We start from the raw sequence: 122,304 nt of genomic DNA, 5'->3' as shown, positions 1-122,304 counted from the left end.
CTAGCCTGTGAATTCTACGGATGGGCGCATGGTAGTCACTGGGTTTTGGAAAACAACAGATCGACGTTTCGCCATACTTTAAAACAAACAAAATTAGAAAATAAATAGTTACACAGTCTCTGGTTTAACCAGATGGGACGAAACTCCCCCCCAGTTTGGATTTTTGCTGGAGCGGTTCTTTGGAGAGAAAAAGAAAGAGAGAGCTTTTACCTAGGTTTTTTTTTTAAAAACGTGTTTTTCTTATCTTAATTAATGTGACATATTTTATATCTATTAATATTTAATATTAATAAATATTTTTTTTAATAAATTAAAATTTATTATATGTTCACACACTCATAATTTGCCCCAAAGTTCTTGTTTTTTAATTATTTAATATTGTATTATATGATGATCATTAAATTATTAATAGCACTTCCCATCTTTATTTTATTTTTTTGGTCTTGTAAGAACTATTTGGACCACCCTTTATTTTCTCAAACAATATTAATTAGAAAATTCTACTCATCATTCTCACATCAAACTTAATTTTTATTTATTTTATTTTACCAAATACGTGGTATATAAATAATGAGTAAAAGAACTCAATTAGTTTAAGAAGATTAAAATAAATTAAAAAAAAGTGTGGTGTGTGGGGATAATGACTAGCAAAACTCTATAAATTATAGTAGTCAATGCCAGTACTCAAATTTCAATAGTGCGCTTTAGGCCAAGTTTGGTTTTACAAACCTTTCAAGTCATTTTATTTCATCTCATCTCAACATTAAAGATTCCAAACATCATTCAAATACAAACATTTTTTCAATTTCAAATTTTAAATTTTTTAAATTTTTCATATAATCATTACCTAATCATTACAACTTTTCAAAACTTACAAACAAAATATAAAAAATAATTCCACTTTTTCAAATATCAAAACAAAATCATATTAAAAAATTATATTTCAACCCTCTTTTAACTTTATGATTTTTTTATTCATTTTCCAAAAACCCATAAAAATCTTAATTCAAACTATTTCACTATTATTCACAAATTATCTCACTATTATTTATAAATTTATCATCTCGTTTTATCTATGTAACCAAATGAGATCATAATCCATACATGATAGACTACTATAATTTTAAAAGAAGAGAGAGAGAGAGAGAGTGCGGTAACTTTTTTGAGTAATGTTAAGTACATATTCAAATCATACAATGCACATGCTCTTGTAAAGAGAGTACAAATACATGTATTTACAATTTTACGTATTAGATTCATTTTGTCAGTTTTCTTTCAAAATTTAAATTTCAAAATTTCCCGCATATCAATAGTTAATACATTGAAAATTAAGTTTTTGTAAGTTTTTCCTAAATACAATTAGTATTTTTCTTATATAAAAAATGGATCTCACTAAAAAAAAAAAAATTAATATTTTTTATAGAGAGCTCTATTATTTTACAAAGGAATTGCGATAATTACATTTGGATAGGTTTGGATAGTTAGGACATTGGTATTGGACTCATCAAATGAGTCTAATATTCAAAATTTGATGAATTTATGTTTAAAATCATTACATTGGATTCACCAAACACTAAGATCTGAAACTTTGAGCTACAGTGCATTCTAATTCATTTTCAAATTTGAAGACTCACTATTCCCATGACTCGATAACCATTATTTTATTTACTTAAATTATTATTTCCCAATTTTGAGCCACAATATATTTAAGTTGGGAAACAATAATTTAAGTATCAAATTAAATTATTAATTAATATAAAGTTAGTGTAATTGTAAAATATGAAAAAAATAAATTAAAATATTATTATTAAAAAAATGATATTATACTATTATTTTGACTAATCTAATGGTTAATCCAATGTAGAGTTATAGCTAGGAAAGTTTTGAATTTATGGAAAACATGTATTTTTTATCAAATTTTAGAGATAAATTTGATGAAACCAATTCTAATGCTCTTAGATGAGAATTTTTATTTTCAGTGAAAGTTTAAAATATTATTTTGTAATATTATTATTGTTTTGAGATTTGAAAATGTTGAATTGAGATTTGAAAATGTTGAATTGTTTATTATATTTTATGTGAAAATTTGAAAAATTTGTAATAATGAGATGAGAATTTTGTGTCTCATCTCACTTGCCAAACATACACTTAGGGCAGTTTGGCTACACAAAATTAAATTATCTTATCTCATCTCATCTCATATAATCATTACTAGGCCTGCAACCCGAGGCCAAAGTACTGAGTCTGTATCCGATCCGACCCAAGCAGTCCCATCCAAGGCGCCAACTCGACCCGAACCGACCCTACCTAAATAAAAGCGGGTCGAACACGTATGACGACCTGACTGATAGACTTAAAAAAAAAAAAAACTGAAAATACTCCATATTTCTTTTTCATCGGCAGAGGGATTAAAGCTAGGGTTTGATATTCCCATTGGGCTTCTTGCAGAGGCTTAGTATCAATTTGTTAACTCAGTATCCATAAGGAAAGTTTCTCAATAATACCTATAATTTGAGAAATAAAAGCCACATATACTCAGTAGGGAAAAGCCCATCGACATGGAAGGTAAACACAGGAAGGCAGGGAGCAACAACACCCTAATCATTAAATTTTCCTAATAAAGATTCTTGGACAAAAACTACATAAACATTGAGAATTCATTTTGCTTAAGTGACAGTCATTAAAGTTAATAGTGTTTGGCTAGAGGGAAAACGTGGGAGAGGGAAAATTTTCATTCTGCTTTTTTGTAGAGATTCTTCAGCACTGTCATCTCTTTCTTATTCCCAAGTTCATCCTCCAAAACCACAAATTTTGATGGCTTGCTTGAACCACGAATAATGAAGTGTGTGAGAGTTGAGAGTTGGCAGATCTGAGGTCCCAACTCAAAACCCTAATCCAATCCCAGCTTCGAATCCCCGTCCAAAACTAGACCCTCTCAACCAATCAGAATCTCCTCTTGGCCAAAACCCCTGCCGATCTTCTCAAATTCACCGACATGTCCAACCTCTTGCAGTACCATGCTCTGCCCGAGAGAAGCCTAAAAGCCTTGCCCACATCCTTGGCCACCTACAGATTGTTGAGCTTGACCTAGGTGAGGCTGTCCAAAATCGATTTCGACGGATTCGACGGATCCGACTTTATAAACCCGTTTTTAAGTTTTAACCAGATGAACTCGACTTTTGTTGAGTGGGCCCAGTCGGGTCGTGCGGGTTGAGCGGCCCATCTGGCTTCTTGCACAGGCCTAATCATTACAATTTTTTTAAACTTTTACATAAAAATATAATAAATAATTTAATTTTTTTAAATACTAAAATAAAATTATATTAAAAATTTATATTATAATAATATTTTATTCAATTTTCAATAAATTATTTCGTCTCCTAACTGCATAATGAAACAGAGTTAAGCTTTTGACTTACCATATTTTTTTATTTTTTATTTTTTGTGCGTTTTTGTTTGTTTTGAAAAAATTGTCGGAAATTCTCATCCTACTGTATTTTATATCTTCGTAACCGTTTTATTTATCTATCCAATGCTTAACTGTTGGAGGAAAAAAGAAAAAAAACGAGGCTGAACATGACTGCCCTCGTGTAAAAAGACAAAACTCATGAAACAGCATCGTGAGACTCGTCATGTACGTGGTCATTAATCAATGTAGTCAGGACAAACAGGTCAAGTTTCATGATTTGATTGGTGATAAGGTTTGAAGTTTCCGTTTCTCTGTTGCAAAGTTAATTCACATAAATGAAAAAAGGATTGTGTTCATATAGAACGTACGTCCCATGCATGCCTCGGCCTACTACTTGATCTCTCTTTCTCGCCCATATCGAAGATTGAATCTAAACCGTCCATGTTTAGCTCTAATGTTCTCTGTCTGTGGGTTGCCGTCTGCTTGCTGGCTCTCATGTTTAGCTCTCATTTTCTATTAATAACCTTCCTTTTATTTCTTTAGCTCTCACGTTCTATTAATAGCCTTCCTTTTATTTCTCATTGCGCGCAGTACGTTTTATTAAGAGTACTCTGCTTCAATCATTAGGCAGCAGTACTGTTGCAGCAGCAAATTTCTAAGTTTTGTGGAAGTGCTTTTGTAAGTACTAGTGCATGTCTCTGATCATCATTATTCAGATATATCTTCTTCATGCTAATTCATTCATCCCCTCTTTATAATTTCTTTGTGTTTAATTTCTACGTGGGCCAGTGATCTGAACCACAACAACGACGATGAATCCTGGTTATGGAGCATTAGCGTTTGTATTTCTCACACTTTCATGTCTGGTTTGTGGCAATAACACCGCTGATATGATGATCAGCGGGAAGAGATGGGCGGTTCTAGTCGCCGGTTCACGTGGTTATGAAAATTACAGACATCAGGTATGTATATATATATATATACCTTCGTACGTAAGTAAAATTATCGAAGAGTGATGCAGTTTTCTATACAAGCTATATTTCGTTTTCTGATATTATCAGTCATCTGGTTTATTACTCTGCTTTGGAACAATATGTTATTAATTGTTGTTATTCTCAATATGGCATATAAGATGTATTTTGGTGAATTGTAAACGGTAGAACAATAGAATCAATCAAAGAATTGTTGGTTGAAGTTCTCCCCTATTTTTTCTCCTCTGGTTTCATTATTTTTCTGTAATCTGATTTCTAAAACCAAAAAAAATTCTGCAAAATGATGATCATCAATTCATTTGAAGCTGTTTGGTGATTTTGGCTGTGCAGGCCGATGTATGCCATGCATACCAGGTACTGAAGAAAGGAGGGTTAAGCGATGAAAATATCGTGGTTTTCATGTACGACGACATTGCATTCCACTCGAACAACCCGAGGCCTGGTGTCATCATCAACAAACCAAATGGCGATGACGTTTATGAAGGAGTCCCCAAGGTATAACTAGTACCGTAGTTTTCTTCCATCGATGATCAGCATGCATGCCTGCCTGCCTGCCATTTCAAATATATTGGACCTAAGTAATTAATTTGCTGCTGCATGCATGGCTTGTTGATGATCTTGTAGGATTATACAGGACTTGATGCTAATGCGCATAACTTTTATGCTGTAATTCTTGGAAACAAAAGTGCTGTTTCTGGAGGTAGTGGTAAGGTTGTGGATAGCGAACCAAATGACACTATTTTCATATATTTTAGCGACCATGGCAGTCCTGGGGTACTCGGTTAGTAATTTCACTAATTTCTTCCTTTTTTTCTGGATAAATTATATAAAATCTTTTTATTAAAGCAATACTAGTATTTTTAATCTTCGATCATATTCGTAGTACCAACGACTGAAATATATAAGTAATAATCATTTTAAGTGACTTTCATAAATTAACGATTTGATAAAAAAAAAATCAAAATAATGAATAATACTTCTCTTTTAATATTTAATTAGAAAATACTTTAGCCACAAATAGATTACACAAAAGTAAACATACGAACTGATATGATTTGATCATATGGTATGTTAAATTGTAAAGTTACTTTTATTATAAAGTAAATCTAATGAATTATACGAAGCCACATCAGTATGTGAGTTTACTTTGTATAATCTTTTTTTATTTGTAGCAATTCTTTATTTGATTAGTTTGATCCGGTTTTAAAATAAAATCATGTAAGAGAAAAAAAAGTAATGAATTTTCATTTATATAATAATGACTGAAATAAATACTTTAGCATGCCATGAGTAATGATCATCATCATCTTGTACTTGTGTTAGGGATGCCTACTGGAAGTAATGTTTATGCCAAAGATCTTATCGATGTTTTGAAGAAGAAGCATGCTGCAAAAACATACAAAAGCTTGGTAATATATATATATATATAGAGTCATACTATACAGAAGTTCTATATTTTTATACACTACTTAAAAATATGTGATTTTATTCTTTTATCCTTATATTTCATGTTTCATGTTTCATAGCCTATTAATTAATTATACTAATAATTAATTAATATTTTATTAGTATAATTAATTTATAGGTTACGTACATCAATTAATTAATTATACTAATAATCTTTTTTTTTTTCTGGGTGGAAATAATTAATTAATTAATGTTTTCGATCCATATACATGATATGAGAAATAAAGGTATTTTACCTCGAAGCTTGTGAGTCCGGGAGTATTTTCGAGGGCCTTCTTCCAAAAGATATAAACATATATGCAACTACAGCAGCAAATGCAGTCGAAAATAGCTGGGGAACATATTGTCCTGGTGAACATCCTAGTCCTCCTCGAGAATATGACACCTGTTTGGGAGACTTGTATAGCATTTCTTGGATGGAGGATTGGTACGTACGTACATGCACATGATGATAAATTTGATCAGCATTTTTTATGGCAGGGCTGTTATGGTAATTATCATTAATTGGTATTGATTAATTTGCGCAGTGACAAACATGATTTGCGCAAGGAAACTTTGGGTCAGCAATATCAAGTGGTAATTTTCAAATTAATAAATAAAGGGTTTCATGCCTAGCTACTAGTTAAGATGATCATGTCAAAGTATTGTTATATATTTTTCTTATAGATCAAATTTTGTCACGTGAGTTCGCGCGCGTGTTGAGAGTGCACGCATTTTCAAAAACATAATAACAAAAATTTTATGTGCAGTTATTTTTGTATATTTTTTATATATTCTATTAATGTGATTGGCTGCGTCACTTTTTTTTTAATATAAAATAAATATTTTGACCAATCACATCAATGAAGTGTACAAAAAGTACGTAAAAATGATTGTACGTAACAAAACTCTATAATATAACAATATTGCCATTGCAGGTTCGGAGGAGAACAGCATCAGAAAATGTAGGATATAGTTCTCATGTAATGCAATATGGAAGTGCAGGACTTAGTAATGATCCCCTCTTCTCATACATTGGTACAAATCCTGCAAACGATAACTATACTTTTGCTGAATATGCCTCTTCACCACCAACTTTGCGGGTTGTTAGCCAACGTGATGCAGATCTTCTTCATTTCTGGTACAGGGTATGATCATCATGATCTTGTCTTTAAATCATTTATGTTTCTGATGATTTCTTCTTCTTTTTATATATATGATATTGGAGAAATCTTGTTTTTGTATTTTTTGATCAGTACCATAAAGCACCCGCGGGCTCTCATCAGAAGCTTGAAGCTCAAAAGCTACTGTTTGATGAAATTACCCACAGAAAACATGTGGACTACACTATAAATCAAATTGGGAAGCTTTTGTTTTCAGATGGTAATAGCTCAATGGTGTTGGAATCTGTTCGGCCAATTGGGCAACCTCTTGTGGATGACTGGGATTGTTTGAAGATGATTGTAAGTCAGTCCTACTTTTGTTCTGGTTTTGAGGCTCTGCATAAATTAATGTGGAATCTTTCACTATTTTTCTTTTTTCATGCAGGTAAGAACCTATGAGAAATATTGCGGATCATTATCAAATTATGGGAAGAAATACACGCGAGTTTTTGCCAACATGTGCAATTTTGGGGTTACCTTGGAGCAAGTACTTTTGGCATCGATTCAAACTTGTTCTGTGCCACCCCCTGCTTAGAGTTTCTTTCAGATCATAAGAAATGGATGAGCCATCTATGCATGAACTTAACTTGCAATGCATATCCCTTAATATTAAATAAGTTAATGGAATGGATGCAGCTGTGGGTGTAAAATAGATTTGGCATGTGACCTTTGAATTCAAAGTGCTAAAAGATTAGGAAATTGTAGCATAAAAGAGATGATATCCTTGATAAATCAGCCCAAAAATCTAAATTAAGGGCTTCCACAGATAATTTGCAGCTAAAGAGACATTCACCTAAGCTAGTGATAATGCCAAAATAATATGTCTAATCATGATAAGGTCATCTAAGCCTCCTCTTCTTAAAAATCCGAGCCTCTCTTTGAGCATTTCTTACCTTACTCAATTGGAATTGTCTCGAGCTCCTTAATCGTCGAGACCCACCCTTAACATGAATGGATATATCCTTAGTATGATGGTGATGGTGACTGTGGCTACTATGCCTACTTGGAGGGTAGAGAGAGCTCCCAAACTGATCCTTTTTTCGCTTTCGTTTGACATTTAAATGACGATAATTGTCTGAAAAATCACTTTCACGATAACTTGAACTGGAACCTAGTTCAACATCTTGGAAATGGTGTCGGCGGTGGCGGCGGCGGCGATTTATCCTCTTGGCGTTCTTTAACTTGTGCCACAATAAACACGTAATGTCTTCTAAAGCAAACCAATATGTCTCACATGCTGCCCAACACATCTTACAAAGGCTTCTTGCAATGCATTGGCAGATCCCCACCTTTAACAGCAAGTAGAAGAACAGTAACACTGAAAACAGAGAAAAATATAAATGAAATCAGCCATTTCCTTTTCTTCAACAAATAAACAATACTTTAAAATTTAGCAGCAAAGCAGTAAATTTTATTTTGTGATTTTTATATCAAGAACTTGACGAAGAATATGACGCCTTTATGACCAAAACGCAGTAACATGCCAATTTTTTGGGAAACAATTGGCAAGCCTAAAGCTCTGATCAAAAGATCAGCCCTAGGTAAAATTACAGAACCAGAACCAGGTAAAGTGGTGGAAATGTACACAATGGTAGAAAAGAAAAGGACTCTAAAGGCCATCAGATAATGTTATGTTTCCAAGCCTAATCCTGTGAAGCTAGTGGAGAAAAAACGAAGGTTAAAACCATCAAGAAAACCAAGGAAAGAAGAATTACTTATATAGCAAAGGACCAAGATCATCAACAGTTTCACCAGATTGGAGACACACAAATGCTCAATGAAACATACCACATCCCAAGGTCCTGAACAAACACCCCTGCAGATCAACCAGATCAAGTCAAAACAGAAATGAAACTTAATACATCCATGGCTGTGAATAAGCATTCTTGATGAAATTGCACCATGACTGAAATGGAACCCATCTAAGGTTTATAAAGTTTAAGTTCATGCATCTTAACTGCATTTAGAGCAACTCAGAATCATTTGCTTAAAATGAAAATGGACAATTTTTTCCTGTTATAAATCGACTAGTTGCTTGTGGACTAAGATGGCTTGGAGTTCAATATTCATTCAAACCCTGCTTTTCAGAGACAGGACCAAACAAAAACTATCCTTTGACATTAAAATTCTCACATTAGTATACTTAATGTGATTCCTGACAATAAGTCTGGAGTATTTCTTCAGCTAACACACAAATTCCTATAGATTTGTGGCACTGAGTTCTTTTTAGATTCTTGCTAGGCCATAAGATGCCTGTCTGTGTAGCACTTGAAATCGATCGGGTAGGTCATAATAATCAGATACAAAATCCCCAATAAAAACCTGTGCAGTCACTGCTATCAACCTAAAAATTATATAGTACACAGATAATCAACTGTGGCTAGCAAGAAAAAAAAACGACAAAAACAAGTTCAAATAAAATGAAATTTAAATTAAACTCGAAATCTTAGAAACGTCTGTCAACTTTACAGATTTGTCCATTAAGTGTGGCAGACCCCGACCCAACTAAGGGGACAGATGCAAACCACGAAAGATAATAAGAAAGGAAGTATTCTCACTCGCATGAACCACCGAAGATAGTCCTAATTGGAGTTAAGAAAGCATTTCCCAGAACACCTCCAATGCCATTTGCAGCTTTACTGATGACACCCCCCATGGTGAGATAAATCCAAGGTCACGGTCTCATGCAAAAGTTCATATTAATCGATACTAGCTCCATAGCATGCAGTTGCACTGACGAAATAACATTGGGAAAAAAAATTAGATACAAAATGAGAATTTTCCGAAAAGAATTATTATTCTCATCAGCCACTATTCACCACCCCACACACTATAAAAAAAAAAAAAAAACTGTCAAGTGTCAGGTGTGAGGTTAAATAGTGGCTGATATATAGCAAAAACCATTTTGAAAATAATAAGATTATGATAAATGATAGTTGTAGTCGTGAGTGTGCAAGCGTCATGCAGTCACTTTGAAAAAAGTGAATAAATACAGGACTCACATGAAAAAAAAAAATTTAACAGTGAACCCCACTCTTTTTCAAAGCGCCTACACGGCGTTTGCGTACTCCGTGACTGTAGGTAGCATTACTCTAAGATTATAGATGGCACCCAATATTCCCGATGTATCAAATGTTCAAAACCTAGTGTATACAATATGCAATATTTTCCAACAGCACATGAACTGCCAGAATGCAAAGTTCAAATCTGAATGAAAATAAACATTTTCTGAAGTAAGTAGTCATGATGCACCGTCAAAATTAGGCTATATATGAGAATTTTGAAAAATAATATGGACAAAGAGGTCATGCTCAAAGAAGAACAAAAAAGGGAATGAAGGGCAACATATTGCAACCCAAAAGTTCACAGCCAAACCTTATATAATGATGCATTTGTATATTACTTTGAAGACGTTTTTCATTATTCAACAGCGTAATCAAAGAATTTCAGAACTTCAACATCGGATCCATCATTTTAGCTTAATTATTGTACACTTTCAAACACATTGACTTCTTGTTCCTATAGAATAGTTTGAAATGGAAACGACTATTTAAAAAAAAAAAAAAAAAAAAACAGAAGAAGAATCCATTTATACAAAAACGAACCCTACAATCAATAGTAGAAAATCAACAAAATGACAAGGCAGAGTTTCCCAGAAACCTATTCGCTAACCTTGATTCTTTCTATAGAAGCCAACAAGTTTTCGGTGTTTGCGCACTCTTTTGAGTATCAGAGAGAGGAAACGGTTTCAACGGTCGGGTATATAATTACGAAGAAAAAGACGAGGGTGGGAAACTGGGAATACTGGGAATGGGCCCGGTGCTCAACTTGGGCCTCCATAACTCGATCTTTTTTCCATACTAATTGGGTTACGAGAATTCCATCTAAATCTCAAAAAGAATTTTAAATAGCTTTTTTTAAAAAATAAAAAATAAAAAATTATGTTTGATAAATTTATAAAATGTACTTTAAACACTTAATAAAAAAAAGATATAGATTTAATTTTTAAAAAGAACCAAATTAAAAACTTTTGTTAAAAAGCTCCTGTGGATAATGATTTTTAAAAAACAATCGTAATTAATAATAGAGTTATTTAGTACAGTTCAGCATTATTATAAAAAGTTATATATACAATTACAATTTCAAACAGCACTTGGTGCATGTTGGAGATTGCAGTGGAAGATATACCTTATACATTTAGGGCTTATAACTTATGCCTTAAGTAAAATATATGTTTGGTAAACATATTTTTAAAATATTTTCAAACATGTTATATTTGTTTGGAAACAAATTAAAAAAGTATTTTTCAAAGTAGAAATGACAATTATTTGATTTTTTAAAATTTATTTACTGTTTAGTAACCATATATTTAAAATATTTTCAAACATATTACATTTGTTTGAAAACAAGTTAAAAAAGTACTTTTCGAAGTAGAAATGACAATTATTTCATTTTTTAAAGATTATGATCATATTATTGAAAGATTAAAAATTATAATTATTTAAAAGTTGTATGAATATTTTTGTCCATTGATAATTTTTTTAAAATTCGAATTACGTTCGTATTATCTGGAAAAGTATCCTCAAATGTATTTTTTAACTTATTTGAGATTAAAAAGTAACGCCAAATAGACACTTAGAGAGAGATAGTGTCATTGGACTAAAAGGCCCACGGTGAACCGGAAATTGACTAAAAAGCCTAGAAAAAACTCCCGAATGATCATTTTATTAGCATAAGTTTGGAATTATGATGAGAAATATAACTTATAATTTTAAGATTTATTGCTTTAGAACTTATAACTTATAACTTAAGTAATAAATTATGCTATTAAAAAATTATTTATTATTTGGTAAGTATATGTTTAAACCACTTTCAAGCAAGTTACGTTTGTTTGAAAATAAATTAAAAAAGTGATTTTTGATATAAAAATTATGATTATTTGTAATTTTTAAAGATTATGACCATATCATTAAAAACATGAAAGTTGTAATTATTTGATAATTGTATGGATATTTTCATCTGTTAATAGTATTTTTTAAAATTTAAATTACATTCTGTATTATCTAAAAAAATATATTTGAGAAAAATCATCATTTCAAACGTACTTTTTTTGTGTGGCGTTACTTGCAGTGCTCGCCACCTTAGAGTCACGACTTTGGGGTTATCTTTCATGAATCTTATGGGCGCCATCCCTCCACACCTAAGTAACCTCTCATTCCTTGTCTTCCTACACGCTCGCAACAACAACTTTAATGGCTCCCTGTCGAATGAGTTGGCTCGTTTGCGTCAGTTGAAGTCGATCAGGTTTGGATCCAACAACTTGGAGGGACAGATCCCGCCATGGTTAGGGTCTTTGTCAAATCTTCAAAGCTTGTTTCTGTACAATAACCGTTTTAGCTAGAGGTCCTTTTCCCACCACCATTTTCAACACAACTTCACTGCGAGTACTTCATCTCAACAATAATCCACTTTCAGGTGCATTTACCTGGCCACAGCCACCATTTTCGATTAAATTTGTCTTCGTTGCAAAACATTGTTTGCAAGTCATGATGTTGACTCCCAGTAGAATTAATAGACGCCGCATCAGTATTGAATTATCTTCATCATATGGTCTTTCAACACCTATTACCCATTGTGATTTGAAGCCGAGCAACATACTACCGGATGAAGATCATGTGTCTGATTTTGGTATGACAAAGCTCTTAAGTGGAGTGGATTCCATAACACAGAGTACCACGAGTCCAGGTAGTTTTTCATGCAAATTTATATTTCGTTGTTTTTGACAGTAATGTCGGACAAGTTGTCAATCATTTTCTTATGTGCAGCGTATGGATTAGAAGGAAGGGTTTCTAGAAGAGGTGATGTGTACAGTTATGATATTTTACTTTTGGAGACTTTCACAAGAAAGAAACCTACGAATGTTGAGTATACCGGTTCTAATCAAATTCGAGTGGGCAATGGAGTAGGTTTGCCAATCCTACATACTAGTGTTTCTAAATTCCACTCTCCTTTTAAATCTATATTTTTAAAGCAACTCTTGCATGTTCCCTCTATTCAAAAGAATTTAGTTTCTGTCAGTAAATTCACTTGTGATAATCATGTATTTTTTGAGTTTCATCCCCATTTTTTGTGTCAAGGATCTCAATACGGAAAACATCCTCCTCCATAGGCCGATTAAGGATGACCTCTACCACTTTTCACCCCGCTTTTCTTCACCATTGAAGACTGCCTTTGTTGGGAAGTGAGCATCGCTTGACACCTAGCATTTGCAGACTTGCTCATCCCTACATTCGTATGGTCAAACATATTTTGTTCTCCCATCAGCTTCCCGTCTCCAAAAATAAGGTGCCCTCAATTTGTGACTCCTATCAACAAGCCAAGAGTCATAAGTTGCCATTTTATTTGTCGCCATCTCGATCATCTAATATTCTAGATTTAATTTTTTCATATATTTGGGGTCCTTTTCTTGTTCCTTCTGTTTAAGATTTTCGATATTATGTAATTTTTGTTAATGACTTTAGTAAATTTACCTGTTTAAGATTTACCCTTTAATTCGTAAATCTGATGTTGAGCAAATTTTCTATAAATCTCAAGTCTTTGTTGAACGACAATTTGAGTCCTAATTGAAAATGCTCCAAACTGATTGGAGAGGCAAATACCATCATCCCAACACATATCTCTATTCTATTGGTATTTCACTTCAAGTAACCTGCCTTTACATCCACTAACAAAATGGGTTCGTTGAAAGAAAACATCATCACTTGGTCGAAACTAGACTTTTGTCTCATGGCTCATACCAGTGTTCCTAAATCCTATTGGGTTAATGCTTTACAAACTGTATATTTTCTCATCAACCGTCTCCCTTCTCCCATAATAAAAAATCAGTCACCCATCCAATGTCTCTTCAATACTCAGCCCGATTACAATTTTTTCAAAATTTTTGGCTTGTCGGCCAAATTTGAAACCCTATAATAATCACAAGATGGATTATTGGTCTATTTTTTTGGAGCTATAGTCCTTCTCACAAGGATTATAAATGTCTACACCAGCCCATTGGACGCATCTACATCTCAAGAAATGTTCAATTTGACGAGGCCCGGTTCCCTTTTCTTGATGCTCTGACCAACCCACCGAAAGAATCTCACAATTTTTCAAATCCCATTTAGTTTCTTCTTTTTTGCAGGTCCACGTTCCAGTTGCTCAAGCCCATGAGTCCAGCCCACCTGCAGCTACGTCATCGTCTTCTTCACAATGTTAACTGCACTCTGTTTCTACAACTCCCGATTCTCAATTGGATCCATCAGCTATGCCTCCTGAACCTATACCACAACCATCAACTCCTCTACCCACTTCCCATCACCCCATGTGTACACGACATGCAGATGGAACTATTGAATGCCATAAGGCTCGACTCGTAGCAAAAGGATATCATCAAGAACCTGGTCTAGACTTCATTGAGACGTTCAATCCCGTCATCAAGCCACAGACAATTCGAATTGTCCTTTCTCTTGCTGTTACTCGTGGATGGTTCGTTTGCTAGCTTGATGTCCAGAACGCGTTCTTGCATGGTGATCTTCATGAGTCAGTGTACATGGCTCAACCCCAAGGTTTTATTCATCCACAATTTCCACATTATGTCTGCAAATTACATAAAGCTCTCTACGGACTTAAACAAGCCCCGCGTGCATGGTTCTCTGTCCTAAGTCGCTGCCTTCTTGAACTGGATTTCGTCTCTTCAAAAGCTGATCATTCTCTGTTTATTCTTCGCACCAGCCAAGTTGAAATCTTCATCCTTATTTACAATATTAGTGCTACTTACTTATCTGTCAACCCAAATTTTCATGCACGTACCAAGCATATTGCCATAGATTTTCACTTTATTCGTAAGCAAGTGACCAATCATCAGCTTGATGTACGCTTTATTTCTAGATGAGATCAGCCTGCCTCACCAAACCCCTTGTCTCACCCAAATTCACGGCTCTTCGTGACAAGCTCAACATTTGTTCCCTCCCATTGACCTTGAGGGAGTATGTTAACATATCTTCTGCAGATCATTCTACCATATATCACGCCAAGACTTATCACTCCACCAGACATCACGACAAGACTCATGGCAAGCCTCCCACCAGCTGTATTGTGACAGCTCCTAATCAACCTCCATAAATATTGACTGCTTTGTGTTCTTTCCTTTTCTAAAATTGTACAACGTCAACATCTAAAATATATATTTCTTTTGTGATATGCTTTTATTTCTTTTGTGTAAATATATATACTGCCATGTATTAAGGCACATCAGCCAGCTCAACTCAAACAGAGCACGTAGAGTGATAAAGGAAACCTCACGATCAGCACAAATCCATGGAGACAATTTTGGATGTCAGGCCAGATTTGAGTACAGCTCACGGACTCAATCCCAGTGTGAAGATCTATATCTGAAATCAAGGGAAATATTCAAAGTGTCCTTTTATATCTCAGCACCTTCAATTTAATATTAATTGTCCACGATACTCTCCTTCCTTCCTAGTGTATAATGTCAACTCTGTCATAGTCTTTCTGTTTAAATACAGCTTGTAACCTTTGCTTGTTGTTCAATAAGTTGTAGGATCCAATAAGTTGCAATCCATTTATGATAGCTGTCAATTAGGCAAGACTAGTAAATTGCCATTCTCTTGTTCTAACAATTCTAGTGCTTCTATTTTCAATAAAATTCACTGTGATTTATAGGGTCCATCCCCTGTTTTGTCTCTTGGAAAATATCGTTATTATGCTTGTTTAGTTGATGACTTCTCTCGGTATACTTGGCTTATTCCTCTCAAAACAAAATCTGAATTTGTTAATGCTTATTTGGTTTTTGAGCAATATGTTGCGAGACAGTTTGAGAAAAAAATTAAAATCTTTCACTCTGATGGTGGAGGAGAATTCGTTAATTCAAGGCTCACCTCACACTTCCAATCACAGGGCATCATTCACCAAATTTCTTACCCTCACACTCCTGAACAAGCAGGTATGGTTGAACGTCGGCATAGAATAATTCGTGAACTAGGTATGGCCATGTTATTTCACAGTGGTGTTCCTTTATATTTATGGGTTGAAGCATTTGCAACTACTGTTTTTCTCCTTAACCGTTTACCATCCACTGCCATTAATCTAGATACTCCTTATTTTAAATTGCATGGTGTGCATCCAAATTACTCATTTTTACGAGTATTTGGATCTAAGTGTTTTCGTTATACTTGGGATACTAGGAAACACAAATTTGAACCCAAGACAATACCATGTGTTTTTCTGGGATATAGTGATCATCACAAAGGATACAAATGCTTCCATCCATTTACAAAAAAAAATGTTTATCTCTCGACATGTAGTGTTTGATGAGACTAGTTTTCCTTTCAAGGAACCTCGAGGCCGTACTCCTGCAATTTCTTCTGATCAATGGATAAGTATTTTTGACTCATGGACTGTTCTCCCTATTTCTCAAACTAATCCTTCTACTTTGCCTACAGATTCCAATGATTTACCCCTTCCACCTTCTGATCTGCCCCAGCACCCTCACACACCAGCCTCTTTAGCCTTGATGAATAACACACCTATATCCTTCTCTCCCTTTACTTCAGTCGTTTTTTATAGTTCTCATCTTACTAACTCTCCTCCATTTTCTCAAGATCAGGACACGAGCACAGCACCAATATCACCTCTCACAGAGCACGTGGAGTCTCAAACTGAGGCATCTCATGAGCTTCTCGAGCCTTCTGAATTACCTGACCCCCCTGAGACTCAAACTCAGCATATGATGCTCGCTCTCAACTTGGCATTCACAAACCAAATCCGAAATATGCTCTCATTGTTGATAGTCAAGATATTCCAAGGATACCTCATTCAGTTAAAGCTGTTCTCAGTCATGATGGTTGGAGGGCAGCTATGCAAGAGGAAATGGATGCTCTTCATCATAACAACACTTGGCAGCTTGTTCCTCGCGAACCCACCATGCATGTTATTGGCTCGAAATGGGTCCTCAAGCCAAAACTCAATCCCGATGGCTCCCTTGATCGTCTCAAAGCTCGTGTCGTTGCCAAGGGCTTTCATCAATTGGATGGCATCAACTACATTGACACATTCTCTCTTGTAATCAAACTCGGTACAATCCGACTTGTTCTTAGTTTTGCCTTAGTTCGACATTGGGATATCCGACAATTAGACGTTAAAAATGCATTCCTCCACGGCTTTATCTTTGAAGATATCTATATGGCACAACCACTAGGCATGGCTAATCCAATGTTTCCTAATCACGTGTGAAAGCTTCAACGAGCACTTACGGCTTGAAACAAGCACCCCGTGCTTGGTTTGACCGCTTCAGTGCATTTCTTCTCAAAAATGGTTTCTTTTGCAACCTAGCTGACCCTTCTCTATTTATAATGCATTCTAATCAAGGCACTTTAATTCTTTTGTTATACGTTGATGACATGCTTCTTACAGGTTCCAACCCACAGCTTCTCAATAATTTTATTCACCTTTTACATTCTGAGTTTGCTATGAAGGACCTTGGTCCTATCCATCATTTTCTTGGTATACAGATTGCACCCACATCTGCAGGATTACATCTCTCACAAGCTCACTATGCGCTCACCATTCTTGAGAAAACACAAATGGTTGATTGCAAGCCCATGAGCACGCCTCTAGAGGCAAAAACTAAGGGTCTTGACAGTGATGTACCACTTGATGATCCCAGCTTATATTGAGGGATTGTTGGGGCTCTACAATATTTAACACTCACTCGACCTGACATCTCATATAATGTTAATTTTGTCTCCCAATTCATGCATGCACCTACTATTTCACATCTTAAAATGGTTCGACGGATCTTGCGCTACATCAAAGGCACTATTCATCTTGGTCTTGATTTAACTTCTCACACTACACTTGATCTTTGTGCTTTTTTTGACTCCGATTGGTCAGGATGTTCTACCACTCGCCGCTCAACGACTGGATATGTGACTTTTCTTGGCCACAATCCCATCTCCTGGTGTGCAAAGAAGCAAAACATTGTCTCTCGTTCAAGCACAGAGGCCGAATATAGAGCCATGGCTCATACTACTACAGAAATTACATGGTTAACATTCATTCTCAAGGACCTTGGTGTCCCTCAAACTAATCCTCCAGTGCTATTCTGTGACAACATCAGTGCCCTCCATCTGACAATCAACCCAGTCTTCCATACTCGTAGCAAACACATCGAGTTAGATTATCATTTTGTGCGTGAGAGGGTTGCACTCGGTCTCCTTGTTACTCGACATATATCCACTACACAACAGGTGGCAGATCTCTTTACCAAACCTATGTCTAAAGCTTCCCTTGCAAAATTTTGAATCAAACTTTGCCTCCAACCTCGGCCAAGTTTGCGGGAGGATATTAAGGCACATCAGCCAGCTCAACTCAAACAGAGCACGTAGAGTGATAAAGGAAACCTCACGATCAGCACAAATCCATGGAGACAATTTCGGATGTCAAGCCAGATTTGAGTACAGCTCACAGACTCAATCCCAGTGTGAAGATCTATGTCTGAAATCAAGGGAAATATTCAAAGTGTCCTTTTATATCTCAGCACCTTCAATTTAATATTAATTGTCCACGATACTCTCATTCCTTCCTAGTGTATAATGTCAACTCTGTCATAGTCTTTCTGTTTAAATACAGCTTGTAACCTTTGCTTGTTGTTCACGTTGATAAGAAATATAAAAGTGATATTTTACTTCATTTTTCAATTCTCTTCTCCATGTACACATTGATAAATGTCAATGAAAATCATCTTTCTATAATACCTTTTTACACTACTATTCACAGATGATCTAAAATACTTTTATAATCCAAACGAAACCTTAGTATATCATCAATTATAGGATTGGCTCTTGCTTGTAGAGTGGAGGTTCCAGAAGATCACAGGATACATACGAGTGAGGTGCTACCGGCCGCCCTCAAAAAGATCAAAACAAAGTTCGTGAAGGATGTTGCACGGGCTTAAAGTGGGCGTTGAGATTGTTTATGGCTTTTCCTTGTTGGAAACATTTACTCGTTCATTCTGTTTCATGGAGTAAACTACAAAGAATTCACGACGTGGGAAGCTACAAAGATCTATAGAAGTGTTAACTTCACTATGCCCAACCTCGTCAGATGAGCTGCAGCCAATAATGTTATTGGATGCATTGTCCATTCAAACCATCCCATCCCTCGTCTTCATCCAACACCTTCGGTCCAAAACCCAGAGCTCTGTTTGAAAATGGAAATGGATATATGTTGGTTGAGGAAGCCATCGGTGAAATCAAGAAACGATGATACATGATCATTACAATATACAACACAACTTCGTATGGCAGTGATCTCAACACATGTGGAAATGGTATATGTTGGTTAATGAACACCACGTTTTTTTGCAATTCATTATGGAACACTATTTACAGGAAAACAAAATTTCACTTTGTAACCTTCACCATGGTGGGATTCAAATTCCACCACAACCCAGAGTACCATGTTCAGAGGAAACCTTTTGAACATCGTCAAATATGTGAATATAGATAACAAAAATGAATCGTCTATGTGGTTAGTAGAACAACTTCACATACTGCCGTGGACCAACTCTGACTAATTGACCTGCTGGCATTACCCTGCTATCAAGGTAAATAGCAGAACCTTTATGTTCTGATCTTCCTGCTTTTTGCCAAAAATGGTTACCAAAAAATATTTGATTTTATTCCTTCAAGGATGAAGTGCTTGATCTGCTCTTTGAGATTCCCGAGTTCACAAGTTCCGAATCACTCATAACATCCTGCAAAATGTCCTTCAGCAATGTTATACATTCATAATTGTCGAAGCTCATAACTTTTGGAAGTTTTTCAATCTGTTAGCACTCACATTGGATTAGCTAAAAAGCTAAATCCAAAGAGAATTTAGCCATTGAACCATAAAATGTATCACATTGGAATAGCTATATTCCAATATAGCTACAGTAACTTTTAAAGTAATTTTCAAATTTGAAAGACACAGTTTATTCATCAAATCAATTTTATATCATTTGTTTCTCTCTCCTGAGGTCTTTATTAATGTCTCTCTAGTTTCTATTTTTAATTCATAATTTAATTAGAATATGATTACTAATTAATATATAATATTATAAATAGTAAAATATGATAAAATAAATAATTTCATAATTAAAAAAAATAAAATATTTTTGAAATTATTAATTACTCATGAATAAATGGATAATCCAATATAGAGATTTAATGTGAATAGCCAAAGCCAAATTCATCTTTTATTATTTTATTGTCATATAATGAAAAAATGACTATTCCAATGTGGAGACTTATGTGAATGGAATAGCTAAAAGTCAAATTCATCTTACATTCATAAAAAATGTACTTTAACTTTAGCTAATCCGTGCTCATTGTGCAGACTCCATAATATGCAATAATGATTTTTTCCAAGTAAAGTTTTAATTTATGCAAACAGATAATAAAATAGAGGAATCATGCAATTTAAGGTAACCAAGGATGGCCTTAACTATAATTGAATGCTTTCCTCCTAATGAGTCCTAAGTGACATTGGACACCGCCTAGATGATTCTATCATCCAATTTACGGGATGTACTTTTCAGGAGACGTTGCCAGTCTTAACGGCAACTGACATTTGTTTAGGTCTGCTGACTGCTGGCTCAGTTATTCTTGATGATCTCTTAGCATGCCTGCCATAAGTGCTACAGGAAAGTCTTTGGAAACCATTGTAGAAGGCCAAGGATCACTCCGTGATAGAGTATATAAGTTTCAATAGAGATTTTGCATTATGGATGACAGTTTCAATCTTTCGCATAGATGGGTCTATATTTGCTATTTGCCTTTCACTGCATTTGAAAGACCCTACTTATTTTTCTCAGTATGCAATAATGTTATACTGGGGTCCATTGACTGGCCTCGTTTTTCTTTCCAAGAAACCCATGTCAGGAGCACAAAGGGAACTATTGGTTTACTTTTTTATATGGTTCTTTCTTGATCTGGGAGTAGATTTAAGAATTTCCATCAAATGCCAAGAAAATTTTTTTTGGAACGGTATCATGGATCATTACTAGTGTGCAAATGCTCTGTATAATTTATATTTTCGGAACTTACCAGTTGCACTAGAGCATCACTGTGATTGGGAGAGGGGTAAGCACTGCCACCTACGAGGATGTGGTTCATCTTTTCTTCAGCTAGTTCTTTCATTCTGAAAAGTTCTGGCAATACTTCCTTGCAAAGATCTGGCCTGTCTTTTCGTCTGAGCTCTGCACATTGTAGTGCTAACTTTGCAAAGCGTAAGGCTACTTCAACTGGCCAATCAGGCACAGCTGGGTCCAACATCTCTGTGAAAGTGCCATTCTCAATAGAGTTCTGAACCTGGTGAGTCAGGCCCATTGGAGACTTGGCTGTTAACAGCTGTAAAAGCACGATTCCTAGGGAATAGACATCAGATTTTACACCAAGCATTCCTGTCTGTTGATATTCAGGATCAATATAGCAGAAAGTTCCCGCTGTTGATGTCATGCAGCATTGTGTTACATTTTCAGCTACTGCAGGTACGAGCCTGGCCAATCCAACATCACTAATCTTACTGACAAAGTTGTGGTCTAGCAAAATGTTTCCTGGCTTGAGGTCACGGTGAACTAACGGCTCTGGCTTGGTCTGATGGAGAAAGAGTAGCCCAGTGGCGATTTCTGAGGCAATTCTGAACCTGAGTTGCCAAGAGAGAACTGTACTGCTTCCTTTCCGGAAAAGGCGGTCATCTAGACTCCCGTTAGCCATGTATTCATAGACTAGGATGCCAAACTCAGGACAGGCTCCAAGAAGGAGTACCATATTGGGATGCCTTATGCAGCTAAGTATGTCAATCTGCAATGGATAAAGGAGAACGTAAGAATCAACTCTCAGTCCTATGTTGGTGACTTTCTTGTCCTGTTGAGAAGGAAGCGCTTAATAAAATGAAGTTTCTGATCAAGTATTTGCTTCACAAGCTCTTTTGCACGCCATGTCAAGTTGAAAAGGAAATATTCATCATCAATATGATGATCAATCACATAGTGATAATTGTAAATCCAATTTTGAAGAAACTATTTGTGACGTTCACTGGTCACCATCCCATATATAACACATGTTTTGCAATTATGCCTGTGCTGACAACTGGTTCATAGTCAGAAAATCAAAATTACGTGTATCTATGTGCAAATCAATAGATGTAAAGCACCTATGGAGCTGTTAAATTAGTACGAATCAGACACACGCACGCACACACAACACGTTTCCTTCAGAACTAGTCTTGCCAGCAGGGATTCTTCCGTCTCGTCTAGAATCTTCTGCCATTTTTGCCTATTGTACGATGTAAAAATTCTAGAATGAAAATTGTCTTACTTTGTTTTAACCATCCAGTTTGGTCTAGTAGAGGATTTGTGTACAAACTACATGCTATCTTCCATTTGTAACAGCGTATCAAGTCTTTGGGAAGGCTCCTCGAAACTGTAGAGGAGTTCTCTTAAACTAACATATATGTTGCTCATTAATAAAAATTGGAAACCCATGTTGTAATGCATTGTTCTGTCATATATTGTTTCATATGATTTTTTCGTTTTGGTTTAAAGTTGGTATTCTGATTTTTGAGTGGGTTATGTTGTCTTATATGTATTCATGACTATTAGGCAAATTAGATTCTTGGTTCCTCACCTCTTGCTGAAACTGTGATCTCCCTTGAGCTGCATCTGGACGCAAAAGCTTTACTGCAACTGGTGTATGATCAAGGTAACACCTATAGACAGGGCCATATCCTCCTTCCCCAATCTTGCGAGATTGAGCAAAGAATTCTGTTGCCATCTCAATCTCCTCAATAGTGTATATTCTGTATTTGATATCACTTTGGGCTAGATTATCCAAAACCTTCCTCATTTTCTCTGCTTCTTTGAGAGCTTTGATTTCTGCATTTGCTCTTCTTTGTGACTCCAACTCAGCAATCCTCTTTGCTGCTTCAGCCGCTTCCATGGCTGCCCTGCATCTGGCTTTCTCTTTCTCTGCTGTTGCCAGTGCAGCTTCCTCGGACAGTCTTGCCTCTTCTAACTTTCTCTCCTCTTCAAGTCTCCCATGTTTCAGCTCCATTGCCTATGGTAAACATAACATCAGGAATTATCTTTGAATGTTGAGAATACACAAAGTACAAGTCTTTTCAATACGTTTTGTTTTGCTGTAACTGCTTCTCTGCATGCTGTGCTGTACACGTCCATTGTTTGCTTCAGCTCCAGCTTCAACCTCCTCATCTCAGTTTCTACATCATCCTGCATGTTTTTAATTTCTGTTAAGTGGAAAGTTTTCTGGCTCAAAGAAAACGTGGAAGTCACTGGATGACGTACACATAATACCACCTTCATGAGATTTATTGTAAGAAATGGGACTACTGAAAGTGGCTCGTCTTCTTTTGTCTCACAAGTAGCCACTATACTATTTTTATTGGACTCGATGTAGTGAGTATTTTAGAACAATACAGGGAAAAATTTCGTTCAGGGTATATTTTGTGGTGAAGGGATATTTTTTGTTAAAGCTTTCTGAATGGACATCAGATTTTTCTTAGCTCTATCATATATGAGAATATGCCCATCATCTCGAAAGTTATATTTCCTGTTTTGCCAAACTAGCATATTTCCTGGAAAGTTATGACTAAATCTTACTTTCTAAGGTCTGTAATGAAATTTTAAGATTACTTTTGTGTGTGTTTGTGTGTCTCACTCTCTTGCCTTTGCGTGCTTGAGAGCAGATACTAATTGGTTTATTCTCTTGAACATCAAGGAACAAAATTGTCACGTTCTCCAGAAAGTCTAGAACTATTTATAATAAACTGCCTTTTCTTTTCATCTTGCATGTGCTAAAACAAATGAATTTGATCCTCACCATTACTGCAGAAGATCACATTTGCATATGGTTGCTTGCTGCAATAGGATAGTGTGTAAAAAGAAATGTTGACTTTAAGAAGAGCATGCCCTTACCAAGTTTTGTGATGACCATGAAGACGATGTCCTACTACTCTCCGAGAATGATGATTGATCGCCCAAAAGGTTGAGATCGTTGAACCTATGTCCTGACCGGATTGATCCAAGGCTTTGATCTGTGCTGGTTGAAAACCGAGAGGTTTTGTCCGAATCACTAAAATCGTAGAGAGAAGTAGACGTCCGTTCAGTACTTGACCTCCCGGAGCTTACAAATGATATGTCGGTATCTGATTCTGACATGTCCAGATGGGGTTTTGCATTCGAAGCTCTTCCTCCTCCTCTTGTGACTCGTGACCTGTGTTCAGTCATGGCATTCAAACTGTTGTACTCTAAAACTGTTGCATTTGATTTTTGTTTCTTCATGTGTATACCATAGATATAAGGTTAAGGTAGATTAACCAAATTCTAATATTTTTATCTAATGTACTCTAATAATCAAAATAAAAAAAGAACCCAACATAATCTAATCAAGTCTAATGATTTCAATAGAACAAATTCAATTTAAAAGTTCTGATGTAATCTGGTCATGTATTTGGATTTCAAACGGCTAAAATCAAATCAGTACATAAAACACAAAGCACCTAACTTGTGGAGAAGATAAAGAAACTGACCACGAAGAGCTTTTGTGAAAATATCAGCCAGTTGATGCTCGAGTGTAAGAGGTAGTCAAAATGCTGTATGCTAATGTTTCAGAAATAAGGTAACAATCAAACTTGGATATCAAACAGCTAAATAAAAGTTTAAACAATGGAGATCTAAATTGGCATCTCTCTTTCTCTCTCTCATCCTCGTATAAGAAATTACACAATGATTTATGCAGGAAATATATCAAAGTAATTTTACTTCGTCAGTTCTAGAATTTGTATTAGTTAGTGAAAACATCCAATGAACTTAAGCCCTCTTCTGTTGAAGTTCTCAGAACTTTGGTTAAACTACAAAGATTGTATTTTGTCAAGCCAGACTTAAACCTTGCAACCATCAAATTCCTTTTTTAACATCAACAGCTACAATACTCAGGCCTTGAAAGTTCACTGTCACATGGGAGAAATCTGTCGTGACTGACCTGACTGAGTCAATGTATAAGTTACGAGGCTTGAATGATGATTTCTTATCTGTTGCATATACAGGATGAATATTTGGGGTCAGTACTTAATCAACATAAGTTGAGAGAGTAGCTTTGTAATTGAGAGGAACAAACCTCTTATATCCATCCTGCGTTTGGAGAGAGCGGGAGAAGATTTCACAGCGTTGTTATTTAGTCTCTGGATGTGGTCAAGTAGTGGGGAAACATAGGGGGCTGGACGAGAAGCATTTCGTACTGAAGAGACCTTCCTTTTGGAGACCGCATATACACTACAGAAATCTGGTGCCCCTTTTGATACACCACTTCGGATGCTTGATGTCTTGAATCTGCACAAGGAAAACAGCTGAAACTGAGTAAACTAGCATTAATCAACGTATATACAGATGTTCCTGAATTTTGGATGTATTTTCAGAATTTCAACTTAATATTCTCTTTCTTAAATTTTATATTAGTTTAACTGTGCTAATCGCGGTATTGGGCCTGCTGCTTCAATTAAAGATTGCTCAAAAGTGTGCTTCAGTGCATGTAATCCATTCAGAATAATATGAAACTAATATTTGAAAAATGTTATTCAATTGTAGTAGCCCGAACAGCTTTCTCTTGCAGAGTAGGATTCCTATACTCCAACTGGAAATTTTGGAAATCATTAGCAATCTGGGTTCTAATCCTGCTGTTGGACTGCAGATTGGTTTTTCAATAAGGGGTTCCCTCGGGCCAAGAGTTTCGCTGATAGATATTGATCTATATATAGTACTAATGCTTCAGTTTGAAGAGTCGAATGATGAGTTTTGCTTTCTTTCATGTTTGTAGTTTACTGACTTCCATTTGTTTTGCCTTCCCATATTTTACTTGTCCCATTCCTAGAGATAAAAATATCATTATGAATTTAGTAATTTATTTCATGAAGTCAATCGGTTTTGTTCTAGTGACTTCATTTCCCGTATCTTAGTTGATTCAGTTATGGCAAAGCAAACACCTACGAAAAACAAGGCAATGTGCAGATTTTGTAAACATCTCAGTATCAAATTTGTTTATAAAACCGTCTTGCAAACACATATTGTAATATTTGAAGTGCAAGTACTGAGCTTGTACTGGGGAGGCAATTACCTAATAAATCCATGTCGTGATGTACCAAGAACCAAGTTCTCTATTGCAGCATAGGAAACGAATTCTGTTAATGCTTTTGCTGTATCTGTATCTTCGAGTACAACATCTAGGAAAGGTATCTGAGGCAAGATTTTGCAAAACATACCGAAGGTAGAGGGGGGAAAAAGCTCGAATTAGCAAGAGTAAAGAACATAACACTTTTCATGCATGGTGCTGGAGGACATGATTTTCTTCACGTAAAACAACAAACAATAATGAGGAACGCCAAAACTTACATCTTTACGAGCACAGTAGCAGTGAAAGATAAGGAACAGATCCTTAGTTTGCTTCTCGAGCTTTTGTGCGCGTGGTGAGTTGTTGCTTTCACAAATGATAGAATGGCTTCCCCCATCTGTAACCATAAAAAATTACAGTAATACAGTTTGTAATCTTGCATTCAAAGAGAATATTAACTATAATGGTACGTAGACGAGAACAGGATGTAGTAATTCCAGACTGACACTAAAAGCTTCTTGTCGGATGCATTAACATGATTTTGAACTGGTTCTAATTGTTCTGTCAGTATTGTAAATATAAGAGAAGTTTCCAATTTAGAACACGAGGGTTTTAGGATTACTAATCTGAGTTGAACAAAACAAAACTTAACAGCGAAATTTTTCTATTAAATATCTCTAGAGGAAATTTCCAGATGAAGAACTGTTAGTATTCCAAGATTGGTATTTTCAAAGACTAGTTGAATGTATTTAGATTTTCTTTTATTAAGTATAGATATGTAACGTCATTAGCCTATAATGACAACGGTTACATATACAAAGAGATTATATAAAATAAACTCATAAACTGATATAGTTTTATGGGATCCGTTAAATCTATCATACAATAAAAATAACTTTACAATCCAACGTACCATATCTGAGTTTATTTTTGTGTAATCACTTTGTGTCTAAAATATTTCCCTTTTGTCTTGTAATCCATTACCCTTTTATAAAATAATAACAATAATAATAATAATAATAATTGTTTCACCACCTTGCTTCCTGCTGCCTGCATATGCCAACAAAATCGTTGTGGCATTTTTATGAGAAAATCAGGGATGTTTATTTTTAAGAGAGAGAGAGAAAGATTTACATGGAGATGGGGAAGCACCGTGAACGACATGGATTAGGACAATGGTCTGGCCCTTGGTGATAAGATTGTCAGCTGCCCACTTCAAAGCATTTTGGCTCCCCTTCTCATTGTCTATGGCAATTGCAATGAACCCATTTCCTCTTGTCTTGTTCAATGCATCTGCTTTTTGAAGCCACATTTTCTTTATCGATACAATAAATTCTTACAGTGAAAAAAACAACGTCCCAGATCACAATCTTAACAACCTTCTACAAAAAATCCGAGGTCGCCCAGAAAAACTCAAAACATCATATTTTATTCTACATGAAATTTGACCACCCTTCTGACGTATTATTTAAGAGAGTCAGCCACCTGAGAGGCTCAAAACTACTCTGTCAATAACAAATCCAGATGCCTTTGACCAGATCCTTTTGTATCTCTATTTTCTGTTACAGGCTTTCAGATAAGAGTCAAAGACCCTTGCAAAGAGTTCGAACAAGTGAGATAAATATAGTAAATGAGACCCCGACATTTCTCCCTCTCTTCCTCTCCACCTCAATTTCTCTCTCTCTTCCACTAAATTTTGAAAAAAAATAAAAATATTTGCTGTCAAGTGATTCCAGAATATGTTTGTAAAATGGGTGCACTCTAAAGGTAATCCATGAAAATTTAGTCAGATAAGATGATATAATTTTAGATAAAAATTAAAAATTAAATAAAATATTATTAAAATATTATATTTTAATATTATTATTATTTTAAAATTTTAAAAAATTAAATTATTTATTATATTTTATATAGAAATTTAAAAGATTTATAATAATAAAATAAAATAAGATATAACTATTTTTATATCGGGCGTTAGTGATTTGCAGCAAAAATATCAAAACGTTGACAAGCCAACTATGGGACAACAAAAATCTGATATTAAAAAAAAAAAAAAACGTTTCATGCAGTTTGTTTGTTGCGTAAGTTTTGTATATAATTTTTGTATCTGAACGGTATTTAAATGTTGAGATAAGATTATATAAGATTATCTGTGAAATCAGACGGACCTAAGCTATTATATTAAATTACAATAATTTATAAAATATAGTTTTTACAATCTCGTTAACAGGATATCATATCTGAGCAACTTCTCACCTTCCTTTTATATATCAGCTCTAATGGCACATTTTCCCTTAAAATCGTTCGGATTTAAAAAAAATACTTTCGTCATTTAACTTAAAACGATCAACATCTAATATTTAATATATATACATAAAGACAATGATTAATTTGATATTATTGATTGAGATATATATATATATATATATATTTATATTTAGGCCTTGTTTAGATAGTGAAAATGTTTCGTCTCATCACATTATTACAATTTTATCAAATTTACATATAAAATATAATAAACAATTCAACTTTTTCAAATTTTAAAATAATAATAATATTAAAAAATATTATTTTAATAATTTTATTTTATTCAACTTTTAATTTTTGTTTAAAAATCTCGTTTCATCTCACTATCTAAACTATACCTTAATCTATATACACACGAAATATAGAGAATTATATTTCATCATATTCTAATCATGTTGAAGAGATCATATTATTGCAAGACAGGAGTGCATCAAAATGTAGATTATCCCTCCCTTTTGTGTGAAGGATAATCAACTTACAACGTGTGATTTCGCAATTTACCAGCTAAAGTGATATATATTTGGATGTAAAAAGTTGGAAAACTTTTTATAAATAGTGAAAAAAATTAAGTTAAGATAAAATAATTTTATACATAATTTTGTAAAAGTTGTGAGTCAAGCTTAAAAAATATTTAAATAATATAATTTTTAACAAAGATATATTTCTAATGAATAAGTGAAATTTATTGAAATTGGGAATTTGATATATTTCAGGAAAAATCAGAAAAAAAATTTACTCTACACCTAAGATTACTCTATGATAGACCAAAAATACTCTCATTAAAACATGTCTTTGGAGTGGCCAATAACTTAAATTGCACTATAAATGACATGCAAATCCAAACACATACAGTACACACACATGACATATATATATATAGAGAGAGAGAGGGAGAGAGAGGGAGAGATTAAGCCTAACTAGAGAGATCAGGTAGAGATTAGGCCTAACTTATCTATGCAAGTATTAACAAATGCAAAAAAAAAAAGACATTCGTGACAAAAAAAAAAAAAAAAACTTGATATAAATTTCTTGTCTATATATATATAATTGCTTTAGCCAAAATTTTTTTTTACAAAAGTAAACCCACAAACTGATGTGGCTAATTGATGGGGTATGTCAGATTGTAAAGCTATTTCTATTGTAAAGTAGATCTAACATACTATATGAAGTCATATCAATTTATGAATTTATTTTTATGAAATCTTTTTATAGGCGTAACAGTTATTATATCTCTTCTATTATATAAGAGGCTATCAAACGGCTTAGAACGGAAATTCTTGTTTTAACGGAGCTAAATTCTTATTTTAACGGCTATCAAACAAAAATTGTCCAAGCTTCTCCCCCTCCCACTCTCTCGCTCTCTCTCAATCCTCTGTATATTCTCCTCCTTAAGACCTACTCTCTCTCAGCTCTCTATGTTTTTCGCCGATTCTCTCTAACCCCCAACCTTCATCTGCTTCTCTAACTCTCACACACTTAGTCAAACTCACACACAACACTTTCTATCTCTCTCTTTCTTCTGCTCTCACACACACACTACACTTCCCACCCTCATATCTGTGTTTTTTTTTTTCATTTATTTATTTATTCAACTTTATTATTTTTAAATCTTATGAATTTGAGGTATCATCTTTCAGATTTTTTTTTTTTGGTGTGTTTTTTCGATTGCTGCTTGTTGGTTTGCTCTTCCTGCTCTGGTTTTTTTTAATCTGTAAAAATCAACACCTCTATTTATTTTTGTTTTCTGATTTTTTAGAAATAAAATTTTAAATCAAACGGATCTGAAGCCTCATCTTTCAGATCTATTTTTTTTTCAGCTAATGCGTGTTGATTATCTCTGTGTGCTTGTTTCATTTTTTTTTTTTTGTTAATACATACAAATTTGAGATTATATTTCTCAAAAATCGCAATCTGTGTTTTTTTTTCCTTTTTAATTTTTCGGTGATCCGGTTCTTTGGTTTAATATATTGAGAAATCCGCTAATGGGTTTGATGAATTTTGTTGTTTATGCATTTTCTGGTGGGAAATTCGTGATGGATGTTATGATCCAGGAATGGTTTGGGATTAATTCTGGCAATTCGAGTAGCCAGGAACTCCAAATGTTGCTCACGGCAAATGATAATGCAAATTGACGATTTTTCATTCATAATACCCTGGCCTTTAATAGGCGTTTACAGACTGCAAATACTAAGGGAAATAACTGACCCACTTCGCAAGGACTAGTGCGTGACCCACTTAACAAACCATGCCCATGAACTGTAACAGCCCATTGACTTAGTCTAGACCCAACTGAACAAAAAAACATGCATAACCGAAAATACCCTTGAATAATAAAGATAATTCCCTAACTTACGTAGCCCTATTAGACTTAGACATTTTGGGCGTGTAACACAACCCATCCCTTCAGAAGAACTTGCCCACGAGTTCGGGATATGTCCAATGCAACTCTTCGGCGTCAACCCAGGTGGCATCTTCTTTGTTGGTTCCCCTCCATTGAACCAAAAAATCAACTCCCGCACGGTTTCCCTTTTTCTTGAGCCTTCTCTCTATTATCTTCTCGGGTTCAGGAGCCATGGCGCCATTCTCCATCACTGTCGGCAGTCTAGGGTTAGGGTTTACCTGAGTCACAATCTTCTTTTTTAGGTAAGAGATGTGAAATACGGGATAGATGGTAGATCGAGCTTATATGCAACTTTTCCAAGTTTTTGAATGATCTGGAAAGGTCCGAAATACCTTGGGGAAAGCTTCGAGTTTTTCCTCACTGCCACCGTCATCTGTCTATAGGGTCTTAACCTCAAATAGACCCAATCCCCCACACTGTATTCTCTTTCCGTTCTCTTTTTGTCTGCATACAGCTTCATTCTTGCTTGAGCTTCTTGCAGGTTTTCCCGTGCCAAGGTGAGGATGAAATCTCAGCTTCGCATTTCGTCTTCAACCGCTTGTACTGCCGTGGTTCCAGGTTCATACGGAAGGAGACGTGGAGGCTCTTGTCCGTAGACTATCTCAAAGGGGGAGAACCCGGTGAAGGAATGCTTTGAGGTATTGTATGTCCACTCGGCTAGAGCTAACCAACTAGCCCAATCTTTGGGTCGATCACTGGTAAAACACCTAAGGTATCCCTCTAACCATTTGTTCATCACTTCTGTCTGCCCGTCTGTTTGAGGGTGATATGCCGAACTCATTAACAGCTTGGTTCCACTTAAGTGGAAGATTTCTTTCCAAAAGTTGCTTGTGAATATTGCATCTCGATCACTGACTATGCTATGTGGTATGCCGTGCAATTTGAATATGTTTTCCATGAATGCTTTTGCTACTATTGCTGCTGTATATGGATGTGCCATTAGTATGAAATGACTGTACTTGCTGAACTTGTCCACTATCACCATGGTGACACTGTATCCCTTGGACAGAGGCAACGCATCTATGAAGTCCATACTGATATCCACTCACACTTTACTTGGTATTGGCAGAGGCTGTAGAGTCCCAGCTGGTTTGAGGTTTTCTGTTTTGTTTCTTTGGCATGCCTCGCATTCTCTTATGAATTTCCTGATGTCCTTTCTCATGCCATGCCAAAAGAATTCTCTCTTGAGCCTGGAGTGAGTCTTCTGTGAACCAGTATGCCCTCCCATTGGGCTGCTATGGAATTGCTGCATGACTTGCTCCTGTTGTATCCTTAGGGTTCCCAAATGTAACCTCCCTTTGTAAAATAGGAACTCTCCTCTAAACTGATATTTGAGGGGATTGAGCTTACATTGATGGTAGTGGTTGAGTAACTGCTGCAACTGGGGATCTTGTTGATATACTTGACGGAGGCCTTCCCACCAATTAACCGTAACCATGCTTATTGCCTTTGCTTCCCCATAATCAGTTAGGGTTACTTTTGGATTTGAATTGTTTCCTTGGTCTAGCAACCTGGAGAGAGCATCTGCTGCCTTATGTCCTTTGCCACTTAGGTATCCGACACTAAAATCAAAGCCTAACAGCTTTGTTATCCACTTTTGTTGAAAAGGTGTTCCAACTTTTTGCTCCAAAAGGTGCTTTAGAGCTTGCTGGTCAGTCCTTATTTTAAATTTGTGTCCCAACAGATAATGTCTCCATTTTTGAACTGCCAACACAAGAGCCAAAAATTCTTTTTCATAAGTGGATAAGAACAGATTTTTACCTTTTAAGGCTTGACTTAAATAGGCTAGTGGCCTGCCTTCCTACATTAGGACAGCTCCCAACCTATTTCCAGAAGCATCACATTCTACTATGAACATTTTGGAAAAATCTGGTAAGCCGAGCGCGGATGGGGTCACCATGCCTAACTTCAATGCTGCAAACGCTTGGTTAGCCTCCTCACTCCACTTAAAAGAATTTTTCTTGAGTAAAGCAGTCAGAGGGGCTGCAATACTTCCATATCCTCTTACAAACTTCCTGTAATAACCTATTAAACCCAAAAATCCCCTTAAAGCCTTAGGGTTCTTAGGTTCAAGCCACTCCATCATGGCTGTAATTTTTAATGGATCTGCTTTAACTCCCTCTTTAGAAATTACATGGCCCAAATACATCACTTCCCGACAGCCAAAAACACATTTTGAGGCCTTAGCATACAGCTGGTGTTGTCTCAAAACTTCTAAGACAGCTTTAAGATGTCCTACATGTTCTTCAACAGATTTACTGTACACAAGTATGTCATAAAAAAAACTAAAACGAATTTCCTGAGATATGGCCAGAATATCCCATTCATCAAACCTTGAAAGGTTGATGGAGCATTGGTGAGCCCAAAGGGCATCACTAAAAATTCATAATGCCCCTCATGTGTACGAAAGGCAGTTTTTGGCACATCTTCGAGTTTCATTCTGATTTGATGATAGCCGGACCTTAAGACAAGTTTAGAAAACAACTCAGCACCATTAAGCTCATCTAACAACTCATCTATATTAGGAATGAGAAACTTATCTTTGATGGTATCTTTGTTGAGGGCTCGATAATCAATGCACATCCGCCAACCCCCATCTGCTTTCCTCACCAAGAGAACTGGTGAAGAATATGGACTTTGACTTGGTTGGATGATCCCAACTTTAAGCATCTCTCTGACCAGCTTCTCAATTTCTTATTTCTGATAATAAGGGTACCAATAGGGCCGAACACATGTTGGTTTGGTTGCTTCTTGGAGTTGGATCTGGTGGTCGTGACTCCTAGGAGGTGGGAGTCCATTGGGTTCAGAAAACACTGTTTTAAATTCCTTTAAAACAGCTTGTATGGCAGGCTCCACTGGTGCTCCTCCTTGCTGGTCATTGATCTCCATAAACTGCAGCCATATTCCCCTTCCTTCTATGAGGCCAGCCTTGCTCAAACTGTGTTCCTCCTCTATGGCCTTCTCGAGTAGCCTCAAGCCCTACAGAAATAAATTCACCCTTCCACAAAGAAACTCATACTCAAATCAGCAAAGTTCCACTGAATAATACCCAAACTCCTTAACCAATCTACCTCTAACACAACATCACATTCTCCCAAGGTTAACAAGAACAGATTGGCTAAAATGTTACGGCTTTGCATCTTTAAAAGAACTGTCTTACAGCAACCAAGGCAAGGAAGGGTGTCTCCATTGGCGACTTGGACTGCCAAGTGGCTTTCTTCCACTAGTAGTTTAGCCCTCCTTACTACATCCACATCAATAAAACTATGTGTACTACCAGTATCAATGAGAACAATAACTGAGCAGGTACCAATTTTCCCAACTAACCTCATGGTTTTGGGAGAAGGTGCTCCTGCAATGGCATGCAAGGATATACCTAATAATTCAGCTTGCTGGACCGCAGGTATGGCTTCTGCATTAGGCTGGTTTAAAGTCTCTTCTTCTTCCAATTCTTCTTCTCCTTCCCCTTCAAATTCCATTCATTCCAGTAAGTATAGTTTGGGCCTGCTGCATTTGTGTCCTTAATGATACTTTTCATCACAACAATAGCACAAACATTTATCTCTTATTTCCTGCATTTGGTTGGGACTTACACGCTGTATGGGGTAAGGATTTCTTCTCTGGAATGGTGGGTTGGGTCTCAGGTTTTGGGGGCTAGCAGTCTAAGTACTGGATTTGGGGCTGGTAATCGGGGTATGGTGTTTTGTCCAGGTAATCTGAAAGGAGTGGGCTTGAATGAGGGTGCATGAGGGTTATTTTGGGCTTGAGTGTTTCGGTAAAAATACTGCTTTCTGGTCACTTCTTCCTCTTGTAGCAGAGCCAAACCAAAAGCAGCAGCAAGAGTATTTGGTTTGAACATGGTAACAATGATCCGCAATTCATCTTTTAATCCACTTAGAAAAGTACTTATACGAAACTCTTCACTTACCCCACTTATTTTGTTGGATAGGTTTTCAAAAACTGTTTGGTACTCCTCCACGCTTCCTGTTTGCCTCAGTTTGGTGAATGCACCCACTAGATCCTCGTATGACGAAGGCTCGAATCTGGTGCGAAGAGCCTCCAAGAAATCATCCCATTTTGTCACTGGACTTAACTCTTTCAGCCAATAATACCAAGTCAGCGCCTTCCCTTCCATGTGAAAAGAAGCAATTTCCAGCTTGTGGTCCTCCGGAGCCTCAAAGTAATTGAAGAACTGATGCGCCTTCAAGATCCATTCGCTGGGATCTCTTCCATCGAAGTGAGGAAAATCCAACCGAAGAGATCTAGCTTGGATGCCCCCGTGTCCAACAAACAAAGGATTAGCATTTACTTTTACATTGTTAGAGGTCCCTTCCCCTGAACTGAGTTTAGTTGTAATTTGTACCAAGCTGTCATAACTTGATGCTAAATTATTGAGCTACTGCAGCACGCCCTCTATTAGCATTCCATGCCTAGATTGCTCTTCCTTCAGTGCAGCGGTACTCCCTTGTAGGTTGTTTACTGTTTCAGATAACTGTGACAGTCGTGTTCCTTCAGCCATGTCGCAGGAACGCTGCTCTAATACCAACTTGTTATGATCCAGGAATGGTTTGGGATTAATTCTAGCAATTTGAGTAGCCAGAAACTCCAAATGTTGCTCACGGCAAATGATAATGCAAATTGACGATTTTTTATTCATAATACCCTGGCCTTTAATAGGCGTTTACAAACTACAAATACTAAGGGAAATAACTGACCCACTTCACATGGACTAATGCGTGACCCACTTAACAAACCATGCCCATGAACTGTAACAGCCCATTGACTTAGTCTAGACCCAACTGAACAATAAAACATGCATAACCGAAAATACCCTTGAATAATAAAGATAATTCCCTAACTTACGTAGCCCTATTAGACTTAGACATTTTGAGCGTGTAACAATGGATTTTCGCATGAGTCACATTAGGTTGCTTTATTTTGTTTATATATGCGTGTACTTTGTCTCCCTTGCATGATGAAATATTGAGAAATTCCTTATTATCACAACTTTTCGTTTTGTTTGGGCCAATTAATGATTTTTGCATAAAACTACTTTTGGGTCGGCTTATTTATGCTAAAATTTAGTCCAGATTTCGTATGGCATGCTTGTGTAGTTCGATCCAGTTATGAGTTGTTGTATAATTGGAACTATACTTCTGTGATTCTAGGGTTTGGTATAAACATGGTCAGGGTTTGGATTGCTTTGATGTAGAATGCATTTTATGCAGACATGGTGATTGTTTTTATGTGCTTTGCTTGAGCCAAAAGTTTTGGGCTTCATACTTTGATTGTTTGTGTTTTCTCCTTTATTTTGTCAGATACTAAATAATAATGTTTTAAGTGTATATTACCAGCCTTGCTTTCTTGGGATATTTTTGCAGATTTTTTCTCCTTCATATGTTACCTAGGTAGTTCAAAGGATGACTAAATGCATACGGTCGAAGTTGTATGCAAGCGAAATTTGTGTCTTCATCATCTCGACCTTGCTTTATGGTTGTAGTACATCCTATAGTACTTTTATTTTTATTGCAAACAATATGAAGTTTGTTGGCCCTGATATGAAGTTTGTATCTCTTCCATATACATTTACAAAATAGGATCCTATACGTATCATTCAAATCTACAGAAGCCTGGGAGGCAGTTTCATAAGTAACACCTGAAAGTATAGCTTTGAGAATAGTCATGGTTTTTTTCCAGACTGCAGCATTTAAGAACCCAATGCAAAACCACTAAGGGATCTAATAAGTTAAGACTATAAATAAATAATGTTTAAAGAATCTGTAATTGCCTTGAGATTTCAGTCTCGAGTTTCTGATTAATTTTCTGTCATATGGAAAATGAGTTCATTACCATGAAATCTGTATTTAAACCATAACTCCTACATTGAATTTGTAGGCATTTGAATATTTAAGTCCAATTCCGGTCTCTCTGTTTTACTAATGTTGACTGAATGAGGTTCCATGCAGTCCCTAGGAACTTCAGATTATTGGAGGAGCTTGAACGTGGTGAAAAAGGTATTGGCGATGGCACTGTCAGCTATGGAATGGATGATTCCATAGCTGACAGTGCTAATTCCCATGTTTCGTCTACTCTCATATGATTCCAAACCATTGGAAATATTTATATGTATATATTTCTTTCATTCATTTGGATTCAGGTTTTGGGTGAAGCTTACCAGTATTGAGTGATCCAGCCCAACGAGAAGCATATGACACTTTTGGGAAATCAAGAATCTCGACATTAGCTTTTTGTTCTTAATTTATCAATATATGTATTTTGAGAGTGATGGTGTTTTGTGTCTTCTTATACTATATGTAGGTAGAATGGAATAAAATTGTTGTCAAATTTGCTTTGAAGATTCATTGAAGGTTACCTAATATTGCAGTGAAGCAATTATCGATCCTGTAATCTTTGTGATACTTTTTGGCAGTGAGCTTTTTAAGGAATACATAGGTCAGCTTGCAATGGCATCAATGGCTTCACTAGACATATTTACAGAGGGGAACATTTTGACACTAAAAAGCTGCAAGAAAAAAATTAGGGTATGAGTTTACAATGCCTCATCAATTTGAGCTTTATGTTATTATTTTATATTATCTTGTATTGGACCTCATATACTCATTTATTTGTACCATTGCTAGGATCTTGTCTTGTTTCTATTGTGAGAACATGAAGTTGGGTGTTTAATCATGATTAAGGGTGTAACCGGTCCAGTTCAGTCCGATTTTGGACAAAATCTAGGACTGAACCGGTATGTATCGATTTTACATTTTTCAAAACCGATTACATCCCCATTGCCCACCTAAACCGGTATCTCCGATTTTACCGGTTTTCGGTTCTGTCTGGTCCGATTTTTCGGTTTTTTTAAAATGTAAAAAACATATAATAAAATGTTACTTCTTATGATAAAATGTTAGTAATAATTTAATATATATATATTATGTTTAAAGCATATGATCAATTAAATTTTTATCTTTAAGATTAAACTTTTATTTTATAAATTATAATAACATTATCTTATATATAATTATATTAATAACATATGATCAAATAAATTACAAATGTTCATATTTAATATTAACATTTTATGTTATAATTTATAAATTGTAATATGAAATTATTTCATATATGATATATAATTATATATAAAAATTTAATATATAATTATATATTATATATAAAACTTATATATATATATAAATATTTTGTATAATATATAAAATTAATTTATATATATATTTTTTCTTTCAACCAGTCCAGTCCCAGAAACTACAGAACCGAAACTAGACCGGATCTGGCCGGTTTTCATAATATAGGAACCGGTCCTAGACCAGACCAATCGGTCCGATTCGGTCCGAACCGGACTGATTTTTCGGTTCAAATTTACACCCCTAATCATGATGGAAATAAAAAATACTTTAGTAAAAAGAAGGGAAAGGGAAATATATGACTGTTGCTTGGGAACTTTACAAAACCCAACCAATCCCAACCACCTAGCTCTCTAATAGTGAGTGATCTATTAAATTCAGATCTTAATACTTACAATAGTTTTCTGCATCCCATTTTCTCCAATGAAAAGTGGTGTGTATCTTGGCTTTATATGCTCTAATCAAATTAAAATATCTAAGTCATATTCTGAAATACAAAACCATGATAGTCCATTTTGTTTTTCTGATTCTGTTTGGTGGTGTTTGTTTGTTTCCGATACTGTATTTCTAAGTGAAGATGAAGAGGACTCTGAGATCGGTTGTGAGGACTCTAGTTTTTGTTAGTCATTCTCCCTTTTTCTCTTTTACGTTTGTGTTGTTTTTCATATTATTTTATACGGGTATAGGTTGTCAGTTTGGTTGCCAAGAAAATATAAGAAAATACAAGGAAAGATTAAAAAAAAAATGATACATAAATTTTTGAATTGTTAAGTTTGGAGCTAGAGAATCCGAATCGGATCATGCTGCTAGATTTTATTTTTAAGAGATTTTTTAACAACCATGCTAAAATGAGTTTCTTTTTTATTTTTATTTTTTGTGCATGTGATTTAGCTTTTGTGATTATTTTGTCCAAAGTTCTTTATTTTAATGAATAAATATAGTACTTCTCAGTTTTGCTTCTTTCAGTATCTTGCTTAACTGTGCATGTTTATTGTCCTAGAACTTACTATTTTTTATTCCGCTTTACCATTAGATACTACAACAACTGTTTTTAATGATGAAAAATGGATAGAGTGATGAATTTAATTTTAGAGAAATGATTGTTCCTCAAATCTTTTTGTGCACTCGTTACGACATGACTATCGAGAGATGTATGGATAATCCGATGCTTAGTCTCGTGAGATTTTAGATGAGAAGGTAAATGAATCTCTGTACAGTTTGTACCTTTGATTTTATGTGGATTGACTTTGATGTTCTATATATAACTTGTATTGACTTTGAACTAAATCTTCATATTGTGTTATATGTCTTTGCAGCCTGGTAAATACGTGTGACAAACTTATAAAGAAGTGCATGAATTGGTAATTAAAGTGGGAAATGCTATGCGAAGTTGTGGTTTTGGGGAAGTAAGTCTGTATTCTATCATCTATTATACGAAAGATGCTTTTCCACCCAATACTTGCTTAAAATATCATCATAAGCAATTTTTGTGTTGATCATTACATTATTAATTATCAAAAAGCATATACTAGGTAAAAGCAATTTTTTTTCAAAAATCATTACATTATTAATCAAAAAAAATTTCTTAATAAAAACAATGTTAATTCTTAAAAATAATCGTATAATTAAATTAGACAAACAACGTTGCTTTTACCTAATATACATATACATATATCCACCTACTGGGCTTCAAGATTTATGTACTTTCGTAGGTCTATATATATATATTATATATATATATATATATATATATATATATATATATCTGTACAAATATGACCGGTACGTTGAAGAGGAAGGATCGGACTACTCTCCATGTTTTACACACCCAAGCTATATACATACATCCCCACCATTAGTGGCAACACTTGAAGCATATTTACCCGCGCTTTCTCCTCCAACTGTTCAATCCTCTCCACAGCCTCCTTCATATCCAACCTTCTCTCCTCATCCTCCTCGCAACAACTCAATCCAATCTTCAAAAGCTTTAGAAGTTCACTCTTACTGTTCTTCACTCCCCCCATGTCTGAATCAAACACTCCATTCGTCTTCTTTTCCTTGATCATTGCGTTGACCCAACCAGCTAAATCTGCATTACGATCATGAGCTTGCATGAGATAGTTCTCTGGAAATTTTCCCGTTAAAATCTCCAGGATTAGTATCCCAAAGCTCCATACGTCGGTCTTCTTTGTTATGCGGCCGTGTTTCGCGTATTCAGGTGATTTGTAAGCTATCATGGTTTGTTGGGCAAGATCTAGGCTGATCACTGGGGCTAGAGCATAATCAGTCATGACAGGATTGAAGGATCTGTCTAGAAGCACGTTCGAGGATTTCAGATGTCCATTGGGCAAGACTAGGGTACTTGGGATTGCATCATATAGGTAAGCCAAACCCCTGGCTACGCCTTTGATTATTCTCAAACGAGTCAGCCAGTCAAGTGCAGGCTTGTCTTCACTATGATTGCCTGGGTAAACAAAAGAAGAATGTCATGCACGTACGTCATGAATCTAAGCACGATCGATGAAAATAACCACAATATTATAAGGAAATTCTCTAGATCCTTAATTAATGTGTGAATCTAGTTGAGCTGATGCTCAGGTTCCTTGGGAAAAATTAAGAAAAAAGATGAGTTGCTAAAAGCATATATACATGTATATATATATATATATACACACACACGTACGTACCATGAAGTGCACTAGCTAAGCTACCGTTCTCAACAAAGTCTGAAATTAACAGCTTCTCCTCTTTCCTATAATAATATGCCACAAGAGGCAGCAAGTTTGGATGACTCAAGTTTCCCAGCCTTCTCATGTGCTCTTGAAACTCTTCCCTTCCCACACTGTTCATTTGCTTGTACCTCTTTACCACCAAGGATTGCCTGCCCATAATCCTTGCCTTGTATGAAGATCCATATGTTGTGCTACCCAAAATTTCGGCCGAGGCTCTGAGCAAGTCATGCAAATCGAACCTCTCTCTGTCATCCCTAACAAACGACAACTTCGGCGCATGCTCGACTTTCCTCGTATTCCCAGTACTACTACTGCTGATCTCTGGCTGTCTTTCTTCCTGTACTAGTACTTGATCTTGGTGTCGATAGGAAGCAACGTTAAACCTGTTTTGGTCTTTTAACGACGTTGATGTTCGCTCTATTAATGGTGATGGTTGCATTTTCATGTAGAATATGAAGTAAATTAGTACTCCAATAATCACTGCTATAAGGAGCCCTGCGAGGACCACAATAAGGGCAAATCTTGAAACTGGTAGCCTTGTACTGCGGTATTTGCATGATTCCAGAGGAGGCCCGCAAAGATATTGGTTACCTACATTTTCGTTAAAATATGAATAAGATTCCGTATATATTGTTTAAATTATATTCACTATAACTTTTGCTAATTTCATTCTAAATGGAAGCTAGCAAGCATGCATACATGAGATGGATGGCTAAAGCAATAATTACCTGAAAAACAATTCGAGTCCATCATGCTTAAGCTGACAGGGATTGGACCCTCCAAATCATTGTTAGAGACATTAAACTTCTTCAAATTCTTCTGTTCAAAACTGGGTATTTGGCCTTCAAATTTGTTTTCATCAAGTGTCAGCACCATAAGCCTAGGCAAGTCAAGAAGGGATGAAGGAATCCTACCCGTAAACTCATTATTTGACAAAAACACTTTCTTCAAGTAACTCATACCCTCAAAGGCATCATCCGGAATCTCTCCAGAGAAATGGTTATACGACAAATACACAGATTTCAATGCACTGAGTTTCTTGATATCAGGCATTGGACCTGCAAGTGTATTGTTCATGAAGCTCAATGTCCTCAAGTGACGCAAAGAAACAAGAGAATCCACGTCTATCGTACCCATCAATCCCTCGTTTTCGAGCTGCAAACCACGTACATTCCCATTCAAACAAATTACACCCACCCAACGTCCCCTGTTTCCTTCACAAGGGCTGACATTAGGATCCCAGTTGTCGAAAGCTTTCGCATGCCCTAACGACTCCTTGAACTTCATGAGGATCTCCGTGTCTGATGCACCAAAAGATTTCATGGCCGTAAAGGATAGCATCACGACATGAGCGAGGGCGAAGATTAATAATGCATGAGGGCTTGGTGCGCGCATAAGCCTAGCCCAGCGCGCACCCGTTAGCATTTGTGCAGCCTGAAGATGATGCCCGGCGAGGCCGTGCGATCACAAATTATGAGTAGAAGGCAAGGTAGTACTTTTGATTGCATGAGCTTTTACTCTCTCATCGATGCCATTGGAGAAATATCAGGATCAATATGATCGACGAAGCTAGCTAGCTAGGATCAAGAACAGAAAATGATGGTACGTACTACAATCATGATTCATGTAAACGAATTATGGCCGGGGAGAAGAAAAGCCAAAGGTTTGGCTAGCTAGCTAATTCGATAAGGTTTGCTTAATTTGAATGCCAGCTAATCAGTTGGGAAGAGGCAGAGAGATATGTAAGGACGGCCTTCAATTTATTTTTCTCAATTTTTTTATGTGAAAATATTATATTTATAATCCCGTGTTGATGACACAATTTCATATTATATTTAAATATTTATAAATTTAAATCTTACAAATTAAATCTAATCGTATTAATATTAATAATATAAATAATATATTCTCACGAATAATGTTACGTACAATTCTTAAATAAAGACTGCATTATAAGTGATCTAATTAATTTTATTTTTAAAATTTTTTTTAAAATTACAATAATATCTTTATTAAAATAATATTGTTTTATATTTTATTAAGAATTTGTACATATAATTTCCATTCGAAGATTATAAATAAAATTTTTCTATTCTCACGCCCACTTTTAAATAGAATAACCATTATTTTCTGTGTACGACAATGCCATGTCATCTTTCCAATAATGGTGATCTTGTTCAGTACATGATAATTAACTGTCGAATGAATAAATAAATTGTCCTCGTTTGTTTATTACTTAATTAACACGACATATGATCTGATTTTTTTCACTGTTTTAATGTATGGTGGAAGATCAAATTAATTACTGTGATGAATAAATAAATTGACCTCATTTATTTATTATTTAACAAGGCATATATTATATCTAGCGATTTTTCAGTACTCTCTTATAAGGTTTACGTTCATGATCTACTGCAGAAGAGAATTAATTAATTACGATGCAATTCTACCATGATAGAATTCCATTTTATTAAGAAAAACTCTACTTATCATTTTTCACACCACACATCAATACATGATTTGTTATTTTTACTCTTATTTAAATATATACATATTGATATTGTGTAAATATGTGTTTAAATAAAATAATAAAAATAATAAATCACAAGATCCAATTGTATTAGATGGAACAGATCATGCATGATCTACTGATAATCTAGTTGGGACTTGTTTGTTTTCAGAAATGAGATGAAATAAGTTGAGATTAAAGTTAAAAAATTGAATAAAGTATTGTTAGAATATATTTTTTAATATTATTTTTATTTTAAGATTTGAAAAAATTGAATTGTTTATTTTATTTTGTATTGAAAGTTGAGAAAATTGTAATGATTAGATGAGATATTTTCTGAAAACAAACGAGACCTCAATTCCGCGCTTCCTTAATCCTCTGCCACTCACTTCCTCAAAAAATTCGGAAATACTGTTTTATAAGTTTTGACCAAACTAGCAGCATCTTATATCATATGATGTCAGTGTAAATTACCAAAAAAATACTAAAATTATTATTTAAGAAATTATTCCGCTTAGAATTATGGGAAATAGAATCGCATCTGAGCGCTGTTATTATTCTTCACTAAAGAACGCCACAACATGATACAATAAGAAAATTACTTTTATAGACAGTTTTACATCACATCTCCACTTAATTAATATGTAATTTTTTATTTTTATTTTTCTATCTTAATGGTCAAATATGTATGTGTTTAGATAAAATAACAAAAATAATAAATCATATATTAAATAGATAGAAGAGAGTTGTGTAAAGTTTCCCTGTAGCATTTCTCTGTATAGCAATATACAGCATACACATTAACCTAATATTAACCTAGTTATAAGTTAATAACTCCTCTTGAGTAGCATCATTTGTGAGAAGCTCTGCCACTAAATGATGGCTCTGTCGATCTCCAGTAAAATTCAGAGTATGAAAGAGATATATACAGTTATACAGATGAGCTTTTCAACAATTATACTGAATATGTAATATGTGTATTGTCTACCTCACTCGTCTATCTCTATTCATACTTAGTACTATTCATACTTATTGAGAAAGTTGATATGGTTGGTGCAGCATTTTCGTTCGCATAAATGATATTTTATATTATACAACACCTTTTATATAAATAATACTTATTTTTGTCTAAAATTTAAAAAAAAATGTTAAATATTTTTAAAAAACTAACTTTACTTTTGCCTACGATAGCACATTAACCGTAGCACACCTGAAGTGACTTTTATTTTTTATTTTTTTCTTCTGTACGCTAGTTTTTTTTCCTTTATACACCGAGCAGCTCACTGTACTACATTACCAAGCAGGTCCGTAGCATATTAGCAGTTCTACACATAAGGTGTGTTGCGGCTGCAATCAACAGTAGACTGATGTAAAGATTTATTCTTTTTTTTTCTCTACACATTGAGCAGCTCACTGTATCACATCACCGAGTAGATCCGTAACACATCAATCGTTCTACATGTAAGATGTATTACAGTTACAATTAACAATAAGCTGATGTAGAGATTTATTATTTCTTTAATATAAAACTAAAGAGTGCGGCTATACTCCGCACGCTCTACGTATAAATTTTTTTTTTTTTTTTTTTAAACGCAGCACAGGGTGTGCTGCGGCTGCTGCAATAAATATTTTCCCAAAACTAAATTGGGGCCTGGGGGAAGCATCCAATTGCGAGCGTTGACGGTGCATGGACATGGAATCCAAAAGCTGCCCGAATTCTCACCCCACTCTCCTGATTCATGGTACATCGCATATGGTCACTCCTCTTCTTCTCCTCTTTGGCACGACACCGACGGAAACACTTTGATTTCCTCATTTCCTCTCTCGCTATCTCTCCCTCGCTCCCTCCCCACCCCCCTTCCTCTCTGACATTTTCTCTTCGATGGCACAGACCGAACTGCGGGAGAAGCAAAGGAACGCACCGGAATCCCCTCAGAATTACGACATCGTGTGGGAGGAAATGGAAAGTCATAGGAAGAAGAGAAAGAGGAGGAAGCGAAAGAGAGTAATTGTCAAAGATGTTGAAGAAAAGAAGAGAGAAGAAGAAGGGGTTCTGCGAAGGGACCCACTCGAGGTGTTCGGTACGGACATGATGTCGATGATACTGAGTAACCTCGACGCACGCAGCGTGGCACTGTCTCTTCTCGTCTCCCGTGGTTGGCACGGGTCGCTTCCAGTGATCGCATATGGGGCCCCAAGGTCAGTCAGTGCCCTTTAAAATTTTCTCGGTTCAAGCTTGGGTTTTGGTGCTTTTTTTTTGTTTTTTCGGTACAATTTGGGAGTTGGGTCATGATTCCTTTGTTTGTGTTATTAATGTGTTCGGCTCTGTGCCCAACTGGGAAGTTGGAATAGACAATGAGATCCATTTTTTGGGGGTAACTTCGGTTTGTTAGAACTTGGGATTGGGTAGAGGTTCTTTTGTAGAGTTGGTTTATTTATGAAGGCGTTTTTTTTTTTCCTGTACAATTGGGACTTTAACCCTAGAAAATGAGTTTTTGATAACATTTTCAACTCTGTGTTTGTAGTGAGAGTAATAGCTAGCACATCATGGTAAGTTGTTAGCTTGCCGGAAGGGGTAGGTTGGTAACCATCGTAGTGAGACCCCGTGAAAAAATGATCCAATATTCTTTTTGATGTGGTGCATATGGAATGAAAGGAACGGAGCTTCGAATACAGCACAAGGGCTATTGCGTTTTTTTAAAGCACTGTACCATTGGATGTCAGTCACTCTGTCTTTCTAGTCTTAAGTTTCTAGGATTTTTCTGGCTCCTTTTTCCTTCTCAAAATAGGAACTTTTAATGTATACTCCCGTGTACCCTCTTTTACAAATTATGGTCGCTAATAAAACTTATCTAGCTTATTAAAAAAAAAATTGCACTTTTTAGCATATCAAGCTTCGGATTGGCAATCAGATTTTGGCACAAGGCCCGTTTAATTGGCTCGCACTGCAGGGTGCTACAGACTCCTTTGCCCTGCCTTGTCTAACTTGGTTGACAGCTACTCCTATACCATACAATTTAAGCTGCAACTGACTAGAAACGTATTTGTGAACAATGTAGAATAAATAGTAGTAAATGGATACAGACTGAGGTGTGAACTGTATTGTTATATGTCTACATTAAACAGGAACCACAATGCTTGATGGGTGGACACTACCCTCCATAGTTACATTATATATAGAAGTTTCTTTGGAGAATTTTTTTCCCATGCTATCATTTTTCAAGACGGGGGTAAGCAATTATGGGAAAGTTGAGGTGATGCGAATGGTAATCATCCAAGTCGCTCTACAATGGTGAAATCTTGGAATAGGATTGAGGCTGCACAATCCTATGCTTGGATGTGTACTCTGTAAGTAAAGATCCTTTTTTCCCACCAATGAGATATCCAGAAGGACTGCAGTACCCTCAGAAGTGTAGAGGATAGGAAGAATGATGGTCATGTTGGATTCTTATTCAGTTTCCCTATACTTGAAGGTACAAAATTAAGAGTCGGATCACACCCATAAGAACATGTCTGCCTGTTAAGGAAGTAGTTTCATTTTCACATCCATAAGATGCTGTAGAAAATGAGTTTGAAGTTTGAATGATGCATGATGTAGTTCTCAGCCTTATTTTTTGTCCAGGAAAGTTTTAGACCTACTACTATCCGTTTTAATTCCAACCCACTCACTTACCGTGCGAATAACCGCTTGCAGCAGCTTCTTCTTTTTCTTTTTCTTTTTTTTTCTATTTCAGCTCAGTGTGTTAGGTACACACACCTAGCAAGGTAGTTGTCCATGCTACCAAGATCCTCCAACCTCACAGAACATTGACTTCAGGCAATTTGATCCTGTCTCTTCGTAAAAAACACTTACCCGCAACCTCCCAAGTATCTGCAAAACTCTGCTTCAGGGGGATTTCTTCCTAGCTATTACTGCCAAGGATCATTACTTATGAGCTAGGTGGCACCATATTGTAGCTTTTTAGGAATACACCTAGTAAGGTACACACCTAGGAAGGTAGCCCTCTATGCTCCCAAGATTGTCCAACCTCCCAAAACATTGACTTCGGGCAATTTGATCCCACCTCTTTTAAAAAAACACTTACCTGCAACCTCCCAAGAATCTGCAAAACTTTTCTCAAGGGGTGACTTCTTCCTAGCTATAACTGCCAAGGATCATTACTTATGAGCTAGGTGGCACCATATTTTAGCTTTTTAGGATCACTGTAGCATCGTGCTGAGCTTAGATTCTCTAATTCTCTCATCTATTGCTACTTATCGACATGTATACCTGGCAATTCCAATGGTATACTTCATACTAAATAGAAATGATTGGGAAGTGTAGCCAACTGATCAAGGCATGAGTCTGCAAAACTTCAACTCGTCAGTTTGAACCAACTGGTTTCTACAGTGACATTTTGCTGCTTATTATCTATTCTACCATACAATATTTTTTTGGGGTACAAATTGTGGTTTATTTGCTTTTTGTTGAGAGTTTAGCTGCGAGCACACACGCAAAATATATTGTTCGTAATGGTAAATTTTTCAGTGAAGCAACTTAAGTTCATTTCCATAGTGATGAAACTTCGCGTGGTAAGGAAGACTAAACTACGCTTTATCTTTTATCTTTTTATCTTTTTTCAGTTGGAGGAACTGTGGGTTGGGAAAGCACACATACCTCGCCTGTCACAAATCCGGGGATTATCCAAACTGACCGCTTATTCATTAGCTGTCAGGGATGGCAAGCGTGTAACTCTCTCTCTCTCTCTCTCTCTCTCTCTCTGACACAAGCACACAAAAACAAATGCACATTTCTCATCCCCGATTTTTTATTTTATTTAAGGGGTGTTTTGTGAATGACTGTTCCTTTGTTGTCAGAACCGTATCAGGAAGGATGATTTGTGTGATCATGTTTGGGAGTTTCATTTTAACAAGGTATGTGATTTTTCGAATTAGGTCCTGGCCATTGACACAGTACCTTTTAATGAAGGGTATGCTGTGGTGTTGATTTATGTGCTGAAACTGACCATAACATGTCCTTGTGTGTGTGTGTGTGTGTCTGTTTTTTGTTTTTTTGGGTAAACAAAATTTAACATGTCAATAATACAAAGTTCTGCTAGGTGCATAGATCAAAGTATGGTTTTCCGGGTAACCATTTTAATAATGCAACTTTTGTGAATGTATTGGGTATGCCATGAAGTAAGAAGTAAAGAATTTTTAATGTTTTCCCTGTAGCATAAACAAGAATTTCATATCAAAACATTTGCATGGATTAGACTCATATTCTATTAATTATGACTACTCTCAAATGATTTTGCAAGGCCAGAGAACTCTTTTTTTTTTTTTTTTTCGGTGCTTGTTACCTCCTTTGACTCTTTAATTAGTTAGATCAAAACCTCAAGGGGTTGGCCCAAGCAGTAAAGGCCTTGGTCTTTGGGTATCACTCCCTTCAAGGTCCAAGCTTCAACACCTCATGGGCGCAAACAACCCTTTGGAGTCACACCTCCTGGTGAAAAGCCAGCGATTTAACCAATTCTGTGTAGGGAAACTTCCGAGGGTGCGGTGCACAGAATCGGGGTTTATTTTGTAGGGGTGGGTCCGAAGGGCCCTGCCTTGGAGAGATTCCCCAACATCCAAAAAAAAAAAATAGTTAGATCAAACTCTGTTGAGTAAGCTTTTTGTGAATTTAATTTCTCCTTGTCCCATAGTTAGTACCAATTTTAGGGTTACTATATTGGTTTCATTTGATATTCCCCCCACTAATTCTCAAACTTTGGTATCTCTGGCTCGTATGTGATGTTTGTCACCCTGTGAGTTGTGCTTCTATGGTTATATGAGTCCAGTTGCCATTGTTTTGGATTAGCCTAATTGATCAATTAATCTGAAAAATACCATCGTTTCCCTCAGGGGGCACCTGAATATTGGCGAAATCTTGATCCTTATTGGAAGGGCACTGGCCTTCCGATGCGCCGCTACTTCCACCCAGACGGGAGCCAAAGCGCAGATCCTGATGATAAGGTATGGGGTGGTCATGAGTGCTGCTACTTGACTGTCACTAGCATTGTTGGCGAAGACAAAATCAGGGAACACTATGTGAGGATAAACCGATGGCCTCGAATGTCTGTGTCTAGGAAGCAGGACTGGAGCTGGGAATTATCAAACTGCCTTTATTCTTACTCCAGCATCCCCGATGCTGATAGGGAAGGTGGTACTGGGCCACTATCTGGACTTGTGTAGTTTTTTTTTTTTTTTTTTTTACTTGTAAATTAACCTTTAGGGCTTGCCGGTTATCTGAGTTGGGGAATATTATGTATGTTTGGCAGAGCTAATAAATTATTCCAAAATGTAAATGTGTCTCTAGTGACCCAGTTATGGCTGGTTACAGCTTTTTTAGGTATGTTCAATATCACATTTCTCCCTCTTTTATTCTTCCAAGTTGTGGTTGCCAAATTGTACATTAAGATTATGTTTGGTTGTTGAACCAAACTCAACTCATCTCAAAACAATTAGTAATAAGACTCACTACTTTTTCAACTTCCCATAAAAAAATTAAACTCATCTCTACTTACTTCATATATTTCAATCTAAAAAGTTAAATCCATCTCAACCTAAAAAAAATTAAATTCATCTCAATAGGATTCACAAAATATTATTATTAACTCAACTCAACATCCAAACGTAGCCTAACTTGATCTAGCATGGTATATTAATCCAATTCAGGGCGTGCATTGAAATCGTCACACGTCTCAAGTTGGTCTCATCCTGTGTACAACGTGAATTCGGTGTGCACATTGATTGAACTGATCTAAACGTCCTTCATTCCGAGAGTAGTCGAATACATCCTTTGTTCCAAAAGTAGTCAAATTTGGATTAGGTGGTGGCATTGAGGATAGAATCCATCTGATTTCTGTGGAGGTTATTCTAAACTTCTAAACATTGATTGAACTGATCTTGATGGTTTTGTACCTCAACCCATAACGCAATCATGCAGCTGCTGCTAGCTTAGGCCTCCTTGCGGCTCCCATCACTGCCAAACTCGGTGATTAACACTACAGGCAAACCTCCATTGACTATGACTAGAGTTCCATCTTTACATCCACCAAAATTAGAGTTTTTCCATCGTCACAGTGCCACCCCCAGTTTCACCGTGATGATCCATTACATGAGAGACAAAACTCTGGTTTACTTAACAGGGTCGATGAAAATTTACATTCCAGCTTTACCACTGAACTAATTTCAGCATCCCTTGCCACTTGAATACAACAACGAAATTATATCACACCATTCACACCAATTAGCTTTACCCAGCATATTACTTGTTCACTCTCATTGCCACCACTCCAATACCGAAGAATATGTGACAACTATTTTCAACGTTAATGCCATGGTATGATGAAACTACCCTATTATACCTTCCGGTCCTAATTTTATTGCAAAGATAAAGGGTAGGCGAACATGGGATAATTATTAAACATAAACTGTTAGAGTTTGCAAGGCAGGTAAACAAATAAAAAAGTTTCAAATATATTTTTATTTTCACACGATAGGGCTCTGAGCAACAAAAGAAACTTGCTTGAAGAGAAAACAATCCAGTCTCGATGATTAACATCAACCACAAAAATAACTGCAGTTGGAAGAGTATCACCAGACATCAGGTCGGAGTTCACCAGTCGCTGGAGGCACCCATTTCCCAGAGTTGTAGACATTTTCACCAACTTTCCAACCAGGCACGTCCTTCATCACTTCAGCCTCATACTCAAGATACTTCTTCCACTCTTTGACAAATCTACAGATGGCAGACAACAGACAGAATTAGTATCCTGAAATTTGGGGGGTGTAACATAGATGTCATGGGTGATGTTCCTTGATTACCTTTCGTCTTCCTCAGCTTGAAGAACAGGCAATATTGCTCTCCGGGAAGCATATTTTTCTTCCTTAAGTGCCCTACAAGAGGCATATATTTTAAGAATATAACACCGTTTTCAAGGAAATTTCATTTTCAAATCTCAAAATAAAAATAACATTTAAAAATTATATTCTAACAATATTTTAACTTCATAATATTTTTTATTCAACTTTTTCTCTCTCTTTTTTCAAAAACCCAAAAAATACTTAACTCAAACTATCTCACTGCTATTCACAAACCATCTTACTACTATTCACAAAATTCTCATATGATCTCATTTCTCAAGCATCCCCTAAATCATCTTGCCTTCCTTTATGTGTCTTATGCCCTAAAATCAGTTGAAACTCTAGAACTCCATGTATAGCCAATAAGAATGTACATGCTTGTTACTCCCCACAAGTAAAAGTTAGAGGCAAAACAAATATCAGGGAAACATGATCATCCAATCCAAATCTTCACTTAGTTATTGCAATACAATAGCAGCAGACCCCACAATTGGGGCATCGAATACGCATAACAATAATTACTTGTTTATAACTTGTTAATATAGAGTTTCATATGCTTCCTTCTATTTAAGAGATAGGGTTGAATTAGAATTCTTGGAACAAATCACAAAAGTCAATATGGAAGTGGCCCCCACAGCCAATGGTGGTGTCTTTGGAGGAAAAGGAACGAAAGAAGCTTTAAAGATCGCAAGCATACAACAGACAAGCTTAGAATTTTCTCTTCAACACTTTATTCCACTAGTCAATTGTGATAGATTTCATTGAACCGAGTGTATCCATTACTTCCTTTTACCAGTTGTTAATCATGCTTAGGTAAGTCTCTTGTATATGTCTTGTGTACGTGGACTACTCCTATTGCTCCCACAAATAAAATTCTGGTTTGCTTATAAAAAAAAATCACAAAGTCATAACGTTGACTTTACAGGGAGTTCCAATGACATTGTTTTAACACTACGATGACCACTCTGGTTCCACAAAAATTCAATAATAGTAAGTGTAGATTTAAAATTCACTAAACTAGCATGCTAGGCGATGCTCTGTATATTTTCCGTATACTTGGGCCTTTGTCTATTTTTATGATCAATACAATTTTGTTTACCGATAAAAAAGTGTAGATAAATTATTACCATCAACGGAAATCTTTTTATCAGTAAATAATAATTTTATTGAATATAGAAAATAGGCATAGTCAAGTAGACGGAGCGTATACAGGAGCAATACCTATAGTTTTTAGACTAGGGATACAAGGAAGTCATGAACATTCATGCCATTACCATCAACAAAATTAATTCACACAACATGAGTCACTCAAACTTGAAAGAATTGGAGAATCACTGGATCGTTATCAACCCACGTAACTGAGATTACCACTTGATGAGACCTGATTTTCCCTCCTAATCATGACATTGAGTGCACCAATGTTCTCAGATTACGTTCTTGCAAGTATCGATTACACCACACATATACATGGAGCAATTAAGCACGCATAGGCGTTGCTCTTGTATATGTCCCGTACACTTGGGCTTTTGCCTATTCTTTTGATCAATCAAATCTGGTTTACCGAACTTACCAAAAAAAAAAAAAAAAATTGTTCACCGATAAAAAAAAAAAAAAAATTACGAGGAACTTCACTTGTTTTCCCTTGTGCAAGACAAGGAGATTTACTGAAACTAAAGCCTAAGTGGACCCTCAGATGCATCATAACATATGGCCGTTTATTAATAGCGGATAATTGTGATAAGGACTTTCCCATAGGGTTCTTCATTAGGGAGCTTCTGTTGGAATTGCAACATATGATGTTTCATTTTGAGGAACTTACATAAGCCCCTCAGACTTTAGGGTTGGTAACCAATCAAACGCTCAAATCTTTAATTTTTTTCAATCAAAACCCTAAAACTACCAAAAATGTTGAAATTCCGTAATTCTATAGGAACCATCTGGACACACATAATGGGTACTCTAAGGTGTGACCTCAGCAATCATATCTAGTTTCAATGGTCATGACAGTGAAGAGACTGAGGATAATAGTTGAGAAATGCTGACCTTCGGATCTTGTTGCCCTTGCCGACCTGGTACATGCCCCAGGAGAAAGCGCCGAACGTGGCGAGGAAGATGGCCACGGCGCTGGGGCCCTTGTTGGGAATTCTACGAGCGTATCGGACCGGCGGGAACCCACCCGGGGGAGGCCCGTCTTGGAGGATTGGCATGTCCTTCACGCTCGCCATCCCTGGCTTATTCCTTATCACTGCCTCCGTCATCTTTGGTCTCTCTCTCTCTCTCTCTCTCTCTCTCTCTCTCTGGGAATATGGTAGAACGGAAACACGGGAGTCCTGAGGAGCTGCGTGGGTTACGGTGGGTAGAAATTGGAGAAAGAGGCCTCGGAGGAAATCTAAAACGCCGCGAGCAAATTCCTGTGTGGCAGCGGTGGGGAGTCTGGACTCTGGCTGTCTGCGGACGAGAGTAGGTCCGTTTGGATAGGCACTTGCTATCGTCTCATCTGATTTTAATATTTAAATACTATTTAAATACAAATATTTTGTAATTTCATTTTTCATATATTTTTATTTCCTCCTTACAATTTTTTAAAATTAATAACAATTTGATTTTTTAAAATTAAAATATTATATTTTGATAATATTTTAACTTTTATTTAATTTTACTTTTTAAAATTTAATAAAAAATTTAATTCAAATTATTTCACACTCTTACAAAAATCATTCCATTATTATTTAAAAATTTCTATCTCATCTAACCAATCGATATTGTCGATGGGAGAGTGCAAGGTCACTAACATGTCACACATACCTGCCCAGGATGGCCATATATGACACATTGGTGAATTCTATACGAACGAAATAAGCAGATTGTTTAATATAAATGGATTTATTTTAAACGGACGGATCGAAAATATACTATTAATAAACAAGTCAGTTATGGATCAATATGCGAAACTCGCAAACAATCCGTATAATACAAATAAATTCTTTCAAATTTTATAAATATTTCCGGTTTGGATACCGTCATCCAAAGCTGTACGGAAGTAAGTTTTGTGTAACCAAACACTAGTACCACCGTCCGCCACTCTCAACTTCTGTTTGGGAGCTACTTTTGGCATTTTTTTTTTTTTAACTTTGTGATTAAAAAATTATTTTTAATAATATTGTAATTTTTTTAAAAAAATTTATATTTAAAAAATACATATAAAAAAATAAATCAAAAAAATGTACACCAAAATAACTAACAGTAGTTCCCGCTGAAGCTGGGAGCGGTAGGCGTAGAAGCGTCCTTTTATTTCATTTCATAGCATTTAGATCGTTTATAATATATTTTTCTTTAAAATATAAATAAATTATCTCAAAAATACTCTCCATTATATCTTCTATTTTAAATATACTTTTACATTATGATACAGTAAACTTCTAGATGTAGAGAACACTATTTATTATTGTAAACATTTTTAATCAATTCCTCTTCCCTCCTCTTGCTAAGTTTCTCATTTTTTCAACTCTCTTTATTCACATTATATAATCATTGAGAATGAATATTCTCATAATATATTTTGAGAATATTTTCATTATATAATCATTTCTTTTAATTTTTTGAATTAATTTATATTTTGATTTAGCTTATAAATTTAGTTAATTTAAAATAAGACATAATTATATGATATTGTATATGTGGAGATATTATAAATATCAAAATATATGAAGATATCATTAGTAGTTAGAGAAAATATTTGAAATGAATAAAAAATATTAAATAATATAATATTTAAATAATATAAAAAAATAGATAAATTGATGTGTGTTATTTTATAAAAGTCAGTATATAATATAAAAAAATAAGTTTTGATGATAGATTTTCAAGAGTAATAATATGTACACAACATATTGTATAATATTAATAATATTATATTTTTATAAAATAATATTACTTTTATAAGATATTTTATAAAAATATTTCTAATTCAAAATATTATTATATACAATTTTATAAAAAAATATTATATATAAATTATTTTCTATTTTAAAAGATAAAATGAAGAATCGTCAACCTTCCCAGACGTTTTCAACAAGGGAAAGAATATCTGACATAGGAACAGTAAAAAGTAAAGTCTAAACAGTGAAAAACTGATGTCGGTCGTTCTCCTCTGGCATTCTTTTGTTTTTTTTTTTCCTTCTCATTTTTTAAAACACCGAACGGCATTTTCGGACCCAGTCCAAATAACATTGCTCCGAATTTCCTATATTCTAATTTATAATTAGAAACACAAATTTCAAATTTCCTATATTTTAGAAAAATAAACAGGTCACTAATATATTTTACAAGATAATTTTTTTTTGGGATATATAGCATAATTTCGTCCATTTTGGGATTTAAATATAATTTTTTATACATTATTTTAATATTACTCATCAATATTATTTTTTATTAATTTATCCATTATTATATAATCAATAATTATTAAATCATATACAATCATTGGTGGGACCAACCACTTTATTAACTATCAAAAATCAAAACTATCTAATATTATCTTACCATCCAAATATATATTTTTTTACAAACTATCTCATCTCATTTCATTATTATTTAAAACATCTCCTCTAAATTATGTAACCAAACAAAATCTTAGTCATATATATATTTTTTAGAATATGTAACATTAATATTAGTATTTGACTGTTTAATATCTTAAATTATTTAATATTTGTTAATATGTAATCTTATTTTATGAAAATATTGATTTTCTTATAATTTATTGATTTGAATATTGATAATAAAATGTTTTTATCATAAATCTAGTTATAATTGTGAATAACTTATATAGTCATTATTGTATTATATATGAAATTATATTAATTGAGTTAAAAATTAAATATACAAGTTATATTTATATGAAACGGGTTAAAGTATGTTAAATGGATCATGTCTATGTTAGCCCAATCAAAGTTAATTATTAGACGGATTAAACGATTTGTGTCATGTCACTCGTTATTTATACAGTTTGTGTTATGATTTTAGGATTTAATCCATTTAATTAAACGAGTCGTGTTTGAATTGATTTATATAATCTATTATAACTTGATACAATATGAATACGATCCACGAACATGAATTGCCACTCTTAATCTATTTGCCTATAATCATTTGGTTAAAATTTGAGAAACAAATGTATAAAAATTATACAAATTGTTTTATAAATTCACGCACCTTGATATATTTTGATGAATTAGATTCTATGTTGCCTGTAAATAATTATTTGAAAATAAATAGTATCATTTGGTAACTTTTTAAATTATAAACTGGCCCAAATGATACAGAAACAATTTTATCTAATCTCATCTCATTATTATAACTTTTTTAAATTCTCACATAAAATATAATAAACAATTCAACTTTTTCAAATTCTAAAACAATAATAAAATTAAAAAATAATATTTTAATAATATTTTATTCAACTTTTAATTTTTATCTAAAACTATCTCATCTTATCTCACTATCTAAACGATGCATTAGATGGAAATTGTACTTTCTCTAATTATTTCGTATCTATAAATGACTTGGGCTTTTAATATATAACAACAAAAAAAGATTTTCCTTTCCCAAGTCATGGTCTAGGATAAATGTGTAAATCGGTCTAGTCCGGTGATAAATTTTTTGTCATTTTTCCTTGATCGAACTGACCAAACATCTATAGGGACCGGACCAAACCGGTAGCCATCGGTCTGGTCCAGTCTGATCAGTCCGAAAAGCCTGATTATTTTATTATTTTGTTTCATTTTTTTCAAATAAATTAATAAAAAATTTATTGAAATTACTAAACTAAAATAAAATGAATTATTAATGTAGATTATTTAACTAACTCATTAAAAAAATATTTTGCTATAATTATATTTATGATATTGATAGTTACTATTTACTAACTTATACTTTATTATTTAGTATGCATAATTATTAATTGTTGGGGTGGAGACTGGTTTTGGAGTTGAAAATTTGAGAAACAGCGAGTTCGATCGACTATTGCTTGACCTAGCACTCAAGCAAAACTCTAACCACAGGTTCTCTCAATGTGCCCTCGATAGTGGGCTTGAGCAAAGCTCAATCCGTGAGTTCGCTCGAGTCTTGCGCGATAGTGGATTTGAGCGAGACACAAACTCCAATATTCGCTCGAGGGGTGCTCGAGTCAATATTAATGAATATCAAATAATTTCATTGTACATAAATTATTCATATTTGCTAGTAACTTAGGTATTTAAAAAAATTATATAATTAGTTTAATTAAGTGTAGATAGTAGAGTATGTATGAATGAATGATGTATTAACTATTTACATATAATGACATAAATTATCACATGATTTATGATTTATTATTAATTGATAGCATATATTATTTTATATTTTATATGGTAAATAATAATAAATTAGATAAATATTATATCATTAACTTACATACTTTATAAAAATAATATATTAAATTATTAAAAAATATATATAGAGGTTTAGTCCAATTCGGTCCTGTCCGCTCTAAAATTTGTAGACTCTGAGACTAGACCGAATTCATCGGTCCACATATTTTGAAACTGAGACTGATCGGTCCATAATTTGGTCTGGTCCGATCCGGACCGAATTTCTTGCAGCCCTAGTCTAGGACTCTAGGGGACTTGATTTTCAAGTGCCAGTCACTTGTCATGGTTTTCAACCCTTTGATTGATAATTGGATCATATTTAGACTCCGTTTGGATAGTAAAATTGATTTATCTCATTTTATTATTATAAATTTTTCAAATTTTTATAAAATATAATAAATAATTTAAAATTTTCAAATTTTAAAATAATAATAATATTAAAAAATAATATTTTATTTTATTTTTAATTTTTATTTAAAATCATTTTAACTTGTCGTTTGTGCTCAGCTATGCTCTTTAGAATCTCTTTATCCATTATTTTCCTCAGAAGTTTAAATATACAAAAAATTAAACTAATTTTATTGTTCATTCATGTACTAAGAAGTCTAGAAAGAGAAGTTTGGGACCACAAATTCTTTTTACAAAAATAAATATATAAATTGATTACAATTAAATTTATTTTATAATAAAAATAATCTAATATATCATATTAAATTACTTCAATTTATAAAATATTTGTCTGCGTAGCTAAAGTATTTTTCTAAACATAAATTCACACGTGTCTCTTCATCTCCCGATTACTTTTCACGGTGGCTTTTCAATCTAGCTACAAGAAAAACATGTGGTCGGATTAGTAAGTTGCATTTGTAGGAATGGTTTCAATAGTTAGTTAAAATGAAATAAGATAAAAATTTAAAATTAAACAAAATATTATTATTATTTTAAAATTTAAAAAATTTGAGTTATTTATTATATGTTGTGTAAGAATTAAAAAAATTAATAATAATGAGATCAAATGAGATGAAACACTTATCTAAACAAAGTTTAATTTCTTTTAGGCGTTTAGATAATAAAATCATCTAATATAATTATTATAATTATTTTAAATTTTTAAATAAAATATAATAAATAATTCAATTTTTTAAAATTAAAAAAAAAATAATATTAAAAAATATTTTATTTAACTTTAAATTTTATTTCATCTTTTTATCTGATGATTTATTGAGATCTCTACGGAGAAACGGCTGGAAGTCTTCGAAACGCAAGATCAAGCGGCATAATCTTTCACGTTGGTGCCAGAAAACAGGGGTTGTTGAGACACAATTGAATGAATTTGTCGAGTGTTAAGACACGTTTACAGAAGCATGCAAATTTTGCCGACACAACTAATTCGATGAAATTTGTGTTTATTTCATTCGTGCAGGAAGGCAACACATATCTTTTATGCTTTTGCCGGCGCAATCAACATTTGGATTAGCAAAGATAATGATGAAAAGCAATGCGGATTCGGGATTTTCTTTTTCTCTTCTACCAAACAGAGTTTTGGAAGTCATAGAGAAACCTTAGACCACGTCGAGTCAGTGGACTGGGGCGGTAAAAATGCATTCCCCTTGGCCATTCCAATATTATAATTAAAATGTTCCAAACAAAAAAAATATTATATTGAAAAAAAAAAAACACAAAAACCCTTAAACCCTAGAACTAGAACTAGAAGCCGCCTGTGTCCACCCCTTCTACTTCTAGACCCTTCATTTCCTTTTAAAAGGCACGACTTCTCTCTTCTTCTCCCGTTCCTGTATTCTCTGCCTCTGTCTTCCGTTCTCTCTCTGCTTAGTCTCTGCCATCGTGCATTTTCTGCCTTCACATTCAAATTATGTATCGCTTCTCCACAAACCTCGCCTCGAAAGTTCGGTACGTCCCCTTCCCCCTGCATTTTTATCTCATTTCATTCTTTTAACCAGTCGGGTTTCCCCATTTCTACGTTATTTCATTTGCGTCCCGAGGAAGTATGTGAAAAATAGACTGGAAAAGAGAAAGAGAAGAAAGGCATATATCTGGCTTTTCTGATTTTTTTTTCCTTGTTTGGAGTTGAGACTTAATAAAGGCTTCCTGCAAGCAGCTTTGAAGCATTAGTTTGCTTGCAGGAAGCTATATGTTTTGAAGTTTAGCATTCTTTGATTTTCTCCTACTTCGTAGGAGAACAAACAGAACGTGAATTTATTGGGTCTTCTTCCTTTTTGTTTTTCTCTTCTTTATGGGTTTTGCAGGGTCGCTAGGAACGGCAGCCAGCAGGTGAGACAAGTAGTTGTTGGATTTATGTTGACTAAAAACTGCGATTATCCGCGTTATTGATTTAATTGACCTCTCTGTGTTGTGCGCGCGTGTGATTTAGGTTGGTAGTAGATTGAGTTGGAGCAGGAACTATGCGGCCAAAGACATTAGATTTGGGGTGGAGGCCCGGGCTCTTATGCTTAAGGGTGTCGAAGAGCTCGCCGATGCCGTCAAAGTCACAATGGGTCCAAAGGTACTTCATGCCTAGCTAACGATATCATCCCTTAGTTCACGTCTCTTTCTTTTGCCATGTAACTCGTATCTCTATGTGATTCATAGATTAAAAAAGTTTATTATGGCGTTTCTGCTTGTTTTGGGTCCAAAAAAATTGTTCTGTCCTGAAAATATTCCTCGCTGGAGCTTTATATTTAGATCGCTGGGTTTGAGTTTACTAATTGATCCGATGCTGGAGGTGTTTGTTTGGATTCGTGTGATTGCGACTTTTGGAGAAACTTTTGAAATAAACTCTCTGCATCTGCTTTCTTCAAAAGTATTGAATACAGCTTATTGCTGTGCTCAAGCATTTTTATTTTTCTGCTATTGGGTCAGTGTATATGGTTAATGATTGGTGACGCGGTGCTTTTCTGTTGAAGGGGCGTAATGTGGTAATTGAACAAAGTTGGGGTGCCCCAAAAGTGACAAAAGATGGCGTAACTGTCGCAAAGAGCATTGAATTCAAGGACAAAGTCAAGAACATTGGTGCCAGTCTTGTGAAACAGGTTGCAAATGCCACCAACGATGAAGCAGGGGATGGTGAGGTCTTCTTTCTACATAATGGTTTAGTAAAACTGAAATTGTTTTCCTTTGATAATTATTTGGACATATTTTGTGTTGTTTTTGGTGGTTAAGACTGGCTTGGAATGCATTTTCATGGATAAATTGATCTTCCTAATATATTGCTACGTAACCAAACCATCACCCTGTTAAGTTGAGCATTGATAACTTCTAAACGTGTTTTCAGGGACCACCTGTGCTACGGTCCTTACACGAGCAATATTTACCGAAGGGTGCAAGTCAGTTGCTGCTGGGATGAACGCAATGGACCTAAGACGGGGTATTTCCATGGCAGTCGACGCTGTTGTTACACATTTGAAAAGCAGTGCACGAATGATTAGCACATCTGAAGAAATAGCACAGGTCTGGTTTATGCTTTCTAGTTACTCAGCTCTTTACAGCTTGAGCGCCTTGGTGCATCATGTTTGTTAAGTTTGTAAATCCAATGTTCTATATAATAAAATATGTCTTAGTTCCTCTTATATAGACTTGTCTACTTGGGCTATGCCTTTTTCATTTTTAATAAAATCTTCAATTACTTATTAAGTAAAATATGACAGGTTGGGACAATATCTGCAAATGGAGAGAGAGAAATTGGTGAGTTGATTGCTAGGGCTATGGAGAGAGTTGGCAAAGAGGGAGTAATCACAATTCAAGTAACTAACCTTCAATTTACACCTTTTATTTTCTCACTGTTTCATCATTATCGCCCGACGGTTTTTCTTCTTTCTCTTCTGGTTCTGAATGTTCTCGATAAGCATGGGTCTTACTATCTTTTACCGTTGCAGGATGGGAAGACATTGTATAATGAGTTGGAAGTTGTTGAGGGCATGAAGCTAGATAGGGGTTACATATCCCCTTATTTCATTACTAACCAGAAAAACCAGATGTGTGTAAGTTTTTACCTTTACTCATGACACAACTGCCTGGTTCATACAACTTGAAAGCCTTGGTGCACTCGACTGAAGAGTGTTAAACAACTTATTCCAATAACCAGTTTTCCAAGTCCTTTCTAATTCAAAAAGGGAAAAAAAAAGTGCAAACTTTGGTGCTGATTCTCCTCGGTGATTTCCATGTCTCTTTGTTGACAGGAATTGGAAGATCCTCTCATTCTAATTTATGAAAAGAAAATCTCAAGTTTAAATGCTGTTGTTAAATTATTAGAGCTGGCTTTGAAGGTGAGCTAATTTTGGTCAATGAATTTTGGATTCACATTTTATCTAATTGATATGCTCTACTCACTCTAATTTTTGTTCAGAGACAAAGGCCCTTACTAATTGTAGCCGAGGACGTGGAAAGTGAAGCTTTGGCAACTCTTATTCTGAATAAACTTCGTGCTGGAATCAAGGTTGTCTTGATTTATGGTGGTTGGCAGTATTTCTTGTTTCTTAGCTCATGATATAGGAGTGCTGTATTTGCTAATCTGATTCAGCTGTGTATTGCTATAGGTTTGTGCCATCAAAGCCCCTGGTTTTGGTGAAAATAGGAAAGCCTTCTTGCAGGATCTTGCCATTCTTACAGGAGGACAAGTAAATCCTCATTCCTATATAAGTTGAAACTTCAGAATTTTATGATACTGCATGAGCCTCATATGTGTTACTTTTATATTAGCTTATCACCGAGGAGCTTGGCTTGAATCTTGAAAAAGTGGATTTTGATATGCTTGGAAGTTGCAAAAAGGTAAGCTTAAATATCACTCTAATTTTTTATGTGTAAATGGCACTTTGGCTATGGATCTTTGGTGTAACCTTTATTAATGTGTAAAATTCTGATTGAGAAGTTTGGAATATTGGACTTTTTATCCTTGGTATAGATTTCGGTCCTTATACACGTATATGGCTTGGTTTTTGTTTTAGGCCACAATATCAAAAGATGACACTGTTGTTCTTGATGGTGCTGGGGACAAGAAGGCCATTGAGGAAAGATGTGAACAGGTTTTCTTGCTACCTTCCACACTCTTGAACTATCCTTTTGGTATTACTTGATTTGACACTTGATTAATTGTGAGTCTATTGTATATAAGATACACCAAAACAAATCCAATCAGATCCTATCTTGATTAATGTTGCCAATAACTCTGATAACAGGTAAGGTCAGCAATTGAAAATAGCACATCTGATTATGACAAAGAGAAATTACAAGAGAGATTGGCCAAGCTTTCTGGGGGTGTTGCTGTGTTGAAGGTCTGTTACTGATGCCTATTCTAACGTTTTATGTACTGTGACCAAGTCGTAACAACCAATATTTCCAGTTTGGCCAGCGGTCTTTACTTTTGTTGTCTTTGCACATTCTTGGGAATGGTTTAATGGACAACTGATGATTGAAGTTTGATTTTTTTCCCCAGATTGGAGGAGCCAGTGAAGCTGAAGTTAGTGAGAAGAAGGATAGAGTGACAGATGCCTTAAATGCCACAAAGGCAGCTGTAGAGGAGGGTATAGTACCAGGTAAATCGCTTTTCCGTTATTCTGAGTTATCTGGTTGAAATTTTAATCAGTGGATGAAACTTAACATGAGTTTTCCATTTGTAGGTGGTGGTGTTGCTCTTCTTTATGCATCAAAAGAGTTGGAAAAGCTGGAAACTGCCAACTTTGATCAGAAGATTGGTGTTCAGATTATTCAGAATGCTCTCAAGGTTTGTCAGGCCTCGTTTGTTTTTACAACTCCTCTCAACTCATCTCATTTATTCTCATCTAATCATTATAACTTTTTTCAATTTTCACACAAAATAACATAAACAATTCAACATTTTTCAAATCTCAAAATAAAAATAATATTAAAAAAATATATTCGAACAATATTTTATTCAATTTTTAACTTTAATCTCAATTGATCTCATCTCATCTACGAAAACAAACGAGGCCTTATGTTTTCTTTCTGTTTAAGGGCACTTAGCCTAGGTTTGGTGAACATTGTCACGTATGTTGTTGATGAAATTCTTTTTTTCTAATGAAATATCAACTTTTCTTTCTTCCTTCAAGTTCTGCAAAACATTCTGTTGAAGATTGCATAATCTCTTTTTAGCACCTGTGTGTGCAATGCATCTTCTGGCATGCTTAAAGTTGTAACATTTTATTGTCATCCAGTTGTCTGAGACGTTTGTTCTCATTCTTTAATAACGCAGACACCTGTGTACACGATTGCTTCTAATGCTGGAGTTGAGGGGGCTGTTGTTGTCGGAAAGCTATGGGAAGAAAGTGACCCTAATAGAGGATATGATGCAGCCAAAGGTTAGTCAATCTCGAGTCTTCATCTACAACCACATGCTCTTATTTAACTAACGATTTAGTGTATGCATTTATATGAACTTGTTTGGTTTTGCTATTCAATTGCATAACCAGGTGAATATGTTGATATGGTCCAATCTGGAATAATTGACCCAGTGAAAGTAATTAGGACTGCTTTGGTCGATGCCGCAAGGTAAGTTGAAAGATCGTCCTGTTTTTGTGTTTACGGTAATGCTTTTGTTATTAATTTTCTGTTATTGGTATATTATTAATTTTGCTTTTCGCCTACCGTATACAGTGTGTCATCTTTGATGACAACAACTGAAGCTGTTGTGACTGAAATTCCAAAGGATGATAAAGAGGCTCCGGCAATGGGTGGCGGCATGGGTGGCATGGATTATTGAAGAACATCATGTCATGGCTAGTTGTGGATCCTCGTCCATGTTTTCACTCCAACATCCATACCTGATGCAAACATTAGGATTTTTTTTTTTTTTTTGACTGTCTTGATTGGGTTTGGTCATAAGGTATTCCTGTAACCATAGAAAGCAAATCTTTTAGATAGTTTGGTAACATGGGATTAAACTTGCGATTGTTGCTGCGCTGATTATTCAAAATTGTATCGGAACAATACAAAGTGAATTGCTTTCCGATCAAAAAAAAAAAAAAATTGTATCGGAACAAGAATTTTTGCAAATAAATTATTGACTTTCTCTAATGAGTTCTATTACATGTACAAACATTTTTGCATATTCTTTGTACATTCTACTGATATGATCGGTTAAAATAATTATTTTATATTAAAAAAAAAGTAACGCAGTCAATTACATCAGTGGAATGTATGAATGGTATGCAAAAATAATTGCAATTTTAATATTTCAATGTGCTGCTGCTTGGGTTACAAAACCGTACGAAGTCAAATATATCAACATGTGGGAGCATTTGAAATGGTTTGTATTTTATTATGATTATGATGTTTCTTATTAATTCAAGGTGAAGGAAGAAAAACACTCGGCTTAAATAGTAGTAGTAGTAATAATAATAATAACAATAATAAAGAGATGTGAAGCTTGAATAAATCTACGATGGATGGTATAATTCAATTTACTCACCTACGTGAATACTGATAATGTTTCAATCCAAGCATAAGCGCTGAACTTCAGGAACGTCAAAATTCTATGAGGTCATGAGTTGTTCAGACTATGCTCAACCTGTCTTCCAAAAAAGCATGCATGTTGAGTAATATTACATATAGTTGTAGAGTGTGTAAGCGTCGTGCAGTCGTTTTGAAAAAAAGTAGGATCTACTATTAAAAAATTAATTTTATTTTTCATACGGGTCTCGTATTTATTCATTTTTTTCAAAATAATTGTGCAGCGCTTGTATACTCACGACTGCAACTATCATTTCTCAATAACTAAATATATCATAGAAACAACATTTCTTTTGCAAATAGGCTTTTTGGGTCAACTTCAAATGCAAGATCATTAGTTCGGCACGCTTTACTACTTTCTCATCTTGAACGAGCTAGAAACTCAATTTTGCTAAAACGAATAGATTGAACTAAATTTGTGCTAAAATTAGAGCTGGTCATTCTTTGATATATACCTATCTGTGGTGTCTTCTAGTAGGAACCAAGACCACTAGATCATTCAACTATACATTGATGAGATTGAAATGTACCATTTGTGGTGTCTCCCCAAACTGAACACTTGTGATTTCCAGACTCACCTAAGCACCAGCCACCAGGGACTACTTTACCAGCACTGCGCCCCAAGATCTCTTGGTCAATGCGGTTGAGCACTGGATCATCTACCTGGAATCGCGTCGCAGAGGCTGCTCCACTTTTAATCATTGCCTCATAGTCACTGGAACTGAGTAGGTGGGGCTCGCTATTAAAGTGCTTATCCAAGGTGGCATACAGTAAGTTGTGGTTTATGACTGCTTTCTTGAACTGAAGAGAACCACATAGAACGGTAGCAATATAATTGGAAAGGGATGATGGAGTGTTTGCAAAGTACATCAGCAGAGTCCTTGGGAGGTTATCTGTACCCAGGATGCAGAACTCAATAAAGTTGCGGTTTAAAATGGAGAAAGATGAACCTGCATAAAAATGGATCCTTAGTGACCTGCATAAAAATGGATCCTTAGTGTCAGACAACCTGTCAAAATTTTCAATTTGGAAAGGGACAAACCAGTGCTACATGCCACAAGGAGGGTCAATAAACAAGTTCCATGTAACATCTAGCCTGCCAACAGTATTTAATGAGCTAGTTATTATAAACATTTCAGGGGTGGGTTAATGGCGTCAAGACATTGGCATTTTTTCCTTCTGTTTCTTAACCAACAGCAAGCAGTCGCTACGCTACGAATTTTGTGTGTTCTCTCTTTTGTTGTATATGCAAAGGTATAAGCATTAGGATCAGGCAAAGACCCAAAATTGAGACCGGATTTTTAGATGGAAGTATAGAACATGTTGAAATCCCTGTCCCAACAAGCAGTCATGCTCAACCTTCAGCGGGTACTGCATTTGCAGTTACATATTGAATGCAAATAAATGCATTTATACAAGTGAGACGAGCTCCTGTGAGATTTTAAAACACACCAAGGAGAAGAGAAAAGAGAGAGAGAGTCCGGAGAGCTCTGAAAAAAAAGAAAAGACTTGAGTTGAGTGGAGTGTGACTCCACTGTAATAATTTCTTGTGTTCCACTATTTAATAATGAAGCTCTTTTTTATGGATGTAGGCAGTTGTCGAACCATTTCTTGGTGTCATTGAGTGCGTGGGTATATTCTTTTATTTCCGTTTTTATTACTTCCACTGTGTTGATTTCCCTAATAAGTGGTATTAGAACGATTGTTGGAAATGTTTTTTTTTTACAAAAAAACTCGTTTTTAGTGCGTAGCTCAGTTTGTAAATTTGAGCATACCACTGTGTTCGTCTCATCGAGACAAGAAAAGCAGTGAAAATCAGAGGCCGTACAGACCCAACACGCTCCCCCACGCACTGTTTGAAGATCGGAGAGTGAGCCCACTCTCGACACGCGCCCAAGCGCTCCAGGGAGAGTCAAGCGCATAAAATCCACGCTCATACACGCGCCAAACGCACTCCAGAGGTGCATAGCGCGTGAATCCCACGCTCATACACGCGCCGCACGCGCTCCAGAGTTGTCTCGCTCATGATACCCACGCGTCACACGCGTTCCAGAGGTGCTAGCGCGTGAAAACCACTCTCATCGACGCGCCACAAGTGCCCTAGAGGATCCTAGCGCGTGATAACCATGCCCACCCACTCGCCACACGCGTTCCAGAGGTGCTAGCGCTTGAAAACCACTATCACCCATGCGCTGCACGCGCCCCAGAAGATTTGGCGCATGAACTTCACGCGCCACACGCACGACAGAGTTCCTATTTTTGGTTCTTTTGCTCACCTTGTGCTATCTGAGTCCGATTTTGACGAAACAAGATTCGTTTCCAACAAAATCAGGTGTTCAGGACACAACGGTACTGTCCGTTTTGCGATATCCACCTTGAAGATCTGTACTTGCATTTTGTATTTGAAATCAGTCTAAATTAATGGAGGATTCAGCATCAGGCGCCATGATAAAGCTGACTGCCTCAAACTACAGTCTTTGGAGATCTCGGATGAAGGGAAGAAGCCCGATGAAGTTATGGATCAAGTGTGGAAAAAGATGTATAAGAAGACTATTGGTCAGATCAGGCAATGGATCGACCTTTTTCACCACGTGGCCCAGGAGACAGATGCATATAACTTATGAAAAAAGTTAGAGGATATGTATCAAGCTAAGACTGCTCGAAACAATGCCCTTTTGAGGAGACGGCTTGTTAACTTGAAGTTGAAAAGCAACACCTCTGTTGCGGAGCACACTAGCAAGTTTCAAAACCTAGTTAACCAGCTTATGTCCGTTAAGCTAAATCTTGGTGATGAAGATCAAGCCCTGCTACTTCTCAGTTCATTACCAGACAATTGGGAGACACTGGTGGTCTCCCTAAGTAACTCTACTTCAGATGGCAAATTTACCATGACGATGGTTAATGATACCTTGTTTAATGAGGAGGCTAGACGAAAGGAGAATGAATCAAACTCATGTTCTTGTCACCAAGAGTAGAGAAAGGCCTCAAGGTAAATGATAGAGGAAGAAGTGGAGGCAGAAACAGAGGGAAGTCTCAACCACGTGGAAGGTCCAGCAGTAGCAGGAACCAACAGACGGGTAACATGAAGTGTTACCATTGTGGCAAAGAAGGCCACATAAGGAAAAATTGCGGCAAATTTTTAAGGGAGCAAGGTCAAAGCAAGCTGAAGAAAGAAGATGGTGAAACTCTTGTTACTCTTTCGGGAGATGTGGCAATACTCTCCAGCAGTGATGAGAGGTGTCTGCACATTGCAATCCACGATGTTGAGTGGGTGGTAGACACAACAGCATCATACCACGCCACTTCCTATAGTGAATTTTTCACTACGTACAAAGTATGAGACTTTGGTACGGTAAGGATGTGGAACGCCGGTTCCTCGAATATCGTGGGAGTTGGCGAAGTGCAGATAAAAACCAACGATTGTTGCACCCATGGTGTTGAAAAATGTTCGACACATTCCTGACCTTCGGCTCAACCTGATTTCGGGAACATCCCTTGATCGACAGGACTATGACAACTACTTCAACAATGGCACTTGGAAGCTGTCACAATGTGTCATGGTTGTCGCCCAAGGACAAGGTGTCATTAGGAGGTAACAGATATTTCGTGATATTCATTGATGATGCTTCACGAAAGGTCTGGATATATATTTTGAAATCAAAGGATCAGGTCTTCGAGCACTTCAAGAATTTTCACACCCTAGTGAAAAGAGAGACGAGAAAGAAGTTGAAGTGCCTGCAAACAACAATGGAGGAGATGAAGAATTCGAATACAAGTTATGGGATCCAGTGACAAAGAGAATTTTCAGAAGTAGGGACGTTGTGTTCCATGAAAGTCAACATATAGGAACTAAAGCTTCATCGATGTCAGTAGAGCTTAGTTCCTATACTCCACATCCTGCACCATTACAGTTCGCCACAGATAATGAAGATATGCAAGATTGAAATCCAGAAGCAGAAGAAGAAGCTCAGGGTGTCGAGCAGGGGGAGCAAGAACCCTCTCTACCAGCAACTGGTGTACTACCACAAGGGTTAGATGGTGATGAACCTCCTTTGGTTGATGAAGCTCGACCAAGAAGATCGACAAGAGGCTGCCTACTGATTCCATCGAGGAGATATCCGAAATCAGACTATATTCTGCTTACTGATGAGTGGGAGCCAGAGAGCTTCCAGGAAGTTCAAACTCATGTTGATAGAAGCCTATGGGTGCAGGCAATGCAAGAAGAGATGAGTTCTTTGTAGGAAAGTCAGACCTATGAGTTGGTGAAACTTCCTGAAGGAAAAAAAGCCCTAAAGAACAAATGGGTATTCCAGCTGAAGAAAGATGGCCAGGAAAGCTGATAAAGCACAAGGCCAGATTGGTTATCAAAGGATTCCAACAGAAGAAGAGAATCGACTTTGACGAGATATTTTCTCCGGTGGTGAAAATGATGTCAATCCGAGTCATACTCGGATTGGTAGCCAGTTTGAATTTAGAACTCGAACAGATGGATGTAAAGATAGCCTTTCTCTATGGAGATTTGGAGGAGGAAATCTATATGGAGCAACCAGAAGGGTTTGAAACTCCAGGGAAATATCACTTAGTCTGTAAGTTAAAGAAGAGTCTTTATGGCCTCAAGCAAGCGTCGAGGCAATGATACAAGAAGTTCGACTCATTCATGATGAGTCATGGTTACAAGAGACTTGTTGCAGATCGGTGTATCTATGTTCAAAGATTCCAGGATGACAAGTTTGCCATACTCCTTCTTTACGTAGATGATATATTTATCGTCGGTGAGGATAGGTCCAAGATTAACAAACTAAAGAAAGAACTATCTAAGTCCTTTGACATAAAGGACTTAGGTCCAAAACAACAACTTTTGTGCATGAAGATTGTTCGTGATAGGGAAGTAAAAAGGGTGTGGCTATCACAACAAAAATATGTTGAATGGGTCATCAGATGTTTCAACATGGGAGATGCTAAGCCAGTCAATACTCTATTTGCTAACCACTTCAAGTTGAGCAAGTGCTTGTGTCCTTCTTCAAAAAAAGAGATTGAAGAAATGGAAGCAGTCTTCTACTCTTCAGCAGTAGGAAGCCTGATGTATGTAATGGTTTGTACCAGACCAGATATTGCTCATGCTATAGGCATTGTAAGCAGATTCCTTTCAAATCCAGGAAATGATCATTGAGAAGCAGTCAAGTAGATTCTCAGGTACCTAAAAGGTACATCGAAGATGTTCTTATGTTTTTGGGGAGCTAAACCAGTTTTGGAAGGCTATACGGATTCAGATATGACAGGAGATCTGGATAGCAGGAAATCTACTTCCGGATTTCTCTTCACTTTTGCAGGAGGAGCTGTCTCTTGGCAGTCCAAATTATAGAAGTGTGTTGCTTTATCTACAATAGAGGTAGAGTACATTGCTGCAACGGAAGTTGGGAAAGAGATGTTGTGGATGAAGCATTTTCTCCAAGGACTAGGGGTTAGTCAAGAAGACTACAAGGTACATTATGATAGTCAAAGTGCTCTAAATTTGAGCAAGAACTCAATGTACCATTATCGCACCAAGCATATTGATATCCTCTATCATTGGATATGCGAAGCGATGGAACAACAGTTGTTGAAGTTTGTGAAGATCCATACGAAAGAGAATCCAGCGGACATGCTGACGAAGGTAGTTACAAGTGAGAAGTTTGAGCTATGCAGAGACATAGCTGGGATGGAGAACATCTAGGTAAATAGGCATGGAGGGGGAGAATTGTTAAAATCCTTGCCCAAGCAAGCAGTCAACAATGACTGCTTGCTGCTCAACGTTCAGCGAGTAACTGCATTTGCAGTTACCTATTGAATGCAAATAAATGCATTCATATAGGTGATGTGCCTATAAATTGAAGCTCCCTGCGAGAGCTTCAAACATACCTAAGGATAAGAGAAAAGAGAGAGAGCTCGGAGAGCTCTGAAAGAAAAGAAGAGAGTTAAGTTGAGTGGAGTGTGATCCTCCTCCTCTGTAATATTTTATTGTGTTCCACTATTTAATAGTGAAGCTCTTTTCTATGGATGTAGGTAGTTGCCAAACCATGTTAAATTCTTGGTGTCACTGAGTACGTGGGTGTACTATTTTATTTCCACTTTTATTTCTTCTACTGTGTTGATTTCCCCAACAGAACAGTGAATTTTTCAAGTTTGGAGAACATAAGATTGTCATATTTGAACTATATAAGTACAAACAATAGTTCGATCATGAATGGGCTTAGCAATTTATTATATTCACTCAAAGCACTTTAAATAGGCATAAATAAGACGAGGATTAGCCACAAGCTTTCTTTTTTTTACTCAAAATTAGCCACGAGCTGATTTAGGAAAAAAACTAACATAATTTGAGGCCATTCAAACATGAATGGCTAGACCAGATTTAAGACTGAGGATTAGTCACAAACTGCCTGGCCAAGTCTTCATCAATGAAGTCACAAGGAGATGAGAATTCCAGCCATTAGCCCAAAACACATCCTTCAGCAGCAAGCCAGAATTGGTGACAATCTTCACATTATCAGCAAGAACCCCTTGGCCGAGCCAATTATCAAACTGAAAGTTTAGACTACCTTCCTTCACCCTTCAGCAAGTACCCTGAACCATCTCTTTTAGAAGAGGTAAAATAGCCATCCAAAGGCTTGAGTCGTGAGAAGGAGTGATGTGAAACAGATGCCCAAGAGATAAGTACTTAGCCCCAAAAAATCTACGCACAGCAAATTGCTGAATCACCATAGCAAATTGTCAAAGCCAGCTTAAACGTGCAAGTCTGCCTTCCCCTCAAAAACACCCTTCATCCAGAGGCCTACAAGATTCATTCCAGGCAACCCACTTCCTTTTAGACTTACAAGCAGATTCTCCCCTGAAAATATTTGAAAACAACTTTGAAATTTCAAGTAACACCTTATTAGGAATACTGAACAGAGAGCAAATGTCCTGCATACTACAGAAAGCATGTTTCAAGAGCATGGAGCTCAAAAAATGACATGGTTACCAGATCAACAAAACAAGCAATACTTTTCTCACTTCCTCGTGTACTTTTGAAAAAAATATCAGCTCCTTGTGCATAACCCCATTAAACACCAAATTAGGATTGCCAAACCCACCCCAATTTCCTAATTTTACAATTTAACAGCAGATTATGTATTAACCGATCATGCTTTCGAGGTGCTACTATCTCTCAATACATCATGGAATTTTAGATAGGGAATTCCATAGTTCCAGAATCATACTATCAAGGTCCAATCTCTGTGCAGCCTCCCTCTTCTGATTCATTTCACACTCAAATAGAAAGAAATGGTCCAGATTAACCAGGGAATCTCGTAGTTCAATCAACTTAAGCTTAGATACTGCAATTCACATTGCCATGTTTTTTTTTTTTTTTTTATGTCGGGGAACCTCTCTAAGGCAGGGCCCTTCGGACCCGCTCCTGCAGAATAAACCCCGGTCCCATGCACTGCATCTTTGGAAGTTTCCTTACACGAATTTGGTTAAATTGTTGGCTTTTCATCAGAGGATGTGGCTCCAAATAATTGTTTGCACCCATGAAGTGTTAAACCTTGGACCTTTAAGGGAGTGATACCCACAAGACCAAGACTTTCATCACTTGGGCCAACCCCTTGGGATTTCACATTGCCAAATTCATAATATAAAGCATGAAAAGCTCCATTTGTGAAAATCTTTCTGGGACAGCTATGGAAAATAATCTACATTACTTGAACAACCATATTTCTGCCTTTATTTATCGTCGCTAATCGCTGATTAGCTACCCAACTACTTTCCAGTTAAGTCAAAATTGCATATGCAAGTAAAACTAGCTAGTGGCATTAGACCAACAAAGTGCAACAACATTTCTCTATACAATCACTAACTAATAACTGAAAGCACTCAAACACATGCAGTATATACATAAAAAATTACACCTATAAACAACTGGAAGGCATTTGGCAACACCCTCTTCTGAGTAGCAATCCCAGTTTTCTTAGAAAGATAAAGGCCTGGATCAACAATTATTGGTCTCAACTTCCTTGATCTATAAACCACCAAAAACACATAGACTTAGAATTTACATAACCCAGCCAATGGAACTTGAATGATTCAAAAAGTTCAAATCTTTAGGCAGAAATGACAAAATGTGAAGAAGATCTGAAAACCCACAAAAACCCACTTCAGAAAACGAATTAAAAGACACAATGCCGCCAAAAATTCCAACAACAGTGTACCATCTTGTTACAAACAATATGAAAGAACTATACTTCCTATGGAGATGGCTTCACTTATTAGCTTCACTTATTAACTCGATAGAATCTCTATGCTCAAACCAAAACAGAAAATGCGATCTTTCATGGGAGTTCAATACATAAACGATGCATGAATATATATTCTTCGACAAGAATCGAAATTTAAAAGACTACAGTACAAAGATTTTGGCAAATTCCAGATTAAGGACTACATAAGACGAATGTTACTCCTTACGTTACACGAGGAAACAGATCACGTTACATGCAGAAGAACTGTGATTTTTCATGTTAGCGTTCTAGTATTGTTTTTTAGCTGTTTGTTTGGTGCTGCCCATGAGACATACGGGGATGCGTTTTTATTTGGTCCGTGATGTAAATATCCAGGTAATGAGATATCACTGGGGTGATCTTCTCTTTAAAAGAAATATTTAGATAGAGTTATGTTATATACAGTCATTTTTGTGTGTTTATTATGCACTCTACTAACGTGATTGACCAATCTTATTAGTGGAGTATGTAAGGAGTACGCAAAAGTAATTGAAATAAATTTTTTGATTTGGGCATGAGACAAAATTTTTAAATTTTTTTATAATTTCATTTTCAAACACAACTTACTTAAAAGTATCAAAAACAAAATATTTTTTAAAGTCAAATTTTTAACTTTTTAATTTAATCATTATCTACGTACAAAAACCAATATAACTTTTACAAGCATCAAAATAAAATTTAAAAATCAATACAATTTTTTTAAATTTCAAAATAAAAACTATATTCAAATAACTTTGAAATTTTATAATATTTTTATTTAAATTTTTATCTTTTCTTTTTTAAAATTTAATAAAATATTTTAACTCAAACTATTTTACTATTATTTATATAATTTAAAAATATTTAAGTGTCCTAACAAATCTAAAAGCGGGTCGGATGCAAAATTCAAAGGTGCAAGAGGGTGGCGTGGTTGGAGATCATCCTCGTTGGATTCCGATTTACAATGAACACTGGACTGAGGGCCGATGATTTATGTGCAAACCTTGACTTCCCCGTCAAAAATCGACGATACGAAGAATCCAACGTCAATTTTGATACTACCCGTTACGGATATTACAAAACATTCATTTATTACCATAATTGCCACCAACCTTCTCGATCTATAAAATAGACGTTGCTTATCTATAGCAAACAGCAAGCTGAGTTCTTCGTACGATTATTTTTATATTTTTTGTGCTATTTATTAATATAATTTATTAAAATAATTATTTTATATTAAAAAAAAGTGACGATGTAATCGATTACATTAATAAAATATACAAAAACTACATAAAAATGAGTACTGCACATAAATTTTTTTATTTAAAAAACTTGTATCTCCCCACGTGATTGAGATTGTCTAGTCTTCCAACCATGTGTATTTACCTCACCAGCCATTTGGCATCAATTAATTAGCTCTCGTTTGAATAAGATAAAGAATTTATAAATAGAAAAATGATGGATACAAGTTTCAATTAGATAAAACTCAACTTTTGTAAAAAAATAAATCCTACTTTAAAAAAAATATAAAAAAAACTTTTGTTTATTATAAGTGAAATCTATTTTTTTAGAAAGGTCGTGAATGAAATTTGTTTATTTAAAGTTTGTACTTGATATTATTCTTCTAAATAATAATAAGATAATTTATGAATAATAGTTAAATAATTTGAGTTAAATTTTTTATTTAATTTTGAAAAAAAAAGGAAAAGAAAAATTAAATAAAGATATACATGACGTATATATATAACTATCAGTGCAGCGCATGATGCACTGATGTTCGAACAAAAATATGAATACTTTTTTGTTTTGTTTTCTGCTTTTGTAACCAACATATAAATGAACAACTCAAGAAACTTGAAAATTAATGTCGACTCACTTCAACCAAATAGACAAACTTCGATTAAAAGCAACCCTCCACTATAAACCAAACGCGCGTTCACATACATATATATTGATCTCTCAGATCATCATCATCTTCATGCCATCCTCCTCATCAATAGCTCAGATGCACAGTAATCCTCAGCAATGTTTCTGCACCGTCTCTGACATGTTGACCAGGTGGTATGAGCGAGCGAACCTCGGCAAAGCCAAAAGCATTCTTGAACTTCCCAGTACCGCCAGTCACAGATAAGTATGACATGGAGCTTCCTATCCTATATACGCCATAGAAATTGAGGCTATCCCCATACTCCCCTCCTTCAATCATGGCCGTAAACGTCATCATCTGTGTAGCTCCATCTGCTGAGCTCGCCACATAAACTCCTTGAGCTTTTCCTACTGTCTGTGACCCCAACTCGGGCGCAGAGTTCAGCACATCATCGATGACAGTGATTGTTCCGAACCCTAGTCCCAACCCATCTGGTCCCAGTTGGTTCTGATTGTTTGGGTTACCTATAAGGCCAGTTGCCAGTGGGATGCCATTGAGACCGTTGACCGTTGGAACGGCGCCGTTGGCAATGGGGATTGCAAGCCCACCTTGTGGGGGAATGAACCCTATTGGCCTTGCAAAGGGCACTTGACCATTGTAGATGTTGCCTAGCAAGCCAGTGACTGGCCTGGCTGTAGGGTTACTGCCCCCGAGAATGTCGTGCATGTATAACTCCAGAATGGGTTCTTTTCCCGTGGCTGCTGCGGGGTCAAGTACTACTGCAGCAGCCATGATCATCCCCACGTGCAGAAGAGCAATTACCAATATTGCGGAGAAAATGGAAGGTGGCCGTGATCCTTTTGACATCTTGAATCTGTGTATGGGAAAGTGTAATTTCTTGATTTGCTATATATGAATATTAAAGAAGATTAAGGCCGGCCGGCTAGCTTTTAATTTTAATGAATATGAGATGGGCTACAAACCATGCTATTTGTATAGAGATGGAATATCAGATCAAATTGGAGTTGTTGGGATCATGGTAATTGAAGTGTTGCAGTAGTTGGGGATCATGTGTTAGTTGTTAGAATGTGAACCATTCCATCATATACATTTTAATCAGATATCATTTGTTTAATCAGATATCCATTCCGGTTCTAATGGATACAACTGCTCCGAAATCATGTCATAACATATAATCTCGCCAATGAACACCATGGAAATTAATGTTATAATATGATTTTTCTGCCATCTTAAAAAATGTTTTTAATTTATATATTTATTTTATTTTTAGATTTTTTTGCCATTTTTCAACTCCCTCTTTAATTCATTGAGAAGGTGCAATCTCAGCCCAAAAGCCCATGGGGGATTTGATTAGGTGAGCTAGAGATTGGAAGTTTCGAATGAGTTGTACAAAGTTTGGGGCCTTTGGGCCAACCCTATCTCGAGTTCGGACAACAGGATTGAGGTCTGTTTAGATATAAAAATGATTTTATTTTATTTTATTATTATAACTTTTTTAAATTTTTACATAAAATATAATAAATAATTTAATATTTTTAAATCTTAAAACAATAATAATATTAAAAATTTTAATAATATTTTATTCAACTTTTATATAAAATCATCTCATCTCATCTCACTATCCAGCCCGATAGTCTCATGACTCCTATCCACACATTAAATTTCAGACTTTCTTCTATACAAAGAGAGAAGTTCCATTTACAAAACTGTTATGCTTTGAAGCGGTCAATCTGAAACTATGGGTTTAGCAGCCACCACTAATATTCAGCCACGTCAGCAATTTCACATAAATTACAATCGCCTCATCACATTGTAGTAAACTCTCAGAAGTAGAAAATAAATCGAAGAGAAGCTTTGTGCCAAAAGCCCCCCTTCAGTATTTCATACCGCCGATTCGCACCATCTCCATCGCTTTGCACCGCCGCAAGACACCAGTCCCATCGTGCATCAGTTCTGCCGTCACCAGTCCTTCGCCCACCATTAATTTCGCACCATTAATCTTATGCCCTTTGTGTTCTTTTTACTCGTTTCAGGCAAAAACATAACTATTGAACAGTGTCATCAGATTCTCTTCCAGCCCCTCACGACCAGAATGCCAAACCCTTTCTCTTCCCTAACGCCCAGACTACAAAATACAATTCTCATTTCCATGGTTTTCAAATCTCATGCCCAATCTCATAGTTTCTTCAAAACCTTTGATTATTTGCTCGGTTGTAAACACAAAAAAAAAAAGAAAAAGAAAAAAGAAAGGCAAGAAACTTGTACATTTCACTTTTCCTACACGTTGTAGTATCAATCTTTTTCGTTTTCCTTCTGGCTTTGGTCATGAAAAATAGCAAAAACAAAAAAAAAAAAAGCAGAATGATATTTACCCATGTAGTGACCAAGAAAATAGGCCCAAAAATGCTTAGTATATTTGCAAATAGCAATGGAAAGAGAGAGAAAATAACCAGAATTGGGAGAGGGCCGTGGGCGAGAATGGAGAGCAATGATTCCCGTAAGTGTCGTGGGAGAGAATGGGTAGAGAAGGAGAGAATGCATGCGTGATACCCTGCAGCGGGGGCACATGATAGTGGGACTGAGTTGGCTATGTGGAAGTCACCCATTGGAGGGCTGTTGGTTGAGAAAAAATAAATGGACCAGGTTCACGTGTGATGTGTACTCATAAAAACTTGCTTAAAATAATTGAAAAAAAAGAGATAATTATGATACCTTATATTAATTCAATAATTATATATATTCGCTTCTCCATAATCCTGAGCCTAATATAATGACCTTATACACATTGCTTCAAGTAGGAGGCCAAGATCTTTGGATCGATTAGTAACATCTTAGTTTTTCACTAAAAAAACTAATGATCGAATCTGCTCTCTTTATGTATATAAAAAAAAAAAACTAGGAACTCGCAGATCATAAAAAATTATTAACATTGTTTCCATGAGAGGTTAAAGATACATCTGACAAGTAGTTTTGGCGAGAAAAATGATTTAGGCTCCGTTTAAATAATGAGATGATTTTATATTAAAATTGAAAGTTGAATAAAATATTATTAGAATATTATTTATTATTATTATTATTATTTTGATATTTGAAAAAGTTGAATTGTTTATTATATTTTGTATGAAAATTGAGAAAGTTGTAATGATGTGATAAGATGAGATAAAACATTTTTTGTATCCAAAAGGGGTCTTATACAATATTTTTCACAACACTTTATATAATTATGTTTTTAATTGGAGATAAATACTTTATAAAAGTAATATTATTTTATAAAAATATTCGTATTTTATAATATTATTGTGAAATATGGTGTAAAAATGTGTTGAGTGTGTATTACAAATATTTTGAGTACGCTAAACTAGTTCAATTCGCCAAGGTGATACTCCAATGGACACCCCTTTGATCCTCTAGCAATCTCACTCTCCTTGCAGCAAATTTGGTTAAAAAAAAGATAATTGAGTTAATTTTTTATAAAGAGTGGGACTATTATACTGCTTCACTCTTACGGCTTAACGGTTTTTTTTTTAATATTTTTTTAATATATTTAAATATTTTTAAAAGATAAAAAAATATATCAATACACTTAAAATCACTTCATTAATCATCAAGTAAGAAAAAAACATTTTAACCAATGATTAAATGGAGCGATCAAAGTGAAGCGGAAAAATAGACTTTCTCTTCTATAAATAATAATACAAAAATAAGCTTCAAAATTAACATATGATCTGATTTATTACGTTAAAACAAGCCTAGATAATAAGTTTACCCAGGGTGGCACCCACTGTCATAGATGCTGACATGTATGCTTACAATTAGACGAATGATTCCATCCTAATTAGGGGAGAGAAAAAGAAAAAGAAAAAGAAAAAGAAAGAGAGAGAGAAGATCGTTGAGAAAAAGAAGGCTTTAAAATCCGGCGTCCTATGCGCCACGGTTCCATAACAAGCTGCATGCGTAGAAGCGCATTTTTGTTCTATTTCGGTCTCCGTCTCCTGCGCTCTCAGAGTGAGAACCAGAAAACCCCCTCCACTCCCTTTTCAGGTGCTCCGTCTCTTCCTTTTATTCTCCCTTTTTTTTCCTTCCTTTTTAATTTATATTCTACCGGTCCTCATAGTTCAATTCACGCGAATGCAATTCACAGATCTTTGACCTTCCTTGACATCCATTCACAACATACTGGTGAATTCAAATAAACGTGATTTTTTTTTTGTTCCAAAATACGGTGATCAATCTATTAGTATAATTTAGTTTTGATAAAGAAGAAAAAGGATTTGAATCCGCGATTTTTGGATTAGAATCTAATTTCTGAAAGTTACAACGTACATATTTATATTTATCACCCGTAATATAGGTTTTCTTTGATTCTTGGTGTAGATTTGGATCGTGGGTTGTTGAGTCCTTCCAGTGGTATATAGGGATTTGTCGAGGAAACGGGTTTTGATTTGATTGGGATCAATGGCAGCTCTTGTGCCTCCCGGGGCACCTAGGCCCAGCAATGGTAACAATAACCCATCCCAACCTTCACCACATAACTACAACCCTAATTCAAATCCCAGTTCGCTAGCAGATAATTTGAATGGTTTGAATCTCAATCGGCCACCTTCCATGCTGAATTCGGCTCCTAGGGCTTCCCCCTTTGGCCAGCCACCTCATTTTCCTTCATCAGCTCCTCCACCTGGGGTTCCTGTTGCGTCCCCACCATTTGCTCGGCCTGGTCCACCACCCGGTGCGCTTGCAAGACCCATAGTGCCTCCAACAGGACCCCCACAGTCTACATTGCCTCCCAATGTGGCCCCACCAGCAAGACCCACAGGGCCACCCATCGGCCAGCCTTCACCTTTTGGGTCAAGAACCCTTCCCGGGTCTTTCCCATCGTCGGTGGGCACTAATGTGCCACCTCGTCCTGGTGCTTTCCAATCTTCAGGTTTGCCAAGCCGTCCAGTTGTTTCAGCACCACCACCGGGTACCCGCCCGATCACTGGCTCTCCTCCTTTGACAACTGGTCAGACATTTCCCCATTCAAGTGCACCAAGTGGTTATGTGAGTAATGGGCCACCAGCATTCATGTCAGGGACTTTGCAGGGTGGGCCTCGGTTTCCTCCAGCTGGCAATGCACCACAACCACCTATTGGACCTCCACCAACATTGGGGTTGGCTGGGGCTGCTCCTCAGACTGCAAGCATGCGTTCTCTTCTGGCTAGTTCAACTGTTGTTGCTCCTCCCGGTCCTACTGTACAGCCAACATCACTATTTTCAGCACCTCCGCAGGGTGTTCCGCAGCCTCCAGGTCCTTATGGGTCACCAGCATGGCCGATGCAGACTGGGCAAGTAAGGAATGAGTATTTTTACAGTACATTTTGTTAATATTTTAAGATTGATTACTAGTGATGCCATATTGCATGATGGTCATAATGTTGTTAAGCTGACTGATACAGGCAAAGGCATTAGGCATTTAAATTGTGTTAAATTTTATGTTCTTTGGTTTCTTCCACTTATTTATATGCTGAGATTTATTTATTTAAGATGCAAGTTTATTCTTTTTCCCCCTATCCATAATATGCAAGCAATTGTCAACATTATACAAAATCTTAATGCATGGTGTCAGATTTTGGAGATGCTGGTGAGAGAATGGTTTAAACTAAGTTTTTCACTGGGTGTATGTAATTTTGTTTTTGGTAAGAATGGTTATATTGATAATATAAAAAGAGAAATGTAAACAGGATTAGGAACAGGTAGCCAGGTATCAGGCTCACTGTGTCGCAAGACCTGTAAGTAATTTTATTTATGCCCTGCCCTTTACATGAAAACTGGGTGTATATAAAATTTGTGTGGCCACTTTGACTGGTCCGGTTCTTTTGGGCATGGTTGGTTCCGTCTTTCCGTCCTCTGATGAAATTCTTTGACATGTGTGCCAAGGGGATGCCTGGGGAATGAGATGAAATGAGAATTTTGTGCATAGTAGTAAGATGGTTTGTGAATAAAAGTGAGATAGTTTGAGTTAAGTATTTATTGGGTTTTGGAAAAGGAGAGAGAAAAAGTTGAATATAATTTTTTATAAAATTAAAATTTTGTTAGAATATAATTTTTTAATATAATTTTTTATTTTGGGATTTGAAAAAGTTGAATTGTTTTTTATTTGGAAATTTGGAAAATTTGTAATGATGAATTTGAAAAAGTTGTAATGATTAGTTTGAAAGTGTTCGTGTTTGAGTGATGTTTGGGAATGAAATGAAATGGGATGGGATGAGATGGAAATTGTTTACAAACATCCCCTAAGTGAATGCAAGAGAAGGGAATTTCTAAAGCAGACTGAGCGCACATAGGCTGTTGATTATCCATATTCCAGGAACCTTATCAAAGATTCAGAGTATTTATGGTGCTAAACATGCCGCTAATTGATAGTAAACACTATTGTTGTTTTAAAGATCCATCCTACTTATTAGAAAGAAATACTGCATGAGTTCTTCTTTTCTTTTTTTTATAAGTAAATACTGCATGATTTCTCATATGCATTTCTCGTAGTATGATCAGCAACCTGGATTCTGAATTTTTAAATTGCTCTAGGTGGGTCCATCTCAACCTACTGGGTCAGTGCAACCGCCCAGGATGTTTGGAATGCCACCACCATCTCTTCCAAATCAATCTATGACTGCCATACCTGCACTGGGTCAAGCTGGAGCCCCGGTCTCAGGGACATCGAAGATTGACCCTAATCAAATTCCAAGGCCCATTCCGAGTTCCTCCGCTATCTTGTTTGAAACCCGTCATGGAAATCAGGCCAATCCTCCTCCAGTATGTTTTTTTCATCTATAATTTGAATTCTGAACGACACTTTAGCTAAATGCTAAATTTCTACATTTAGCTATATTGGCTTTTTACTTTTCCTTCTTAGCTTTCATCTTTCGTCTGTTGTCCCCTTCAAGTTCCCTTCTATTTTCATTGTTTATGCGAATGCTGCTAAGTGATTTAATTGACAGTTAAGGGACTGATACTTTTTGTTGTTTTTTAACTTCTTTCTTGTACTGTATCAAGCCTGCTACAAGTGATTACATTGTCAGAGACACAGGGAATTGCAGTCCACGTTACATGAGGTGCACCATCAGTCAGGTCATGATTAAGTATTTAGCATGTATTGGTTGATAGTAGTTTTTATAATGAAGTTCAGAACTCTTAGATCTTAATATCTCGCAGTTGTTGACATTATATTTATTTCTCTTGGTGATTTGACAGATTCCATGTACTGCTGACCTTTTGACAACATCAGGGATGCAGTTGGCCTTGTTGATCCAACCTTTGGCCCTTTCTCATCCATCTGAGGAGCCTGTCCAAGTAATGTCTGATTAATTTCTTCTCTAATTGTTGCAAACTACACTTTTCAGTTATTATAAATAAACTTAGTTTAGTTTTGTTTGTTTCTCATAGCTATTTTCTTGTTTATGAGTTGATAAGTCAATTATCATGAGTTTTTATTTCAACCCATTAATTGTAGTAGCTAAATTAGGATTCAGAGGAATGAACCTGACTCCTGTAAAGACAACCTTATCAAGCTGTTTTTTTTTTTTTTTTTTTCTTTCTTCTCCTTTTGATAAGTAAACAACCTTATCATGCTCTTTGGCTCCTGGTTATGCTAGCGACTCAAAACTCCATATACTCCAATCTATTCAGTCTATATTTTGGGAGAAAGCTCTCTCTTTTACCATGCCGTAATCGCTTCCACACAGAGCCTAAGTATTAGCTCATTTAATCTTAGGTAAAAATTATGTTTGTAACTAAGTTGTCCCTAGAAGAAAATATTTTAATATATTTTTTTATTTTTTTCTTTTGCAAATTCTTGAAATAAAGAAGCTTTAGTGACTTCTTATAATAGATGGACTTTTGTTGTTGCTAATGGTATTGGAGTTATTCAAGATGCAAAAAATAGGATTTTGAATGATAAAGGATGTTGACATGGCCTTGCCTTGGGGAATTTGGACAATACAATTCAAAATTTGTTCCTTTTGCCATTGTTTGGGAACTCAGATGAGGAGAAACTGGTTTTCATGGAGTGTTTTTATGCTTTTAATCTTGAATGGAATTAACGTTTTTATCTAGCAAATGTACGAAAAAAGAATATTATTTAGTCTGATGAATGTATTAAGTTTGTATGAGATATATCGTGTGAAAACATAAAATAAAAGGTACAATCCTATTCGTAAATATGATAAAAAGTCCTTGTGCAACGATGAAGGAAGGCCAGATTACATTTGGGCCTATACTCCAAAATGACTAGCCAAATTTACAATTGGAGCTCCTTTGGTGGGACTAACAATTGAAACATTTTAAATATATAGGGGGCAACAAGTAGGGATAATATTACTTATCAGAAAAAAACTAAGTTGGGAAAATATGACTAATCATCAAATTGAGTTCAAGAAATAATATACGTTCTTACTAAAGGACTCTGTGTTCTTTTGATTTGTTTGTTTTAGTGAAGAATCATTAGGTCCTTTTGGATACTTGAATAGTGTGGATGGTTCATGACCTGCCTAACCCTTTCAAGTTGTGTCTTGCTTCGGAAGCATAGATCAGCAAGCTTTGACGCCTGCTCAAAGTGGAGCTCATTTTTTTGAAGTATTGTTTTGATTAAGGAACTCCTCTAGTGTTTCGTTTCTAATTGTTAATTCTGTATGCTCGGGCCTTATTCATTTTCCTGTTACACTCTCATTTTCTACTTTAAGTTTTCCTCTCTTATAAAATATTTGGCAATATATGAGAATTTAAATTCTAGCTAATTTGGTTTCATCTCCTATCTTTGGTAGTGGTTGTAACTCTGCCATTTATATTCTCTAACTTTTCTTTTGGATGAGATCAAACAATTCCATTTTCTCTATCAATCAATCGAAAACTGCATCCATTTTTTCATGTTAGTATGCCCTGTGTTTTTGTTGTTATAGATTGTAGATTTTGGGGATATTGGTCCTGTTCGATGTTCTCGCTGCAAAGCCTACATAAATCCTTTCATGAAGTTCATTGATCAGGGAAGGCGGTTCATCTGTAACATTTGTGGTCAGTAAAAACAATTGCTGTCTATTTTTGTTATTTATTTAGTGTTTGCTAACCTGCTTGTTTGTCGTCGAGGTTGAACATCTTGCCTTCTTCCACACTCCCCAATTAAAGCATGGATAAACTGTTATGTAATGAGTAGCTAGGCGATTCTTTTGTTATTCTTCCCATGTACTTGAGTTGCGCCTTTCGCACATACTAATATAGGATGAGTTATTACTTATCAAAAGAAAAAGAAGAAGATACTAGCAGGTTTCAATATAGTCAAGGTTTTAGAGTGGCATGCATTTGTGCATATCATACACCTTTCTTGTAGGATCAGGAATGGTACATTATAATAGTACATAACTAAAAGAGATGCATAAATTTTATTACCTTAAACATAACTGAAAATTGTATCATTAAAACCCTTTAATATCAAATGTAGCCAACTCATATATACTGAAACTAACAAAATTCCTCAATGTTGTCATAAATCAAATCCTAAATATTATTATGTACTGAACACTTATAAAAAATAAAATGAGTCAAATACTCAATAAGTAAACACATCATATAATAAATAAGCCAGATTCCTATGTACTTGGGCTATGCCTATTTGAGAATTGATATTAGATTTTTTTTTTTTTTTTTTTAAGTAAAAATATTATATATATCAATAGGAGTAATCAAGTACACTGAATGTATACAAGAAAGAAAAATGATAGTTACAGTCGTGAATGCGTAAGAACCGTGCAATCACTTTAAAAAAGTAAATAAATACGAGATTTACATGAAAATAAATTAATTTTTTAGAAGTGGACCTCACTCTTTTTCAAAGCCACTACACGACTCTTGTGCACTCCACGACTGTATGTAGATTACTCTACAAGAAAACACCTTGCCCATATTAGAAAGCCCCTAATAACCCAAAAAACCCGTGAAAAATAACCCAAAATACACCAAGCCAGACCCCAACCCCCTGTTTCCCGTAGAACTAAAACTCTACCCGAGAACCCAACCCCAACCCTTTGTTTCCAGTATTCACAAAATACCCTCCCTTTAGACTTTCCTCTAGTTGAGCTACCACTCTTAGCGTTGTAGTTGATTGCCCCAGAAAGATGCTGTAACTCCCTACTTTTTTTGAAACTTGATTTGGTTTCAAGCGCGTGACTTGCCTCAATCACAGTGATTAGTTCTTTAAATTGGTCTTCACATCCTCCATGTGAAATTCCCACGAACTGCTGAATCTCGTTAACTTTAGGCAGAATCCAATCCGCTAGTGTAGGAAGAGAGACCAGGGGGCAACATTATCCCCAAACATAGCATCCAGCTGCACTCCCAACTCTAGACATTTCTCTACACAAGGCACAAACGCCAAACCCATATTCAAATCCTGTACCTCCTCAGCAATTCCCTTCACCTCTGGTGACCCTTTATGTGCAACTTCAGCGGATCCTACATCTCCTTTAGACCTCGACAGTACACCATTTTCCTTCAACTCCGACGAGGGAGCCATAGTTTCTTCGGGGACCAAGGGTGTAATATCGACTAATCTATCCTGTGTTACATGAGGCGAATGACATTCCATTACTGATGTCTCTACGCCGATACCTGACATAGAACCCACTTTAAATAACCCAAATTTCTTTTTGACCCGCCATACTCTCCTGGATCTGGTTATAGGGACATGACTGAATCTAATTTTCCGTTTTCCTTTATCTGAGTTTAAAGGATTTGGGCCTATCTTAGTCTTGTTTCTTACAACCTTGTTGTCTCCAGCTAAAAGCAGGTCTATTTTCGTAGGCAAGAAAGCTATCGCTGCCTTCAACTCAACAAGTTGGGTTTCCATCTCCTTTAAAGAATTCTGCATCGTGACATGCTGGTTCTTAGGCGTGATTTGCAGATCACTTTCACCGTTCCCCTCACTCTGAACCCTCGAAACATGACCTGCCTGCAGAGCTGCCGCATATGATCGCCTCGTCACCGTGGATGTACTTGGGTCTTTATGATTCACCTCCAAGTTAATGTTCTCATTCTTCTTCTGGTTTTCCTTCCTTGACCCATCAACAAAAAACATATCTGCAGCTCTGCGTAATTCCGCAGCAAACTTCTCTTAACCCAGACTTTCATACCCTTCAGGAATGATTACAACACTCTGCGGGCCTCCTCCACCATATTTGGTGACAGTTAGATACCTACCATGCTCGTTGGAGCATTGTTGAGCCATGAATGTTCTATTTCTTTTGCCCAAGTGTTTTGTGAAATCCAAATTTCTTCCCACCTATAATACTGCTTCCATTGTAGCCATAAGCCATTCTATTCCACTACGACCAATCACTACAAATCTCCAAACCTTTCTGCTTCTCTCCATAATTTTTAATGAAGACCTCCATGTTTCTTGCAAAAACTCAAAGGCCTTTGATTCCACCCAAAAGCACACCAGTTGACTCATAATGATATCAAACCTCGACTTCAGATGCAGGGGCTTCCCAAGTTGAAGGGCTTCATTCTGTCGAGTATAAAGCTACGAGAGGCAGTTAAAAATCTGCAAAAACTTCAGATGCGGAGGCAAAGGCTTAGATCACAGTACCCCTACTGTGTTAACGGAAAAACAGAAGAAAACTCCCAGTCATTGGAGGAGAACTGACGTCAGAGGCCCCACAATGGAGTCGCCGGAGTTCGTCAAACAAGTCTGTAGCGGTGGCGGAGGCAAAGGCTCAGGTCGTAGGTTGCCGGAGGAGGACCGACGTAGGAGGCCCCTCAATAGAGTCACCGGAGTCCGTCGGTCAAGTCTGTGGCGGTGGCAAAAGCAGATGCACGGTGACAGTCGTTGACACCTCCGACAAATAGAAATAGCGAAAGAACTAGTTTGCCAGAGAAGGCCAACGTCGGACGGCCCTTAGCGAGGACGGATGTGTTTGGGATAAAAGCATCAAACTTAAAACAAAGGCAGAAAAAAGTTTATTTTAAAAACGTTGAAACAATCTCTTGGGGCCATCGGGTTGGGGGTTTTCCCCTTGAATTACTCGAGGTGCATTTGCGGGAAACTCTTTGCCGAGAGCCTCTGCACCCCCGAGATTAGTCAGAGCGCTGTTCCCGGACATCAGGTGCCAATAAAAAAAATTCAAATACTCAACTTAGCATTTACACATATCATAATCCTTTTTCCTTTAATCTCTTGGTGACCAATGCACATTTATTGTCTGGTGTGTAAGGGTTGACAATCTCAAGAATCCCGTTTCCATTCTCGTGACCATCGGTGGAACCGTGTTTAGGATATGGAAATCACTCCTAATTAGGGTGCACTCAGATGAGCCATCCTTGAAAAAACCATGCAAGAGCTCCCCCCCCCCCCCCCCCCCCCCCCCCCCCCCCCCCCGGCGTGCATTTTTGTTCCAGTGCCACATTAGTCATAAAGGCAAGAAAGCGTTCCAAAACCTTTCTACATAATTTACTGTCAATTCCTTTTGCTTTCCTTTACTTTTCATCAAGTAACATAAATTATTTATAAATTTTCATTAAAAATCACATAGCGGGAGCATGCACAAAAAATCATTTGCATCCAAACTCTTTTCACATAAATACATTTGGATGCATAAGGAGGGCCATCAATGAAAGACTACATTACATGATTTACTCGAAATTTTTTTAGGAAAATATACATTGACATTTTGAAGAAAGTAAGGGTGTGATCATCTCTACTTACCTTGTCTCCTTAGCTTGCGCCATAACACGTTTTCTTTAGCAACCTAGAGAAACATACCCTGTAACGCCCCAATAGAAGACCCAAACCACATGGCTTATACTCCAAAAGAACTAGTCAATGATACAATTGGAGCCCCATTGGAACCTTATAAAGAGCAAGAACTTCTCATTCCCAAGCAATGTGGAATCCCATACACCACCTACACTTAGCCTTATCATATGGGGTGTCACATACCCATAGTCACTACTATTATTCATTGCATATTTGTTTCTAACGCTTAAAACTTTTCTTTAGCCTTTCCTTGAGTTTCTTGATGAAGAACCTAGTGTAAAATAGGCTAAGAGGGGCGGAACACTTGGGAGCAAGAAAGGTGAGTGCTTTTGGCAACACTTGTGGAGGTAAAAAAGGACAGACTGGCGTGGCAGCCAACCCTAATTGGCTCTGGAATTTAATCACTCTGGGATTCCTTGAAGCTTCCTCTTCTTCAAATTTAGTGAGGAAAACTTTTCTGTGCTTAAAGGGGGGCTCGGAAGAACTGATTTTAGGGCTCTTAGAGCCCTTAAATTCCAGTCTAAAAGCTGTTCCAGTCAGTTAAGACAACTTTCATATTCGTATACCAGTCCTAATAGGAGTCAATTTCCTTTGGAAAAAGACTCCTGCTTTTCCATATATCACAATTAGCAATTAATACAATAACTTAACACCTGAAAACAGTCAAAGGGCAACTGAATTTCTATAAATTTTCAGACATGCGAAATTACACAAATTAAAGGAAATTTTTTTTTGATAATTAATAAGAAATTTTATTACCAAGAATAGGCACAACCCAAGTACACAAGATGTATACAAAGGAAATACCTACTACACTCTAGAAAACAGGAAAAAGGCTAATATAGATTCAGTACATTATCATCATTCTTTACAAAAATCTTAGCCCACAAACACAAAGTAGAAAAGAAAAAATTCCCAAGTTCACCCAAAGAACTCTCTGTCTTCAAAACATTTTTTTTTGATAAATCTGTCTTCAAAACAACTTCCATTCCTTTCTAGCCAAAGACACCACATTAAACACAAAGGAATCATTTCCATCTGGCAGCTACACTTTGCCTTCCCTCAAAGCCTCGCCAACATGCAAGAATATCCACAACTTCCTTAGGCATCACCCAATATATACCTGTCCTACCAATTAAAGGAAATATGAAAACAAAACCCACCTAGATTCTCGGGTATATGACAGTGCGCTGTTAATGATACATTCTTGGAAGTTGTGTAACTTAACATTTCTGCTGTAGTTATAGCCTTATAGGTACACAAAATAGATTCTACTTATATCTCGGTATTCATTGGCATCAGTATCTTGAGGATTTGGCTGTACATTTACTATATCGTGGTTGCTTTACACAATAGGCTATTTCTTTTGCAGGATATACTGATGAGACTCCCCGTGACTACCACTGCAACCTGGGTCCAGATGGTAGGCGTAGAGATGCTGATGAAAGGCCTGAGCTATGTAGAGGAACAGTTGAATTTGTTGCTACCAAGGAATACATGGTTGTCAATTCATAAGATCTGCCGTGAATTGAAATTTGTTTATTTCTTCTTTTGACTAGTTTAGTTGTATTTAATGCCATCTAGGATATTTCCTTAGCTCATTGGGTACTCACGATCATGGCACAAATCATGTATAACTATCTAGGACACTTGTGTAGAAGCCCACTTTGTATCACTTATGTAAAAGTCCTCCTCGTATTACTTATTGGACTTTTACAAAGAGTTGACCTTATTCTAGACGGAAAATTTCCATTTGTGAATAATGAAATTATTTTTTTCTCCTTCACAAAGGAAATCCGTGTTAAAGTTTTACTTTCTCATCCATTAAGGTTCTGGATGGCCAGCAGATGAGCTCCATCTGGCAATCAAATATGTAAAAGTCAGCTTGACATGAGTTTTATTCATGCAAGTTATCATTTTTCTGATGAAGAATTTATCACCAATTATAATTGACTAGGAAATCTTGAGCTGGATTGGATTGTTAAAAGAATGGTTCTTCTGGCACACCTTATTTATCTTCTGGGATCTGTCTAATTGTGGGTCTCGTTCTATTATATGTTTCTAGGGTGTGATATGAGAGGAATTTAAAATATGGTAGAAGCATTTAGTATCTCACTATATAGGCGTTGCAAATATTATTGTGTAGTTTGTGGTTGGAACAGCTTTATGATGCTGTTTGGATGTTATTTTTGGTGGTTTGCAAGTATGTAACTTTGAGTTATGGTAATGCATTTCACAAACTTATGACAAAACAGAGTGAATGCATAAGCTAATGTTTCTCTATGAAAATCCACATCTTTTGTTTACTCACACATCATATATAAATTCATTGTTAAGTTTTGTAATTGGCTGGGGCCTGATAGTAATTCAATACTATAACTCCCTGTTATTGTCTTCTCTGGATTGATATGCCAATTGATTTTTTGCTCCAATTGACTTATTTCAGGTGCGTGATCCCATGCCAGCCGTTTATTTCTTTCTCATTGATGTATCCATGAATGCCATACAAACTGGTGCAACTGCTGCTGCTTGCAGCGCAATCAGTCAAGTTATTTCTGATCTTCCAGTAAGTTAATGTCTAATCTGTATATTGTCCATTATGGCTCTTTTTTTTATAAGTCAGACAACAATGTACTCATTTTTTTATAAGATGCCTGTTTATAAAAATGAACCCATTATTGTTTTTTCTTCCTACATTAATTTACTGATCATCTAAGGTTTTTTCCTGATTTGAGATCTTTAGTTGTACAAGAACATATTTTTTTAATATTTTGGTTTGTTGTCTCTTTAGGCTGAGCCAATATGTGCGTTCATTTGTACACGTTGTGGATGGTATATTAATGATTTTATAATTGCAGGAAGGTCCTCGAACGATGGTTGGAATTGCAACATTTGACTCCACTATCCATTTTTACAATTTGAAACGTGCACTGCAACAGGTCTCTACTAATTGCAAAAAAACTTTCGTTCTTCAAATATTTTAAGAACTGTATTCACCATAAATTTTATTCTAGTTCAAGATGTCAATACTTTTGGGGTATGGAAATGTTCATGAGCTAATTTTTTGGGATGAATGTGGGATAATTAGTTAAAGAGGAAAAGGCAAATTCATACATATCCTGCCTTCTAGTTGTGGCTCAATCTACATTGAAAAGAGAGCTGAAATTACAATCATATTTAGAGACGGATATAAAAGTAGATCCATCTTCTACTGGGCTTGGCCGTTGGTTCCATTGGTTGAAGCTTTGTTAGGGCTTGGAGACTAGTTGTTGTTGTTGTTATTATTATTATTATTATTATCATCATCATTTTGATAATGTGGAACCTCATCAAGTTATAGTCCTTGGGTGGTAAACCCTGGCTACACAACCTCACCCACCAGAAAAGTTTTTTTGGAGATAATTTATGTAATGGACAGAGAGAAAAAATCGTCGAAGAAATTGTCAATGATGGTGTTAATATTATGGAGAATATGTGTTTACTTTTGTCTGTGGAGTGAGTAGGGATTGTTGTGGGGAGTTGGGGGTTGGCTCTTGAGGCCCTTTTTACTGATTGGTGTGGGCCTTTGCTAAACCCAGTAATGAAAACCATTTTATTTTGTTTTGAGAGGTGTGTGGGTTGAGCTTCCTTCACATTCCAATTGGAGGGTGGAAGTTCCAGCAAAGGTGGGTTTCTTGGTTTGGACAGCAACTCACACTAAAATTAACTGTTGATAGTTTTAGAAAGAGGAAAGATAATAACCAATTGGTGTTGTATGCGAAAAGGGAGCTATGGGACAGTTGATCATTATCTCTTCATTGTGCGATTTCTAGGGAGTTTTGGTTGATGGTTCACTTTGGTTGGGATTTCATGGTATTGCCAGAGTTGGTGGTGGGTCCATTGTGGTGTTGTGAAAATCGTTTTGTGGGGATCTGAGTCATATTATTTGGAATGATATCTAACATTGTCTTATATGGTGTATTTGGGGGAGATAAATGCTTGTATGTTCAAAAGAAATGAATTCACAATGATGGGATTGAAAAGTCTTTATTTCTTAGTTCTCTTTTCGCTGGGATGAGGACCAATGTGGTTTTGCATCGCTATCTTTCCTTTTGTTTCTAGAATCTTGTACTCCTTAATCATAGGTGTTCATTTCGTTAAACCCTTGTCTCGTTTGTATATTTCCAATGTACTAAGGCTACACCTCTTTTTATTTTTTTAAACGGGATTTTATCACTTGAGGAAAAAAAAAATTTTGGGGATGGATGTAATCAGCACCTAAGAAAGGGGAATTTTATGGTGATGCAATGGTGTTGCATATGTAGGGGTGGGGAAACTACAAATCATCTATATTGGCTTGTATGGTAGCTAGTAATTTTTGGCATTCTATTTTCGGTTTGTTCAGATTAGATTGCGCGTGGTGGAACTTTTGGCTTATTGGAAGGGGAGGTTTTGTTGTCCATGGAATGAAGCATTGTGTAAGATGATTTTGGGTTGTTTATCGTGGTGCATATGGAGAGAGAAACAACCAGAGGTTTAAGAATAAAAAAAGACACTGGCAAACATTAAGAATTGCTTTTTTAAAACCCCTTATCATTGGATGAATAATCGTTTTGTTTTCTATTGCTAGTTTTCGAGACTTGTTTACTCAATTTTTTTTTTGTTATTTCTTATGTCTACACGCTGTGTTCTCGGGCAACAACTTTTTTTATCTTTTCAAAAAGGAAAGGAGAGGCGAATGGTTCATTCTTGTAAAAGAATGGGTCTCTTTCAGGAATGGAAGGGATGGGAATGAATTCTTTTCATAGCTTCACATGACTAGGTCTCTTCACAATCTGAGAGGTGGTCTAAGGTTTGCTCCGCATTTGGGAAGGTGGGTTGGGGAAGTGTCTATGATTCCTTTTAATCGGGCTTTATTGGGGAAGTGTCTATGATGCTATGTCAATGAGAAGGAAAACCTTTGAAAGAAGGTGATAAGAATGAAATATGGTAGGTCATGGGGGGATTAGTTCTCTAACAAGGTTAACAGGACCTTTTTTTATAAGTAGGATGAAAATTTTATTGATATGAATGAAGTAGGCGAAGCTTGTGTACATAGGAACAAGGTTAACGGGACCTTTGGGGTTGGGTGTGGAAGATTATTCAAAGGGGTTGGGTTTAGTTTCCTGGATTCACTAGATTTGAGGTGGCTCCAAGATAAAATTTTGGCACAGCATCTAATGCAGGGATCGGCCTTTTAGGCCTCGTTTGAGAACACAAACATCTCAATTCATCTCAAAATTTCTCAAAATTTCTTTCTCAAGAAAGAGGAGGATAATCATTGCAGATTGGTGTTGCATGTGTAAAAATGGGGGAGAGTCGGTGAATCATTTACTTTTACATTGCAAGGTAGCCAGGACTCTTTGGGATGAGGTGTTTAAAAGAATGGACTTGGCGTGGGTTATGGCGGAAACCGTTTTGGATGTATTGGCTTGCTAAACCTCAATTCGAGTGGTGAGACAAATCATAGAGGTCTGGAAGATGATCCCTACCTGTATTATGTGGTGCTTATGGCAGGAGCGCAACGAGAGGATTTTCGAAGATAGAGAGATCTTTGGAGGAGCTAAAACTGTTATTTTTTAGGACTCTTTGTACTTGGGCCATTGTTGTGGACTTTAATGGCATGGACCTTCATGACTTCTTAGCTTCTAATGCTCCTACATAATTAGGGCATTTCAAACTTTGTATTTTGACAGTTGGTGGATTAATAAACTTGTTTTACTTATTAAAAAAAAAAAAAAAAAATTCTTTCTCAAACATCTCTCAAACTTTTTTATCTAATCATTACCTAATCATTACAACTTTCCCAAACTTCCAAATAAAACACAAAAAATAATTCAACATTTTCAAATTCCAAAACAAAAATTATATTGAAAAATTATATTATAACCATATTTTAACTTTATAATATTTTTATTCAATTTTTTTCTCTTCTTTCCCAAAATCCAATAAAACATCTTAACTCAAACCATTTTATTACTATTCACAAACTGTTTCACCACTATTGACTGATTTCTCATCTCATCTCATCTCATCTCATCTCATCTCATCTCATTCCCCAAACGAGGTCTTAATGGTGTCTTTTTGGTTCTCTTCACTATTGCACTGGTCAAGGATGCATTGGTGGTGGACAAAGTACAAATCTCAAACAGCTCTATTTGATGGAAACTGGAATTTATTATTGGAGTACATGATTTGGAGTTAGATCTCTTTTCCACATTCTAATTGTACCCGGTTAGCTTAAGATTGGGGCGAGAAGACCGGTGTGATGGCTCCCTTCCAAGGGAGTTTTTGAAGTAAAATCACTTTATTGTCTGCCAACTCCACACAAAGGTTCTCATTTCCCTTGGAAGAATATATGTAGTAAGACTCCCACAAGTGTGGTTCTTTTTGTTTGGGTGGCAGCATTAGAAAAACCTTAATGCTGGACAATTTGAGGAGGCGACAGGCGATAATGATAAATTGATGCTGCATGTGTAGGAGGGATGGGAAAACCTTAGATCACTTGTTACTACATCTTGATGTTGTCAGTGCTTTGTAACAAGCTGTATATAGCTTTTTAAGATTGAATTGGGTAATGCCACAACAGATAATGGACTTTTTCTTATGTCAGAAATGTCGGTTTATAATTATCAAAGTGAAGCTTCGCAGAGAATGATCCTGCCTAATGTGGTGCATATGGAGAGAGGAATAATAGATGCTTTGAGTATTGTGAGAAGATTGCAGAGGAGCTAAATAATTTATTTTCTAGAAAATTTTATCATTGCATGTCATACCTATGTTCTTCCAGCTTTAATTTTCATGAATTTTCGAACCTTTTTACTCTTGCTAACTAGATATATCTATTGTATACACCTTGTGTACTTAGCTTGCCTTAATTCTCATTAATAAAATGATCCTACTTAAATTTAAAAAAAATAAACAATGGTAATGGATTAGCCAGGCCTCTTTGTTCTTATGTCTTGCAGTACCTTTCTGCTTTAATGTATATAATTTGATAATTTGATATATCATGTATGGTTGTCATCCGAAGAAGAACTTGAGACTATTGGAAGCTTAGAAATATCTTTTTAATGGATGGGTGCTTGGGAAAAGGATAGCAGTAACTCTAGACTGGTTTTTGCGAACTTGTCATGTCTTTTGTGATAATGGTAGATCATTTGAAACAAGCGATTGTTAAGGTGGGAAAAAGAACAAGGAAGTGCTCACTTTGTTTGATTAGGGCATCATTCAGAACCTTGAATTTTGGTTGTGTATAACATTTGCATTGGCACTGGTTGGATAGTAGATTCATTTATGGGCTTGGTATGCCATTTGAATGTTGGGGAAAAGTTGTACAGGGTCTGTCTGTTGCTCAGTTGGAGGAAATAAAGTACTGTGTAGGCATTTCTGCTATGTAGTAGAGATCCGTCTGAAGGAGTGCCATATGATTTTGTCCATACAAAAAATCATCAAGCACTCGCCAGTATGTATGTGATACATTATAACCATAAAACTTTATCAAATCAACTTTTTTTGGTTTAATTGATTACTTGCAAAAGGTGAAAGTTTTAGTGTTAATTGCAAAGCCAATACCTGGTTTTCACGTTTTTGCAATTCGAGACTTCAGTTTTAAACTTTTGCAAAATTGATACCTGAACTTTAAGAAACTTACAATTAGGTACCTCCATCAATCTCCTGTTAGAAAACTAACGGAAGGCCATGCATTAGTCTTTGATTGGCTAACACATGGCATCAATATCCTCATTAGCCGATCAAAGGCTGACACATTGCATACTGATGCCATGTAGCAATTCTCCCATTAATTTTCAAATGGTAGATTGACAAAGGTATCTAATTGTGAGTTTTTTGAAATTCGGGTATCAATTTTGCTAAAGTTGAAAACTGGGGCCTCAAATTGCACAAGCGTGAAAACTCAGGTACTGATTTTGCAATTAACCCAAAATTTTAAACTTTTTTTTTATAAGTAAATATTATATATATATATATATATCAATAGGAGTAACCAAATACAATGGACGTATACAAGAAAACACCTAGCCCATACTAGAAAGCTCCCAATGACCCAAAAAGCCCACGAAAATTAGAAATCTATCCGAAATACACCAAGCCCAAATTGGAATAGAACATGCCTCCCCATCCCCAACCCCTTGTTTCCCTTAAGACTACTAATACTCTTCCTGAAACTCCCTCTACGAGATCGTCTTCATAAAGCCCTCCATTTAGGCCTCGTTTGTTTTCACAACCATTCTCATCTCATCTAATCATTATAATTTTCTCAAATTTTCACACAAAATAAAATAAACAATTAAACCTTTTCAAATTTCAAAACAAAAATAATATTAAAAAAAAAATTCTAAATAATATTTTATTCAACTTTCAACTTTTATCTGAACTCATCTCATCTCATCTGCGAAAACAAACGAGGCCTTAGCCTTCCCTCGACTTGAGCTACCTTCATTAGCGTCGTAGTTGATTGCTCAAGAAAGATCCCTTAAGACTAATACTCCTTCGGAAACTCCCTCTACGAGGACGTCTTCATAAAGCCCTCCATTTAGGCCTTGTTTGTTTTCACAACTATTCTCTTCTCATCTCATCTCATCTAATCATCATAAATTTTTCAAATTTTCATATAAAATAAAATAAACAATTCAATTTTTTCAAATTTCAAAAGAAAAATAATATTAAAAAAATATATTATACTAATATTTTATGCAACTTTCAACTTTTATTTCAACTCATCTTATCTCATCTGCGAAAATTAATGAGGTCTTAGTCTTCTTTTGACTATAGCTACCTTCCTTAATGTCGTAGTTGATTGCCCAAGAAATACGTTTTAACTCCCTACTTTTCTTAAAATTTGATTTAGTTTCAAGCGAGTGGCCTGCCTCAATCGCAGTGAGTAGTGCTTCAAATTGATTTTCACATCCTCCATATGAAAGCCCCACAATATGATGAATCTCGTTAATTAGAACCCAATCCGATGGTGAACCCGCTATATTGTTTATCGGAGGGAGAGAAACTAGAGGAACAACATTATCCTCATACACAATTCCCAACTGCACTCCCGACCCTAGACATTCCTTCTCACAAGGCACCAACGACAAACCCATAATTTCCTCCCCTTATATCCTACATTGAAATCCCGAACCTCCTCAACAGCTATATTGTTGCTGTCCAATGTTGCTGTCACCATTAAAGGTTCCTTCACCTCCGGCATAAGTGTAATCGTTCCATCGACGAGGCCATTGCTTGTACTTGCCCCACCCTTCGACGATCCTTTCTGTGCCCCTTTGTCAGACCCTACTGCTCCCTCAGGAGGCATAGAACAGGTAGGGGAAGCACTACCTTCTGCTGTTACCTCATTTTCATCTTCTGAAAGAGGCTTGTATGCTTCTTCCAAAGTACTCAAAACCCTGGAAGGACCCCCATCTTCAACTGAAAGTGAACCTTGGAAAAAGGTACCAACCCCATTTGCAACTGGTGACTGAGGGCAATCAGACGACAAGATGCCGATGTCCTGACTAATACCGGCGTGAACTATGATGCCGGTGTCCGACGACCCTATCTGTGACGGCGTCGAAATGCCCTGTGTCGATGCACTTGAGGCCTTCAAACCCGTAGGATCTACCCCCCACCCCCCTTGTCCGTTTTCGACCCACCACCCAAACCTGTGACCAGGTCCAACCCCTTACCCACTTTAATCATAAGATCTCTCACATACTCCATAACTCCCGACAATTGAACTCTTATAGCCCACAAGACCCCCTCCACTTCTCCCACCCTCAAACACTCGACAGAAGCAGCCATTCCACCCTGCAACACATGGTGCTTACCTTCCACTTCTTCCAATGCCACCTGATAGCCTTTGTCTCCTCCGAGTGCCTTACTTTTTTCCTTCTGCTGCGGAGCTATTCTCTGCCTTACTACCCATCGGTGACTTCAACACCGAGGCATACGAGACACCTTTGATCGAGGGAGGCCTTCTCACTATCTTTCCATCAACAAACTCTTATTTGTTTGCATGCTTCAGAACAACGGCTTTGGACCCAGTGATGCTTCGAATGGAATGCAGAAAACCTTTCCATCCGATGCCCTTTGCGCCTTTCGGGATCACCAACAAACATTTCCTCATTCCATTCCAAAAATCTGAGAGTTGCAAAAAACTGACCCATACGTTAATATGATGTTGAACGATGATAACTCCATTACCCATCCTTAGCTCCCTGAAGAATCCCTCATGATAGATGAGTTCTAAGCAATCCTCTATCCCCTTATCCACCCATAAAGCTGTCATCCCACAGACATATGAACTTAGCTATCCTTTTACTACGTTTAGAGATGCAAAAACTATTTTTTGTTTTTTTTTTTTTTTTTTTTTTAACTTTAAGCAACTTCTTAGATAGGTAACATCTCAAATGCCAAGATAGCATCCTTTTTCAGTAAAAACACTCAATGAAATGGGAATTTAGTGTTATGTGAAGTATTGGATTTTGAGTGAAAAAGGTGTAGCATTTGAAAGCAGCAGTGTGAAAAGATTTTCTGATTTTTTTTATTTTTACATAATTAAATGTTGGAATTGACACACAATGAGTTGGTGAGAGAAGACATTATGAGAGTTTGTCAAACTCTGCCCAAAAGCTTATGTTGATGGGAAGGGTGAATATTAATAATTTATTATGCTTTAACAATTGAAGTGTGGCAACTCTAGCCCCTTTTTCTTTATAATATGAAAATGTTCCATGCTGATTTCAGTTTTCAACATATGTTTGCAGCCACTAATGCTAATTGTTCCTGATATCCAAGATGTTTATACTCCTCTGCATACTGATGTCGTTGTTCCGCTCTCTGAGGTTGGATTTGAACTGTTAAATGTCTTCTCCATTTATGTTTTCGATGGTTCTAATAATAAGTGAATCTCTAGCATTTTCATTTATCTGTATTAATTTAACTAATTTTCGAATGCCTTAATATAATAATTACCCGTTTGTTCTGTGTTTTAGAGCCGTCAACATTTAGAGCTATTGCTGGAAAGCATCCCAACCATGTTTCATAACAATAGAACAGCTGAATCAGCCTTTGGTGCTGCAGTCCAGGTATGGCTTTCTATAAAAGGCAGTTCTGTCCATTCATGGTGTCTATCCAGTTTCCATTGATACTATGAAACTTTGTTAACAGTTTTGTGGTGTACAAATTTGTGTATGGATTCTGTCATGATTGTGACCCCAATTCTAGTTTTGATTCCAATTAAAATGCATTTAGCATGTATTTCTTTATTTTATTCCCCCCCCCCCCCCCTCTCTCTCTCTCTCGAATAAGATTTTGTTGAAACTCAAGAAAAGGTGCAAACTAAGTACACTGGAAGTACACAAGAGAGACACTTAATCAGAAAAAGTATAAAGAAGAAAAAAACCCTCAAAACTGGGTAAACCGGCAAAAACATTAGCAGCCACCCAAATAGAAAGGGCTTTGTCCTACAGATTTTCACAATCTTCATAGCCCAGTTTTTTATTTCTCTCTCCAAATACACCACATTAAACAAAACCAATTTACACAATGATGGCTACCAATCTTCAAAATGTATTTCTTGTTAATCATTTGTCACCATATGAGTACTTACGATAATTTGCGGTACACATATCGATTGCGTATTTACGAAATAATGTTAGGAGCTCTTGAACTTGGGACATGATCTCAGTTGCTGGTTCTGAGAACAATAATTAAAGAAAAGGAAATAATAATTTTCTTCATGACACTAGAAGCTTGTTGCTTTTATTCTATTTTATTCTAGTGTCAGTAAGATAGACAATAAAATTATTCCTTTTGCTGTTAACAAGTGTCAGCAGATTGCAAGAACATTGAATTTTCTATAATTTAGTGAGACACTTATGTATCTCCATGAACTGATACTTAATCATGGCACATTATACTTTTTAGTGATAAAAATTACCCCATTCAATGAAAAAATATATTTGATTATTCTCCATTGCAAGATTTTCAAGTTTTGGTCCCTATTCAGGCTGCTTTCTTGGCAATAAAGAGTAGCGGAGGAAAACTTTTGGTATTTCAATCAGGTAAGCTCAGAATCCCATACAATAGTATTTCTCTTTATGGTCTGATATTATATAATGTTTGTTAGTGAAAATATTATATAATACTTGGTTTGATTGGTGTGTGCAGTCAGTTATTTGGTGCCCTTGCTGCAGTTTTCTTTTTCAATAAGTCTGATGGAATACAAAACAAACACTGCTTCTATTTTTATTCATGTGCTTTTGATACCGTGGCGAGATTACAGATCTATCCACAACAAAAAAAATCCAAAACAACAACATATCTAAGCATAGAACCACGGCCCCTGAATGGCCGTGGGCCATTGGTGCTTCAAGGAGGAGAAGAAAAAGTGAAGGAGGAGCCGAGGAGGAGGAGGATAAGAAGAGGAGAGGAGACTCAGGAGGGGTAAACATCGGGCATGCTTGGACCCTGCCCTGGCTCCCAGCTGCGTGCGGGTGGATGCTGGACTGGGTGGGGCGGGTGGTGGTGCTCCGCTGCCCAGCCTTAACCGTGGCATTCTAATGTTGCATATTGTATGTTGCACATAAGCAAATCGTGGAGATATGTGTATAATCATTACTAACTATGACAGTTGCTTGTTTATCTACAACCAAGTCAATGGGGAAACTCGATGTTGAAGATATTAGGAAATTAGCTTATAGCTAGAGAATTGGTATATTTAGGCTTATACCAAGATGGAAAAAATGGAAAGGGTATAATTTTTAGAACTTTTCTTTCTAAGCAGATAATTTTAGAATGAAAAATTCTATTCTCCACCGGGTGTGTAGAGCACATCTAGTAAAGTTCTTACATGGCATAATTTGATTTGGAAGATAAATTTTAAAATTTGAATTTTACAAATCAAATCTTATCATTAAAGTGGTGTGGATGGTGTGCTCTACACACTGGCTTAAGAATAAAATAACTCTTTTAGAATTGGTTATGTTAAATTGTAGTTGTGAAAGGGAAGAGAGCCAAAAATTCAAAGGTTGTTCTTACTAAGTTAGAATTTGTGTTAAAATTCAGAATTGTTTCCTAAGGTTGTGAAAGGGAAGGGGTCCTTTGGAGTGAGCTGGGTGATGAATTCAAATTCCATCTGGTCAAGTGGGACAAGGTATGCTCCCCAATCTCTTCTGGTGGGTTGGAATTAGAAATATAAGAGTACTCAATCGGGCTCTTCTTGGGAAATGGTTGTGGCGGTATAATATGGAACATGAAGTTGGTGATTGACTTCAAGTATGGAGGATTTTTTTTTTTTTTTTTTTTTTTTGGGGGGGGGGGGGGGGGGGGGGGGGGGGGGGGGGGGGGGGGGGAAGAGGGAAGGGGAGCACTAGAGAGGTGCGTGGGGTTTATGGAGTGGGAGTATGGAAGCACATTAGACGAGGGTGGAAGGTTTTTACTCGCCACACTAGAATTGTGATGGGAGATGGATCTAGAATAAATTACTGGTATGACTTATGGTGTGGAGATAGCAGCGCCCTTAAGGACTCATTCCCTATAGTTTTCAAGATTGCATATGAGAAAGAAGCATCAGTGGCTGACCTCATAGGGATGTCTGGTGACTTGGTTCAATGGAATGTGAGTTTCATTAGGGTGGCGCAAGATTGAGAAGTTGGTAGCTTTTCGGATTTTTTCAGACTCTTGTACTCATGAGACTGAGCACTTAAGAAACTAACACTTTGTGGCGGCAAGAAAAGATACATTTACTGTTCGTTCCTTCTATAAGTCCCTCACACAGCTGCAGAACAATCACTTTCCATGGAGAAGGATTTGGAGGAACAAGGCGCCTCCCAAGGCAACATTTTTTGCGTGGACTACATCTTTGGTTAAGATTTTGACGATGGATAATTTACATAAACACGGAGTGATTATAGTGGATTGGTGTTGTATGTGCAAAACAAGTGGTAAGATTGTGGATCATTTTCTCTTGCGTTGTGAGGTTCCTAGAGCATTATGGGATGATATTTTTAGAAGTTTAAAGCTTGCCTAGGTTATGCCTGCAATTGTGGTCGAGCTTCTGGCCAGTTGGACGGACTGAGCAGTATTCCACAAATCACAGATGTGTGGAAGATGGTTCCTATTTGTATTCTATGGTGCCTGTGGTAGGAACAAAATGATCGGACTTTTGAAGACAAGGAGCGATCAGTGAAGGAGATTAGTTTACTCTTTGTTAAAACTTTATTCCTATGGGCTAAAGCTGTAGATTTCAATGACCTAGATTTTCATAATTTTCTTGTTTCCTTTTCTTCTTCCTAAATTCTTGTATACCCCCTTGTGTACTTGGGCTATGCCTATTCTTATTAATACAATCGTTTACTTATTAAAAAAAAAAAGAAGCCACCTATCAGAAAAGGTCAAAGCAAATGGTGAGTAACTTGAAGTCAGACAAATGGACGTGTATTCTAATTGAATGGTTTTGAGTTGTAGTAACTAGGCCATGTGGTTCATTGAGCAGATTATAGGGGCAGATTTGTTTTGCATTTTGCAGTGTGTTAACAATATATTTAAGTGGGAGATGATAATGTATGTGTAATATGGAGTTTGGAACTGGATATCAGTTCTTGAAGATTTCTATGCAATCTGATTAGTTGGTGTCTTAATAGCTTGTAGCTGGAAAACTTGAAATTATTGGTTTTTTTTCTTCACAGCAATGGTAGCACATGTTAATGATCTAATTGTCTGCAAAAGTTGTTAAGTTGCCTCTGTTGGTGCTAATGGAAAAGTAGTCTGTGTGAATGGTTTCATGATACCATTAAATTGAAATTTCCTTATTTTTTTGTTTGTCTTGCTAAATAGGGAGCCCTGAGCATATTTGTTTTTTTCCCGATAAGTAGCCCTGAGCATAGTTAAAAGTCAAACACAACCCCTTGGGCACAAGTCCACAGCCAATGTTAGACTTATGAAAGCAGAAATGACCATAGCCAAATACATAAATGGCTCTCAGTATCAAATCTAAAGATGCGGCTCCCTTGAAATCTGTAAAAACTTACAAAAAACTTATTGCATCAGAGAATGCTGATGCTTGTTTTTTTGTATGCAGTCTTGCCATCAACTGGCATTGGATCGCTTTCTGCTAGAGAGGCTGAAGGGCGGACTAATATTTCTGCAGGGGAGAAGGTATAAATACCTTGTATCATGTTTTATCCCACCATCGTGTGTCCTTTGGCTTGTTCTTGCCTTTTCCTGTGTGTTCTTTTGATAATTATTTGTAATACTTACACTTAATATTCATTGTGTAAGTGCTAGTACTGATCGATACAAGAGAATAATTTAGTTTTTTTTTAATTGAAAGTTTTTCCCCATTTCAGGAGTTCCACAAATTACTCCAACCAGCAGACAAAACTTTAAAGACAATGGCAATTGAATTTGCTGAGTATCAGGTTAACTTTAATTCGTTTTCACTCGAGTGCGATAAAGATTTTGATTATAAATTATTGCAACTGACACTTGTTTCTGGGGAGTTGCTAGTGAGCAAAATGTGTCTGGCCTAATTGTTACTATCATGATTTGTTCCAGGTCTGTGTTGATGTATTTATTACTACCCAGACTTATATAGACATCGCTTCTATCTCTGTCATACCAAGAACTACTGGAGGACAGGTATCATGGCTTTCTGATCACTGATCACTCTGTGTGTGCTTGCGTGGATGCATATTTGTGTATGAACTTCTTGTTAACAATAAGCCCCTTGAAGTTTCACGAATCTGTCCTAACAGAAGAACACTTTCTGTTGCATATTATGATTATTGCCTGTGATCCTTTTGCAGCAATGTCTATATTGACAAAAACATGACAGTCGAAGTGTTTCTGTTTTCCATTTTTTATCCCTTGCGTTGAAGAGAGCTCGCCTGTGTGGCAAGGGTGACTAGTAAATTTTTAAATGGACGTTTACCTCAGGTGTTGTTTGGTTTCAGACTAGTTTTAAATTTCCTAGCAATCCTAATCCATATATTCTTTTACTCAGTTGCTGATTGCTCAAGGGAATTTAGATGTTCATGTGTATCTAGATTCCATTTAAGATTTCATATACGTGAGAATGACAGACTCCCTTTGAAACTGCTGGGCTGTCCAAATTCCCTAGGCTTGGAAAAGTTCTTTTTCCTTTTCTATTAATATGATGGATTTATCCCCGTTTTCGAATCCTCTCTTCCTTAATTCTCCTTTCGTCACCCGACCTCTTCTCTCTCTCCTTCACCTGACTTTTGTACATGTATTGGGGGGCATCATTTCTTATTGAACTTTTTTTATATTTTTTTTATTTTTTATTTCAGCATGATAATGGTTTTGTAGACTAAAATCTCAAGGTGCTTTTGCAATGTACTTTTATTTGAGTTTATGCTAGGTTGGAAAAAGAGTAACTCCTCCAGGTTAGGAATAAGCTAACCATAGGAATCTCATATCCTCTAGATTGTTTCAACTTTCTTATCAAACCAAAAGTAGGCTTTGTTACATATCCAGCCTATAGATTCCTTTGCATCACATTCTTAGGGATTTGGATGCTTGAAGGTGTACTCTGTTCCCCAACCAAATGTCACTAAGCAGTCATCTATATTCTAAAAAGCTTTATGTGGCAGACATTATTAGCTATGGCCTTTATACTTAGTGTTAAAATTGCAATTTGTCTGTTGAAAGCTACTACCTTAATGCCAAAAAGTAAGTGCCCATTTGAAGGATGTTTTAACTCCTTGAGCTAAAATGAACTAGCGAAGCAGATGCCGAAAATTTAATCATGCAGTTTATGTAATTGTTGACTATTTATTCATATGGACATCTAATATATATGTACTCTATGTTTTGCCTTGTGTAATGGATGTTTCATGATAAAGCTTTAAATTCTGTCTACCATCTTACAGGTTTATTATTATTACCCATTCTCAGCTGTTTCTGATCCTGCAAAGCTTTACAATGATCTTAGATGGAATATCACAAGGCCTCAAGGTTTTGAGGCAGTGATGCGTGTGAGATGCAGCCAGGTAAGCTTTTTGTAATACTGGAGTTCGTGTAAGTAATTATAGCTTCTATGTTCTTGATAGTTGGTCTATTCTAGTGAGTTGATATTTTCTTTTCATCATTTATAGGGTATTCAAGTTCAAGAATACCATGGAAACTTTTGCAGACGCATCCCGACAGATGTTGACCTACCTGGGGTTTGTATATTTACAGAATGCTTGATTATGTTGGTCCTACTAGTTATATAGTGTCTTCCACATAACTTTAATGTCACTGAAGACAGATTATGTTGTCCAGCAGAAACACTGAAATTTGAAGTTTTAATTTTTGTAATAATCTGAAAGATACGTTGGATTGTATCTTTGAATTGTGTGAGTGAGATATAGGCTCGTTTGGACACTTGGAATATCTCAGAATTCTGTGAATAATAGTGAAATGGTTTGTGAATAGTAATGAAATGGTTTGAGTTAAGATGTTTTATTAGGGAGTAGTGCTAGAGAGCATCCACTGTAGTGGTGCACACAATGCACACACTACGTGGATGCCTCTCATCCACTTGTTTTTTTTTTTTTCCTTCAAACGTAGACGGCTTCTCTCTCTCTCATCAGCGTCTCTCTCTCCTGTCTCTCTCTCTCTCATCAACTCTCTCTCTCATCAGCGTCTCTCTCTCATCCCTCATCGTCTCTCTCTCATCTCAATTCTCTCTCTTATCGACTATCTCTCTCATCCCTCATCGTCTCTCTCTCATCTCAGTTCTCTCTCTCACCGACTCTCTCTCTCTCTCTCTTCTCGACTCTCTCTCATCTCGGCTTCTGTCTCATCATCTCTCCCTCGTTGTCCTCTCTCTCATCTCCGCTCTCTCTCTCATCTCGATCTCTCTCTCATCTCCACTCTCTCTCTCTCTCATCTTCGCTCTCTCTCTCATCTCTGCTCTCTCTCTCTCTCTCTCTCTCTCTCATCTCGGTCTCTCTCTCTCTCTCATCTCTGCTCTCTCTCTCTCTCTCTCATTTCCGCTCTCTCATCCATCTCTAATTTTAAATTTAAGAAATGTGTGGTGTAGATTTTGCCACATAATGTGTACAAAAATGGCTGCTATAAATAGTAGCTTCTCCCAATAATATTTCTTTATTGGGTTTTGGAAAAGGAGAGAGAAAAAGTTGAATAAAAATATTATAAAGTTAAAAAATTGTTTGAATATAATTTTTTAATATTTTTTTGTTCTCAAATTTGAAAAAGTTGTATTGTTTTTTGTGTTTTGTTTGGAAGTTTGGGAAAGTTGTATTAGGTTTTGTATTTGGATAATGATTAGATAATGATTAGATGAAAAAGTTGAAGATTTGAAATTAAAAAGTGTTTTGTGTTTGAGTGATGCTTGGGAAGGAAATTATGAAAAGTTTTGAGAATATCTGAGAATGTTTGAGTGTCCAAACAAGTATCCTCCGGAGATGGTTTTATAATTATAATTTTAGTTACCTATAAAAAAATAATTCTAATTTTAGTGAACTCAGACATCAGGCTGAATAAAAGTCATATCAACGATGCAACTTTCTGCTTTAAACAAAGAAGAAAAATAAGGTCTTGGAATTCTCTTCCCCATCGCAAGCTAATGGAGAGAGCCATATAATAAATATGTACATAAATAGACATATTTTGCCCTTAGTAAAAAAATATTCTTCCTTTGCCCTTGGTCTATGGTCTATTTTCTGGTTTTCTCTCTCCTATTGTGGTTCAATTGTGTTTCGGAATTCTGTATGTAAGCCAAATACATTTTTGCTTTGCAGATTGACTGTGACAAAACTATAATGGTAACATTAAAACATGATGATAAGCTGCAGGATGGCTCAGAATGCTCTTTTCAGGTACCAACAAATTTCTCTGCAGTCTTTGTAGAGTTTGAAATAATTATGCTGTTATTTTATTAATTATGGGTTTCTGCTATCTGTTTGGGCAGAGCTTCTACCATTAGTAGTGCTACTAGTATTATTTGTAGACTTGATTTTTTGTGCAGTGTGCCCTTCTTTACACCACTGTGTATGGCCAAAGACGAATTCGAGTCACAACTTTATCTCTCCCTTGCACCAATATGCTAAGTAATCTTTTCCGCTCAGCTGACTTGGACACTCAATTTGCATGTTTCTTGAAACAAGGTATTTGATCTTGTGTCTACTGCATTCTATGCATTTTGTTAAGTTTGTAACAATTCTTTTATTCCCAGCAGCTTTATATGTATTATTTTTGCAAGTAAGAAGTTTATATGCGTTTAGGGCTATCATTATTTGTAACTCATGTTACTCATCATCATAGATGTGTGCATGCGTGTGTGTGTCTCTTGAAACAAGGTATTTGATCTTGTGTCTTCTGCATTCTATGCATTTTGTTAAGTCTGTAACAATCCTTTTATTCCCAGCAGCTTTATTTGTATTTTTTTTTTTTTTGTGTAAGAAGTTTATATGTAATTAGAGCTATTATTATTTGTAATTCATGTTAGTCATCATCATAGATGTGTGTGAATGTAAAAGGCTCTTTTCTCCCTCTTAAGGGGTCTTACTTTGGCTCCTTGTTGGTACATTTGCTTTATGTATTCTTGAAATGTTATGTTTCATGACTTCATTATTATTATTATTTTGTAAATGTATTAGTTCCATGTGAAATGACAGTATTAATTATTAATTTGATTTCATTCCTGTAGCGGCAAGTAAAATTCCTTCCACTCCACTCTTGCAAGTCCGGGAACAAGTGACAAATCTTTGCATCAACGTTCTGCTTTCATATCGTAAATTTTGTGCTACAGTAACATCGTCTGGACAGCTTATTCTTCCTGAGGCACTTAAACTCCTGCCTCTATACACCATTGGTATATTCCTTTTTCCTGATATATATGTGCTGTGTTACACGAATGTATTCAGTTTAAGCTGCCAAATTTTGGTAGAAGTTCATACAGCCAACAACCAAAGTACAAAGAAGTATATATTAGGAAACACCCAACTAAAGGGATGAAGAAAAATAACACAATTTCATGAAATCTCGAAAGGTAGGGGAGTGGAAGTTATTGTAGGCCACCATCCAAACATTAAGAGAAATGAACTTGGATAACCGCTCCAGATGTATTCTATTACTCATGTATACGTCCCATGCACTTGGCCATGCCTATTTTTTTTTAATCAGTGGCTATGCCTATTATTATGAATAAAACTTCTCAAGTACCTATCAAATTCTTTATTGCTGTACTTGTGTACCCAGGCATTGCGAATGCTGATTAGTAAATTTCTGTGAAGTTTTGCCTTTTCTTTTACACTCATGTACCATATCACTTGTACTGTTTTTTTTTTTTTTTTTTAACATTTGATTAGTACGTTTGTGTTTCTTGTTGTTTTTGGCTGTCCCTGATCTTATTTATAGTTAAACATAGTTTTCATGAAACATCTTGCCACATATAATGCATGATGTCAGTGATCTTTTTGGGCTAACTATTGTACATTGGTCCATATATCTTGTTCTTTGTTTTTTGGGTCAGCATTAATGAAAAGCACAGGACTGCGAAATGATGTGAGAATAGATGATAGGTCTATTTGGATCAACTGTGTATCCTACCTTTCTACTCCTTTGGCAATTCCACTGGTGTATCCCAGGATGGTGGCTATCCATGACCTTAACTCAAAGGTGTGAATAATGCCACAAAGTTTCATGATGCTTTTCTATTATGCTTTTAAAACCACTACCTGTTAACTTTCTCTTAATTAATAGGATGAGGATGAATCTCTGGTTCCTCCTGTGATTCCACTTTCTAGTGAGTATATTAACGATCAGGGAATATATCTTCTTGAGAATGGTGTGGACTGTTTGATATATGTTGGGAACGCCGTGGATTCAAATATCTTGCAACAACTGTTTGGCATCTCCTCAGCTGAAGAAATCTCTACTCAGGTAGTTTTTCTGATCCTTTTGGAATATATAATGTCTACCATATACATGGAAACTTACTTATAAAAAAAAAAAACCATATACATGGAAACAACTTGTCTTAGTGACTCAGATCCAAAGTGCTAAGCACCCGAACCTGATTCTTCAAGGTGATATTAGGGTTGTATTGTGAAAATGAGAATATTATATCTGTGGCGCATCTCCAGAATCCATTTGCTGGATATGTTCCCAGCTATGCAACTCGGCATCTTATAACCTATGATTTTGTGCACAGTTTGTGTTGCAGCAATATGACAATCCACTATCACGGAAGGTAAATGATTTGGTAAACGAAATACGGCGGCAAAGATGTTCCTACCTCCGGTGAGATTACTTTTTCTTATTCCTGAGTAAAATTATAACAGTATCTTTAGATTATCTATCTAATTCAATCTATGATATGTTATGCAGTCAATATTCAATAATATTTTTTTTATTCTTTTTGCAGCTTAAAATTGTGCAGGAAAGGAGATCCATCAGGTCAGTACAGCCCTGATCCCCTCTTTGTGCTGCTAGCCAGCTACTATGTATTAAAATAAACAGCATCAGAATTTTCTCGTGTAGCTACATTGTCCATAGTCACATTCAGTTTTGTCAGTTTAATTTTGTTTGTTTTGGGAAGGGAGATTAAGTGGGATTTGGATATAATACTAACGCCCACATCAGCTCTCCTAGCTAAACAATTTTACAGTCACTACACAGATTTCCAGACTGAATTCTTTAAGCTGACAACATGAACCCACATCCACCAAGGAATTCATGGAATTTCTGTGTATTGCAGAGGAGATCTACCAAAGCTATAAATCAGCATTAAAATGCACTAATCTGTTGGGGAAAATGCAATCAGTACCAAGAACACTAAAAGACAAATCACCATTCATAGTATGCCTTGCATTTTTTGGCTCTAGAAAAACAAGCGCCGTATTCTCTCTCCCCGTACATCCAAGAAAACCCCAAGGAGACTGCCGCCATCCACTATCGGGCAAGTGACCCCTCACCGCCGTCACAGACAAAGCCGACAGGCCCCGGCAACTTCGCTGATTGCCGTCCGGCGTCGGTCCTGAGGAGAGAGAAATCCTTATGAAGTGAGAAAACCCTAGATTTGCCGCCACCCACCCTTGCCGGCGAGAGATACCACACCGTTTAGTCACAGATAAAGCCAACGGACCCCGGCGACTTCACTGAGGGCTGTCTGGCGTTGGTCCACCCTCCGGCAACCTCGATTTCTCTGTGTCGTCTCTCAGAGTACTCCGGCAACCCCCACGACGACTCCATTGGTCTTGCCGTCGACACAGAATGAGTCGACGCTTTCCAGTGAGTCTTCTAGGAGTACTCCGGCATCAAGCAGTGGTCTTCAGCCGTGTCCCTGTGTCGCAGATTTAGATTCTTTGAGATGACGAATGGTTGTTGAAGGAGGGGAGTTGGTCAGCATGGGTTCTTCTATGGAGTTGGTCATAGAATCTAAATCCTTTACATTGATGAAGGAGGGAGCATGTTGGTCATCACTAAAAGGAGTCGAAGGGTGATATCTAAGCTGGTTCTGGGTTTAACAACAGTATAGTGGCTGGCCAAGGCCATGGAAGCGTGCACAAAAGATGAGAAACAAGATTTTTTCTCTACTGTCCGAGAAGGTAGACGCAGTTTCACGGCGCATCATTGCTCGAATGCTCGTGGATGCTATATGGCCGTGGAGGAATATGGAGGTGGAGGGAGGAGGAATTTTATTTTCATTCCTGAGGAAGGGAGCAGTGGCTGGAGAAGGATGGGGGAGGTGCTGCATGATTTTTCCTTCGGCAAGAGAGGGAGTGACGGTTTGGAAGAACAAGGTGTTGTAGGACATGGCTCTGTCAGGGAGCCACGTAGCAAACATGTGGCGAGGCGATCCTATGCATTAGCTCTAAAGATGGGTCAGGCTTCAGGGATTCAGAGTGAGGAGGGTCTGCAAATTATGTCTCAAGACCAGCTTGTCGAGATGCACAATTCTTTAAAAGAGATAGAAACCCAATTTGGCGAGTTGAAGGCAACGATAACTATATTGTCTACAAAAATAGACCGACTTTCAATTGGAGGCAACAGGGTTGTAAGTAACAAGATAGGGCTGAATCCTTTAAACTCAGAAAAAGGAAAACGGAAGATCGGATTCGGCTTTGTCCCTATAACCAGATCAATGAGAGTATGGTGGATCAAAAGGAAATCTAGGTTATTTGAAGTGGGGTCTACATCGGGTATCGGTTTAGAAACATCAGTGGAATGTCATTCGCCTCATGTAACACAGGATAGACCAATAGTCGGTATTACACCCTTGGTCCCCGAAGAAACTATGGCTCTCTCGTCAGAGTTGAGTATACTCCCGAGGTTTGAAGGAGATGTAGGATCCGCTTTCACCCCAGAGGTGAAGGGACTTGCTGTCACCCCAGAATCTCCAATGGAAAGAACCAATGGAGTTGCTAGATAACCTATGGGCTTTGCGTTGGCGCCTTGTGTAGAGTCAGGAGTGCAGTTGGATATTATGTCTGGGGATAACATTGCTCCCCTGGTCTTTCTTCCTCCAATAGTAGACTGGATTCTGCCTAAAGTTAACGAGATTCAACAGTTTGTGAGAATCTCACATGGAGGATGTGAAGATCAATTTAAAGAACTAATTATTGCGATTGAGGCAAGCCACGTGCTTGAAACCAAATCAAATTTCAAGAAAAGCAGGGATTTACAACGTCTTTCCTGGGCAATCAACTACGACGCTAAGGGTGGTAGCTCATCTAGAGGGAAATCTAAAGGGAGGGCATTGTGAAGACAAGAATCAAGGGGTTGGGGTTAGGTGTTCAGGTAGAGTTTTAGTTCTATGGGAAACAAGGGGTTGGGATCGGGTCTGGTTTATTTTGGGTTGTTTTTCCATGGCTTTTTGGGTCATTTTGGGCAAGGTGTTTTCTTGTATACATTCAGTGTATTTGGTTTCTCCTTTTGATATATATAATTTTTTACTTATATAAAAAAAAAAAAAAGTATGCCTTGCATGTGGCTGTCCTGATACAGCAACAGAATTTCAGACACATTGAATCTGAATTTCAGACACATTTTCACCCACCATGTACATATTAAAATAATTTGGGATACTTCTTGATCACAATTGGAGTATGTTGTTATTTGTTGCATGGAATCACATCACTGTTCGTAGTACATACATTATTCTCATTCTAGGGCTGGTACAAGACACAGAATGGGGGCTATATATTATCTTCGGTTTGTCGTGTGGTCAAATTATGGTCCCTTGTATTGTCATTATTAAATGCATCAAATGAAATTTCTCTAAATTGTTTAACGGCAATTTTTTTTTTTTTTTTGGTTTACTCAAAAGCTTTTTACTGTTTCTTGTCCCCAGGAGCATCATTCCTCTCCCATATGGTAGAAGATAAGAATCCAATTGGCCCCTCATATGTCGAGTTTCTAGTCCATGTCCACCGGGAAATCCAAATTAAAATGACATCTTGATTATGTTCACGCTTCTTCCGTGTGATATAAAAGTTCTGATCACCTCCGGCCATGGCACTTGTGAAGAAAAAAAACAGGAACTCCAATTTGCTATTTATATATCGGCCATCTCCCGAGTATTATCAATTTGTTAAAAGTAATCAGAGATGACTTTTGCTACAAGAGGTTTGTTAGATTAGGTATATTTTGTGAACATTGGTGGTAGGCGGTACAAATTAAGGTTACAGTTGTGTATTTGTCACTATTTTGATCGCCTGCCCCATCCAAAAGGGGGCGTATGGGAAAGAGTTTGAACGGTTTTTTGTTGTTGATTGCAGATGGTAACTTGTAATTTGCTGATCAAATAAGAAACATGTAAAACAGATGTTAGTCCAATACATAAATTCTGGGATCAGTTAATGAAGGAACTCTCTCTCTCTCTCTCTCTCTCTCTCTCTCTCTCCAGCAAGGAAAAAAAATGATGTTTTAGCTTTCTGGGATCTTTTTTTCCCGCCCTGTAGAGGTACATTACTCCCAGTTGACGCTTGAAATGTCTCGTGAAGGGGTAATTCATAGTAGCATGTTGTAAATTGCGCATGCATTGCATTCTCAGTGTATATAGATTTCAACCTCCCAGTTTACCTATTTTGATATAATAGGTAAAAGGGCATAAGACATACCATACAACCATGAATAAAAAAGTAACTTGGGCACTGCAGCAACAGGTGTTGCAAGCCGCCTTGACACTAGAAATACTTTTATCGTATTTAACAATTTGTAGTAAAAAATGTTTGATACGGGATTTTAAAGAAAGAATAATGTTAGATACAATCTTAAGATATGCAACTTTCATATACTTTCTTAGAAAACAAAAAGTAGGGATTATTATTAAAAAATTATTTTTTCATATGGGTCTTAGATTTTTTTTCATTTTTTTAAAGGGACTGAAATTTGCACATTCTTAAACTACAAATATAATTTCTTTTTAAAGAATGCTCTACTACAAGAATAAATGTGGATGTCAAAAAAATAAAATAAAAAATAGAATAAATGTGGGAGAATCACACTCTTATTAAATAAACTATCAACATTGTAAGTTTGATCTCCTAATATGGGGCATGGTTTATGGCATATTCATTAATTAAGATGAGAAAATGATATTTGTCATTGTAGAGGGGTAAATGTCGTACAACTCTTTTAAAAAAATATGAGTAAATATAAAATCTATATTAAAAAAAAAAATAATCTTTTAATAATAAACCTGCTATTTTTTCAAATAAATGGGCGACGCTTGCATTTACGACGGTGGTACGTAGGAGTTACAAAAAGGGTAATCATTCGAACGGCGTCATTGCGTTTCTTGGCAGTTGGCACCAGGCACCGCCAAGGGCGAACCGGGTTAGTTATGGCACTCAACTCATGACTCAACAAGCATTGGAATTATTGGGAATTCTGAAGGCCACATCTATCTTTTCACTTTACGAATTCCCCCTAATTGCATGACGATTTTTCAGGGCAGGAAGATCGTTTATATCAGTACCAATCAGTGGCGGGAAGAGTATTCCGACGCCACAACACCACAAAATTCCGCCTGAATCGACCAAAATACCCGCAGTTGACGATTAAACAATCCTTCAAATCCCCATCATGTCCTTCCTCGACGAGTTTCAAGCCAGTAAGCACCCCCCCCCCCCCCCCCCCCGAGATTATGAGTATTATTATTATTATTGTTGCATGATCGCGATAAACCCTAAAATTCCATCTTGTAATCACGGGATGCTAATACTTCACTATTTCTTCTCTTCACTGAGGTTATTTTTCTAATTGCAATTCTTATGTTTATAAAATCACATCTTGTAGCATTTGGTCTGTTTTAATTTATAAATTTCTCTTTCATTAAACGAAATGCTCTGTTTATTATTATTATTATTGTTGCATGATCGCGATAAACCCTAAAATTCCATCTTGTAATCACGGGATGCTAATACTTCACTATTTCTTCTCTTCACTGAGGTTATTTTTCTAATTGCAATTCTTATGTTTATAAAATCACATCTTGTAGCATTTGGTCTGTTTTAATTTATAAATTTCTCTTTCATTAAACGAAATGCTCTGTTTAAGTTTTTGAAAATTAAAATTATATATATATATATATGTTATGATCCTAAGGGTTACTTAACCAAATTAACATCCAACAGTTAGGATCATAACAGCATATATCTTACATAATTCTGCGTTAATTTGTTACACTTGTGTTCATTCATTAACGTGTTTTTCTGTTTCGATATCAATGCTATTTTTCTTGTTTGGAAAACATAATTCATGGCTAATCTCTGTTTTTCATATTACCATAACTTTGGCAGTTTTTGTTAAAAACCCAACCATTGATCCAACTTTTGGATACTAATTTGGTTAAAACTTAAACCTTTAACCCCTCAGGATCATAACATTCCACCACGCTTCCGAATCCGACATCAATGGCGGCCCACTCTACCGACACTAACCCGGTAGTAGTCTTTTCCCTTTTGGCGGTTTCACTTATCTATTAGTATTCAATGACTTAACACTATGCCCATACATAGTACCAAGGCATTTTAATTCAGCCTATAGGTCGCCACCTCTATGACTTGAACTCATGACGTGGTCCCTGCTCTGATACCAATTGTTAAAGACCCAACCATTGATCAAAAAACCCTAGGACCATTGAATACTAATTTAGTTAAACTTTTAACCCTCAGGATCATAACAGTTTTATTCTAAATTGACTTAATAAGTTTCTACCTTTGGTTGTGGGTGTTTATTGTGTCAACTCGTGTGCGATAGATCGGTGTTCTCCTAAGAATGCTTCAAGAGTGTACTTGGGTGACGCCCTTTTTTGCTTCTAATGAACTTTATATAAAAAAATGTTAATATTATACAAAGAATATTTTTTTCCATGTTGAATGATTTAATAACGTGTATTTTACACAGATTTGGATTCACTTCCCGGCATTCTACAAAAGAAGTATGCATTGTTGCGTGACCTGGATAAAAGTCTGCAAGGTTGGCTCGTAACTACAGCAATATCATTATCATTGTTATCATTATCGTCATAACCTTTATTGTCTTTTTATAGTTATAATTATATAGCATGTATTGGTGTGCTAAAATTTAAATATGATTTGGTTTCTCTATGGATGGGATAATTCGGTCACCATCAATTTGGTGGCATTTACCCTGATTAGGTTCAAAAGATGGAAGAACGTAATCCTACAAATGTGTTATATGCACAGTGGATTGAACCTCATAAATCCACCTTCACAAGGAGAAAATAGCGCTATGCTACTTGACCATTCTTGTTATAACCATGGTCATGGTTATGTACTTATTTTTAGGAATTGTAAGGTAGTCATATGGCAATTCTCTGTTGTTTCAACCAAACTACTAATTACAACACAAAAAGGGGAGATGCAAACGATTCCATTATTAGCGCAAGTTAGTGCTGGATCTTTTTTATATATGTTAGTGCTGGAATTGTAATTTGACAAGTAATGATACCATTATTGGTTTTATGAGTTAGAACTTGTGGGTTCAAGTCGTTAGATATTAATTATGATTGTGTTGACCCAATTAGCTAAATTTAATAATTTTCTTTCATATTTAGTAGTTATGTGCACCTTCTTGTTTAAAGAAACGCCTAAAGTTTGTGCACGTATATATTGACTGTGTACAGTTCTTATGGATTTGAACAGATATTCAAAGACAAAATGAACAGCATTGTGAACAAGAAATAGAGGAAATTAGGAAAGGAGTTAGGTCTGGAAATATTACACTCAATGCTTCACTTATCAGATTCTCAGATGATGCACTTGATGAGCAAAAGCATAGCATCAGGATTGCAGATGAAAAGGTTGCCTTGGCTGTTCAGGCATATGATTTGGTAGGTGGAATTTCAATCTTTTTTATGTCAAATTGCTTGCTGCCAAAATAATTTGTTTGTGAATTTGTGAGTTCCCTTAGGAAATATTTTATTAATTCATTTTTATATATTTTATTAGGTTAAGTTATAAGTATGAATATGCTATTAGTTTGTTTTTAAGGTATCCGGAATGTACTTCTGAAGGGAAGTTTATGCCCGATGACAAGCACGCATGCTTAAAAAATGAACCTATGTATGGACCTATGTGTGCACGCACAAAAAAAAATGAACTTCTGTAGGACCTGTGTGCGTGTGCGCAGATAAAAAAAGAAGGACCAATATTTGGCTTAATGATTTTGGATTCAAATGGGTCTTGCCTTTGATTTTTAATTTTATACTTAGCTTATCTGTATTATGATATCTCTGTGTGTTTGTGACAACCAACTCTTTATACTTTAGCTTATCTGTATTATGATATCTCTGTGTGTTTGTTTTTTTATTTTTTTTCTGGGCATGCCTGCACGCTAACAAAATAAATCTTATGTGTGGACTTACATACGGTTTAATGCATATTTGAATTCAGATGGGTCTTGCATTTGATGTTAATTCTGTACTTTCTTTATCTTTAATATAATCTTACCTATCAATACAATCTTTAGTATAATCAAAGTCTCCGCATTTCTTGTAGAGGAGACATTGCATGTACCCGTTTGATTCATTTATATTCTGATAATCTGTTTTGGGTCATGAACTAGACCTACCGGGACTGAGTGTGGCTTGAAAGAGTCTATTGGACATATGCTCAGAATAATGGTTAAGATAGCAATATCTATTTGGTGTTTTCTCTCACTTTGCTGCACGGTAATATAAATGAAACATGAGAAATTTCTGTGATATTTTTATCAAACTTATGGTTCCAAGCTTCATTGTTTTATCCATGTTTCTTATCAGTTCTATATTATGTCATTATTTCTATTGAAAATTGATATTTAATACGTTTAATTACTTTATAAAGTGTTTTATAGTCTTACCAATCAAAAAGTAAAGTGTTTTATAGTCTTAGAATAATACCCTTGAAGCCTCAAAGGTTGAACCTTTCTAATCAATTTATTAGCCACTTGAACTAGATCCAGGAATCAATACCATACAACAAAAATTGGTAGCTTTCCTGGATTAATTAGCTATTAGTTGCTAATGGGGTAGTGACAGGAGTTTCTTCTATATTCTGATTTTGTGACCTCATTGATGGAGTTAAAATGTGCATGCCTTAATTCTAGGTAATTCTTATTACAGCACCTACTCTGATATAATCTTTCCATTTTATTTAAGGAAATAACTTGGCTTTGTTGATTGCGTCTGTTCATAATAATTCTTCAGGTAGATACACACATACAGCAACTTGATCAATATTTGAAAAAACTTGACGAAGAACTTCGACGTGGTACTCCACTATTTTCCTTTTTGATCAACGTTTTTACCTTGTCACGGGTTTAAGGTTTTGTGAATACCTTAGGTTTTCTAATTGTGTGTGTGACAGAGAGAGAGAGCGCTGCTGCAAGTGCAGTTGCTGCTCCAAGCCATGATGGTAACATGAAAGCTGGAAGGACAAGTGAAAGTGGCAGAGGGCGTAAGAAGTATCTATCTTGCCAATATATGTTCATTCATAGTCAGTTTCAGTTAGATTACTCCACTTATGCTTATTAATTTGGCTTATTCTATTGTTGTTTTTAATTTCTTCTCTTGAAGCTTTTTTTTAATGTCTTTTGAATTAATTTTGTATTTAATATCTTTTGCCATATTGCTTTATTTGTATGGGATTAAGGGGAATGAGAACTATAGATTCTTGTCCCGTCAAAGATGAGTAGAACATTGGCTTTGAAATACAATTGGATATGGAAAAATATTTTGGAAAGGATGGAGGGGTTTTCCTCTGGCTATAGAAGGAGTTGCGAGGACATTCAAATAAAGCAAGAAAGAGAACTGAGAAGGAGAAGTATTCTTTCTGGAACCCTTTCATGTGACAAATTCATAATTTTCAAATTCAAAATATGGTAGTTTCCTATGCCAAATTTGAAAATGTGAAGTGTAGTGGCATATTTATTCGACCTACTTGGCAGAAGACATGATATACCGATTTAAATAACTTGGTCAGAACCCGCCAGGCAACAGCAACGGATACAGCAGCTACAGCGGCAAATCCTACTGGTATGGATTTAGATCTACCTGTGGATCCAAATGAACCCACATATTGTTTCTGTAACCAAGTTAGCTATGGTGAGATGGTTGCTTGCGATAATCCAGATGTACGTAATTCCTTTTTCTTCTCCATAATTTTTTTGGGTTTAAATTTCTCTTTTACATTATCTACCTATGATCTGATGAAAGCCCCGTTCCTCTTTCAACAGTGCAAAATAGAGTGGTTCCATTTTGGTTGTGTTGGTCTGAAAGAACAACCGAAAGGAAAATGGTATTGTTCGGACTGTGCTGTGGTGAAAAATCGCCGTAAAGGTAGATAAAACTGGACTGCTGTTGCAGGAAACGCTGTTGTTGGGAATTTTGCTGCCCTAATGTGAAATATAATACCAACTTCATGTATTTTCAACTTGGTTTCTAATTTATCTTTGTAATTATTGCGTATTCTATGTGTGTCAGTGCTTTTAGCCTTGTTTTATTGAATGATTCTTGTATTATTTTGTGTAGAACTTATGTGGGAGGTAGAGGCTCTTGATCTTTTTCTTTTTCTTTAATTATCAGTTGTACACAAAACACAACCACATACCGATACAGAGAGAGATGTTTTAAGGAAGAAAAATTATTTACATCAACCGCTGTAGTCGCAGCACACCGTGTTGAGGAAGGAAAAAAAAAAAAAAAAAACACCATGTAAGGTGTGCAGAGAGTGCGGTTGATATATAGCCGTGCTCTTTAAGGAATTTTAAAAGCACGAGTGACACACGTGTGGTTGTGTGTTTTGAGTCAAGAAAACTACTTGTATTTTTGGCGAGGGTGGGGTATTGTGAATTTTTGTAACTTATTTTTTGGAAAGATAGTTTCATTACGTTTCATTCCACATACCTTAATATTAATATTTTCAAATTTTTTTTTTACAAAAGATCATCGAAAATAGTGGGAGTGATTCAACAAGTAGTGTGAGTATATCTTTGAGTGATGGTGTACCACTAGTGATAGTGACTCTCAAAAGTTATAGAATATAAAATCCTCATAAATAGCGTAGTAGCTATATATATCAGTATTCTCTCATGGTTTAGAGACTAGAAGAGAATATTTGTAATTTAACTCTGCTAAAGGTATTGAATTCACATAATAGGAATTCGAATATAGAATCTTAGATTCACTTTACTTATATGATTCAATCTGGGGTTGTTGATCTAATTGACAAAGGAAAAATGAAGTTGATAGAGATATAAATCCATCTATTGGCACTAATTTAGTTGCATTTGGATAACCATTAATTGCACATTTATTGAATTTTTTTTTTTTAAAGAGTCAAATAGTTGATTCTCGCTGGAGAATTAGATGGTTAGCTTTTTGTGATGTTTAGGCACAAAGTACTGTGAGCGCATAATTGTTGCTTGTATTGTTTGGTACAAAAAGCAAATGAATACTGCTAGTACTATTTATATGCCGCCAAAATGACCAATCTATTCAAAGATACCCAATGTACATAGTAATTTTTTATTAACGACTTATTGAATAAAATGAGATTTTTTAAACGATATTGATGATGATCTAGTTGCTTTAGATAATTAATTGTCGCCTAATGAATGATTTTCGATACTACGAGATAGTGGACATGGGTTTATAAAAAGTAACTCATACTTTATGTCTTGTGAGGCTGTTTACAAGAAAAATAGTTTCTATGAGCTCTTGTTTAAAATCTATAAACAACTAATGAGTTGGAAAATACCAAAAAATCTAGTTTTGCCTATACTATTCGGTGTTTCCATTATGCTTTGCTCTTGGGAGTTAGAGAGTGTGATTTTGTTAGGGGGTAAATATGACTTACTTGATAAAATGAGTTTGTGATATGATTTGGGCAAGTCATTAAAAGTAATGGCTACATAATTGTGATTGTCCTTGGGGCAAAGGCCTTAATCATTTAACCCTTAAAGAAAAATAAATGAGGGTTATCTCACATGTTTTTGTTGAATACAAGAGATTCATATAAAACACTGAAGTCGCAAATTGAGTTTGTTGAAATAACATTTGTGGTCATCTTGTAGATTCTTAAAAGTTTCAATAGGAATTAATGACTAGAATCTAAGATTTATATTGTTTATTGTTTTGACCCTTAGTAAAATTCGCAATGAATCGTTGCCTTCATGGTTGTGTAAAAATCTTTTATATATAAAAGCAGAGTCTCTTGGTAGAAGCATATTTTGAAAAGTTACTACAAATGAGATTGCGCATGGAGAGATATGGTCATTAAACACTATTTGAGAGTTGTGGTCAGATTATTTTTAGTTGATCATGTGATTTTTCTCTGTCATGGTATTACTTGTCGTGCACATGATACTAATGTATTCTATGATCATGTGGCATGACTGGAAGTTTTTTTTTTTTTATAAGCACACACATTCACCATAAATTTGGGAGTTATGGTGAAAAAAGTATGTCGGCACTCGACAGGCATAGATCTGCTCACTCACACGAGCGGTCGCCTTTGGCACTACAAAGGGCATTACGAAGGGGTAGCAAACAAAGATGAGATAATGTGTCACTCAGTACTTGTCCAAAGAGGGATAAGTTGTAAGACACAAAAGATATTTCGCCTTAGTGGAAGTTAAGATGAGGTCCATCATATTTAAAATGACCGTGTATGGTTACTCACAATCCATGTAGCCTATGGTTTAGCCAAATGCAAGATCCTCTTTAGCGCTTTAGATAACAATAAATTGAGGGACTCGGGTTAGGGGCTGAGATAGCGATTAGACTTAAATCTCTACGGTGTGTTGAGATTAGATATACGTTCTTTCTTTGGAAAGAGAACTCTACCGTAGTATGTATTTTATACTACATGTCCTTTTGAGACAAACCCTACAGGTGAGTAAATGGATCCCTTCTTCCTCACTATGTGAGGTCTGTATGTCATAATTGATGACCTTAATTATTTATGCTCTTAGGAAACCTTTGACTATGTCACAAGGTTTATATTTTAATATATGCTGCTTTAGCATTTTATTTATGACCATGAATAATGCGGCCTAAAATGACATTACTAGAAAAACGACTGGACTAAAAGTAAATGACACGAGAACGAATGGAAGATTATTTGATAACATATCAATAATGGTGTGTACTCACTGCCGACAAGTTATGTTGCTTATTGGGATTTGCAACATAAATGTAAGTACATCATGTTTTATGGAGATTGTTGAGTTATTTGGACTTGAGAGAGATTAGGGATGCTTAGTCTGATGTGACCAAATGAGTCAGAGCATAATGAGACACTTTTAGGGATGTTGCTATGCTGGTCTTTTCTCAGAAAGATTTGGTATAATGCTTCCATTTTTCTTTTACAAATGTGCTCAAAGGTCGCACAACCTATTTACCAGTATGAACAAGATTGAGAATATATTGAGAGATGTAAACTTAGGGTCCCGCCCACTATGTGCGAGTAAGAGATATAATAAATGGGCACCCATAGTAGGCACTCATTCCCCTTCTCTTGGGAGTTATGAAGTGGTTTAATAGCTACTTCATGAGCCTTGATGGCTTGCCCTTAATGGTCAACCGAGGGTTACACTTAGAAGAGCTATATAAATAGCCCCTCCCCCTTTGGATGATATACGTGTGTGGCAAAACAGAAAATTTCTCTCAAAAAAGTTCTCTTTAGTCCCAGCATTTAGGCTGTGAAAAATGTAGGTGTTGCTCTAATTTTCTA

At 36.2% G+C, this 122,304-nt stretch overlaps 9 protein-coding genes, 1 long non-coding RNA gene and 1 pseudogene across 13 annotated transcripts; 5 read left to right on the top strand and 6 right to left on the bottom strand.

Moving 5' to 3' along the window:
- Nucleotides 1-3,943: 3,943 nt before the first annotated feature.
- On the top strand, nucleotides 3,944-7,645 carry LOC121245925 (vacuolar-processing enzyme-like). The gene is made up of 10 exons (XM_041143844.1): nucleotides 3,944-4,087; nucleotides 4,199-4,371; nucleotides 4,732-4,896; nucleotides 5,026-5,182; nucleotides 5,725-5,810; nucleotides 6,096-6,295; nucleotides 6,396-6,444; nucleotides 6,786-6,995; nucleotides 7,104-7,310; nucleotides 7,396-7,645. The coding sequence occupies exons 2-10, from the start codon at nucleotides 4,222-4,224 to the stop codon at nucleotides 7,543-7,545; spliced, it is 1,374 nt and encodes a 457-aa protein (XP_040999778.1). The 5' UTR covers nucleotides 3,944-4,087; nucleotides 4,199-4,221; the 3' UTR covers nucleotides 7,546-7,645.
- A 133-nt stretch (nucleotides 7,646-7,778) lies between these two features.
- LOC121245928 lies at nucleotides 7,779-10,790 on the bottom strand. The gene is made up of 4 exons (XM_041143847.1): nucleotides 10,683-10,790; nucleotides 9,569-9,743; nucleotides 8,726-8,826; nucleotides 7,779-8,328 (listed from the first exon to the last, which is right to left on the bottom strand). The coding sequence occupies exons 2-4, from the start codon at nucleotides 9,664-9,666 to the stop codon at nucleotides 7,850-7,852; spliced, it is 678 nt and encodes a 225-aa protein (XP_040999781.1). The 5' UTR covers nucleotides 9,667-9,743; nucleotides 10,683-10,790; the 3' UTR covers nucleotides 7,779-7,849.
- Nucleotides 10,791-19,056: 8,266 nt separating this feature from the next.
- Nucleotides 19,057-27,635, bottom strand: LOC121245802 (U-box domain-containing protein 35-like). Its single transcript, XM_041143671.1, has 10 exons — nucleotides 27,371-27,635; nucleotides 26,518-26,633; nucleotides 26,243-26,361; nucleotides 25,250-25,461; nucleotides 25,115-25,163; nucleotides 24,049-24,346; nucleotides 23,242-23,343; nucleotides 22,742-23,170; nucleotides 21,161-21,916; nucleotides 19,057-19,827 (listed from the first exon to the last, which is right to left on the bottom strand). The coding sequence occupies exons 1-10, from the start codon at nucleotides 27,546-27,548 to the stop codon at nucleotides 19,750-19,752; spliced, it is 2,337 nt and encodes a 778-aa protein (XP_040999605.1). The 5' UTR covers nucleotides 27,549-27,635; the 3' UTR covers nucleotides 19,057-19,749.
- Nucleotides 27,636-39,880: 12,245 nt separating this feature from the next.
- On the bottom strand, nucleotides 39,881-42,450 carry LOC121247095 (annotated as a pseudogene).
- A 2,546-nt stretch (nucleotides 42,451-44,996) lies between these two features.
- LOC121247520 lies at nucleotides 44,997-49,747 on the top strand. Of its 2 annotated transcripts, none has more exons than XR_005937251.1 (4): nucleotides 44,997-45,532; nucleotides 47,957-48,061; nucleotides 48,191-48,247; nucleotides 49,220-49,747. XR_005937251.1 is itself a non-coding variant. In XM_041145865.1 (4 exons), exons 1-4 carry the CDS (start codon nucleotides 46,762-46,764, stop codon nucleotides 49,547-49,549), a joined length of 537 nt encoding a protein of 178 aa, XP_041001799.1. In that variant the 5' UTR covers nucleotides 46,575-46,761; the 3' UTR covers nucleotides 49,550-49,747. The 2 variants fall into 2 exon arrangements, 1 of the variants encoding a protein (XP_041001799.1); XM_041145865.1 differs by lacking the exon at nucleotides 44,997-45,532 and adding an exon at nucleotides 46,575-46,806.
- Nucleotides 49,748-50,758: 1,011 nt separating this feature from the next.
- LOC121247119 (NADH dehydrogenase [ubiquinone] 1 alpha subcomplex subunit 13-A) lies at nucleotides 50,759-53,712 on the bottom strand. The gene is made up of 3 exons (XM_041145461.1): nucleotides 53,267-53,712; nucleotides 51,185-51,256; nucleotides 50,759-51,098 (listed from the first exon to the last, which is right to left on the bottom strand). Exons 1-3 carry the CDS (start codon nucleotides 53,479-53,481, stop codon nucleotides 50,954-50,956), a joined length of 432 nt encoding a protein of 143 aa, XP_041001395.1. The 5' UTR covers nucleotides 53,482-53,712; the 3' UTR covers nucleotides 50,759-50,953.
- A 5,655-nt stretch (nucleotides 53,713-59,367) lies between these two features.
- LOC121247148 (chaperonin CPN60-2, mitochondrial) lies at nucleotides 59,368-64,680 on the top strand. Its single transcript, XM_041145493.1, has 18 exons — nucleotides 59,368-59,544; nucleotides 59,901-59,925; nucleotides 60,026-60,157; nucleotides 60,558-60,717; nucleotides 60,926-61,101; nucleotides 61,299-61,394; nucleotides 61,527-61,631; nucleotides 61,830-61,916; nucleotides 61,997-62,086; nucleotides 62,187-62,267; nucleotides 62,350-62,418; nucleotides 62,595-62,672; nucleotides 62,826-62,921; nucleotides 63,083-63,182; nucleotides 63,267-63,370; nucleotides 63,860-63,965; nucleotides 64,077-64,155; nucleotides 64,261-64,680. Exons 1-18 carry the CDS (start codon nucleotides 59,507-59,509, stop codon nucleotides 64,364-64,366), a joined length of 1,728 nt encoding a protein of 575 aa, XP_041001427.1. The 5' UTR covers nucleotides 59,368-59,506; the 3' UTR covers nucleotides 64,367-64,680.
- Nucleotides 64,681-75,378: 10,698 nt separating this feature from the next.
- Nucleotides 75,379-76,128, bottom strand: LOC121247585 (dirigent protein 18-like). Its single transcript, XM_041145959.1, has one exon. The coding sequence runs from the start codon at nucleotides 76,120-76,122 to the stop codon at nucleotides 75,382-75,384; it is 741 nt and encodes a 246-aa protein (XP_041001893.1). The 5' UTR covers nucleotides 76,123-76,128; the 3' UTR covers nucleotides 75,379-75,381.
- A 3,001-nt stretch (nucleotides 76,129-79,129) lies between these two features.
- On the top strand, nucleotides 79,130-112,925 carry LOC121246029 (protein transport protein Sec24-like At4g32640). Of its 3 annotated transcripts, XM_041144001.1 has the most exons (25): nucleotides 79,131-79,317; nucleotides 79,651-80,604; nucleotides 81,841-82,068; nucleotides 82,309-82,383; nucleotides 82,507-82,605; nucleotides 84,210-84,321; nucleotides 89,430-89,557; nucleotides 90,504-90,623; nucleotides 90,916-90,996; nucleotides 98,851-98,928; nucleotides 99,079-99,171; nucleotides 100,095-100,149; nucleotides 103,167-103,243; nucleotides 103,435-103,506; nucleotides 103,643-103,726; nucleotides 104,980-105,099; nucleotides 105,205-105,273; nucleotides 106,858-106,935; nucleotides 107,085-107,223; nucleotides 107,766-107,930; nucleotides 108,591-108,736; nucleotides 108,821-109,000; nucleotides 109,272-109,360; nucleotides 109,485-109,516; nucleotides 112,413-112,925. In XM_041144001.1, exons 2-25 carry the CDS (start codon nucleotides 79,732-79,734, stop codon nucleotides 112,520-112,522), a joined length of 3,303 nt encoding a protein of 1,100 aa, XP_040999935.1. In that variant the 5' UTR covers nucleotides 79,131-79,317; nucleotides 79,651-79,731; the 3' UTR covers nucleotides 112,523-112,925. The 3 variants fall into 3 exon arrangements, with proteins under 3 accessions (XP_040999937.1, XP_040999935.1, XP_040999936.1); XM_041144002.1 differs by lacking the exon at nucleotides 105,205-105,273; XM_041144003.1 differs by lacking the exons at nucleotides 109,485-109,516; nucleotides 112,413-112,925 and having other exon boundaries at nucleotides 79,130-79,317; nucleotides 108,821-109,045; nucleotides 109,082-109,340.
- Nucleotides 112,926-113,859: 934 nt separating this feature from the next.
- Nucleotides 113,860-119,033, top strand: LOC121247125 (PHD finger protein ING1-like). The gene is made up of 7 exons (XM_041145467.1): nucleotides 113,860-114,176; nucleotides 115,472-115,543; nucleotides 116,233-116,420; nucleotides 117,777-117,840; nucleotides 117,937-118,033; nucleotides 118,552-118,702; nucleotides 118,805-119,033. The coding sequence occupies exons 1-7, from the start codon at nucleotides 114,149-114,151 to the stop codon at nucleotides 118,913-118,915; spliced, it is 711 nt and encodes a 236-aa protein (XP_041001401.1). The 5' UTR covers nucleotides 113,860-114,148; the 3' UTR covers nucleotides 118,916-119,033.
- On the bottom strand, nucleotides 116,569-116,846 carry LOC121247126. Its single transcript, XR_005937217.1, has 2 exons — nucleotides 116,702-116,846; nucleotides 116,569-116,660 (listed from the first exon to the last, which is right to left on the bottom strand). It is a non-coding gene; the product is annotated as an uncharacterized LOC121247126 (long non-coding RNA).
- Nucleotides 119,034-122,304: the final 3,271 nt, after the last annotated feature.

The sequence above is a fragment of the Juglans microcarpa x Juglans regia genome, chromosome 1S (genome assembly GCF_004785595.1).
Source record: "Juglans microcarpa x Juglans regia isolate MS1-56 chromosome 1S, Jm3101_v1.0, whole genome shotgun sequence".
Classification (NCBI taxonomy): Eukaryota; Viridiplantae; Streptophyta; class Magnoliopsida; order Fagales; family Juglandaceae; genus Juglans; species Juglans microcarpa x Juglans regia.
Note: the sequence above shows the minus strand (reverse complement) of the source record. Positions and strands in the feature narration are given on the sequence as shown.

Bases quoted from the DNA above. Each gene is read 5' to 3' on its own strand.
- LOC121245925 (XM_041143844.1), top strand. From the start codon at position 4,222: ATGAATCCTGGTTATGGAGCATTAGCGTTTGTATTTCTCACACTTTCA. The intron at 5,811-6,095 runs GTAATATATATA...TGAGAAATAAAG, and splicing joins CAAAAACATACAAAAGCTTG to GTATTTTACCTCGAAGCTTG. The intron at 6,996-7,103 runs GTATGATCATCA...TTTTTTGATCAG, and splicing joins TTCTTCATTTCTGGTACAGG to TACCATAAAGCACCCGCGGG.
- LOC121245928 (XM_041143847.1), bottom strand. From the start codon at position 9,666: ATGGGGGGTGTCATCAGTAAAGCTGCAAATGGCATTGGAGGTGTTCTG. The intron at 8,827-9,568 runs GTGAGAATACTT...GTTGATCTGCAG, and splicing joins ATCTTCGGTGGTTCATGCGA to GGGTGTTTGTTCAGGACCTT. The intron at 8,329-8,725 runs GTAATTCTTCTT...CTCTGTTTTCAG, and splicing joins CTTGGTCCTTTGCTATATAA to TGTTACTGTTCTTCTACTTG.
- LOC121245802 (XM_041143671.1), bottom strand. From the start codon at position 27,548: ATGTGGCTTCAAAAAGCAGATGCATTGAACAAGACAAGAGGAAATGGG. The intron at 25,164-25,249 runs GTTTGTTCCTCT...TATATGCAACAG, and splicing joins ACGCAGGATGGATATAAGAG to ATAAGAAATCATCATTCAAG. The intron at 23,344-24,048 runs GTAAGGGCATGC...AAAAACATGCAG, and splicing joins CATGGTCATCACAAAACTTG to GATGATGTAGAAACTGAGAT.
- LOC121247520 (XM_041145865.1), top strand. From the start codon at position 46,762: ATGATGGTCATGTTGGATTCTTATTCAGTTTCCCTATACTTGAAG. The intron at 46,807-47,956 runs GTACAAAATTAA...ATCTTTTTTCAG, and splicing joins CAGTTTCCCTATACTTGAAG to TTGGAGGAACTGTGGGTTGG. The intron at 48,062-48,190 runs GTAACTCTCTCT...CTTTGTTGTCAG, and splicing joins CTGTCAGGGATGGCAAGCGT to AACCGTATCAGGAAGGATGA.
- LOC121247119 (XM_041145461.1), bottom strand. From the start codon at position 53,481: ATGACGGAGGCAGTGATAAGGAATAAGCCAGGGATGGCGAGCGTGAAG. The intron at 51,257-53,266 runs GTCAGCATTTCT...TGCCTCTTGTAG, and splicing joins AAGGGCAACAAGATCCGAAG to GGCACTTAAGGAAGAAAAAT. The intron at 51,099-51,184 runs GTAATCAAGGAA...TGCCATCTGTAG, and splicing joins CAAGCTGAGGAAGACGAAAG to ATTTGTCAAAGAGTGGAAGA.
- LOC121247148 (XM_041145493.1), top strand. From the start codon at position 59,507: ATGTATCGCTTCTCCACAAACCTCGCCTCGAAAGTTCG. The intron at 60,158-60,557 runs GTACTTCATGCC...TTTCTGTTGAAG, and splicing joins AAGTCACAATGGGTCCAAAG to GGGCGTAATGTGGTAATTGA. The intron at 63,966-64,076 runs GTTAGTCAATCT...TTGCATAACCAG, and splicing joins AGGATATGATGCAGCCAAAG to GTGAATATGTTGATATGGTC.
- LOC121247585 (XM_041145959.1), bottom strand. From the start codon at position 76,122: ATGTCAAAAGGATCACGGCCACCTTCCATTTTCTCCGCAATATTGGTA.
- LOC121246029 (XM_041144001.1), top strand. From the start codon at position 79,732: ATGGCAGCTCTTGTGCCTCCCGGGGCACCTAGGCCCAGCAATGGTAAC. The intron at 89,558-90,503 runs GTTGTCAATTCA...GACTTATTTCAG, and splicing joins TTGCTACCAAGGAATACATG to GTGCGTGATCCCATGCCAGC. The intron at 90,624-90,915 runs GTAAGTTAATGT...TTATAATTGCAG, and splicing joins AAGTTATTTCTGATCTTCCA to GAAGGTCCTCGAACGATGGT.
- LOC121247125 (XM_041145467.1), top strand. From the start codon at position 114,149: ATGTCCTTCCTCGACGAGTTTCAAGCCA. The intron at 115,544-116,232 runs GTTGGCTCGTAA...GGATTTGAACAG, and splicing joins CCTGGATAAAAGTCTGCAAG to ATATTCAAAGACAAAATGAA. The intron at 118,034-118,551 runs GTATCTATCTTG...TAACTTGGTCAG, and splicing joins AGTGGCAGAGGGCGTAAGAA to AACCCGCCAGGCAACAGCAA.